We start from the raw sequence: 144179 nt of genomic DNA on the forward strand, positions 1-144179 counted from the left end.
TGGCACGGTGGCAGCGCTTCCTGCTTCACAATTTAGTTAATGCGTTTTCTCTTGCTCTTTGAAACAGTCGCGCATTCAAATGTGCCAGCGTAATCTCTATGACAGAAGTCATTAATTATGGTCGTCAGACGATCCTTGTTTCTTCACAACATCTCTGATTAAAATTTCACACTTTGCAATGATGTGTGATGGAGCCACTAGCTGTGAAATTTCCCAACGCCGTCAATGAGCTTCACTCCGTATCCTTCAGAGACTCATCAAGCAGAAAAAAAGAAATAAAAAAGATGACTTACGGCCTGCCACAGTCAAATCAAAGCCTTAAGTGCTCCAGGAAAAGCTTTATTTACATGCAAATGGTTATATATCTTGAATTTGTGTTCATTAAAATATTGTGTAAATGAGGGAACAACAAAGCAATAACTTCTCTTCTTATTCATGGGTTCAAATTTCATATTTGGAAAGTTTAATTAAGCAATAGATTACGTTCTGAAGGCAACGCTGGACCTAATGAATCCCACGAGACGGCCGATAAACACGGCAATAGTATCAAAGCATCCTTCTCTTTAATGGATGGGTAAATTAGGGATGTAAATGCTCTTGGGTGCTTCTTTGCATTGCTCGTGGGAATGTTTACCAGATAAAGATGACATTTACATAACCTGCATTATGCCAAGCTTCTTTATTTATTTAACTGTTTGTTTTGAGCTTGTGAATGCTATTTTTGGTTTGTTAATGAAGGACAAGGACAAATGACACAGAGTTTTGCCATCTTCCTATATGTCTTTTAATAAGAATGAATGTGGGGACGTGGCAAAATATGATAAAGAAACTTTCAAAAGGTGTGTTGTATCTGTCATCACTCGATAGTGGCTGTGCTTAGCACAATTTTTTTGTAGATGCAACTGACTTTGTTTTTATTTGCCATAAAGCAAATGCATAAAAGAAGCACACTTTAGCATGCTTTTAAAAAAAGAGTCCTTATTGTGGAAATAATATATTTTAAAATAATATACTTAAACGACAGTTACCCCCAAATTAAAAATTGCTGAAAATGTTCTCACACATTAATATTAAATACAATTAGTTGAACAAGATTTAAGTACATCATATACATTTTTAATTTCCTATATTTTCTTTAAAATATATTAGACTGAATACACTGACAAGTTCAAAGCATCAAAATAAGTGTCAAAATACTTCTTTAAAGCACGTCAAACAATTATTATTACAATGATTTAAAAAGGAATGAAGAATGTTTAATTTGACATTATTACTAAGTGCAATTAATTAGTTTCTTTCTTTTTAAAGTACACTTAAGTAGCCTTTTATTTAATTAATATTATATTATCAGCATGCATTTTTTTTTAAAATATGGAAGTACACTACAAGTGCACATTTAATACATTTATCCACACTTCTTTTAAACAAGGGTATGCACAGAACATACGTATGCATATTAACTTATTACAGGCTGGTAGTTTATACCATGTTTTAGAAGAGTATTATTTCCATCCATCACATTCTGATTGAATTGGACTGTTCCAGTTTGCTTGCTAGTAAAAGTTACCATCCAAATTCATAAATAAAGGCATATGAAGTTGATTCTCACTGTAAATAATGCAGCTTCTCTTCTTTTTAGACCCCAGGCCTGAGGGTTGCAGGAATCTGTCTTTCTAGCTCCACTTTTACCAGTTGGCAGAATGAAGTCTACACCTCTGTTTGAATCCATCCTGCAATTTCTGAAACAGTGGAGTCAGTGAACCCTGCTGGACCGTGTGATGGAACTGTGCGATACGTGCCTTTGGTGTGGAGCTCTCATACGTGAGCATTGTTTATCTCTGTAAGGCCCAGTTGATTGCATGGCTCCCCGAGACTCGGCGGCCCCCGCTGCGTTCAGCAGTGTGAAGACATCGGGGCCAGTTGAGTGGTGGTCAGTAGCTGTCAATCACAATGCTACAGATCAGGTAGTTGCCATCATTCTGAAGCCCTGTGTCAGATTCGAGGCTCTCCTCTCTCATCTGTGTTTGAGACGGTATGGTTGAACTGGTCCTGATGGGTTTGATTTTTCACTACACTTAGTCAGATGTTTCCACATGCAGTCAAATTTAAATATTTGGAATTCTAGGCTCTGTTCTAACATAGAAAGTATTTTTAGTATTTTTGCATACATGAAAATTGTATGATTTTGCATACATGTGTGTGTGTGTAGATAGATAAATAGATACTGTAGATAGAAGCTTTCATACTATGAATACTATTAATATATAATATATAAAACGTATTTATAATAATATATGTTTACATCGATAAATATTAAGTTTTATAGGTTACTGCAAATTCCTTGCATATATTATAAATATAAAGTAAAATGGTTTATATACGATTTTAAAAGAAAATGTAAAATAAATGTTTTTATACTACAAAAACTATTACTATATAACATTTTATAAATATTAAATGTTTTGTACTTAATTGTAAATACTCTACAAATAAAATATAAATTATGTACAATTATATATATTTGTAATTTTATGTAACTTATATTTGTAGTATTTTATATATTGTAAAATTAAATAATAATATATTTACATTTAAAAATAAATATGAAAACTCATACTTTACTGTAAATATATGTTATATATATATTTAATAAATTACATTATATATTGCATTAAAATTGTTTGTGTGTGTGTGTGTTTATGTGTATATATATGCATAATTACTTTAATAATAATAATAATAATAATAATAATAACAATAATAATAATGATACAAACATTTAAGTTTATTCATGAAAAAACAACAACAATACATTCTAGTTAAAAATGCATATGTTGTACTTGTAACAGTATTTCTGTGTTCTTTGTATTTTGGTAGTTATTAGAGCATCATGACATTAGCTTAGCAGGATACTAATGGCTAGTATTATTGTCGAGTCAACACCTGTGATGTCATCAAGATGGCTCATGTTCAGCAATGCTGTGCAACTTTTGAGAGTCAAGTCAATAAAAGGAGGCATATGTTTGTCCGGTTGATGATGACAGGTTGTTTTTTTTTCTTTGTGGGCAATCTATACTTTACCTGCTGTGGCCTCGCAACCGGACACAATGAGCCGGTGCAAACTCCCAAACAGGCACACATCATGGCAAACCACGCTCCCAGCCCTAGTACGAACACATTGATTATTTAATCTATATGGTGCTAGAAGCCTAAGATGCTGTTTTCTTGATATAAAGTAAACAGAGCGTCTGACGGTAGCGTCGTCCTCTGTGTTTCATTTGTGCCGTGGCCTTTCTGATGCCATTCCTGACCTCGTCCCTCATCTAATTTCCCCCATCACATTCAGATCAGACGGCCAGCGGTCAGCCTCATTAGGGCCAATGTTTTAAATCACCTCTCGCATGGCTCTTCGCCGGCCTGCGCCCCATCTCTCCTGAATCATCAGCATTTAAATTTGGCTCCTGTGATTGCGGTTGCAGGTGGTAATACATTAAGGGACTGAGGTGGTTGGCTACGCCGGGCTGAAAGGATTTTTTCCTATTTGCGCTAAGTTCGCCTGTGCATTCTCAGGCATGTAGCCTAATTAGGCCGCTAGTTTCAGTTGTTGTCATATTCAGCCGGGGCAGTTTGTGCTGTGTTCCTCAACTCGCTGATTCTATATCACAACAACCTATCTATAGGTATAAGATGGTGAACTGCTAAATTATGTCACGGGTTGTGGGAATTTCAAGGAGACCCGCTGCCTTAATACCAGCAGGAATAAGGGCACAGTTCATTTTAAGCTTTACGGGCTCTGGAACCAATAAGGACTACGTCGAACCTACTCTTCAGACAAGAAAACCAGACGTTCAATTTAAAGCAATAGTCTCAAAACGGGCAATGAGTTATTAGAGAACTGATAAAGGCAAAACATCAAAAAAGAAAAAAAAAAAACGACTTTTAAGAAATCATTGAGAATTTCCATACTGATCCACATTTAATGCAGTGGTTTTCAAATATGATAAACATTTTAATGTATAGTTGTTTAAATCATGTAAATGTAAATCTATATTACTAATAGTACTGTCACACAATTAATTGCATCCAAAAAAAAAAAATGTTTACATAATAAATGTGTATACTGTGTATATATATTATGTACATATAAATACATACACATGCATGCCTCATATACTGTAGTTACAATGTATGTTAACATATTTTTTACAAATATACTGTATGTGTGTGTATTTATATATACAAAGTACACATATGTAAACAAGGATTTTGTTTTGGATGTGATTAATCGCGATTAATCGTTTGGCAGCACTAATTAATAATAATAAAATATATAAATTAATATATTATTTACAATTTATTATTGAATTAATCTATCTATCTGAAGGCAGGTACACACTAAGCTGATGGTCGGCATTCTGCAAGCATCTGTTGGGCTCTTTTTCTTTGGTGTGGTCAACACTTCGACTATCGTTGGGCTAATTTTTCTCTCTCTACATGTAATTCCATAAATATGTTTTTTATCATGATATACATGTTTGTTCATGTAAATACAAAAACAAAAGATCTATCTACCAAAACATTGCAATTGCACATTTTCAGTGTGTGAAATTTTATTTCTAGTTATTTACATTGTATGACACGCAAACCATTTTTGCGTTGCAACCTACAAGCTGAGAATCACTGCTCTAATATTAACATCCTTATGTCCCTGAATGGACGTGCTCTGCAGTAACTTTAGAAAACAGTCACATTTTTTCCCAAATCGACTCCCAAGTGCAGATAAAAGCCGTCTGACTGCCAGCCAAGGGAAAATCTGCTTGAAATGACACCAATCAGTGTGTGCGAGTGTCAGAATCCACAGTCTTAGAGGAAAGAGAGAGTCTTTGTCCAATAGAGCTCAATCTCTCCCGTCCTCCCGAGGCTCTCAGAGGCGGGGGGTGTGGATTACGGGTTTCCCCCAGCACTCAGCCTAAGGCCCATCCAGGCGCCAATCCCTCGGCTCACAGCCCGCGGAGCAATCCACCAGGCAGCCAGAGAGCAAAGAGACACTGGGGACTCATCTAATTGTCCATGCTCTCAGCAGCGCTTGAGCAGCTCAGCACCAAACGCAGAAACCCCCCTCGTCTTCTTCCTTTCACCGTTCCCAAGGCAGCACAAGTCCTTCTTTCTTTTCCCCCACTCCTCCTTCTCTCATTGGATGGAGAGATTTAAAACGGAGAGCTTTGGTTTGAGGTTCTTAGGGACTGAGGCCCACAAGTCTACCTGGAGATCCATGAGAGACGTCCAGAAATACTTCAATCAATATGGCTACCTGCCAGTGCCATAGCAGAATAAGAAGGTCAGACCTCTTCGCACTAGAGCTGCTGTGGCTCTGTGCACTGCCCAAAGGACAAGCGCTCTCAAGCACAGTTTGTATTCATATCTGAGTCTCAGCATTAATAGAAAAGACACCTCCCCTGATAAATACACAGGCTGAGATACAAACTAAGCTAACAGATAAACAAAATAAGTGGTAGCTCCCCTAAAATATTTCTCAAACTATTTTTTTTTCCTTCATGAATTTTTCCATACTTCACAATGACCGAAAAGGAGAAATATACGATGCACTAGGGATGCAATGATACCAGAAGAACCCTATATCGATACTTTTATTTTTGGTATTAGCAGATACCAATACCTGTATTTTCACAACAATTGTAATTAAAATAAATAAAAAATATTGGGTACAGAAACCAAAATACTTAATAATTTTTAGGAAATTTTATTATCACCTCCCTCATTATCCCCATTAAAGTTTATTGTACATGCTTTCGTTACTTTCACTGTTAATTTTATTGCTCTATCGTATTTCATCTTTAATTGAATAGCAAAATAGAGTTGCTCTAATGCAGAAGTAATGTAATCACAAGACGTTTTCCTGTAATAATGCAGGGAAGTCCTCATTATGCCAATGTCTTGTAGCTGAGGTATTTTCTGAAATATAAGTCGCATTTTTATCATCTGAAAAGTGCTGCGACACTGCATGTTATAATTACTGTTTCGAGATGACAACATGTGATGTTCTGCTTGGACTCGGGACTATCGTACTATCATTGTCATAGCATCTATTGAATCAGAGATGGTCAGTAGAAGAAAGAAGTTGTAATTATGAGTTCTACGAGGATGTGAATACTTTTTACTTTTTAAGTCGGTATCTCGTAATTACGATACGGTGTGAATGCACCTTTATGTCTGTGAAAGGGATATTCGCTTTTTCACATCTGTGTTGCCGCGCTCTCAATCCACTCAGCATGTTTTGCTTATCAGTTCATGTACATCAGCTTAACCTCAACGTACATGTACTTTATAGACATCCTTAATCTCTAGTAAAACCATTCTCCTCTCTGTTTGTTCTGTTGTCAGTGCATCTGTGTCTGGACACAGCTCTGTTCTGGCTTTTGGTATTGGAGGAGCAATTTAATGAGTACGAGTACACAAAAACAGTAGTCCATCACTGGTTCTCTACTGCCATTGATGGTTCCAAGAAGAACCTTTAAGATAAAAACTTCATAATAATCCACAACTAATCCACACCACTCCAGTAAAATCCATCAATAAGACATTTGAACTTGAAACCATTGCTTCTGACCAAAATATGAGTCCTAAATCCATAATGTTGCTTCTTTCAGTAATAAAGTACATCCCCTGTTGTCGTCTCACATCAAAATCCACCTGTATATTTGTTCAGAACTGTTGATGCTTGATCTGTGCATTTATCTCTCTTGATTCAGGAGTGATGACTTTTTAATTGGAGAAAGCATTATTATGGATAGAGGTCTTGTTTGAAGTATAATATAATAAGTCTTGAAGGATTTATTATAAACACACAACATTTTTCACTTCACAAGACACTAGTTGATGGACTGGAGTGGTGTGGATTATCGTGTTTTTTTTATAAGCAGTTTGGACTCATTCTGACGGCACCCATTCACTGCAGAGGATCCATTGGTGAGCAAGTGATGCAATGCTACATTTCTCCAAATCTGATGAAGAAACAAACTCATCTACATCTTGGATGGCCTGAGAGTGAGGACATTTTCAGTAAACTTCCATTTTGGGCGAATTACGTTTCTCACAGAAACCTGACTTCAGAAGCGTTATTAAAAGTCCTACACTTTCGTTTATGATCGTCTCTGAAGAGGCTTGAAGTATCCTGAGACCAAGGTGCAGACGCCCTTGGAATAACGTCCAGGTGGTTTGTGGATACAGTAAATGTCTCAACAGCGATGTTTTCCCACTTTAAATCGTCCTGATTAGGGATTTTGATTGATTTTGATTGAAGTGTAAACTGAGAGGTTACCTCCCCTCAGTGAGGGCTAAAATGAAGAGACATTTGTCCTGGACATATTACAAATATCACCATGTTTCCTGCTCACTTTCACACACACACACACACACACACACTACCTGGACCTCATGCTGACACGGCTGCACACAGCGGCTCGGCTCAGTAGAGATTGTGTGCAATGATCTGAGACTGGAGTGTGTTGAACAGTCAGTACCTAGAGAAACAGCACATATCGTTTCCCGGCGATGCTGCTGGTCTCCTTCCTATTTTATTTATCATATCAGAAATAATGCCTGCCAATGAAGAGCTGGGAGGGTTAGGCCAGCGTGGCCGTTTCTCTGTGTGTTTGTTCACTGACGCAGGTGGAGAACTGGAGAAACGCTTCTGTGCTTTTTGTATGAATATGAATAACTGTGAGGCGCAATCGGCCAGAAGTATATTAAACCCAGTGAGTGGAAAGAAAGCCACGAGCGGCGTAGTTTTGCACTTAACCCTCCAACATCTTTAAAATCGAGCAGTGTTTCAGGTGTGATGTATGCGATATCATACAGGTTTCTACATAACTTTATATCAGAAAAAAAAAATCTGGGATTACTTTCTCAACTTCATTTCTCAACTTTAACAGCAATTTCATTTTTCATACTTTTGTAATTTTATATCTCACAAAGGGATTTTGTTTTACACTTGTGAATATATCTCCCAACTGCAATTCCATATTTCATAATTATGAAGTTAATATTAATTAGACATATTAAGACATATAAATTTTTCATAATGTGACTATATTATAGACTTGATCTAACAGTGTGCATTTTTCTTGCAATGTTTTATCTCATAGATTATCTTAAAATGTAACTTTTTTTGTGACAGTCTCAAAATTAATTCTGAAAATAATTTATCTTAACTTAATTTCTCGTAACGAAAACTTGTTTTTCATATTGTGACTTTGCATCTGACTAAGCGATTTAATTGTATACAGTTTTCTAATTGTATACTAATTTCTCATAATTGCAACTTTTTTTTATAATTGACTTTACATTTCATAAAGTAGTGATTTTTATTATTATTATTATTTGTAAATCACAACTTCTGTGACTTTATTTCTTAGTTTAATCTATATTTCACAATTAGAGGTTTTATTTCCAAAGGTTTGCTTATGCAATAAGAATTTGGTAAATAAAGCATACATTTTCTAATGCTTAATAACTTCTCAACTTTTTGGTAAAAGACTAAAATGATATAAATGACAAAATTCACAAATATATATTTTTCTTGTATTTCCCAATGATACAAGCGCAGCTACTTTTGTAATGCCTGCGAGGGGCCGAGGGTCAACCGAGGGTCGTCTTAAATCTGAACGCTCGCGCCGTCCCTGTTGATCCCAAGAGATTACACTGCACCAGAGCCTCTGAATGGCTGACACAACCCAAATTAGACAACCCACATCCTCTGGTACAGCTCATATTGTCAGACTATTGTAAAAAAGAATGAGAGCTAAAGCATGCGAGGCTCGTGTGGCCGTCACGCCGGAGGCAGTGCAGCGAGAGGACAGCTTCACAATACACACTAACTGAGCTATGACAGGCTAATTATTGGCCCACTGTTGTAAAATTCTCTCTACGTAGGTCACTTGGACAGTGTAATTAAAAATGCATTACAGATTCTTTTTATTGAAGCAATTAAATCAAAAAAGCAAAAAGTAATTAAGCGGCGAGGTAATGATAGTGTTAGTCAACAACGTTTATTTGAGAGATGAGCTGTGTTTGCTCGGCCTCTTAACGCATCGCGCTGTTGTATTTATAGCCGGCGATTTGATGAATGTGTCACGCAAGCCTTCAGTAAGAGCCAATTATGTTGATAATGTCAAATTTTGAGCAAAATTACTTTTATGGCTGTATTGTCATCTAGGAGGTAATTGGAGGAGCGGGTTCTGAGCACGATTCAAATCGTGAAGTGTACTTTAGCATATTACGCCATTCGAAAATACTGCCGTTCCATTTGTGCCACCAGGTTTATAATTACATTAAATTGCTTGTCTTATCAGCACTTAAAGAGCCGGGATTATCAGAGTCGGGGCTGTTCCGGCCTTTACAAATACCTCGCAGGCGTTTGCCCACAGAGAAGAGAAGAAGAAGAAAGAAGATAATATTCTGAGGTTAAAAAGCACAATTTCCTTTTTAAAGAGGGGCTCTGTGTGGAGGAGACATCATATTAAAGCCCACAAAGCTTTGTGAGGTAAATCAGTCTGACTTTGAGTGTGGGAGGCATTAACATCCACTTGACTTTGAATGTGGCTGGATCTTGCTGCAGACGTATACATGGAGCTGACACATCAGAGCCCCACATCTCTGTTATTATGTCAGGTAACTGAATTCTGATGATATGGAAACGCAGAGAGGCGGGCGGATCAGAGACACTGGCCTAGTTAGCATATGGAACTGGTCCATGTCGTCCTGGGCCGCGATTACAATGCATTGTGTGTGCTGTGCTGCCCCGCAACGGAAATACTAATGTAATTGTCAAGTGTGGAAAAAAGCTGTATGCCAGCTATTAAGGTCAAATTTACATTCCTGACGAGGACAAAAAAAAAAAAAATCACATTTCTCATGGTTCAAAGATGTATTCCAAAACCTATTTTTATTTTATCTTTATGTTTTCAATTTTTACTTTAATTTAAGTTCATGTTTTAGTAATAATAATAATTATTATTTAAATATGTCTAAATAGTATTGATTAATTTTAGTTTATTTAGCTTGTGTTATATTACTACTTAAATTACATGAAAATGAGAAATCAAGCATCGCGTTAGTTCAGTCAGGCCACGTTAGTCACGCTTGCATCAGCTGACAGTCACCTGTTCCTGACTTGTACCAATCCAGTCTTGACACCTATCACCTGCGCTCTATTTAAATTCCCATTCTTCAGTGTCTCTCCATCGCATTGTTGCTTGCAATTAACTCCCTCCTCCAACCCCAACTCCACCAACTGAACCAGTAATCTGATCTAACTTGTTCTTTCTTTACAGTGTCTTCATTGGAAGCAGTCTCTATCAATTTTTGTTTACAACTCACATAATTATATATATATATATATATATATATATATATATATATATATATATATATATATATATATATATATATATGTTTTAATTTTGGTAAATGATACCACCCCAGCTACGTAGGAAGATTTTCCTTGAGAAAGGATGAGCATGTAGCCAGTTAAAGAGACACTCGGAGGCCTGAAGTCGGATGTATCCCATCAGCTAACAGGGAATATTCTTAGAACTTTGGCTAACGTTTCGGGTAACTTCAGTTATGAACAAACATTCTTAATAGAATATTTGTTCAGAGTTATCTAGTCTAACATGTTCACAAAATGTTAGCACAAAAATTAGATTTTTATGTCTGTTCATTGAATTTGTTTTCTGAAATGTTTTAGTTGGATGTTCATCTAACATTTTTTAAATCTTACTTGCTTCATAATTTTCACAGAACATTCAAAAATAACTTATCCATAATTTGTGCAAAATGATAAAATGGAATGTTCCATTAACGTTTGTACAGGCTAACCAAGAAAAGAAAAATAGTTTTAACACATTTAACACAAGAAGAGTCTTCGGAGAAGACTCAGAAATAACATTTTCATAATATAAATGCAGCATAACAAATCACTCTGGAATCAATATATATATGAATCCTTGCAATCAATTCTGCAAAAAAAAAAAAAAAAAAACTGGGATAATTGTCATGCCTTTTACAACATTGAAGATTTCTCAAGGTAGAATAAAGATTTTGCATGGAGTAAAATCTTGACCATTAAAAGTCTTAATGGGGTAAGTTGTCACAATACAAACCTGCGATTATGCTTTAAAGCATAAGGTTAGAATTTGCATTTATGCATTTAGTATATGCCCTTGTCTAATGTGACTTACACTGCATTCAGTAATAGCTATGAAAAAAATATTTTTGCTATTCTTTAAGAAAAATGCAAAAGGTAACACTAGACTTTAAAACAATTTTTTTTTAGTGACAGATATTAATACATTGTAAAATCACATCATTTAAAACTCATTTTACAATTTGCTCTGACCTGACATTTATTAACTAGAACCCAACATGCAAAATCATTTGCAAAATTTAATTGGGCTTTTAACTGAAATATAGATCTTGTGACAACTAGCTCCGGGCTCCCTTCTACAGGTATTTTTACTCAAAAAGATGAATGCTGCACACAGTTGAATGGAGGAGTGAGCAGACACAGATGTGCTCCTTTGTGTCTCTGGCGTGAGTGTTTGGCTCCACGCAGCTTAATGAGAGACAACTAACTTTTCTACTGAGATCTATTGGCATCAAACTTTGTCTTGCCATTGAGACAATCAACAGTAGAGGGCAGCTTGAATACACAAATAAATACATACTTACGTAGGTTAACACACACACACACACACACACACACACACACACACACACACATATATTCAAAGCCTCACTCTTGTACGGCTCTCCAGAAACAGCAGTGTTTACATGAAGGCACAGTGATTGACATAAACAGTCATTCTTGCTATGTGTGATTGAGACGTGACAATAACATACTGGACAATTTTTTGTAGATGGAAATCAGGTCAATGAAGTGCATTTTAAACTTCACTACTTATGTTCACTACTTATGTTAAATTTCTATCATGTCTCCGGGTGCATGACAATGAAAAAATAACAATTTGTTAAGAAATATATATAAAAAAATTGGCTAAAAGGAACACAAGTTCACAATTTTACTGTGTGCTGTTTACATAAATGTGTAAAAGAGATACCACGCTTCATCTTTCGTAAAATCTCTTTAACAAAAAAGCCAGCTCCCACTGACTTCATAGCACAGGAAATGACATCATTTTGGAGGGAAAACAACAGCACAGACATTAGTGAGTATTAGCACTGGATTTAATGAATTCTGTGATGTTTGTTGGTTTGTGTCACTCTAACAATCATTCTCAAAAAAAATGTTTGGTTTGGTTCCTGCTCAGTTTACTCAATTAAAATGAGTTAATTTGGAGTAAATTGAGCAGGCAAAAAAAAATAAAAAATAAATTGTAAGTCTGAATGAATCGTTTACTTAATCCACGTGTGCTGGGGCTACATATAATTTTCATTGCATTTAATTACACTGGCCAAGGGATGTTTAAATTCCCAGTATGCTTTGCATGAGATGAGATTGGGAGAGTAAAGCTGGTTTTACTCAAAAATAAATAAATAAATAAAATAATATATATATATTTAAAAAACATCTTACCAACCCAAAATGTTTGAACAATAGAATACGTATTTGATTTAAAACACAGTCATTTATAAGTTACTGTAAGTCCTGAACACTGAGTTTGTGCGCGGTCACAAACTGTTCTCCTCTCATGCACGGTCCCGCTGCAACTCACAAGATGAATGTGCGCGTGTGTGTTTGCGCGCTCCATCACTGTCAGGCGCCTGGCGGTGGTCCTCCTTTGCCTCCGAACCGGGTACCGACTGCTGACCAGAATTATCCTTCACCAACAATCCCACGGCTTTAAATAAACAGAGCGCTCAGCAGCACTGAAGTGCCTCCCATCCATCTTTAAGAATGAGAGTCACTTTTTCACTCTCCATGAAGGCCGCCATTTTTAACAGTCTGCCCTAATATAATATTTTGCGCTCAGAGTAAATGTTTTGGAAGAAACTGTAATTTCATTGTTAAGGGGCGGTAGAGTAACAATATAACTCACTGAACATAATTCAGGTCAGTCCACCCAGGGGTTTTTGCACAATTTAACTTTGACAACTTTATCTGCATGACGGTAAAATGGCATGTATTGGATAACTTTGTCCGTCTCTTCATTGCACGAATCTGAATTTCCTGTACATTAAAAGTACAAATAAATATACATAAGCCACTCTTAAAATTATACTTTACACAATTTAAGACATTGTGTTGGTTACATTAGATCATGTGAATTTAGATGAGCCATTTTTAAAATGATCTGTTCAATTCATTTGCTTCACCTCTGTGATTTTTAATCATGCCTTCATGCATGAATGCCAACCCCTTAGAGGACATCAGATGACCACAACCCTGAACCAACTTACAAAACTACCAAATTTGCTATATGTTTGATCACAACATATAATCATTGCTGTTAATCGTGTTCACCATTTGTTTGAATACATGTCATCAACTAACTGCATGATTTTATTGTACATTTCTGCCATATGAAGATCACCTTGACATAGTGTGGGGAAATGGTAAAGGATTGTTTCTGTGTAATTTGACTGATCTAATAATAATACTTTCTGGTATTGTAATAGAGAGAATTGAATGGATAGCTCCAGCAGCCATTAGTGAGGGGGGTAGTGGGGAACGCTGAGGTAAAAGGATGGAGCTCCCCTCATGCAGAGGCCCTCGCTGTGGGGTGGGATGATCCCTGTGAGGGGGAAGCAGGGCCAGCGATGCTACATCTGATGGCAGTTTGAAAAACTACAGGAGGGATCTGTGTTAATTAGGCATTTTTCAGCACACTTGGCTCAGCCTGCCTGTGATATTATTATCCAGGGCATTTAATATGAATGATTCTTAAACCGTTCAACATGAAATTAAAACTGATCCTATGTATTTTTTAGTTAATGCATGTTGCTGATTTTATTCTGCATGATTCATCAGTAGGCCTATGTTATTTTGTTCTTTAACCGAAATGAAATGTAACACCCTTTTTATTACAATCAAATTAACTCAGGTCTCATCCCACAATGTTTCTCAATGTAAATCCTGTTTTTGCTCTCAGATCATAAAAAAGTAACAAAAGTCAGTTTGTTTTCATTTATTTCCCATTATTGAAATGCATTTAAGTCAATAAAGCTATTCATATACAGTAAAAAACATCATGCAATATAATTCACTATGGCAGCAGTCAGAAGAGATTTTATGTTCTAGACATTAATTTCCAAAATTAGAATCAAAAATCTTGTAAAGACTTTTAGATTAGATTTAAAATGTGTCCAGTGATTTAATTACCTGTTAGTTGGATATTATACAAAGCAGCGTGCGGCAACACTGAACTAATTTATTTTTGAATGTACGTTGCTGATTTTTGTTCATGCCTAATTCATCAGTACATGTTATGTTTTCGGAGTAAAAAAAATTCTTTAACCAACATGTATTGACTTTCTCCATTTCTGTAAAGCTTGCTTTCCAACTGAAGTCATGAATAACTTCTGTTTTTCGGGCCCCAATCTGGTAAGAAATTGACATTTTTTACAGTCCATTCAAGTCTCTTTCTACAATATTTATCATTCAATATCTTGTTTTACTCTAAAATATATATATATATATATACTCATACTGACTGACCACCTTATTAAGTACACCTTGCTAGTACCGGCTTGGACCCCCTTTTGCCTTCAGAATTGCCTTAATTCTTTGTGGCATAGATTCAACAATGTGTTGGAAACATTCCTCAGAGGTTTTGGTCCATATTAGCATGATTGCATCATGCAGTTGCAGCAGATTTGTCGGCTGCACATCCACAATCCGAATCTCCTGTTCCACCACATCGCAGAGCTGCTCTATTGGGTTGAGATCTGGTGACTGTGGAGGCCATCTGAGTACAGTGAACTCATTGTCATGTTCAAGAAACCAATTTGAAATGATTCGAGCTTTGTGACATGGCGCATTATCCTGCAGGAAGTAGCCATTAGAAGATGGGTACACTGAAGTCATAAAGAGATGGACATGGTCAACCATAATACTCAGGCAGGCCGTGATGTTTAAACGATGCCCAATTGGTACTAAGGGGCACAAAGTGTGCCAAGAAAATATCCCCCACACCATTACACCACCACCAGCCTGAACCGTTGAGACAAGGCAGAATGGATCCATGCTTTTATGTTCTTTACACCAAATTCTGACCCTACCATCTGAATGTCACAGCAGAAATCAAGACTCATCAGACCAGGAAACGTTTTTCCGATCTTCTATTGTCCAATGTTGGTGAGCTTGTGTAAATTGCAGCCTCTGTTTCTTGTTCTTAGCAGACACCCAGTGTGGTCTTCTGCTGCTGTAGCCCGTCTGCTTCTGGGTTCAACATGTTGTGCGTTCAGAGATGCTATTCTGCATACCTTGGTTGTAACAAGTGGTTATTTGAGTTACTGTTGCCTTTCTATCACCTCTAACCAGTCTGCCCATTCTCCTGTGACATCAACAAGGGATGGTTGTGGTGAAAATCCCACTAGATCAGCAGTTTTTGAGATACTCAGACCAGCCCGTCTGGCACAAACAACCATTCCATGTTCAAAGTCAATTAAACCCCCTTTCTTCCCCATTCTGATGCTTGGTTTGAACTTCAGCAAGTCGTCTTCACCACATCTATGGTGCTTTTCCACTGCGTGGTATGACTCAGCACGGTTTGTGTTTCCACTGCAGTTTAGTAACCCTTTAGAGTGGGTGTGATTATTCACATGCCATTATTGTTGCACCGCCTCTACTTAGATGATTGATTCTCTCTGGGCAATCCGTGAGTTTACACGTCAGGTTTTGGTAATGATATGGTTCACTTGGAACCTCCACCGAAGTGGTACTTAAAAAAACTGACTGGACATCCACAAAAAGTCAACTTGTTTTATTTGGGTAATCTGAACGCTTTTTAATGCTAATTCCGGATTTTATTGTGTATGATTAATCAGTACATGCTATTCTGTAAATGTCCAAAAATGTTTCCCATTTCTGAAGTGTAACAAAATCAGTAAAGCAATTCCTGTGTATAACTTAAATTTAATATAAATGTAATGTACTATGGCAGCAGTCAAAAAACATTGTGCTTCATTAATTTTTCAGATTTAGGAGCAAAAATCTCAGATTTGAGTCTGTTTGGAGTGGTGCAGATGACTTTCATTGTATTTCGTGATGTGGGACGTCACAGTCACCAGTGGATGAGGAGGGACAGTGTTTTAATTGCCTGTTAGTGGGATATTATGCAAAGCAGCGAGCGTCTCCTCCATGCCAAATGCCTCACGCTCGTTGGCCTTCTCTGGCTACAGAAATGAGGTTTCTTTTTCCTCCCTGACTCTGTCAATTTACCAGACTGACTTGCATGCACGTTTTGTTTAATGATTAGAGATAATGCAGCACAGGCTCTGTGATATTAAGCTAAATGAAAAGAGCATGGATTCATACCACACAGAAATTAAACCGCAATATGACAGCCATAAATCACCTTAAAAAGGAACCCACCTGGAATACCTCTTGATTAGGAGTTAAATAAAATGACCCAGAATTCTAGACCTTTAGTCAATCTCATATGAAAGTAGGCGCTCAAATCTTTTCCATCCCCCCTCCCCCCTTTCCGGCTCGAAACACTCCTCGATCCAAATACGCACTTATTAAGTTCCTTAAGTTCAATTTGAAATGAGTTTCTAATTAACAAGTAAAGCCAAAGCTTTAAAATGTCAAATTTATTGTATTGCTATATCTCTGAAATTCAGAACTGAGACCGAGTTCTATGGTGCCGTTGATAAGAGGCTTACACGGGCCGAATCTCAATGCTGATCACTCCGCTAACGACTTTGGTGGCCACTAGTTAAATTGGTTACACCCTCATATTTGGGCCCTTTCCGGAGAGATATGGTTTTTGAATGGTGGTAAGCAGTTTAGCTCATCTTACAGGCGGAGGCCGATGCAAATTAACTCAGTTTTGTTTAATGTCGAACATTACGTGTTTTATGAAAATCTACATTCATTCCACCCAACACATTATATAAGCTTAGCTTAGAAACACCTATCTCCTCATACGTTTGGTCTCTAAACCCTCCTTGCATATCAAGGACAGCAGAATGCAGTATCTGATAATGCCATGCATTCATTACATTAATGAATCTAATATGAATAAGTGTGCCTACATCAAGCCGCACTCATTAGCATAGACATTAATATTAATATCAATACAGGTTTGGTTTTACAATGAAGGCTGCATTTGCAAAATACAAAGAACATCCTCCTATATGCTAAACGTGGCAGAGGCAAAGTGTGATTTGTGAAATGTGCATCAACAGTGGAGGTCAACTGCGTTGGCTGCGTCTCAAACATGAATATTACTCATATGCAGATTAGGCTAGGGCGTGCTACGCCTCGACTGCTCGTTTGAGACTGGACAGAAGGAGGGTTGGGAAGCCTTTGACTCCATCCACAGGAGATTGAGCAACCGAGACCATTCGCTGTCTCTGCCAGACACAGTTTATTATTATACATACATTAATGAAAGATGTGGGGAGTGCACTTTGAGCTTTGAGTATGTTTGGGTTTATTTGAATATGTTTTAGTTTTATTGATTGTGAGCTTAATTGAGTTCTTAATTATGTTTCATTCAAGCATATATTTGGTCTCAAATGTGTGCATTCTCGTAGTCTAAACAGAAGCACTTGGCCTTGACAATGCCAGTGTCGTAGTTTTGATTCTCAAGAAATGCATAAACTCCTATATATGCAATGCAATACAAGTTACTTTTGATACATTTTCAAATGCATAAATGTAAGTGTTTCTCTGTAACAGTAGAAATGAGACCGCTGTTGTCAAACATTCGCATATAATATACAAAATCAAATGCATTGTTATTCTTTGGATGAAATTGTCAAATGCATAAAAATACTTCTGTTTCACATTATTATATATATATATATATATATATATATATATATATATATATATATATATATATATATATATATATATATATATATATATATATATATATATATATATATATATACATACAGTACAGACCAAAAGTTTGGACACACCTTCTCATTCAAAGAGTTTTCTTTATTTTCATGACTATGAAAATTGTAGATTCACACTGAAGGCATCAAAACTATGAATTAACACATGTGGAATTATATATGGAATTATATACATAACAAAAAAGTGTGAAACAACTGAAAATATGTCATATTGTAGGTTCTTCAAAGTAGCCAGCTTTTGCTTTGATTACTGCTTTGCACACTCTTGGCATTCTCTTGATGAGCTTCAAGAGGTAGTCACCTGAAATGGTCTTCAACAGTCTTGAAGGAGTTCCCCGAGAGATGCTTAGCACTTGTTGGCCCTTTTGCCTTCTGTCTGCAGTCCAGCTCACCCCTAAACCATCTGGATTGGGTTCAGGTCCGGTGACTGTGGAGGACATGTCATCTGGAGCAGCACCCCATCACTCTTCTTCTTGGTCAAATAGCCCTTGATGCCTTCAGTGTGACTCTACAATTTTCATAGTCATGAAAATAAAGAAAACTCTTTGAATGAGAAGGTGTGTCCAAACTTTTGGTCTGTATATGAAGAGTTTATTTGCAAAAACAGATAATTCCGTTTTTTTAATTTTCAAAAATCATGTTTTTTATTATGGAATCATGTTTTTATTGTGTTAGCTGCATATTTTTTGTTATTTTTTAACATAATCAAAATAACCCAACTAAAGTTTGATTGAGATTAATTGGAGTGCACAGTGAAAAAAAACACATTATTTCTGAGATTAAAAAAAAAAAATCAAATGAATACTTCATATATTCTCAATTTAAAGACCGATAAATCCTTGAGTTTATAAAAGAAAGATCACAGGTTAAAACATCTGAAACTACTGGAGACTCTATTATTCTCTCCCATTACTGTATAGGGAAAAACAACTGAGAAGTTATTGAGATCTTTGTGATTTCTGTTTCGTGTGGGAGTGTGAGAGCTCATGAGTGTTTGTTTGTGTGGGTGTGTGTGTCTGTGTGCATGTGTGTGTGTGTGTGTGCATGTGCATGTGTGCTGCATGTTCACGTTCTGCTCTGCTTCTGCAGCTGTCAGGTGACATTTAAAAGGCCTTTCATAAGCCTCCATTATAAAGCTGAGCTTCCCCATCATAACATCTTAAAAGTAATTTCACAGACATAATGTTTAGTTAAAGCAATAAACTCACACACTGTCAGAGCAGCTGCACTGAATTCATTTGAGCAATCAATATGAGTTAACCCTCATGTTCTGTAGGGGTTGCGAGGCCCTTTTAATATCTCAGAAACACATTTAACATTAAAGGATCTAGTTGATACTTCATGACTTGTCTTAATCTTATGAGAACTGATTATAAACAAACTTTCAGTTCAATGGCATGCTGCGTGAATTATGTCTGTTTCTTCTTCTGCCAGAATTGCATTTATTGTATTTTTCTGCACGGTTTTTCTTGAGCTTGACCCCAAACAGAACAATGTTAGTGCAGTATATCAGATACAAGTTTATATGAAAAGTGCACAGTTGTTTACAACAGAGGGTTAAAGCTTCAATAATATCTATTAAATGGATTTTGAATAGGTCAGAGGAACATATTAAAGAATTTGAAAAGGTTAATTTGAAAACTACTTTTATATTTTCAGACATTAAGAGGTAGAGAAACAACATTACATCTTGCTCTTTCTCAGCTAACAAAAATATGTTCCAAGAACATTTAGTTAACATTCCAATTAAGCTATGAAAACGTTATTTGAGTGTTCTCTAGACGTTCAAAATGACTGAATGTTATTAAAGTCTATCAATATTCTACTGACTTTATTTTAACCAAAAATATAACATTATTTGAATGTTTATTTTTAGTAATGTTACAATGTCCAGTTTTCTCATTGTGATTAGAATGTTAAATGTTGAATGTTGTTTAAAGGTGACTGAAACGTTGCTTAAATGTTCTACTAATTTTATTTTTATTTGAAAGATTATTTCTAAGAGTCTAAGAATTTTGAAATGTCAAGCTTTGTTGTGATTAGAATGTTATTTAAAAGTCACAAAAAGGTAACTTTTTTTAGAATGTTCAGTGAGTATCTTCATAAGGACGCTTTCTCTCAATGTTATGAGAACGTATACCAAATATTATTAAAGTTATATTTTATGAGAACGTTCTCTGGGGTTGAATCATATTTTGTTTTTCAAACAACATTTTAGATTTTTCTTGTGTAATCATTTGTTATGCAAGACCTGTGGAGTCTTAATCATACAAAATGACAATTTCTACAATTGCATCAGATAACTTTACAAGCTTACAACCACTGTACCAGCCAGTAAAACAAACAAAAATGACTATGTCTTCATTTTTCAACAGCTGTAATCTTTGAAGGTATGAAGGGACTTGTCTGTTTGTGTAGGGTTCAGAAGATCATTCTGACGCCGGACATCTTTGAAGTAGATGGACGTCATCTGATCCCTGTAGCCAATCACAGGAGGGCCGTTGGTACCATCTTGCTCCACGGACCAAGGGTTCCTCTCAGCATGCTTTGGGTTTGGCAGCTGAAGAGATGTGCTTTCACATGCCAGCGGAGGTCACCCAGATTTTCCAAATTGGGCATCCTCCCTCCTTTTTCCCCCAGCTGTTTCCAATCAGCTGGCCTCTTCTTAGCTCATATTTTCTCACTCTCTTTCTCATTTTTTTCCCTCTCTCAGAATGCAGGGGTTTCTAGAGCACTATACTGATCTGTTAGTTTTTTTATTATTCTAACCAGCCCAACACCGCAACAGTCACTCAACCAATGGCATTTATTTGGGGGCGGGGCTACCATTTTTATTCTGAGCTGTAGCAGAAAGAGTAAGTTCTAGAAATCTATCTTATTTTTACAGTTATCTTTAGTGTTTTACTTTTCAATGTCCATTTATAGACCAGTCCAAATATGAAATCATATAATTTTATCATAATAGTCTGATGTGCCCCCCCACTGAAGCACCCCCACGTGTATTCATAAAGACGTTTATTAAATGTGACGGTTGGCAATATATGCTAAAGAACAGTTGTACCTCAAGGATCAGAGATGATTCATCACAATGGAGAAAAAGCGAGAGATGAGGCGTGCTAAAACCGTCCAATGGAAATTAGTCCGATTTACAATCGTGTATTCTTCTGCAGACCATTGCTAAATGGTCAGGCTAGCTAGTCACAGATATTAAAATAAATTATGTCTAATTTGAATTTTAGTCACGGTACATTAACTAATAGAAAGTTATTAACATTTCAAGAGAGGAGGGGAAAAAAAGCTTTTGCCTGCAGAATTAACAGTGGCTGGGCCTGACCTGTGCCGCGCGCGGTTTGATCACTGTAATGACAGCCTAATGGCATATTTACATTTAAATCTCTGACGCTAATATGGGATTCAGAATGGGACGCTAAGTCAAGGATTATTTGGTGTGGCCTGCTGGCCTCTCCGAGAGAATTTCTTCACTTCAATCCTTGGCAAACTTCTTATTTCATGACTATTTATACCAGAAGCCTCTGCAGTCTTGCCAACCCCTCCCATGTCCTAATGTGCTCTTTGGTGCGTATCTTTTATCTGCACTCCTCTCTTCTCTCTTCCTCAGTCTTTAAAGGCAATTATCATTGCCCGCTCCTCTCCCGCGTGCTTCCAGAGCCTCGTTAGATGAATGAAGTTGCACACGGAGAGTGACGGCAGTTCATTCGTAGCCCTCTGCCGCCCCCGTCCTCCAAATCCTCCAGCCCTGAGAGTTTTCTTGCATTTTAAATTCCCCTGCTTCCAGTTTCTATCTCTGCCCCCTCCGTTTTTTCTGAGCAAGCGATGTCGCTGTGTGGATTCACGGATGTATTGATTTCTCAGCTGAGGATTTAAGGTGCTGCAATCCGAAAAAAAGAAAAACCTATTGATCTATGTGATCAGCAAAATATTTAAACAACTAAGGGGCCATTCACATATCGCGCCTAAAAACGCGTGGGAAACGCTAGGCGCTCCGCTTTGTCCTTCTTTCCAAAGCGCTCGGACAGAAGCGCTCCTGAGGCATCTGCCTTTGCTAAGCAACCATGACGTGCTCTCTCCATGAAGACGTGGAGATTTCAGCAAAGGATAAATGGATTTGCAGCGCAAAAAATCGCCCTAAGTAGCTCTGCTACTAAATTTATTTCAAAATGGCAATCCATATACATCTATGAACAGCTGTTCCTTCTTCTTGAGTTTTAAATGTTGTTACGGGAAAGGATGAAGCTGATTGGTTGGTTCTTGTCACATGACCCGCAGTGCGCTTGCGGCATTCTGAAAAGTTGAGATGTTTTTAACTCGATGCGGTGCGGACGCGCCTGGAAAAAACGGGCGCGTCGAACCGCGCGCGTGTCGCCTCCATTATGAGCGCGCATGCCGCGCGCCTACATTGGAAATAATGAACTTGCGCGCGCAAAATAAGCGATATGTGAACGGCCCCTAAGGCTTGTCAAAACAGCCTGATGCGTTGGCAGCTTTCACAAGCGTGTGCTGTGAACACGACCTGTACTCCCGGATAGATGTGAGACATTCAAAGAATTGTTTTAATCCATACTTTGCGAGTTGATAAAATGAGAGAGGTCAAGAAGAAGATTTGTGTGCAGACTGGAGAGAAACATGACGTGGAAACCTGACTGGCATACATATATATATATATATATATATATATATATATATATATATATATATATATATATATATATATATATATATATAGCCTATAGGCCTATTTTTTATTTAACTTTTTCTGTCAAAACGTTAAAGCTGCGGTAGGGAACTTTTGACGCTCTAGCGGTTAATAAACAGAACTGCTTGCGTCTTGCGGAAGAACATTGTAGCCGGAGCTACTTCTCTCTGTTTATGTCTATGAAGAATCACAAAGGTACTGGGTTACTCCGCCGCGGTATCCCCGAAGCAATCTAAAATAGTCCGAATATAAACACTTATTATAGGTGCACCCTAGTGATTCAGGACAAGCTAAAAACACAGTTTGGAAAATGGATTCATGGTGTACTCGCTTATTATATAAATTTTGTAAATTTTGAACACATAAGAAAGTTACCGACCGCAGCTCTGATTGATTGTTTCTTTCGGGAGCGATGTATTCCTACAAATGGCAATAGGAGCACTGGGAGGAGCCAGAGGAGCTTGATTTATTCACAGATCATCTGTCTCTTATTCTACTGTCAGGACATAATGACAGGTTTAACAAATATGTAAAAAAATATTTTTACAAAAGTTACCTACTGCAGCTTTAAGTGTTTTAAATCTGCCTTACCATGGTTAAAGATTAGATCTATCAAAATCCTCTCCTGCCACAAAAACTGATCAAAAACCTTTTCTCAAGCTTAACGGTTTGACCTAGAAATAAAAATTCACATTTGAATGATTGAATCAAGACAGGATGATGTGTAGTGAAGCTGAACTAACTTAAACACTTAAAAGACCTGGTTTATCTGCAGACTATCTGGCCAATTCATCTTGTTTTCCCCACGCGCTCTTTGGGAGGCATTTTAAGATAAATCTATTACAGGGAGCTGTGCCTCCAGCTCATGCTATCAGACTCTGACATTCTGCAGGTGGGGCATGTGACGTGTATTTAAAAATGCAAAATGACATCTAGTGTTTGCTTGCTATGTTCCTCAGACCCCGAGTGTAGCCGGCCATCTGTTGATCTGGCCACATGAGCGGAGAGCTGGCACGACTGGAAACACAGCGTCTGTATACACATGAAGAGAGCAGAAGTTAGGAGCAGGGAAACGAGGAGAAAACAGGAGAAAGGAACAACAAAGAGGAGAAAGGAAGTGGAGAAATGAGGAGAAAAAAAGAGAAATGAGCAGAGAACAAGATATATGAGAAAAGATCAGGAGAAACAAGGACAAAAATATATTAAAGATGTGAAAGGGAGTGGAGAAATTAGAAAAAAGAGGAGAAATAGCGAGAGGTTAAGAAATGAGAAAAGAGCTGAGAAGAGGAAAAAATAGAGAATAGGAGAAATAAGGAGAAAAGAGTAACAAAGATGTGATAGTGAGTGGAGAAATTAAGAGAAAATAAGAAATCAAGAAAGAAGAAAAAAAAACAATAGAAGAAACAAAGATAAATGATCAGAGAGAAATACGAGAATATGAGAAACAAGGAGAAAAGAGCATCAACATGTGAACAGGAATGGAGAAAAAAATTAGAAATTAAGAGAAATGAGAAAAGGCAAGAGGAGAAGGGAAGAAAAAAGGACCAACAAAAAAGAACCAATAATGAAAAGGGGAAGAGAAATAAGGAGAAAACGGGAGAAAAATAAGGAGAAAAGATGAGGGGAGAAAATAATGGAGTGGAATGAGAGCAAAGAAAGGAAGAGAAGAGAAGAGAAGAGAAGAGAAGAGAAGAGAAGAGAAGAGAAGAGAAGAGAAGAGAAGAGAAGAGAAGAGAAGAGAAGAGAAGAGGTGATATAGTGACTCCACGTGGAAAAGTAATATGGCTGTGGAGTCTCCAAAGCGGTGAGACAATGTCACATTACTGATTAAAGCTCTTCAGATAACACTAAAAATTAATATCATAAGCACACACAGAGTGGCCATTAGGGTCCGGTAATGTGACTCAGGAGGGACATGATGGATGTCCAGCAGCTCGAGGGCCTTATTTGCACACAGGCTGTTATTAGGCCAGCGCTGGAGGCAGAAGCAGGGAAAGATGGGTTTTTATTAGTGAAACGTCCACAGAGGTGGACACAACCCATCACTAACGACACCACGCTTCCCAGCGCCGCTTCTCCATCCAGTAATGGCTGTATGTCTGTCACAGAGAGAGACATATAAAAACAATGCTAATATAAATAATATAATGCAAATGACCAAATAATCATAGTTGTTCCAAAAGGGGTTTCCGCAGCAATGATATCAAGCTAACAAACATGTTCTCAGAGCCCATGCACACAGAACACATTTCTCCATTCCAGTACACTACTTTTCTATTGTTTTTCTGTGTGAAAGCACTAGATGGACGTGTATGAACTTGACACTCACTTCTCGCATCTTTTGCAGCATCTCGCACATGACAACAGTGCAAATGCAAATGTTAGAGAAAACATTAAGGAAATGTTTAATTGTATAATTTTGCAAACATCATGGGACTGTTAATTTTAAAATGTTCTCTCAAAATTCTAGAAATAATATTTAAAAATGTTGAACACACTTCCTAATAATGTTACTGGAAGATCGTTTGTTCAGAAGCAATGTTCTCTCTCTCTCTCTCTCTCTGTCATATTACACATTCATCTGATCTGATATCTGATCTTATGGCTGTTTGAGAAAAAAAAGTTATTATTAATTTTATTATTAATACTTATAAGTGGACTTTGACCGCTTTCAGTAAAGTAGTATCAGAAAAATGGCAAGATATTAGACATATAATATAACTATGAAAAGTATTATTCATTGTAAAAGTTGATGCAACTTGTGTATTGTGTTATAAACCATCATACTCTTAAAAGCTATAACCACAAATAAGTAAATGTTATAATATATATTAAAACTGTTCTTATGAATATTCACGAGATGAGGCAACATATTATATGTTTTTTTTTATAATGCATTAGGCATTCATTATAATGCCTTAAGAATACCCTCATAATGTATTATAATATGTGCTTCATAGAAAGTGTTACAGAATATTTTTCCACTATAAAGAACCCTTTATGCATTAAAAAGATTTAATGGATGTTAAAGGTTCTTTATGCAACCCACAATGGCCAATATAACCTTTATTTTTAAGAGTGCAGATTATAATTTTGCATGTTATTCAGCTTATGAAATGTAAGGTATTATTAACATGATAAAAAAAAAAAATATATATATATATATATATATATATATATATATATATATATATATATATATATATATATATATATATATATATATTGTTTTGTATGAAAAATGCATTTTTGCTCTGTTGTGACACCAGTTGAGACGCACTGTTTTAAAGTGCAGCTTTTTTCCAAAAGCCTGTCTTATCGGCACGTTACGGTTCTCCTTCTTAATCAAAGCATGAGTCATATCAGACAGTCTCCTGAACTAAAGCCATTTCCCTGTAAAACGCTTTTTATGTATGGTTTTCACATCCTCAAACATAGATTTACTCCCTGACTGTGCTCTCTCCCACTTTAACAGCACTATCGCATTCTCCTCCTTTTTATCTGCTCACATTTTAGGAGAATGAATTGCCCATCGCTGTCACTGGGCTCTGGCCGAGAATTCATTTTTGTGGGTCAAGTGTTTCAGAATGTCATCTCTGACAGGAACCATCCAACACGATGAATACAGGGACAGACCTTGGCTCGCCTCATCCTCCCATCACAGAATACACAAATACAGGCCTCTGCCACCAAGATGTCCACGAGATGGTGGGCAGCATGCAGAAAATATCCATAATATAATACCACAAAGCAGGGAGAATTCATATGTAGCACGTGACTGTCACATTTCAACCTCGCCTTTGTTATACTGACCAGTTTTGAGAACAACAGTTTTTAATGAAAAAATAATTTTAATTTATATAATTTTCATGTGTGCTTTTTTGTTATTATTAGTATTATTTTTATATAGTAGCTTCAAACCAGCACTATTGATTAGGAATGTGTCATGATACAGCAACTGACAAGTCAGTGAGGATAACTAGTATAAATATATATATTGCATTATTAATTCTACAGCAGAAATCTCTCTGTCTCTGTTGACTGTATATATACTTATAAAGACACTTAACAATTAATAACATAATTAATTTGGAAGTGCTTAACAAATTTAGTTATACACACATACGCGCACACACACACACACACACACACACACACACACACACACACATACATATATATATATATATATATTTATAAGGCAGCTCTATAAAATGAATTTATTGCAAGTTGGGTTGAAATCATTCTAATTTATTTAATAAAAATGTTTGCCTTGTACAATATTTATTATTTATTTATTTATTTTTTACAATCACTCCAACATTTTCATTTGACTTCCACTGACAAATGTTCAGGTTTCAAAATGAAACCAAAAGCGATGACATAATAATATATTTGACTATTGAACTGTCTTCTTTTTTGCACATATTTAACCATTTGCAGCCACCTTTACATTGCATAGTGATTATATTTTGATTATTGTGTTCATCTGACAGCAAACAAGATGATGCAAAGTGATGTTAATTAAAAAAAAAAAAAAGAAAAAAAAAGAACACAAACTTACTTAAAACTTAAATCTTCCTCTAGGAAGTGCAAATGTAGTGGTGTTTTTGATGTCTCTGCTCCTCTGCTTTATCTCCTCGGCACTGGTAATGAAGCTGAGGCTATGTGACAGAATACAGCAATTACATCGGGCATAGTTTGGTTTTAGACATAGCACAGCGTCGCTGATAGAGAACGCTCTGCTGGAACACGGTTCGCTCTGTAAGAAAGCAGACGCACAGCCAACAGGAGGCTGGGGGACTTCTGAGGGGCTGCGTGGTCTCTAATGCGATCGGACTGTAACGGACAATCTATTTACAGGAGGCTCTTGGGAACTAATAAACAAATGTTGAGTAATTTCAGCCAGCAGTAATTACCCTTGCAGCTGACAAGGAGACTGTGATAGTTTCTCCTTCACCCTGCACCCTGAGCAGGAGGCTGAGGTCCCAGGCAGTGAAACATATGCATGGATCTGAGCCAGAAGCCAGTCCTGCAAGATCACTTGACTTACCACAGCTGGGAACAGGGAACAACCAGAACCCCAATATATGGCCACTTGCTTTGTGCTGAGAATGGGAATTGTGTGTGAACAGCACAGCAATATTAGCTTGCTATCTTGGAGATATTAATTAATTAACTGGGCTGTTTCAGGCTTTCCCTAAAAGACTATTAATTCAGCTTAATTAAAACATTCCCACAGTAAATAACTATAAAGAAGAGCATGTAAAAAAAAAAACTTTTAGTTCTCTCTCTCTCTCTCTCTCTCTCTCTCTCTATATATATATATATATATATATATATATATGCAAAATGACTATTGTCAAACAGGTTTCCCAAACACTTCCCCATCTGTAGTTGGTTGGCTGCATGAAACCGATAGTCCCTCCCCCAAACCCATGCCATTGGTTGAGGCGATGCTGCTGTGTTGTAGCGAATAGAAACATTAAAACCGACAGTCTGAGCTGACTCACAGAAAAAAGCATCTATAACTGTTTTTGCTATTTATGGTAAAACACTCATATTTGGATCGAAATAAGTTTAATAATGCAGGCTTTAGGAAATTTAAAGGTTGAATAAAAAACACGGTAAAATATAAACATGAACACATTCAATATGGTCCAGCCCTAATGAGCATTAAAGGTGCAGTAGGGAACTTTTGTAAAAAAAATATTTTTTACATATTTATTAAACCTGTCATTATGTCCTGACAGTAGAATATGAGATAGATAATCTGTGAAAAAATCAAGCTCCTCTGGCTCCTCCCAGTGTCCTATTGCCATTTGCAGAAAATCCATCGCTCCCGGTAAAAAACAACCAATCAGAGCTGTGGTCCGTAACTTTGTTTGTGTTCAAAATTTTAAAAAAATGTATATAATAAGCGAGTACACCATGAATCCATTTTTCAAACCGTGTTTTAGCTTGTCCTGAATCATTAGGGTGCACCTATAATAAGTGTTTATATTCAGACTATTTTAGATTGCTTCTGGGATACCGCGGCGGAGTAACCCAGTACCTTTGTGATTCTACATAGACATAAACAGAGAGAAGTAGTTCCGGCTACGATGTTCTTCCGCAAGACGCAAGCAGTTCTGTTTATTAACCGCTACAGCGTCAAAAGTTCCCTACCGCAGCTTTAACAGAAATGATGTATAGCGCATGATTAATTCCAGCCTGACTCTTTGTGAAGACATTGCCATTCACCTCTGTCTGCTGTGGAGGTGTTCGGCGGGCCAATGGCGTCTTCATCCCCACAGCTCACATCTTGATCCTGTGCTGCCAAATAGATTTTTATGCAAATTCCTCTCTATCGATTGCAGCGCCTCTCATTGACTGACTGGGGGTTTGTGGAACGCATCAGTAATTAGATTATGTGATAATGATTACAGCGTAAACATTGGTGGATAAAACCGGTTACATGTATCTGTGGGGCAATCTGGCACAAACAATAAAGCATCTGAAATCCATGGAAATGTTTTCCACACTCTTTTGTTTTTTTTCTCCTTTGCTCTCCCTGTACTGAATAATAAGTGCTGGATGGCATGACAGGCCAATATGATCCACTGACAGACGGGCAGAGGGGTCCGTGAACGCCTCCCTCTCTCAGACAGGCAGATGTCGTGCGTCCCCGTGCGGGGCGAGCCACGGGAGAGCGGGCGGCTGCTCGAATGAGGAGGTGGGAACTTGAGCGCTCCTCGGGGGGTTGAGTGGTCATTTGATGTCCGGCACAAGGGCAGCGTGTGATGGAGAAAGAGCCAGGCATGGATCTGCTGTAAAAATGGGCTGGCAGGAGGGCGAGATGGACGGGGGGCAGAGAGCAAAACATAGACAGACTTCATTGCATGTTTTTTTTTATTTTATTTACTTTTAGTCTTTTTTATTTTGACAGATATGCACACGCATGACTTCACTCTTGCAGACTGTTTAATGCTATTCCACCCCATGGGAGGAACCCCCCTCCATAAAATATGAAGCTAATTAATGCATATCACATTTATACTGTTTGGGGAAAAATGTTCAATGTCATATTATAAAGGAGATGCATAATTGGCTCTTAAAGTATTGTGCTAAAGCTACAACAAATATTTAAAATATTATCTGTAATATTTTGCAGAGTTTGTAAATTAACAGAATGTTTCTTTACTTAATATTAAGTAAATTACTTTATATCAATATTTTTATATTACTATTTATATACTATACTATTTATATAAAGGTTTGAAATGCAGATGCAAAGAAGGAGAGGTTAAGTCTTAGAAACAGATTTTTCCCACACAATAATACATATATTGCACAAATGACAATGACACAAAGAATATCGATGGAATCATTTTCAGAATGTTTTTTTTTTTTAGCTGATGAACAGAAAAAAACATTGAGAACCAAACAGTATCCACCTGACTTTACAGACCTTGAGCATTTAAAGGCAGAGTAGGTGATTTGGTTTTAAAACACTTTTTGTTGTGCTGGTTGAAAGTCTCTTCACATCCTGATTGCAGTCAAGTGCTATAAATGTGTTTGTATGTATTTACACTACACCTGTTCAATAGCTTGGTAACACAAATGGCTAATCAGCCAATCACATGGCAGCAACTCAATGCATTTAGGCATCTAGATGTGGTGAAGACGACTTGCTGAAGTTCATTCGAGTATCAGAATAGGGAAGAAAGGAGATTTAATTGACTTTGAACATGGAATGGTTGTTTGTGCCAGACGGGCTGGTCTGAGTATCTCAAAAACTGCTGATCTACTGGGATTTTCACCACAACCGTCCCCAGTGTTTACAGAGAATGGACAGAAAAAGAAAACATATCCAGTGAGCAGCCGTTGTGTGGACGAACATGCATTTTTGTTGTCAGAGGAGAATGGGCAGACTGGTTAGAGGTGATAGAAAGGCAACAGTAACTCAAATAACCACTCGTTACAACGAAGGTATGCAGAATAGCATCTCTGAACACACAACATGTTGAACCCAGAAGTAGACGGGCTACAGCAGCAGAAGACCACACTGGGTGTCTGCTAAGAACAGGAAAATGAGGCTACAGTTTGCACAGGCTCACCAAAATTGGACAATAGAAGATTGGAAAATGTTTTGCCTGGTCTGATGAGTCTCGATTTCTGCTGTGACATTCAGATGGTAGGGTCAGAATTTGGTGTAAAGAACATAAAAGCATGGGTCCATCTGCCTTGTCGCAATGGTTCAGGCTGGTGGTGGTGTAATGGTGTGGGGGATATTTTCTTGGCAAACTTTGTGCCCCTTAGTACCAACTGAGCATTGTTTAAACACCACAGCCTGCCTGAGTATTGTTGCAGACCATGTCCATCCATTTATGACTACAATGTACCCATCTCCTAATGGCTACTTCCAGCAGGATAATGCGCCATGTCACAAAGCTCGAATCATTTCAAATTGGTTTCTTGAACATGACAATGAGTTCACTGTACTCAGATGGACTCCACAGTCACCTGATCTCAACCCAATAGAGCAGCTTTGGGATGTGCTAGAACGGGAGATTCGGATCATAGATGTGCAGTCGACAAATCTGCAGCTGCGTGATGCTATCATGTCAATATGGACCAAAATCTCTGAGGAATGTTTCCAACAGCTTGTTAAATCTGTTCCATGAAGAACTGAGGCAGTTCTGAAGGCAAAAGGGGGTCCAACTCGGTACTAGCAAGGTGTACTTAATAAAGTGTCCAGTTCATCTGTGGAAGTTGTTGGACCATAAAATGTTCGTCCAATCATATCCCTCAGTTCCAGAACTAAGATAGTTTGTCAGATCCTGCCTGTTTGTCAACATATGTATTTAACCATTACACTACTGCAGATCGAGCGATAATGTTATTATTGTAAAACTATGCACTTTGTAATGTAATGTTTTCTCACCAGTGAATGAGACATGAGCTAATTTGACAGCGTGGCATTCAATCCTCCACCAACGCCGTCTCTATTATCGATTGTCATGTGTTCTGGAGAAGGTGTGGCTTTGGAGTGGGATTATGCAGGAAGGGTGAGATCTTATGCTTTCAAAGCTAGCTTAATATCCTTGTTTTTGATCATTTTATAAAATGTTAATAATCGATCTAATTCAATGAGAATAGGAAAAGTCCACACCACAACTATAACAATAAAGACACACAGGAAAAATATTGTCTGAATCACTTTTAGAATTTTTTTTTTCTTTTGTTCAGCTGATGAACAAAAAAATATTGACAGCCAATCAAAAATCTGACTTTAAGAAGTATGCTCATTTAAAGGGTCAGACAACAAAACTGTATGCAATAATAAAGCATAAAGCAATAAAGCATTACATTATCATCCATTGGTAGGACACTAACATACCCAGCTAACATGTAACATTTTCTCAGAAATCTGGATAATATCGAGATTCAACAGCCATTCTTCACATAAAATTAATAGACTGTTTGTTCAAAAGTCTGGTCTTTAATGATGTTCTCAAAATATTAAACATTTTTAAAACATTGTTCATGGATCTTTTTTTATGAAACATTTTAGTATACATATTACTACTTGTTTCAGAATGTTCAGAGTGGATTCAAAAGTAACGTTACCTAAATGTTTGCCAAATGGAATGTTCCCTTAAAGTTGTAAAACATTTAACAACTGGACATGAATGGGAACATTAGTGAAACGTTCTTAGAAAAAATACAGTAAGCTGGATAGGTATTGTTATAGTTGTCTTTATAGTTTTTGTTCTTGGTGTTTTTCTGTAAGAATCAATATGTATTATGCTTAACCTATAATTGTTCCTTTAATATAAAGTGTAAAATAATGCATGTCATACCATCAGCTTCGGTGTATCATATGGTATCTCCAGTAACTCTTTTATGTTTGTTTCAAGGAGGAAACTGAACCTTAGTGTGAATATCCACTCAAATGTTGCTGCTAAATGCCACCACTGAGTTTTCCTCCATGACTGCCAGGTAGCGGGCCGAACAGGCCGCCGTTGAGATCTCTAGGTGACATTGTGGTCTTTGATTTCGTCACTGCATGGCTCTCAGTCTGTAATTAATCGGCAGCGATCAGAGGTGCGGTGCTCTGGTATGAAAAGCTGCTCGTCTCCCAAGAGGCCCAGCCCACGGTCAGCAGACGTTAGGCTACATTAACTGCCTGTGCCGCTGCTATTTCAGAGAAAGAGTAGGAGACTCATGAAGGTGCTTGATCCCTCGGAGCTTAGGTGAATGAGACGGTAGATGTGTACCTTTCATCTTAGCAGAGATTTGGAGAGGGTTCACACCACAGAGGCTCCTTAATTCTCACTAATTCATTTGCGGTCCAGATTCTCTTGGCGGCGGATAACCTGAGAATGATAATGAAGACGAGGGAGTTTGGGAAGAGTCCCCCTGCCTTTGAATGTGCCTGGAATGGATCGGGGGAGTCTTTCTCTTTGAATCTTCACAAGGAGAAACAAATCTCATTAGTATCTGTTATAAGATATCCTGAAGACAGAGTATACGAGAGGTTTTAAAGGCGTAGTTCACCTAAAAATTAAAAATATGACATTATATTTATCGTTCATATCATCAACATATACTGTCATATTGCCCATCCTCAAAACTGCTCAATGTTAGTTCACCCAAAAATGAAATTTCTGGCATCATTAAATCACCATAAAGTTTCTTTCTTCTGTTAAACATAAAATAAGATATTTTGTTACCAAGGATATTTGGTAACCAAACCATTAACAGTAGCCATTGACATTGATATTTTCATACTATGGATGTCAATGGCTACCATCAACTGTTTGGTTACCAGTATCCATCAGAATATCTTATTTTGTGTTCAACAGAAGAAAGAAACCCATACGGGTATGGAACAACTTGAAGTTAAGGAAATGATGACAGACATGTCATTTTTGGGTGAACTATCCATTTACGGCTAAACACTACAGGCAAAACCGTTGTTTGTGTGTGTTTTATACTAGTCAATTTTGCTTCCATAACTTGTCTTCTTTCAGACTAGTAAAAAGAAAGCATCCGAAATACACATTCAAGTGCTAATTTTATTATTCTCTACTTGCAACTGTAGATTTCAGTTACAGTACATATTTTTAAAGGTCATTTTCAGATTTATGTTCTGAAAATGTCTGCAAATTAGTGCATATTTACTTATACGATGCACAGCTTGCATTAACATAAAATTTTAGAAAACTACCATAACATTTTTTGACTTGACTATTCCAAGTCCTTTGAACTAATTTGGAGTGAAGAACAGACTGAAATTTTAATCTATAATCTCAAAAACTGATAATCTTCCCCTTTGCTGAAACTCATTTGCATTGGTTCACTTTTCAAAATGGTGCATTATTATATTTAATAGGTTCCTGTATGAAAAAAAATTATTGTGTACTTCAGAACACTTATTGTGTTGCACAAACTACTTTTATAATATTTTTCTGTCATTTTAGGAGCTTGGTCAATGTAAACTTTTGCCGTGTAGAGTATAAACGTGAATATTCTTCAAAAATTATCCTTTTGTATTCTACAGAAGAAAAAGAAAATCAGCATACGGGTGAGTAAATACTGACAGAATTTCCATTTTTGGTTGAACTACAGTACTCCTTTAAGCGTTCAAGCTTTCGAATGTTCAGGTTTTTTTCAGGCTTCCCGTGTGAATTTAAAGCGGTGGGTGAGCTCGCGCGGTAGCAGCTGTGGTCAAGCAATCACATCCGCTGATGTTGAGGCATGGAAAGCGATCAGTTCAGATGCTGATCACCATTTCACAATCAGACTCTGCAATGAATATTTATCACTCTGGAGCTGTAGGAATTCTCAATCAATAGATTTTACCCACTAGCAGAAAGATCTTCTCTCTTTCTGCTAACACCAACCTACACAAAAGTGGTACATTATCATCAGAGATGAGCAGCACCGTATTTACATTTATGGATTGAAATGGCACATTTTTTCCAGGCACACAGGAGTGAGTTGGTTTATTCCTTCAGTTGTGAACAGGATATAGAGTGGAAACAAATGTGTTTATCATCAACGATGTTCTTTAAGTTCACAACAGGCCATGAAAGTGCTCTCAGAACCCCTGAGCTCATGAGCCTGTATATCACTGAAATCTGACCTAAGCTTTAAGAAACTTTGTAAAAATGTCAAGGAAGCAACTGCCATAAATCAGCAACAGCAGCACATTTAACATGCAATTGAGAACATTTTTGTCAGTGACCTTTGTTCTTTGCAGATGTTTCTAGCAGTTGCTATGTCTTCTCTTTTTTAAGCTAGACTTTTTACATTTGTGTCAATGCTTTTAATGCAGAAGTGTGCATTTTCTGTGCCTGCAGCTTTACCCAAAGCAAAGCATCTCTAAATTGCAAAAATAATGACCTGCAATTGGTTCGATCAGCTTCCTAGAAAGAGGAATTCCTGGCATTATAAAACATGACTGAGGACGGGTTAGATATAGCAGACTACTCGTACTATTTATACAGTATTTATGCGGTTTGAGGAGAATTTGATGAGATGCAAAACATCTATAGTCAAAATGTTTTTATAAAGTAGGCATTTTATTGTAGCCTGTTTCTGCTAGGGAATAAAAAACTAAAAGGTAATTGTGGCTTTTTCTGAAAAAGTGTGAACGTATAAATATTTTGAGATATAACTTGCAATTGCAAGAAAAAAAAAGTCTGAATTCTGAGATAAAATCTCAAAATGCGGTGAAAAGCACGAGGAGGCAGACGTTGGTTTCTTTAGCTATCCCAGCGCTCACACTGACATCCTGGTTATGATTTGTTGTTGAGTTATACACTTTAAACTGATTCCCTCAAGCTCTCACTGTGTTCACCAGTTTGGCAGTGCAGGGCCGCAGAACCAAGAGAAATCAATATGGTGTAATGACTCTCCAATCTCCGTCAATACTCAATTAATGAAAATATGGAGAAAATATCAACATGCTGCCAGCCAGCCCTGCTCCAAAACTGTGAGTAATGATTACTCAGGAAGCACTTTACAGTCGGAGAGAATCCCAGCAGAGCTCTTGGGAGGTTTGACCATAAACAGGGAGATTCAGTGCAGATTTACGGTTTGGGGAGGCATTGAAAAGCTACACTCTCTCAAATAGAAGTGAAGTCTAATTTGTTGCTCTGCTGGGAGACTTTTAAAAGAGAACTGTTCTCCCTTTACAGAAATAAATGGAACCGTGCTACATTAGGGTCAAATCATGATGAGTCTTTTTGGGCATATGGAGAAAAACATGACAATTAGGTAATGTTAAAGGTAATTTAACATTATAATTTCTTTGTTACAAATCTAAGAACTGTAAATCTTTAACAATAAGAGTCAATAATGGTACTGACACAAAACCTACACCACTGAAAATAATAAATTGGCATGCAGTAAGTGAGTCAAACATTGATTCAGTAGCCGCTCTGATGGATTCAACAGTGATTGATTCAAACGGGGAACTAATTTTTTTTCAGCATCATGACAGTAGCATATAAATTGTTCTTATGAACATTTTGGAAATTTGTATTTATTATAAGATGACTCAATGTACAGACCAACGCTACTTTGGCGTCATCGAAGGGTAACGCCCCTTTTTGGGGGAAAACAAACGGATTCCTGTTACAGAACTTGCTCCAGGGACCTTTTGTTTTTCATTGTTTCTGATGTGTACAGGCCTGTCAGACACAATTATAAACAGATGTTGTATAATATTTATATTGTTTAGTCCTAGCCTGCGAATATTTCAAACTTAAAATCAGTAAACAGCCAAAGTAAGCATTCCTAATGAGAGCTAACGTTAATCACGTAGCTACTAGCAGCTTCGTATTTCTAACTACAACAAAACTGTCAATAGCTTAAATCAAGTGAAATATGATCCAAGTAAACCACCGACTCCTCTTGACATGGCCTCATCGTCTAGTTTATCATACTGTGAGTATGTTAATGACAATAATAGGCTAAATGGTGATTCCACGAGATAATGGTAACGTTAGATGTCCATATTTGGCCACTGCGTGGGGTTATTAATCCAGTTTTCGACCATTTCGAAGGGAAACCGCTGGAAACACCGTATCCAGTAGCTTAATTTAATACCTCTCACGGTCCTCGGCCCTCAAAGAGAGTGTGTATGTTTCTGCCATTTTAGCTATCAAGAAATTAGAGCGAGTTCTGTATCAGGGGAATCCGTTTGTTTTCCCCCAAAAAGGGGCGTTAACCTTCGATGACGCAAAAGTAGCGTTGGTCTATGTCTGTATTGTCATACAGTATCAGATTTTTTTTGGTTGCTACAAAAGAGGCCATGTTGAATGGTGGCCAGAAAATTTGTGACCCGAAGTGACTCGTCCAGCGAAATGGTGGTATGAATAAACGAAAGCATAGCAGGCCTTCTTTATGACTGTATAAACATAACAGGTTGTGAATGAATCAGAGGTCATCGCCTGTCTGCTGGTTAATACATAATTTATGTCTCCGCATTGCTTCATTACAGAGCTTCAAAGAAATCAATGGCCCAGCGGGGTTGCTATCACAGAGTATACAAGAGCGTACAAGCGAGCTCATATAGAAATCTCACCCATATCCCTGTCGCACCTTGAGCCGTAAAACTCTCCTGACAGTGAGGAAAATAAATCCCCTCCTTTATTCGGCACACAAGTGGCTGTAATCAATAAACACCCAGCCGAGTGGAGTGATTTACGTGGCCCCGTGTTTCACACACAGAGTCCCCCCCAAAGGCAGGCACCATAATGGAGGCCTTTCAATCTTAATGGACGGCTACGATTGTCATGGTTGTTGTAGCAGTATTCAAAAGCACCATCCGATCAGCCTGCAGGAAAGCATGGAGCAGACAGATGATTAGGTACTGCAAACGAGCCTTATCGCCAGGGGAAATTGATGACTCAATCCAGGGGAAGATGGACGACTTCATTTGTGTCATATAAAGAGCTGTGTCGCTCATAATGCAGTTATGATTGAGCTTTAAGGGAAGTGTTCATAATGACATTACATCCAGATATGCCTCTCCTCTTCATCTGGCATCCATCCACGCGTGTGTGTGTGTGTGTGTGTGTGTGTGTGTGTGAGGGCTGGTAGGAGGCAGAGACAAGAGAAAAAAAGAGAAGTGAGCGGGTGATGCTCAAAACTTGGGGGACTTAATGAAGTATCAACTTTGTCTCAGGTGTTTTTCCTAAAATAGAATCAAGCTTTGACATACAGTATCAAGGTAATGAAATATTTAATTTCTGAATAAAAATGAGACTGTGAGGAATATATGTACAAAGCCCTTAACTGTGCAGTTCAGAAAAAATAAAATAATAATAATAATAATAATATTTTAAGAGGACAAAACCTCCAGTTTTGAAAGTGGTAAGTTGTTTAATTCGTGAGATCTATGTTAGTTGGTCCCTCACAGTGTTTTCATCCACGTTAAATTCAATATGGCTACTAACCGGACTAAGGCCTAGCCACCTGTTTTGTAAATTTACTGTTCCTGGTTTCCGGTGTCATCTGCTCGCAGCTATTTTTAGCTACACAAAACTCCTTTTGCTGCTTGATATTGCAAACTGGTGTTTCTTACCATGCTATTGTAAAGTATTATCTTAATTACATTGGTGGTTTGTAGTGCAAACAGTTTTACCATTTACTGCACTTTGTTATTATTCTGAACCAGATGTCTCGGATATACACAGAAAACAGCTTACTTCTGCATTGAGAAAAAAAAAGTGTATAGAGCTACAACATTAATGTGGATAGCTCCTCAGATCATGCGGTTTGCGGTTGAATTTGATGAGAAATGTTTGAGCTCATATTGAGTAATCTGACTTTATTGCAGACTTTCTTGGTAAATCTGACCACACTTAGAAAAGCCCTGCGGAAACTGGAAGGAATTTAAGATTTCTTTATGGAACCATTTTCTTATGAGAAGCAGAAGTCATTTATTTGCATTTGGCTTTCTTTTGGTTTTTGCATTTAGTGCTGCAGTCCTCGACCCTCTGATCACCTGCGACCCCTGGTTAAAGAGAAACGACTGAGATATTGAAGAGATCTCAATTGTGATTTGTTTTTTTATTTCTTACAGTAGGAAGAGAGCAAGCACAAGTGAGCCAGAGATGGAGGAAAGTGAATCGACGAGAGAACAAAGAGAAAACACTTGAGGCGATCATCCCTGGCAGAGAGCTGGCAGCTCCTGTGCTTTCTTTCCCGTTTTTTTTTTTTTTTTTCTTGTAATTTTAAAATGTTTCCCTCCACCTCCAGCAAAGTGCAATAACAGTGTACAGATTGCTTATGTCATCACATTTTGACAAACCTCCCAATCCAATTTGACCTTCATTTTCACCCATCTGCTTCCCCTTCATTTCACCGTTCCAGCAGTCTTTTTCTTGCTATTTCTCTAGATTTCCCTTCCTGTCATTCAATCGTTCCATTTTAATTCCTCCTTTTCTTGTCAGTAAACCTAATTTTGTTTCCATAGCCTCTCATGTCTCATACACACATTTTCATGAAGGTAATGTTCAGTTTTCAGAGTCTTGAGATCTGTAGACATGATGGTTCAATGATTTATTCATTATTTGAAGTGTAGCTACTCTATTGGCAAATGGGTTGAATTGTTGGCATTACTTTTTAGTACAGGTGTGATTTCCGATGGCAAACATTTTAAATTACATTAGTGCATTTGGCAGACGCTTTTATCCAATGCAACTTACAGAGCATTCAGGCTAACATTTTTTACCTAACGTGTTCCCTGGGAATTGAACCCACAACCTTTTGCACTGCTAACACAATGCTCTACCACTGAGCCACAACTGTGAATTTAGAGTCTGAAGAGCTCTAGCAGACACACAAGATCTATTTTAAGGCGTTCTCAAGGTAACTACAAAAGGTTAGCAGCTTATCAAATAGACTTTGCCTTGACATTGCATGCATCTTTGAGGATAGAGTGATCCTTTAATGCAATTAGACATTTTACCCAGAATTGGTGCTTTATTTTTTTGAGTTTACAAAGTGTTGAAGTAATGCATTTGAAAGTTAGAATCACCCTTGTTTACTTGAGCCTTCAGAAAAAAACATGAAAACATCATTTTTTCCTTTGGCTTTTGGGTTATTGCAGAAAATAAGTTCTGTGACCAGCACATGTTTATGTTTCTTGCATGTTTTGTTTATCCAGATAATTTTCACAAATGGACACAAGAATTGTGAATTTTGAAGTAGGGTTATTAAGGTAAAAATAAATAAATAAACATTATAAAACATGTTTATTACTTGAATTAAATTACACGTTAACTGAAATAAAATATATAAAATCTCTTAACCTTATTTTATTTCGTCTAGTTGCTTAGACATTTCTCATTTTTGTATATTTTAAGTTGAAGAATGAAAATAACTTAAACTGAAATTGAAAACGTAATAAAACAATGTATAGAAGATACAACTTCGACAAAAACAAACACAAAATAAAATTACTGAAAAAATATTTAAAAAATATATATATTTAAAAATATTAATACAAATAGAAAAGTATATCAATGATACTAGAATAATTCTAGGCGGAAGTAAAACGCTAAAGTTGGACAGTCAAATCATGCAATCATTTAAATCATACAAATTAAAATCTATCTGGGAAAGTTTAAGTTAAAATAGTTTGCAAGAGTGCGATTATATACACAAGACTGTGAAAGTGACTGGTGTGTATAGATGAGTTTAATTTAATATCCCAGACAACCTCTGGATTCTCATTTTTGCACTTGTTAGCAACAACCTAATTTCAAGACACATAAAAGCTTAAAAAATCACGAGTTGGGTATTCTTGATGTATTTTATTTCATACAGTAAAATGTAATGTTATTTCAATAATTTAACAGAAAAAAACATTGATTTCAGGACGATAGACCCAGAAGTGCTAATATGCAATTAGTTTCTGGGTTGTTAAATCTACTAAAGTAAATTAAAAAACTGGTTTAAGCTGCCTTTGTAGGCCATCGACAGCAAGGCAGCCCAGGTTTTAGATCTCAATATTGGCAGAACAAATGTGATATTTTTCTTCATGAATTGTCATTTCAAGTGTGTGTGGGACTGTATTAGCTCGGGCTTGGTATGAGTCAATCACTCATCTGAGGCAGCGATATCTGATTTTCATGTGTGATAAACAGAGCAGCGTGTGAAAACGAGAGACGCTTCCCATATCAAACAGATGCCCGCCTGTTTGCGTCGCGATCGTTGTGCGAAACACTCAGCGGGGGGTTGGGGGTTTGTCAGAGACTGACATTTACCTGTGATTCTCCCAGTCGGGCCTGAAATGACAGAGTGCCTAATATGTTCAGGCTCTCAAAAAATGCCACTTCAGATCTGGAATCAATTTGCATGTCCCCCGAGCCCAGATAACACAGGCCTGTCAGAGGAGGATTTCGATCCGCCATCAATAATGATGTTACGGAAGAGGTTTGCAGAGGGGAGAGGGATCAAATTGAAAGACTGATGCTATATGTTTCAAATGATTTCCCCGTGAGCCGAGTGTTTGTGTGTGTGCGGTTATTGGGAACGCTAGCATAGCGCACCCTATTAGCTCCTCTTGTTCTTTGCTCCTGGTTAAGAATAGCAGGAAAAGATGCATTAGAGCTAAGAGATGCATATGGCAGCTGTAGCTCTTTAAAGCGCAACAGTGGATGGCTTTTGTTCTGGAAGGGCTTTCCCCATGCATTTTTTTTTTTTTTGTCTGATGGCATATTAAATAATCTTAATCTTAAAATCATATAATAATAATCATAAACACATTGGTTTATAGCATAAAATAGATGCATTGTATTGTTATAGTTATTTACCTATATAGCAGCTAGATGGATACAATAATAATTTAAAACACACACAAATATTTAAGAGTAATCTGAGAGTGTAGGGAGACTCAATTACTATATTCACACGTTTGCAGGATTTCTCTTAAATTTTGCAATTAAACAAATTTAAAGCAATAACGTGTGACTTCTAAGCAAATCTTCACTTAACATTCATATGCTTACAGCAGCAAGGTCATGCAAAATGTAAGTTACATTGAATAAAAGCGTCTGCCGGATCAAATGCATAAATGTAACTTAAAATCATGCTCACAGTTGGTCTGGCTTGAAAGGATTATATTTTATCTCTAAAATCAATTCGACTGTGAGGGAAATGACTGGAATTGTGTCTTCTGGAACATCTCTGTCTTGCTTTATAGAAAAAGAAGGGAATAATTATTAATAATTAAACAGTGGGAAATCAATAACTAGAGATTTGTTTGCTCTCTTACACAAATTTCTATATTTGAAATGACCTAGAATTAATAGAAGTGCTAAGTAGTCAATTAGGGATTTCCAAATTGTAATTAAGATATTAATAAAAACCGTTGCTATCAGAGTTTGAGTCGGATAACAACTTCACATACATATAAATGGATAATTGCCACTGAATTAGAAAAGAAAATTGTGTCACTCTACAGATCAAGAAAAAACGTCTTTATTAAGCCATAACTTTTAAATAATGGGCCACTCTTTGGTTTCTTGACATTAATGAGGATATTTATTGCGCTGTGGCAGAGGAACAGGTATCAGCTGTTATCAGCACATCATTAAGTTCCTCCAGAGCTGCCGTTCTCAACACGCTAAAGGAGAACTACATGACACTTTGGCCACTTTGTGAAAATGTGAAGCCAATGAGGGATGATGGTATGATTATCTGGCATGTTCCATTTTATGCGGTGGGGGTTGTCTTTGTATAAATATATATGTGAAATGACAGGGAGAGGAAGCTGACCTCAAGCCATTGGCGTTTGGATGGATATCATTGCTGGGCTCTTATTGGTGTGAGATGGGGATGATCCGTTTTGGGGATAAAATGAGTGAGAATCAGTTGAAAATCTATTCCAAAATCTATCTCCAAGATATGGACGAGTTTGTTTCTTCATGGTAACAGATTTGGAGAATCGCATGCTCACCAATGGATGCCATGCAGTGAATGGGTGCCGTCAGAATGAGAGTCCAAACAGCTGATAAAAACACTTCAGTCCATCATTTAACATTTTGTGAAGAGAAAAGCTGTGTGTTTGTAAGAAACCAATCCATCATTAAGCCATTTAAGTTCATCTATATGTTAGTTTTCACAAGATTTTTTAATACATTAAAAATTCATACAGTTCTTTCCAGAAAACAAACCAAAAATTTTTATGATTCCTCCTGCACTGCTCATGTATTTGTCCAATCAAATGCTGTGTTGAACGAGAATGTCCCTCGCCCAGTATATGGTTATTACCATGAAAGCCAGTTTCCACCAGAATAAAATAATACAAATAGTAATTGTGACTTTTTATCTCACAATTTCGATTTTTTTTCTCACAAAATTGCTTCACAATAGCAAGTAAATATGTTCTTTTTATCTCAATTTTGTATTTTATTTTCTTGCTCTTATGAGTTTACTTATATCACAATTTAGATTTTTTATCACAGCATTTCTTTGCAATTAAAAGAAAAAAGTTTTAATTGTGAGAAAAAAGGCAATTACCTTTAAAAAAAAATTTTTAAGTATTGCAATATCGAGAAGAAAAAAAACGTAAAAAATAATTCTATACCTCACAAATTCTATCAATTCTGATAACAAAGTCTGAATTGTGAGATAAGTTTATTATATGGCTTCCATATATAGTTATTAACTTAAACTAAAACCATAAAACAAAAACATTTTCATTGTGAAATAAATTAAATAAAATGTGTAAAAAAACACATTTTACTTCAGCTAGAGAACATTCTTTATTGTCATTTATTTTTATTTCATGTTCTAAAATAACAAACTAAATTAATAAAACTGTATTTTAAAAAATGACACAAAAAACATACGAAATGAAATGAAATGGATATAAAACATAAATATATACATGAAATCTACAATAGTACCTCAGTGATAAAAATAACACTGGCACCAAGTCAACTCGTGTACAACATGCTGTTCATGTTCATATCAAGTGCTGTTCCTGTAGACTCAGGAAGCAGAAATTATCTCTATTTTAAACTCCTCCCCTGAATACAACCGGCAGGTATTCTGGCCGATCGGCAAGGCTAAGCGAGGTTGACATCAAACACATTTATACACATCGCAACCGCTGCCATCTCAGCTCTCACAATATTCAGCAGGTTGACCTTTCGACCCTTAACCAGACACCTCTTCTCTTCCGTGATGGAGGAGTGAAGGTTTTGCGTTTTTGACTCTATGCAGCGAAGTCAAGTGCTAATTGGAGGTGGGCAGTTTGGTGGTTTGACTGGAGGCCACAGCCACCTGCTCTCGCTCTCTCTTTCTGCAAACACACACACACACACACACACACACACACACACAAACATGTATCTCTCATGTTCTGCATGCACTTACGCCTTTACTCACACAGTCAGTCCTGCCTGCAGCTACACAGCAGCCTCTGTGGTCTCACATCCCTGTTTGGACCGAGCAACTATTCCATATCGATTTTTTGGAAGCTCTTTAAATGCGTTTATAAATGCACAAGTGTGAGAGTGTAGTCTGCTTCTCTTGGCAGTCCACAGACACTTTCTTTGTTTCTCTCTTTCTTTATGTGTGACTAACCATACACACACACACACATTTATATATATATATATATATATATATATATATATATATATATATATATATATATATATATATATATATATATATATATATAAAACAGCAGATTTAAATATCTCCTCACTTGAAATAAATGCATTTAGGTGATTATTAGGAAATCTCTGGAGAACATTTACAGGTCAAAACAATCAATCAAGAATGCAAGCTATCATTTCTCAGATTTCCAACCTTCCCAAAACTTGGAGGAAATAATTATATATATTAAAAAAATTGTTTTATTTAAATCGTCCTGTATTTAAGTATCTTTTTTTAAATAAATACATAATGTGTTGAGATATTTTGAATAACAGAATTATCTTTCTAATAAGAATGGCATTATTTGCATTATTTTTGTCATTTTCATTATTAGTCTTGATTTTCAGTAGTGTAATACAGTATTGTACTGTAATTACAGTAAGAAACTGTGAAACATTTTGTAAAATCAGCATAAAGGCAGTATACTACTACAACAAATACTACTATCAGATATTTGCAATAATATATATATTTATATATATATATATATATATATATATATATATATATATATATATATATATAACGTCACATTGTATTGTATTGTCTTAATGCAAAGCTATATATATATATATATATATATATATATATATATATCATAAATGTATTCACACACACAAACACACACACACTTTTCCCCAGTCCTTGATGTGAAATGTTCAGGACATTTTCTTGACAGGTTGGCTTTCACCCAATATTTATCCTTCTTCCAGTTTTACAATTCTGTACAATTGTGTGTGTAGTTTTATCCACACACTGTGCTAATAATATGAAGCATAAACCTTATGACATTTTTCTGAATTAGCAAAATAAAACTGGCAAGTGATAGAAAAACACATGCGCGTGTTTGCAAACGTGTTGGAGAGCAAGAGAGCGATTAGGGGCACATTGTCAGATTTTATCAAGTAATTGCAGTAGTACTCAGATGCGGTAAGGCAAAGTACACGTGAAAAGCATGCTCTTCTTTTTTATATCATGCACTTACACACTTCACACACACAAACCATTAACAAATCCTACACTTTTTCCCCCGGCACAGACACACAAAAAGAGAGAGAGAGAGAGGCGTCAGGGAATGTGTGTATGGCTTGTTAGAAATGAGGAGATAAAACTTAGCATAGTGCTCCCAATTAGTGCAGCAGTGACCACGCGCTGTCTCGGACTAACACGCGCTTTCCTGACGGCACGCAGGAGACGGAGCGCGCAGACGTGCGCGGAGGGTGAGAGAGAGAGAGAGAGAGAGATAGTGGAAGAAAAGAGGGTCGTGGGGGGAAAGAGGGAGAGAGAAAGAGAGAGAGAGAGATGAAAACGGCTTAAGCATTCATTCTGAGTAGAGAGACAGGTCCTATTAACATTTAACAGCATTTGTGCAACTTGGTGCCGAGGTTATGATGCAAATGAAGGAGAATTAAAAGTGGCCAGGGGTTTGGCATTGATGGATTGCAGTCTGGCAGCTCTCACACTTCCCAGTGTCCATCAGAGGCGATTACTATGTAATTAAAGCTTATTTCTGGACTCTTCGGCGCATAATTACTTTGTGAATGTAACCATCATCTAAAAGCCAGAGAAAACGCTTAGCGTTTAGTTGGCCGGTCATTTCCGCCGGCTTGTGTCAGAAGTAGCCATCAGACGGTGCAAAAGAACTGTCACTTTTAATAAGAGGCAAAAAATTAAATGAAACAGTATGCTTATTACAGAAAAATTAGGCTTTCAAGAGTCCTTTCTGCGATTTGCATAATTTATTCTTTTTCTCCCCCCTCCTCGCGCAGAGCTTTAGGCAATTTCCCTCACATTTAAATCGATTGCACATTTAAGGCTACTTAAAGAAAATTATCACTTTGCATATTTTAATTGTTATGAAGGAAGTGATTTGAGAGAGGTCCGCGCCTCATCCTCTTGAGCGGCGCGTGTGCGCGGGAGACAGAGCGAGACGCGCGGCGCGAGCGCTGTGGCGTCAGATAACCCCCGAGTTCACAGACTTTCCACTCCACTTTCATCAGAATGCTAATGAGGAAGCTAACGCTAGGACAAGTGGATCTTTGATATTTACAAAATAGGCCCTAATAACTGGAGTGTAATGCCTTTCACACAACTTTAGTTTTTGCCCTTCTTTCTTATCACCGTTTGTATTTTATTTCTTCTTCCTTATTTTTTTTTTATTTTTTTTGGCTCAATAGGTTTTAGCCAAAAATAAAACAGAATATAGTTCACAGACTTTCCACTTCACTTTCATCAGAATGCTAATGAGGACGCTAGTGCTAGTGGTGCTCTGATAGGCTATTTACTACAATTAAGTCCTAGCAACTTTATTTTCCTGTTTATTTGTATTCTTGTTATTTTTTTTAATGTGTGTTTTGGTTTTGTAAAGAAATATCTTTCTTAGTTTCTACTTACATCACAATGGTATAATGAATACACTAATGCTAATGAATATTTACCAAATTTAGGTCCTAATAACTGAAGTCTTTATTTTCCCTTTTTTTCTCCACTTATTTTTTTAATTTGTGTGTGTGTGTATATATATAGCCTATATATATATAGCCTATATATATATATATATATATATATATATATATATATATATATATATATATATATATATATATATATATATATATAATATAGAATAGTATAGTATAGTATAGTGTGGTATATAGTCACAAACTGGTTGTGTCCAAAAATAAAATCTACAAACTTTCTGCTTCATTTGAATGCTAATGAAGATATTAATATTAGTAGTGGATGTTTGATATTTACACAAAAAGGTCTTAATAACTGGAGTGTAATCTGTTTTACACAACTTTCTTTTTTCCCCTTTTTTAATCACCTTTTTAATTTATTTTTATCAACTTTTTTATTTCATTTTTCAAATGTGTGTGTGTTTGGTCACTTGGTACTGTCCAAAATATATACAGACTTTTTCTGTTTCAGTTTAATCAAAATGAAGATGTTATTATAAGTGGATTTCCAATAATTTACAGAATAGCCTCTAGTAACTGGAGTCTAATTTATTTACACAACTTTGTTTTTCCTATTTTCTTATCACCACTTATTTCCTATTATGTTTTTATGTGTGTTTTGTCATTTGTTTTGTCCAGGAATTAAGTCTACAGACTTTCACACTTATTTTCATCAGAATGCTAATGGAGAATGTTTTCTTACCACTGTTTGTGTGTATGTGTGTGTAAAAGTTCACAGACTTTATACATTAATCATTCTAATCAGGAAGCTGATATTAATATTCACAAAACAGGCCCTAATAATTGTGTAATTTTACATAACTTCAGATTCTAGCATATGTATATAAAATAAGGCAGAATATTAAGTGCACACATACATATATGCACATGATATTCTACAGGCCCACTTGCAGAAAAACACACACCAGACGATCAATATGAGGAAGGAAGAGTTTCATATCCGGCTCTGTTTGTTTGAAACTGAGAAACAAAGGAAAGTGAATATCTCATTCATCATACTAAAACTGATGACAGCAAACTGAGGCCTTCATGGATTTAAAGCATGCTGTATTGTATAAAAATCGCTGTGTTCTAACCCTGTGTGTAACCCTGTATAATTTAAAATTATTATAAAATGAGTAATAAAGTTAAGAGTGTTAAAATAATAAACTCACCAGAAAGAATACTAATAATAAAAGTGCAAGAAATTATAAAATCAAAGTGAAACGTAAGTTAGTGTGATGATTGACATTTTAATAACTGTCCAATTAAGTGAGGTTTATGTTTAAGTCCCGCCCCACCACGTTAGTTGCAGTATGCAAGAAGCCATTTTCTTTTCAAAGAGATTTATGATATTAGCAGCAGAATAACTTTGAGCAAGAGCTAAAAAGAGGAGTTAAAGAAGATAAAAGTATATGCTTTTATTTCTTTGAATTTTGGTGAGTACACATTTTGTACTGTGTAAACAGTCATATGCAATCAGATATGTGCAAAGATGTATTTGAGTGAGAGATAATGTGATACTGATTTGTTCTGGTTTATTACAAGTTAGAAGAGGTTTGTTGGCTAATCAGTAACGTGTATGAGTTGCAAGTGTTCATACTATATGATGATGATATTTATTGTTTAATTAGATGGAGTAATGTCGACTGAGTTGTTGAATTACGGTGAAAAGTGTTACTGTTAAATGTTTAGCAGGCCAACAAATGCTATCTGCACTTAATGTTACCTGTGTATATATACAGGTCAGGTTTTTTTTTATGTGCTGGAACTCCGATCATTTCAATTTTGAGGACGATGCGAGATGGCGAGTCAACCCACACGAGACGAACTCTGAACAGTTGAATCTAACCCAGGAAACGGGTAGGAAAATTCCAATTACTTGCTAATTTACACAAACGGAGACACATTTTTTGTTTTTCCTTCGAGAGACCGCTCAAAGGAGTGTTTTTGTGAAGACGGAAATTATGTTTTTTTCGTACCACACTGAGTTTTTGCAGAACCGGAGAATCGAATCCTTTTTCTTTTGAATCTATCGAACTGAACCATTTTGAACCGAGTCACTGGAACTGAATCTTTTTGAACTGAGATTACTGAATCGAACCAGTTTGATTCTTTGCACTGAAATCTTTTGAATTGAATTTATTGAATCAAACCTTTTTGGATTTTATTTACCAAATTGAATGTACTTTACAGAGTTATTTAACAGAATCCATTGTATCAAAATATCCTGAATTGCTCTTGTAACATTTTGATTTTCAAAACGTTTTCTTTTCCTGTTTTGAGTTAACTGATCTTGTCAATCAATCAACTTTATTTATATAGTGCTTTAAACAAAATACATTGCATCAGAGCACTGAACGACATTCATTTGGAAAACAGTGTGTCAATAGTGCAAAATGATAGTTAAGGCAGTTCATCATTGAATTCAGGTATGTCATCTCTGTTGAGTTTAAATAGTGTCTGTGCATTTATTTGCAATCAAGTCAATGATATCGCTGTAGATGAAGTGACCCCAACTAAGCAAGCCAGAGGCGACAGTAGCAAGGAACCGAAACTCCATCGGTGACAGAATGGAGATAAAAACCTTGGGAGAAACCAGGCTCAGTTGGGGGGTCAGTTCTCCTCTGACCAGACAAAACCAGTAGTTCAATTCCAGGCTGCAGCAAAGTCAGATTGTGCAGAAGAATCATCTGTTTCCTGTGGTCTTGTCCTGGTGGTCCTCTGGGACAAGGTATTTACAGGGGATCTGTATCTGGGGCTCTAGTTGTCCTGGTCTCCGCAGTCTTTTAGGGCAGTAGAGGTTCTTTCTAGGTGCCTGTCCACCATCATGTCTGGATACGTACTGGATCCGGGCGACTGCAGTGACCCTCTGATCTGGATACAGACTGGATCTGGTGGCCACGGTGACCTCGGATCAAGAGAGAAACAGACAAATATTAGCGTAGATGCCATTCTTCTAATGATGTAGCAAGTACATAGGGTGTTATGTGAAGTGTTTCCGGTTCCGGTTTACCTAATTAATGCAGCCTAAAAATTATTTAAAGAGCCAGTAAGATGAAAATTCTAAGCTTCCTATCACTGTTTATAAGTCCTGTACATTAGGTTTAAATCCATCCAAGGTTAAAAAACATTGTCATTTTGTCAAAATATCATTTTAAAATTACCTCAATTCTCAGAGATCCCCAAACGGTTTGCGCGAAGCTGTTCGAAAGATTCCGTTTCCTTAAACCCCACCTTTCGGTAGCATACTGTGTTCTGATTGGTCAACTAACATAGTCAGGTTTGATTGGTTGTTCCGCACACACCTCCACAGTAAACTATGCCTTAGCATCTGTTTGGGGTGAATTATGTCTTATTCCTCTCACCGCGAAGCAAACAGTAAAATAAAAAAAAACTTGAACAGTCTCGCTGCTTTTTCTTCTGTGTGGGCATATTCAAGCCGCGCGCTTCAGTTTGAATCTGAATAGCGCGTTCAGTGCGGGGGCGTGGTCACATTACATATAACGAAGGGAGACATGAAAAACAGACATCGCGTTGTTTTCATATGGATTACTTTATCACAGAATATCTGTTTTCGGCAGCACTTGTTTAGTTTTAAAGTAGACATGTCAAGCTTTCTATAGATATCTCTCTCATGTCTCTTCGTTGAGTATTCACGGAGTTACACTTCATTTTAATGACGTGTTTGTACATGACAATCAGCGCAGACAGCACACATACTGATAAGACGCTCGGGAGAAAACAAACACATAACTTCATAATCATACTTCGCGTTGTGATTCGGAGATGTTCGTTGTTCTAAATAAAGTTGGTAATGAACCCTCTTTTATGGCCAAACGCTTTGAAAATCACGCTGTACTCACCGAGATTAGAAAAGCAGTCATCAGTGAAATGTTGTGAACACAACAAAAGGGATTTGTTGTACTGCTCTGGTATTGTGGTGAAAATGAATTTTAGCCATTGGTTCTTCTGATCTTCATTCTTTGGCAGTGAAAATAAAACAAACGGTCTCCTCGACATGATGCTATCACACCAAACAGAGCGTCTGTGTGAGGGGGTGGGGCAGGTCAGAGTTTCGTTTCTCTCCAGACGGTAGGCGGAGATTATTATGCAAAGTGCTCCTAGTGACGTACATAGAGATGGGCAAAAGATTTGAAATCTATAATGACGCGTTTCAGCGATTCAGAGTCGACTCCTTACTTTAGAAGCCAATAACTTTATAAATCATGTACTTTTTGGTTTAATTACTTTGCACATTGTTTACACTGATGGACAGCTACATCATACACTGTAATACAGGTAATTTTTGATTTACAATCTGTGTGGCTCTTTAACGGATTTGGATATCAAAAGCATATTAGTATGTTATGTGTATGCCAGGTTAAAGAGATGGGTCTTTAATCTAGATTTAAACTGCAAGAGTGTGTCTGCCTCCCGAACAATGTTAGGTAGGTTATTCCAGAGTTTAAGTGCCAAATAGGAAAAGGATCTGCTGCCCGCAGTTGATTTTGATATTCTAGGTATTATCAAATTGCCTGAGTTTTGAAGACATAGAGGAGTATAATGAAAAAGGAGCTCATTCAAATACTGTGGTGTTAAACCATTCAGGGCTTTATAAGTAATAAGCAATATTTTAAAATCTATACGATGTTTCATAGGGAGCCAGTGCAGCGATGATAGGACCGGGCTAATATGGTCATACTTCCTGGTTCTAGTAAAAACTCTTGTTTTACTAAGTGTGCAGAACAACCACCCAATAAAGCATTACAATAATCTAACCTTGAAGTCATAAATGCATGGATTAACATTTCTGCATTTGACATTGAGAGCATAGGCCATAATTTAGATATATTTTTGAGATGGAAAAATGCAGTTTTACAAATGCTAGAAACGTGGCTTTCTAAGGAAAGATTGCGATTAAATAGCACACCTAGGTTCCTAACTGATGACGAAGAATTGACAGAGCAATCATCAAGTCTTAGACAGTGTTCTAGGTTATTACAAGCAGAGTTTTTAGGTCCTATAATTAATACCTCTGTTTTTTCTGAATTTAGCAGTAAGAAATTACTCGTCATCCAATTTTTTATATCGACTATGCATTCCATTAGTTTTTCAAATCGGTGTGTTTCATCGGGCCGCGAGGAAATATAGAGCTGAGTATCATCAGCATAACAGTGAAAGCTAACACCATGTTTCCTGATGATATCTCCCAAGGGTAACATATAAAACGTGAAGAGTAGCGGCCCTAGTACTGAGCCTTGAGGTACTCCATTCTGCACTTGTGATTGATATAATGCATCTTCATTCACTGCTACGAACTGATGGCGGTCATATAAGTATGATTTAAACCATGCTAATGCACTTCCACTGATGCCAACAAAGTGTTCAAGTCACTGCAAAAGAATGCTGTGGTCAATTGTGTCAAACGCAGCACTAAGATCCAATAAAACTAATAGAGAGATACACCCACGATCAGATGATAAGAGCAGATCATTTGTATTCTAAGGAGAGCAGTCTCAGTACTATTATACGGTCTAAATCCTGACTGGAAATCCTCACATATACCATTTTTCTCTAAGAAGGAATATAATTGTGAGGATACCATCTTTTCTAGTATTTTGAACAGAAAAGGGAGATTCGAGATTGGTCTATAATTAACAAGTTCTTTGGGGTCAAGTTGTGTTTTTTTATGAGAGGCTTAATAACAGCCAGTTTGAAGGTTTTGGGGTAGGGCTGCACGATTTGGGAAAATTGTCATATTGCGATTATTGAGGTCAATATTGCGATATGCGATTGCGATTATAATAAATGGTATCGTGAGTCAACTTGATGGGTTAAGGAAAATGCACACACAGATTAGTAATAATGCTGAAATGTGTATTTGTAAAACTAGAAATGGTTTCAAAATAAATAATTTTTAGAAAATGAAATAACATTCTTATTAATGTAAACTTATTTTCTCAAATATATAGCTAAATTAAATAAAACAATAAATAAAAACATACACATTTTCACAAAAATAAGATATTTTAAACATTTTGTCCATACAAACAGGGACATTTACGCAGGAGGTAACATACTGAAAATAAAAAAAACAACAACTGCATATACAATTGTTGTTCAAAGTCAAACCACTAAATCTTTTTTTTTTTTTTTTTAAATGACCAACTGGTACTTTTAAATCCTCTTTCTAAACAGTTAAACTGATCACATTAGAGGTTCTTTGCCAAAAAGACAAGCATGTCTACTTTCTCTGGTTTCAGACAGGAGCGATGATTCGACACAACATTACCACTAGTGCTAAAAGCTCTCTCTGATGCAGAGCTTGTTGCTTGTATGCCCAGATATTTCTGTGCTAGTTTGCATAGCCTAGGGAAGTTTACTTTGTGAAACTTCCACCATTTCAGTGGATCTTCTCCATGGTCTACACATGGCATGTAAATGTAAGCATTGAGTTCAGCGGTCACTGCTTCTCTAAACTGTGCCATGGAATCAAATGTGGATGACAATGATGTTCTTGGTGCTGTGCATGTGGTTTCCTTGAAGAAACTGGCCAGAGTTTTCTTCTTGGCTTTAGCAGCAGGTGGACTTTCCACATCCAGGCTATCATTCTCCATCACTGCAGTGCTTTGGGCAACAGACTGCTGCTGGTGAATTTCCTGAAACAAATATTTAAAAAAAATGCATGTTTTAGAAATTTGTTAGATTGAATTCTTACCAGTTAGGTAAACTCTGGTTTTACTCACTATCAATTCAGAGATGGCTCGTTCCTTCAAGGTCTGGGTCTCCTCTTCACAGATGTATTGAGTTCTGAACCTTGGGTCTAGGAAAGTGGTGAAGTTTAGCAAGTCCTGTGTGCCTTCATATTTGTTGTTGAGGTAGCTAAGGATTTTTGTTTTCAGTGATTTGGTCAGTTCAGTGTCTGCTTCGTCTTCAGCCAGCACTGAGGTGTTCAGAAGATGCAGAGCAGGTTTCACACAAGATATGCTCACATAACTCTCACCAGATAAGGCATCTGTAAAGTCCTGGAGTGGGCTTAGTGCCTTGTTTACAGATTCCAAGACCTCCAGGTCCTGCCATGAAGGGAGTAGGTGTCGCACTTTGCGGTCTGTAGAGAGAACCTTGGACAACGCACTTTGCTGCTCCAGGACTCTTGCTATCATTTTCTGAGTGGAACCCCATCGTGTTGAGCAGTCTGTCACCATGGCATGCTCTGGGAGGTTCAGCTCTTGTTGTGCTTCCTTCAAGGCCACTCTTTTCTTCCAACTATGGGAGAAGTGGCCCACAATCTTCCTGCATATCCCAGTAGCTCTGTTAATGCATTGTGCATTATCTTTCAGAGCATTTTCTGTGAATGATAAGATGAAAAAAAAATGTAATACAAAATACAAAAATGACAACACACACACACACACACACACACACACACAGTGTTTTCATCAAATCATGTCACCACTCTAGGCCTAATAGTAGTAGGCAAATAGCTATGGCAGATTTGTTCTTTACACTCTTACAGAGTTATGTTTAATGCTAATTATTAGCACTTAATGAAATAGGCTACTCCTAGTATCTTTTGTGATACACATAATTTTACACTGTATTTAAAATGATTTCATTAATAAATCGAGGGTACAACTGCCCCTAACCCCATAGTTGGCCGGTCCTGTAATGAGTAGTAAATCTCCATCACGTGTGTGCTTTCAGCAGCGCTTACTACACAGAGCTGCTCTATCTGAAACACATATGTGATGGAGATTTACTACTGATTACAGGACCGGCTTTACTGAAAAGACGTGCATTTGCATGCGATTTGTCGTACTGCCCGTCTAATAACAAAATATGAAATCAATTTAACTTACCAATGGCCAAATGAAGTCTATGCCCAAAACACTGGATTCTAGTCCATTGATTAAGCTCCACTGCTTTGACAATGTTGGTGCCGTTGTCTGTAGTGATGGCGACCTGACGCTCCTCACAGAGGTCCCACGCAGCCAGTGCCTCTCTCAAGCCCAAGGCTATGTTCTCTTCTGTGTGGTCGGCGGGGAAATACGATGTTTGAAGGCAGCGGCTTTTCAATTCAAACTCCTCGTTGACACAGTGCACAGTCAAGCTAATATACGGTTCACTTGTCCTGCTTGACCACAGGTCCGTAGTGGTTGAAAAGAATGTCACCGAAGCCATTTCCTTTTGAACTTCGTCACGGCGCGAGTTATAAAGTTTAGGTATCGCTACTTGAGAGAAATAGTTTCGAGAGGGCAGCTGGTACCTCTTGTCCAGTGTGCGGATCATTTTCTGAAATCCCACTTTACTTACGGTGTGTATGGGCGTCATGTCTTTTGCCAAGTAGTGGGTTATGGAGTCGGTGATTTCTTTATGTCTATGCGAAGACTTATCATATGGCGTGAGACTTGCAAACACATCTGTAATTGCGCATTGTTTTGTTCGGGGAACAGCTTGTGCCTTGTTTCCTTCACCTGTCTCTTTACTAATCTGGGTTTTCATCGTCATGCATTCATCATATTTTTCTCTGTGCTGTTTCAGGTGCTGATATAAATTTGTCGTATTGCCACGTGATGTAGCGACTTTAATTTTGCAAATCTTGCACAGTACATCTCTCTGCTCAGTGTCAGTAATCTCAAATCCGAAATATCGCCATATAACACAGGTAGAGTTTTTATTGGCTACCAGATCAGTCTCCTCGGCATCCATCTTCGTTCTGGTCTCTCAGCGCTGCTCACAAAAGTGAACACGCACGCCACACGTGCACTTGCTTATACTGATAGACTGTCAGATCTTTTTTTTTTTTTCATCTTTTTTTGTTTGTTTTGTTAGCGGCACGAAAAATCGGCAAACTGTTCTCAGAAAATGTGTGTTTAAGTCCACACACTTATTTATTTAATATAATCGCAACATTTCCCGTCATATAATCGCACAGGCTGACATCGCGATTGCGATTACGATACGATTAATCGTGCAGCACTATTTTGGGGACATATCCTAATGACAATGAGGAATTAATAATAGTCAGAAGAGGACCTATGACTTCTGGAATTAGATGGTATAGGGTCTAACATACATGTTGTTGGTTTAGATGATTTAACAAGTTTATACAATTCTTCCTCTCCTATAGTAGAGAATGAGTGGAACTGTTCCTCAGGGGGTCTATAGTGCACTGTCTGATGTGATACTGTAGCTGACGGCTGAATGGTTGCAATTTTATCTCTAATAGTATCGATTTTAGAAGTAAAGTCGTTCATAGTCATTACTGTTGTGGTGTTGGGAAATGTCAACACTTGTTGATGCTTTATTTTTCGTTAATTTAGCCACTGTATTGAATAAATACCTGGGGTTATGTTTTTCTTCTAAAAGAGAAAAAAAGTATTCAGATCTTGCAGTTTTTAGTGCTTTTCTGTAGGATATGTTACTTTCCCGCCAAGCAATACGAAATACCTCTAGTTTTGTTTTCGTCTAGCTGCGCTCCATTTTTCGGGCTGCTCTCTTTAGGGTGCGAGTATGCTCATTATACCATGGTGTCCAGAGGTGTAGTAGTGGTAAAAAAAGAGGTGGGAAAACTATAAATTCACGTTAAGGTGGGCCACTGCCTACTGGTGTATGTGTATCATGATGACATCGCTGTAGGCTATCATTTGATATTACTACCAAGGGTATCACTGGTTGTACCCTCATATAGGTCACACAATCACTATTCAATTCATACATTTATCTTAGTTCTTGTTAACGAGACTCAAGAAGGCATAATAAGGTTGAACTCTATAAAGTTTACTAAATGACAACAGAGAGAACAATTTTTTTAAAAAGAGGAAATAGAGAGTGATTAGGGATTATTTTCATAGTCGATTAATCTGTTGAATATTTTCTCAACTAATCGATTAGTTGTTTGGTCTCAGAAAAATGTGGATCAGTGTTTCCCCAAAAGCCCAGGAATGGTCCTCAAATGTCTTGTTTTGTCCACAACTCACAGTTGAGAGGAGAGAAGACACTAGAACATATTCACATTTAACAAGCTGGAATCAAATATTTTTTTACTTTTGTCTTTCATATATTTTATCAATGACACAGACTGCAATGACACAGACAGCTTCATTGCAGAAGGACATCCTTTTGGTCACATGGTTCACGTGAGATGATTGACAGCTTGACAAACTAATGATATTGCACTGATGTCATAGCTGACGCAAATCAAAAAGAGGAGAGTAATCATAATGTTAGCTGTTTTAGCTCTTCAGATCGCATAAATCAGTGTAAAATAAATAGAAATGTTATTCTGTATGACAAAATATTATACAAACATGTCATCAAATTATCTCTTCAAATGTGCACACCATTGGACTATTGGCGGATCGTGGATATTATATGTGTACGAACACAAATAAACCGGAGATGAGATGAATGGCTGCTGTATGAGTGATGATTTCTATTCAAAATAACGAACGTTATTATTATTATTAATTGGATATCCATTTTTGAATCTTGATGCAGTCTGTTGCGTGTCGTTCATTTTGAACGAATCTTTAATATGACTTAGGACTACCGAGTTGTCTCAGAGAGTGATTCGTTCATTTTCTGTTGACTGCACATGCGGATTACACAACATATGGGTTCTGAATCGACAGGTGAGGTCCGAGTCTTTTATTCTTCATGTCAGTCCCATAAAGACGGGAAGAGAAAAGATTAGTTCTTTTTGCTGAACGAGACTCAAATATCCGAGTCAGTAAAATGATCCGAACTTCCCTCTACTACTGACAAGTTGCAGCGCAATATGAAAGACTTCGTCTTTAGTAACAAACAAACGATGAAACTAAAACGACATAAGCTTAATTTAAAATTTCATAGGAACTGTAGGCTATTTAGAGGAGGTACACTTAATTTACAGGTGGATAAACGCCCTTTGGAGGTGGGTAAACACTATTTCCGAATTTTGGGAGGTGCGTAAACGGCGTTTACGTGCGTTTAGCCTCCACTACATCCCTGATGGTGTCAAACTGTTTTCCTTAACCTTCCTTAAGCGTAAAGGAGCAACTGTATTTAAAGTGCTAGAAAAGAGAGAGTCCATAGTTTCTGTTACATCAAGTTGTTCTGAGGTTTTGGATATGCTAAGGAATTTGAATACATCAGGAAGATAACTTAAAGGGGGGATGTTGTCATCAAACTGCACTTTCCACATATACAGCTTAAAAAAAAAAAAAAAAGACGACATAAAGTGGAACTTAGTCATTTTCCAAAACCGCTAAGCAAATATATACAGTTTCAGTACATACCACATAGAGACGTTGTTGCTGATGCTGCTCTTGTTAAATTTCAGCCTCTGGATCTGATTCTGGATCATAAATATACGCTGAATCTGACTGTTAGCCATGGTTTGTTTAGGATGTTTTTTTCCTCACGGTAATGTCACAGCTTCCAAACGCTCTCAACGCAAAAGCCTACTCGCGCTCGTGATTCTTTAGCTCCGCCCACACGTCACGCCTCCAGGCGGTCGTGTTTTTCCGGGAAAAATCGGTGCAGACTTTTTCTCTTATGAATATAATAAAACTAAAGACTTTTTGGAGTTATGAAGGATGCAGTACTACTTTATAGGTACTCAAGGTTAACAGGATATTGAGTGAAAACGAGCATTTCACCCCCCCTTTAAAAAGCAGTCTTTTGTGGTAGAAGTTATGGTTCCTCGATACTTGTAACAAGAAGTACAATTTACAATTTTGGCTATATGAAGTTTGCACAGAACTAAATAATGATCTGAGATATCATCACTTGGCTGAATAATTTCAACACTATCAACATCAATTCCATGTGACAGTATTAAATCTAGAGTATGATTTCGACAATGAGTAGGTCCTGAAACATGTTGTCAAAAGTTATAATTGTGAACTTTTTATATGGGTGCAGTCTAACTAAACTATATAGTTATTGGGTGCACCCAGATTAGTCCATGCATAATTCATATATTGTAATTTGATTGAGGTTTTTTTTTTGTCATTACGAAGTGTCATTCAATTGAAACTGTGAATACTGTAAAATATTTTTTTTTTCTTTCACTTTATTCTCTACAAACAACCAATTTATTTTCAATACAGATTTATTTCCCCACAAAGTTGAGCTGTTTAATTTATGCCTTCCGAGCTGAACCTATAGCATCACAGTCCCGCCCACAGCTGGTGCCGGAAGTAAAAATTCAATGCAATTTCTGCATTGACATTTGGGGTATAAGCCATAAAAACGTAACCATATGTGGTAGACTTAAAACCAGCTACGGCTGTATTAAGCGATAGTATATGCTCATATAAACGCAAAAGGATCATGGGGCACTAACCTTGTCTTGATATAAATGCCTTTTATTCGCGATGTCTTGGCTAAGTACTTCATTACCCACAATCCTGAACAATCCCACAGTGATGCATCTGATTTGTGGAGCTCGTGTAACCGCCTGGTTAAACCCCGCGAAGGTCCGTGAAGACTGAAGATCATTAATAAAATAAAATAAAAATCTGTGTTGCGTTTTTGCACGGTAGACTTATCAGTGCAATCATGATCTCCATGGCTGCCATAAGAAAATTCACTGGAGGAAAAAGTTTGCGTGAGCGGCCGTCATCAGATTTGGAAGTCACTCAAAAGGCTCGTTCGCGGTTGTGGCTTCAGTCAAATTCAGTGAGGCGCGGTGGTTTATGGGATGAGTATTTCCTGCGCTCAAAATGAAAATATGTACACAGTCTTGTACCTTTGACTTTTTTTGGATTTTGTCTTTACTTGAAATGATATGTTATATGCTTATGAGTTCAGCCGTAGCTGGTTATCCTCACACATGCTCTAAATCTCTTTAGATACGGATTTTTCTGAAAGTCAATGGGAGAAATTAATGGAAAATTTACTTCCGGCACCAGAGCTCTCTCGGGCTGTGGGCGGGACTGTGATGCTCTATTGGCCTATTGAAATTAATATATTGTCAGTGCCTGTCAATCGACACAGGTGTTACATGTGTATCTATCTATCAACAATATATAAGGTGCAGTATTCAGCCTATTAATAGTTTTTTATAAACAGGCAAAAAATATGAAATATGCAACAATAAATGTTTAAAACGCATGACCTTTTGAGTGCATTTGAGTGATGCTGTAAATTGTAGTTTTGATGTCTCTTTATTGTACTTAAATTACCTTGAAGTCTGTTTAATAATTTAAGGCATAACACAGTAAGTTATACCATTGTTTTTTCTTGCTCTGTTAAATTTTGAGACTTTGAATAATTTGGATTTTCATAACGTTTCAGACCAGTGGACAGAAAACATCCAAAATACAAAGTGTGTATTGCATTCGATCTATTTGCCTGTAGATTGAATTTATAACATTTCTTGAAAAGTTTTTTCCTCATTAGCACATACTGTACACTCATCAAACTTTAGTTTTATTCCAGTCTATATTCTGGCTATTTCTACAGAAGAGTTTATGCATAATTTGCCTGATTTTATTCCCAAATTATTTATTATCAGTATTTTTTGATTTATGGAGGAAAAATTAGAAATTAATTTAATTAATTTTGTATGATTACAAAAAGAAGCAACAATTTTTAAATTGGCTGTAAATTTATTCTCTGAAAAAAAAAAAAAAAAAAAGTTTTACCCGGTTCACCTGTGGCGTCTTACCTTTTATGTATGGACTCATTTCTATTGGACATGTTCATTAGCCTAATCATATGAATAAATAAAATATAAAGCACTAAAAGTAATGCACACAGTGGCGAGCAATATAAATGTGTGATACCTGAGGTGTGACGTTAAGGACGAGCTTAAGGATGCTAAAGCCTCCTGATTAGAAGCCAACATCAGTCGATGCATGACTCAGCAACACTAGCCGGTATTGGCTGCCACACTGTGACCTATATTGAAGTAAAGGAGACTTGCAGACACCATGCTCTCAACAGCAGAGTTGCAGAATTAATTGCATTTTAATGAACACTGAGGCAACCTTCCAGGTATTTGAAATAAAATGGAAATGTACAGTCAAAAGAGAAAGAAATCACAATGATTCTCTCATTAGTGTCCGATTAATTTATCTTCCCACTAAGAGTCCATAAACACAAACTTAATGTGACATTCACCTTCTCTCTGTATTTAAGACGTAAATTACAAATATGATCACCTCAATAAAAAATACTTCTCGTCCCCTCATTGCGAGCACATTCCCTGCGTTTGTGTGGAGGGCCCTGTTGAATTGCATCCATTAAGAGAGAGTATTTTAACATGTACAGCCATGGAAATGACACACAGCTCTTTACAAATGAAACAGCCATGGGCACCAAATGCACCAACTTCCCAATGTTAATTGTACTGCAGCTTCCCACGCATAGACCATCCAACTACATAATTATGCCATCAAAAAAAAAAAAAAAAGGAGGTGGTGGGGGGGGGGTATCCAGGGCATTAATGGAATGTCTTATTCGAAATGATGAATAATGAAATATCACAAACAATGGAAACTGTATTTAAGAAATGCAGCAAATGGTTTTGGAACTAGATGCTAATGGTCATCTTTCAGAAGCGTAATTACTGAGTAGCATCGGGACGACTCGTTTTAAGGCGTGCATGCTTAAACTCCAGGTATTGTCCTTAAAAAGCTTCAGTTTTGTTAAACGCAAAAGTGCACAGCCTTGACTGAGTAGTAAAAATTACCTATGGTTATGATATAACATTTAGCAACGTTAAACGTTGGGATGATTTTCAAGTTTCAATTTGTCGCAAAAAATCATTTCCACTAATCAGTCTTTTACTATAAATTCATTCATTTTTTTTTTTTTTTCAAAGGCTCCATCCCAAATAGTGCATGAACAGACTTCTGAAGGAACTTAAGATTGTTTTTTTTTTTTTTTTTTTTTTTTTTTTTTTTTTTTACATGTATACCAATTCAGAGCACATATATAAATATAAAAATTTGTATTGAATGTTGAAAACAGGATGGAAAACTTATTAAAACGGATTAAGAACTTTTAGTTTTCTAGCATCGGAGCGAGTTAATAGTTTTGTACACATATTAGATTTGATTTTATTGGCTGGCTCCTGAAAAGAAATCCATTAGCTTTTTAAATTTGCACATTCATGCATGAGAATGACATTGTGCATTTCCAAACAAACTGATAGACAAATATAAATGTAAAAATGGTCACTACTGGATGTCTATGCTGGTGCCCAGTTATAATTTGATTTTTTTTCTTTCATTCTTACAAAGTCAAAAAAAAAAAAGTTTGCTATATTGTGCAGTGTATAGGTCTCTCTCAAATATGTCTTTTCATTTACCATGTAATTTAATTTCAATACAGAAAAGCTAAAACAGAGATTTTAACTTAAATTGTAATTTATCTGGAATGCAACAAAGAAAAATGAAAAACAACATTTTAAAAGCATTTGAATGATCTTTTATTGTCCTTTGTCCCTATGCATACATGAAAATACATTTACGTTGAAATTATGGCAATATTGTACACACACACACACACACACACGTATGTGGTGCGTTTTAAAATGTTATACTAATAACAAATGTACATGAAGTGTATCTAATGTACAAATATGGGATATGAAATGTAACCACTTTTCATATATAAAAATGCACACTTACACACTTCATAAGTGCACACATATCCACATGCACACTACAGTGCACAAAGGGGGGAAAGTGATTTATTTCAATTGAAAAATGAAAGGAAAAAAACTGCATGTAGAGAAGACCTATACAGTCCACAATATTCCAGATTGCGGCGGCATAACGAATCGTCGAGTTCATGTGGTCAGTGTGCATCGTCTCTGCCTAATGTGTGTTTTCAGTTTGTGCAGCTACTCCACTGCTCAGTGTACGGACACAGTCTTTCTGAGGTAGACTGCTCAAATCAAAGAACAAGCCTTTTTATTATTATTTTTATTGTTTTTATAAGTTTTTATTTTTATTTTTTTTAATACAAATGTGTGACATTCAAAAAAGACAGAACATAGGTACTACATGTCAATATGTAGCAATGAGGTAGAAATGGTCATAAAGAAAAATGGTTGAAAAACAAACACTGGTGCCACTTGAAGGAAACAACCATCAACAATAGCGCTAAAGGAAATTAATACAGCAAATTAACAAAATCAAGTGATCTTTTTGTATTTATATCCATATAGGAGATGTGCTTTAAAACATGGTACTTTTTGGATGTTCCCACATTTCCTTTGCCATCAGCTAAAGGAATGATCCGGTTCAATACAAGTTAAGCTCTATTGACAGCATAATATTGATTACCACTGAAAATAATTTGGACTAATCCATCAGTTAAAAAAACAAACAAATCAAAATTCATAGTTAAAGTAACACTTACAATGGAAGTAAAGAGTGCTGGAGGGTTCAGAAGCATTTTTGTTAAAGCACTTACATGAATTATGCAGCGCAAAGCTGTAAATGTGTTTGAAATGACTTTTCTGAAGTGGGAATACTTTTCTAGTGGATGAATGCCTGAATATCACAATGATTCCTGTTATTTATTGGCTTTACTGTGCATTATGACATTGAGGTTAAAAGATTGCATACAGCTTTAGCAAAGTAAATTAGTTTAAATCAAACTAGTCTTATGTTAACAAGTAAATGCAATAATATTGGCTATAATTTTGAAACAAAAATAACTGGCCTTGTACTTGTTCTTGTAAATGACTGTAAATATTAAACAGATTTTTTTGGTACTGGTTTGTCTCAAAAGAAGTGACATGACCAAAAATGTTTTCTGTCCTAATTTATGTTATGTTGTCAAGAACATTCCTTTAACCAATTACAAAGAGCTTTCAAAAATAAAATTAGGAATCTGTTTTGTTCAAGGGCATTTAGGCCACAAACATTAAAAAAACAACACCTGCAGAAACACTAAAAGATCATTTTTCTTTTCAGGGTCAGTGCGGGATTTGTTCATCAGTGCTATTTGGCCACATGGTAAAATCAATGTGAAGTCCCATATACATTTCCCTAAAAGTGTGGATGAATTCAAATCGTCAGAGATACAGATCAGCTTTTGATCTTAAAAAGCTTTGTTCGCTTTGGTTTTGACAATTACGTGGGATAGGCTTTAACACACAAAACATAAAAAGTGCATTTGACAAATTGCACAATAGTAACTTTTCTTCAAAACATCAAAACAAAAACAAGAAAGCAGAATGAAAATACCATTTAAGAAAAATAATGTTTCCACTTTAGACGACAAAACAAGGTTAGAAATCATAGTCCTTTGGGTGTACATATCACTTTACGAACATTGTGAAGAAAGTGGTGTCTCAGCTACAGAAAAGACTATCTGGATGTCTGCCAGAAAAGTAGATATTTCTTTAAGGATGTCATATATATACACATGTATTGGATGAACGATGCCTCCGACTGCTAAATAAGCACCTTAAAATGGAGTCAAATTACACTACAGTGGACGTAAAAAAAACAACAAAAAAACTTGAAACTGAGTGTGCATCCTCTCCAACATTTGAGACACATTATATAAAGGCCAGAGAAAAACTGATTCGTGAGAAAAAGGGACACATCGCTTCACCAGCTCTAGTGCTAGACAAAAAAAGCTGACTCAAAGGATCAGAGAAAGTAAACATAGCAAGAAACAAACAAAAAATACATTCAAACATAATGTTTCCTCTTATGCTTACCAACATCCTGTGCTACCTTGAACTAGAAACATACTGTATGCAAGTACACAAATGCAAAAGTTTAAAGTACTGCAAGAGCATGTTGTGCATACTTGCAATATTGTGGAAGTAACATACCTCCATACTCAAAAGGGCGATAGAGTTTCCTTTAAATGTCTACACCAGGAAACTGGGTGTACAAACATAAAAATATAAAGAGTTTGACTAACTTGCTCAGCAATAATATCACAATAAACTGTTACAGTAGTTGTCTTGATGCTGCATCTTAATTTGCCGCCTTATACCAAGCCTTTAAAGTATGTACTCTTTGGGACATACAACATCATAATTGCATCTTTAACATGATGCATTTAAAAGTTAATGACCAAACGCTTTACAAAAGTTCACAATGTTATGTAATAATGTGAATAACATATGTATATGTGACCTTGGACCACAAATCGCTGGGGTATATTTTTAGCAATGGTCTAGTTTGCAGTCTGATGCATTTTGGAAAGCAACAACACTAGCATTCTTCTAACCTGCATTGCTATAAGCACTTGCATACTTGCGTAGAGTACATTTCTGGCTTTAGGGAATATGGCCCCAGTAAGTGGCCCCAAAGAGACCCCATCAATAATGTGTGTGTTAACACAAAGGGGTGTTTACAGTCGTCTGGGTACTCAGAGCAGAGGAATTGCACAGGTAGTTTGAGACAAACGTTTCTCGTTTCTTTCTTGGAAAAAAGGCAGCTTGTTCTTTATGGAGGCTTCAGAGCAGAGCAAACCTAAAGAGGTTGAAGAAACCAAGCTCTCATCTTTCTGTTCTAGTTGCAGAGAAAATAGTGTGAAACTGAGGTAGAACAGAATGCAGGGTACACGTGATCCTTTAGATATCTTTACACCAACCAACACAGCAGCAGGACAGAGTTCGAAACAAAAACGAACCATACGTAAATGTGTTATGAAGAATGTGAAAATATTTCCACTTTAAGAATCTTGTAGCCTCTTTGTAAAGTTGTGATTTACCCCAACTCTATTCTGCAGAGAAGACAAACACGCAAATGTTGAAGTCCACTGCATTCTCTGGCACTGACCTGGTTTTGGACAAATCTAATCAACACAACAGATAGTGCCCATCTCTGACTCGAGTGTTCGTTGTAGAGTCTGAACTGTGCTATGCAGGGAGGAACAGGTGCTGTTGTCAATACTGGAACACAATTCTGCTTTCGAAACTTAAAGCAATGTCCGCAAAGGAATTTAAACATAATTTAGAAGGAACAATAAGAATTAAAAAGAAACTCCCCAAATTTTTCTTCCAAACAACCCAGAAATGTTCTAGTTACATTCATAGTCATATCCTTTTGATTTTTTTAATGGTTGAGGTAAACCTAGAGTTTTTGAAGAAGCAAATTAGAAACCAAACCAAATGTAGTCAGCAGTATGTAGTGCTATCGCATAATCCTTTTTGAGGTACTGTACAAATCACAATCACTTTCCTGAGGTTTTGAAGAAAATCAAACAAGTGAATTTCATAAATTAGGATCCGGATTCAAAGCACAGGAATACTGTTGTTATTTTGAGAGAAGTGTCAAAAACAAGGAAAAGAATGAAAAGCAGAACATGTCTGATTTAGTTTCATGTTAAAGCTCTCTATATTAGCACATGCCACCAATGTAGATGGTGAGGCAAACAAATACAAATACAAATCAATAAAGCACCACTTCAGGCACTTCATAGCAACAAAATCTCAAAAACAGCAGAATGATATTTACACACAAAGAAGTTGGTCCTGACTTACAGAGTTCCTCGGTAAGTGGAGCTCTGCGTCTGCAGTACTGAGCCCAGAAAACAGTATCTCTCTGTCTGGATTATGTGCAAAGGGCCAGACCTTGACTTAAGTACAGCCATGCATCATTCAACTGTATCTGACAGTCCTTCAGGTTCTTCTTTAGGGGTCTACATTTGTAATAACCACACTATTTAATTGCATGTGTCACGCAAAAAAAATGCTGAATTGTAATCCCCTCTTAGAGCAAAGGAGGTCACCCCTCAGATTTCATTACACCCTCACTCTTTACTGACTACAACCAAACATCTTATTCCATTCAGTGTATGTATCAAGTTCTTTTTGTGATATGCTGGGCTGGATTTTGCAAAACACATTCTCAAAGTCTTGGTATGACACCGGTCTCATCTGACCTGGCATCATTCTGGAAAGGTCTGTGCTGGACATGCCGTGGAGAGGACCAACTATGGCCTCCTGGCAAAGTCGGACCACATCCAACCCGGAGAAGCCTTCTGTCCGCTGAACAAGCAGTGCAACCTCTTTGTCACTGAGGCAGTAGTTGTGCTGTGAGAGCAGCTGGCTGAATATCTGGTGTCGTGCGGCAGCATCCGGTAAGGGGACAAGCAACCGTTTTACAAAGTACCTTCGTAGAGTCTCATCAATCTCTTCAGGTTTGCTGGTGGAACATACTACTAGAACATGTTCCTCTGGTGAGCTCAGAACTCCATCGAGCTGGAGGAGGAGTTCACTCTTGATTCGGTTCACTGGACTTTCTTCATTCAACTGGGCAGACAACAGCAGATCTATATCACTGATAAAAACCACAGAAGGCTGCCGACAACGAGCAACAAGGAATGAGGCCTGGACGATCTTCTCGCCCTCTCCAAGCCATTTTGTAACCAGAGCAGAGCCACTAAGGATGAGGAAAGCTGCGCCAAGCTGACTGGCCATACACCGGCCGAGCAGTGTTCTGCCTGTGCCCTGAGGTCCAAAGAGAAGGATACTGCGAGGTAATGTGGCCATACCGCTGAACATGTCTGGCCTCAGAATAGGCCACAGGACTTCATCCTTGATGGTAGCTTTTGCCATCTCCAGTCCAGCAATGTCACTCCAGTCAACAGGGGGTACCTGCTGCAGAATCTCAGTAGTGACTATCTCTACCAAACTAGCATCGCTATTTTTTAACTGCTCCTCAGCGGGGTGGCTGGATGAAGTGGCCGTACCAATGGAATGAGGGTGATGCTGTCTGCTGTCGTCACCATGGTCACTCAAGACATGGGATCCAAACTTTCCAAATGACTGGCCTGAGCGCAGGGATCCCAAGGAACCTTTGGAGGATCCGTAAGAAGGAGGGGTTAGTGCCCTGCTGGACTGGCTGCCGAATTTCCGCTGCTGATCCTGTGGCACTGACTGCTTCGTGGGCTTAAACGCCAAAGATGATGTGTCAGCATTCCTGTCAAATCCATTCCCTCTGGTTGAGTCAACAAGACTGTTGTCTGGCATTCTGTACATGGGGCTTTGAGCAGAATGCTGCTGGCTGTAGTTGAAATTTCCATAACTGGAGTCCATATCTCCCTGGCCCGTCATGTAAAATGCTTTTCTTTTCAGTGTGTTGGCCGAGCTGCCATTCAAAGGTGTTGGTGCAATTGGTGCATGGTTGTGGGATTGGTAGGAGTAACCGGGAAGGGTGGAAGGGGGTAGGGGAGTGGGGGCAGCAATGCCTGAGGGCAAGTAAGCTGAGGGAGGGGGTGCTCCTCCTGGGCTGTAGCCTGGGGCAACAGCAGTCTGTGGGGGATAACCCGCTGGAGGGTAATTGTAACTGGAGAGATTGGGGGAACTTGCATTATAGCTGGGCACTAGGGTAGGAGGTGGCGGGGGTGGAGGCTGAAGGAGCCCAGCACTGTGCAAAGGTGAGGGATGTGGGGACGGGAGAGCGGGTGTGCTTTGCCCACCGCTGTAAGTGGAATGCAAGTACGAGCCATTGTAACTGCTCGCGAATTCCTGAGAGGAGATCCCCGAATGCAGTGTAGTAGACGCATGATTCCCGCAGTTACTACTGGAGTAGCTGGGCTCACTCAAGGTACTTGCCACCCCAGAGGAGGTGCCAACACTTGCCGTCACATCTGGAGGAGGCAGGGCGGGAGTCATGCCATTCTTACTTACAGAAACCACATCTGCAGCACAGCTCATTGGGTAGATCCCCTCCTGCCATGCTTCACTCTCTGACTTGCGTCCATTTAAGAGTCCTGGGGCACTCTCGGAGTACGAGCACAGGAGCGCCCGCTCACTGGGACCCTCCAGGATACCAGAATACTTCTCTGCATATTTCTTCAGAAGGTTGGAGGCCGTCAGTGCTGATATATCGTCATTGGCCCAGGCATACTGGTAGGTCCTCTGCAGGTGTCCACGGTAAGCCTCTGCTTTATGTGCAGGGGAACGTGTTGTGGATGAGATGTCAAAATGTTGCTCGGCCCACTGCACATGCTCTGGGGTCCACTGCATCTTTAAGCCTAAACAAATAACAAACAAAAACAAGCAGGTGTGAGAAACTTGGACTCATGAATAGAGACTGATAGATCTGCCATGCTGATTCATCTGAAATGGCTGAAATTTATCTGATAACTGTGAGTAGAAAATGTATTATTTGTTGAACAGTTATGGCTTGCAAATGTTAATTACATAATGTTTAAAGACTTTATCATGCATATAATTTTATAAAAAATATTTTCAAATAATTTTATAGAACTGTGAATATAAATATTGTAAAATTTCAGTGTTAGTCATTAAAAACACATTGGTCGACCACTGGGGTTTTCAGGGTTTTCCTTTTGTGACGCTTAGGAATTAATGATCCAATAAGCAACTGCTTTTAAAAAACAACAACAAGAGTAACATATTATTTCCATTTTCCCCCCCATCTAACTCTCGGAGAGCCTTGGCTTCATATCGCAGGCACTGCTTACAGTTGGTATCGCTGGAAAAGTGCAGATTTGGGCCTCCAACACCTGGTTAGAACAGTATAATGCACCCTGCACACAGCCGAGTGACACAGACATCGCAGGTCACTCTATAATCCAACTCTCATCTAAAGCAGTCCCAGACAGTTTCGAATCTGCTTGGAGGAGTGCAGCAAAGCAATCTCCCAGGCAGCGCTCTACTGCTTTCATCACACAAACTCACAGCACGGCATGAATTACAACAGCTTTCTGTCTGCCGTCCGCCTCCTGGAGCACAGGGAACTGGAAAGGGGAAAGAAAAAAAACATGCCTGCCTCCCTCTAGTTCACTGTAATGCTCCCCTTTCTCTCTCTCCCTTTCACGCTGACGCATTGGGCTCTGTCTCTTTCTCTCGGTCTTTTCTCTCCGCAGGCTCTGTCTTTTATTGGCTCCGGGGCTCAGAAGCCACCATCAAGTTTAATCCCAAACTCCATCTGCAAACACAAGCAGTTACATACGCTGTCATCTTAGACACAGCATGGGATTATCAAAGAGACATTTACTCAAGAGCCGACGAGATGACGGGGGTGGTCGCACACGCACTCTCGCCGTCTGTAGATAGACTTCTGATGACAACAGTGTTTGGCTGCAGTGTCCAGCAGGCGTGTTATTGTGCTCACGCCTCCTGCTTATCTGAGCTTACTGGGCCTAAGCGCTCACAAACACTATTCACGGCACAAAGAAGAAAGATGTCGTCACAGAAAAAGACACCATTTATAAGCGTTTAGTCATGTGTCCATTTCTAAAGCCTGTCAAATTACCTAAAGACTGTCCCTGTATTCAATGGCAAACTCAACATACCTCTCAAAACATGATATAAACAGATGATCACTTCTTGTAGCATGTGATCATAAATGATACAGATGATCGATATACAGTACATTCAGCTAATTAATAACATTTGTAAATGCAAAATATGCCTATATTTTTAATAGAACATTTTAATATATGAAAACGCAGTGCAGGACACAAAGAAATCCCTGCATTACAAAATTACTTAATTACGCATCGGCAGCAAAATGATAACATTATATCACCTAGCCCTACTCGTATTTCCAGAGTCGGTGATGTCTACTTACTACGTCTCTATAAATAAATCCCCTTTGTTACCCCTTCAGTGTATTGTGTGTGTATCAGAGCACTTTCTCTACAATAGAAGATGGGCATGTGGTTTTCCTTTGCCTGAATCCCCCAGCAGCCTGGACAGACACCACACACACACACACACACACACACAGCTAATTAGCAGGATGATGCTGAGCTAATTGTGTTAATTTACAAGGTTTTAGTCAAAGGGATCACTGCTTTGGCTGGCAAGGCTGTCAGGCCCACAAGTTAATGACTAAGAAAGGCTGAAGACAAAAGAAAGCTGGCAAGAACATGGCAGACATGCCAGCAAGCCCATTAATAAAGTCCAAATCTAGACAGATGTCAGTTCTAGTATGATTATCAACTGATAAGCAATGCAATGCCTATGTAAGACTTGCTAGCGATAAATACATTTCATTATCAGAGCCAGACTTTCCCTTAATCAATTTACAAAAGCAGGTCCCAGAGTGAGCATTTGAAAATCTAAAATTGCTGCATGCAATTGTGGAAAATAAAATTATTTGATGCAATTATGCCAATGCAAGTGACATCTGAAACACATTTTTTCAACAGATCCCCATGCATTTAACTGTGCCAACAAATTAAATTTTACACACTGCGGTTAGCTTTTTTTTGTTGTTGTTGCCTTGCATTAAAGAAGAAAAAGTGCAGAGTAAAACCTGATTTTTCGAATAGGTAAATGAATAAAAGATTGATTACTTTTTACAAGAAAATTCTACTTCAGTCTTTCTACTTCATTCAACATGTTGCAGTTTAATAGCAGTATCCTTGAGACACTATAATAGTGTTTTTAGTAATATTTTGAATTTAGTTTTTATTTTTATATTTTACATGTTCAATTTTAGTTAATTTGGGGTGTTTTAGTAGTTGTTTTTTTTATATACGACTATGATTTTTTAAATTAATTTATTTTTGGTTTTAGTTGTATTAGTACATAAATTTAAACTGAATTAAAAGGAGAAGTGTTGCATTGGCAACTTGCTGATATTGATTTATTTATCTCTTTTTTTCTACATTTTTCTTCAGTTCATGATTTTCTTTTCAGGTTACAAAATTGATTTATTTTTTATGCATTTATTTTTTTCAAGTGTATTTACTCCTGTATAGCACAAATGTCAGGTTAACTAAAAATATGAAACATTCACTGACATGAATTTTGACTATAAAATATACCTGCAATAATATTTCTCATATCAGATTATAGTATTTTTAATAAAAATATCTGCTTGCTAATATTGATTGTTCTCCTTTAATAACCTATTAAACACTGGAAGCATAATTGCCATCATCCAAGGACAAGCTTTTCATTTTTTATCGTGCAAAAAGCGTGCGGCTGCTGTTCCGGCGAATATTACCTTGGGAATTCAGCGGTTCGACTATCTCCCTGCCTCTGTACATCCACTTGTTAATGCATTTATTACTCTTCTTTCATGTTCCACTTTGGTATATATATATATATATATGGCTTCTCTCACAGGCAGGTCTTTGTGAGGAATGTGGGTGTTAACTTGCTCTACAACAAAGACAGACATTTCAAGAGGTTGAAATCCTGCGCTGCACACACAGACAGATTTCAAACAATGCTCTCTTCTCGCAGTTAGATGGGTTTTATGAAACGTACTACGCTCAAACAAAAGAACAAATTCACTTCCCGTCACTATTACCGAGCCATTACAAAAATAAAACCTTTCTCAACAAGATTAAAGCAGTTGGAAATGAGGCATCAAGGATTTATTTTACAGGAGAACAGGGAGTTGATCTGGACACTTTGAATTCGAGTGCTCACCTCATGCATGTTCCAGTATTTGTAAATGGCTTTTTTCTATTTTTATTCAATATGCTTACGTTGACCCTTCAGACAGTGTCGTCCCTATAGCTTGTTCAAACCTAAATTGAGAGCTTTGTGCAATGCCACCGTTTGAGAAATATTTGAGGATTATAACTGAATGATGGAGGAGGAAAACGAGAGGCAGAAAGAGAGATAGAGAGAGAGAAGCAGAAAATGTATCATGTGTAGTCTGAATTTATACTTCACTAAATCATCTCGGTGCTCAAGTTTCAGTTAGCGCTGTGACAAACATAAATAACACAAAAAACACATACTTATTGCTACTAGAGGTATAAAAGTATCAGTCAAGCCTTTCTAATCTGCCATCGGTGAGCTTGCTAACTTCTTAGGGAACATGCCGACTAGCAATCTGATTAACAATGTGCTTAGTTTACCATATTATGCTCTAGTTCATAAGGCCTTGATGATAAAGTAATTAATTGGCCAGACATAAATCAAATAAAGTTAACACTTTACAACAAGGTGCTATTAGTTAAAATTATTTCATGCAACAAAAAGCAATACATTTGCTACAGTATTTATTCATCTTTGTTAATGTTTGTTAATAAAAATACAACTAATCATTGTTAGTTCAAGTCAGCTCAGGTCAACTGAATAATATTAATAGATCCGATCTTAATAATCTATTAGAAAAAGTTCAAGTGAACATTAAGATTAATAAATAATCTTATTTGTTAACATTAACATGAACTAAAAAAATGTATGCTACTTTACTGCATTTATTAAACAATGTTGATTTCAACATTTACAAAATCTTTTTTTTTTTTTTTTGTTATCTTTGTTATTTTAGTATTATTTAGATACAGTAATAGTTTTTATTAAATCTATGAATTAGCCTTTTTTATATTTACTATTTAGGTTTAATTTTTTTATTATTTATTTCCTGTTAGTAATTCTTAAAAGTATTTAAGGTAGTTGCTAAGGCAGCATTTCTTTTAATTTAACTATCATTAAAATAGTTAACTATTTTGCTATATTTAAGCTTAATTTCAATGAAAAAAGATAATTTTCATTGTTTTAGTAAATATTTATAACATTTGAAAGCACTGATTAAACCGCTTATAAATAATGCATTAACTAATGTTAACAAATGAATATCTATACACACAAATAATGATTTTTATTTTTGTATAAAAAATAAATAAAATTATAACACTTTATGATAAGTTCTCATAAAAAAATAAAAATAAAAATTCTTAAAAATTGTATTATGCTTAGAGTTGCCTATGTAGGGTACACCAAATAGCTGACTTGTGAGGTTCCAGTTAGTTGCTATCTTAGAAGACAGCATGGCAGCTCAGCAGATTTAGGCACAGAGCAAACGTCAGCCCTAAGAAGCATTAATTCTCCTCTATGTAATCTGAAGAGTCATACAATTACTTGTGTTTGTACTAAAGGGATGTCTGGAGCCAGCCTGAGGCCTCAAAGCTCAATTCCCACTGATTGACTTCACACAAAACCCCCTTTTGTTTAATTCACCAGTCTGCTGGTCTACTTTACGCTTTAGATTACGCTGACCATTGTCACTCATTTGGATGAGATGGCAAACAAAAACCGACTGATTGATCGCTAGCTGGACTTCATTAGACGAGATATTCTTAAGGTGCATTGAAGGTTTAGCTCGTGGTCTAGTGCTGGTGGGTCGCAGGTCTTTTCTGAATGTCACAATAGCAAGAATTTTTTTTTTAAATGCATAGAATAAAATACTAAATTCACAGTTATGAGAAGTAAATGAAATACAATTTTGTAGTGTGGAGATAACACTTCAAATATCATCTGTTGATGACCACATCGAACTTTTGAGGACTTTGTTTAGAACCTGATTATTACAGTAAACTATTATACATCAAGTGCTTCATTGTAGTACAACGGTGATGATCCCTTTACCGCGCAGCACAAACAGGACAAACTACAATGCAGAATATTAATATCTATGACTGGACTGTCACACCCATACCATTATAATGAGAACACCATTATAATAAAACGCTGTGAATTTTTTGAGTTTAGCTGCCGTGTTTCTGCACATTGTTTTGTGAAGAAGGCATCCACAAAAGGAGTTTGCATTCAGGGCCGCACAGATATGTTCATTTGCATCCGGGCTCTTTTTGATAACCTATAAGTCCTAATATTAACGTTATGTTGTATAAATAGCGAAGCATATTCTACATGAAATTATGAGTTTAATCCCACTGACTAAAAACTCAAAATCAAATGCCTCACTCTAATTGGTCATCTTCAGCGTGCGCAGCTCAAAACAAAAATGCTGAATATTAATATAACTACGGTCATATAGGCTAACTTTATAATGAGAGCACTACTGTAAAAATTGTGAATTGTTAGGGTTTCGCTGACGTTTAGTGTTAACTATCTTTTAATCAAAACATGAAAACATTATTTACCGTGTTTGTATCTGCGAGGCATTTGTTACACATTTTCCCTGTGTGTTAACATCAGTAATTATGGCTGGTGAATGTCTGACTTGACTCAATGTATTTTGCCCCTCCCCCAAATATATGATTCGACTTTCAGTCGAATATCAGAAAGATTCGGTCTTGAAAATATTTTTTGACATAAAATGTTATAACAGTATCTTGCTGTTAATAAAAAAGCTTGTCAAACACAGGCATCCTCAAAATGATTACACCAAGTCAAAGAAAATATGACCCAGGGTTTAATTAAAGTAAAACTAAATAAAGTTTGTGGAGTGCAATGAATTAATGGCCATTCAGACATATTACAGCCGTTCAATACAAAACTTACTTTTATTCTACTTCGTCTGTGTCAAGTTTTATGTCTATGATTTGAAATAAATGTTTAAAATAGTGACTTTTTGGATAATTTTGTACAAATTCCACTATAACACAAACACAGTGCCAAAAAACGAGTTTCAACAAGATAATAGTCAACTTTCTCTTCTGAACTTCCAACCATTAGTTGATCTGACTGATTAAAGATCTGCATACTTCCTCACCTATTACAAGCTGAAACCTGACAGTAATTACTGATCATCGGTGCTCGTCTAATGCCTCTGTTAGTCCGGCGACTGATCAGCACACTGAGTTTGGATGGCGAGGGGGGAGCGAACGCACAGCGATACACTGCAGTGTGTCATTTCAGACACTGTGATCATGGCCAATGAGACAGAGAAGCTGACCTTTTTCGGATCTATTAATCTGGCTAGCCTCGGACGATTTTAAGCAAACAGCGGCGAGCTTGTGCTCTGTCGGTCCAATTTCCCAGCACGTAAATTGGACAGCCGCTCACACCATTCTCAATTCATTACTGTGCTGCTGAAAGGAAGCTACGAGGTGATGGAGGTGTGTGTGTGTGTGTGTGTGTGTGTGTGTGTGTGCATTGACTAGAGTTGTGCAGTTTGGTCATCCTGACTGCTCGAACACTCTTAGATAAATCAGACGAGCACCTCAGTTCCATCTGAACTATATTTAAATAGTTAATTCCTGCACATACCAGTTATTTTTGTCTTGTTTTCATGTAAAAAAAAAAAAATCTAAATATTCATAAAAAAACTAAATCAATTGAACACAACATTATTTAAATACACATACGTTGTGATTTATTTTTCTGGCATTCGATTGGCATATAGATTTATAGTAGGCTTAATACACACATTCATACACACATACATACATAGACACACACACACACACAGACACAAATAAAACTGGAAAATGGGCTAGTAAAAATAAACATTGTTTGATACAATTCTGTAAGACATGACATTCTAGAAGCAAATAAATCTTGTTTTAGGGGTGTTTAGATATTTGTTCTGCATGGAAAACAAGACAAAACTACAGAGAATTCAAATTTCTAAAATTAATTAGACATGATGCAACAGCCAGAGAAAACAGCCATTTTTTTGCAATGTGATATTTATTGATATGCATCAGATTGGATGATGTCTTGCTCTAAAATAATAATAAAATGGGAATTTTTCAGGGATGTAATGATGCACCTTGAGCCGGCTGAAAATCGATACAAATATGTGATGATTCAGATCAGCTGAGACGTTGCAGTTGGAGGGCACTGACTGTCTTTAGAAAACTTTTAAACCTCATCTTGCCTCTGTAAATGCATATTAATGTAGAGTTCTGGTTTGTTTACAGCGGTAACCAAGGAAACGCAGTATTTCTGCTGTTCCATAAGCGCCACCTGCTGTCAGAGAGGGAATATGCGTCTCATTCAATCTATCTGCTGTTTGTTTAGTCCAGATGGTTTATGTAGTATAGTTTCAAAAAACTAGTCAGATTATTCTGTTTTGCTTCAAATTTCAAAATCACACTGTAATTAGTTTAATTTAGATTGCACTTTATATAAAAAAATATTAATGTTAATATTGTTATATAAAATGTTATACAGCCAAGATTGCATGATGCCTTGCTGTTTTTTTTTTCAGCATCTTAAAAAAAAAAAAAGGTTAATTCATCCTTAATCAAATTAAATTAAATGTATGCATTTAGCAGACGATTTATCCAAAGCGACTTACAGTGCATTCAGGCTATCAATTTTTACCTATCATGTGTTCCCGGGGAATCGAACCCCCAACCTTGCGCTTGATAAGGAAGTGCTCTACCAATTGAGCTACAGGAATTAGATACGGTTTATTGATTTCTGTCCCAATTTTAAAAACAATCAGACTGCAAGGCACTGCCCAAAATGTCACTATAACAAACCACAATTTTCATTAAACTTTTGAAAATAAACCAATAATGGATAAATAAACCAGTACAAAGTCACTAAATGCATATATTCAAGCACTTTCTTAGCATCGACATGCAACCGTTTCCTGCAGAATTCTGTGACATTAAAGGCCTGTTTTGGCTGATTCTCACTCTAGTGTTTGGTGCTGGGTGGATGGATGTGGTTGCCCTAGGAGGAAGCTGTCATAATTGAAACGTGGCCTAATCAGACTCATTACCATTTTGGGCAATTTGCACCACCAAAGATGCTTATTAGGTAACTGTGTTTAATAAAGCGCTCTTTAGAAAGCTAACAGTAATGAGCTCTTTAAAGTCAGCTCGGAGTGTGATTATGCCAGTGGAAGTGTTTAGCCTGCCGCGCACAGACTGCTACATTTAGTCTTGTGCAATGTCATAATTAAGCCATGCAGCCTGCTTTCACTGCCTCACAATGGATGCGGCTGCGGCCTGTAAAACCCGGGAAAATATTTATAATTACTGATCATTACAGCCCAGGGATTTTTATCTGCAGATGTAAACACAATTATGAGAGCCTCTTGCTTTCATGTGCCTCAAACAGAGGACTCGATATGACAAGCGTGCAAATAGTGTGGACACACATTAATTACATTTATAAATAAAAACAAGCTCGTGTTTTTGTTTCAGCGCTCTACTGATCTCTCCCGCGTGCACGCCTTTTCCCTTTCTCTTCTTTCGGAGCGAGTCTGGGATGTGCTTCTAATTCAATCGCTACTAGAAATCATTATGGCAATTCATCTTACATATCAACTTAAAAGGTAATTTAAAAATCCATGTCGTCCCCGTTCAAACGCTGCCGGAGAACAGAGGTCAACGTTTAGCCCCTAATTTACTCAAGAAATTTAGTCAAGGCCCTTTAACTGCCGTGGAGCACATGATTTTTCTGACCACGATGGAGAAGGACACTGACGGAAGAAAAAGATTATTATTTTTTTTTATAGTTGCATTTCCAGTTGGGCTGGATGACATAATGAGCATTTACTTATGATATTCTAAACTTAATTAAGCAACATTGTGAGTAGTAATTAAAGTTACTTTGATTAATCAAACGGTCCAAATATAGATAGATGTTCAATATATAATGATAGAATAATTTAAATTAAGGATATAGATAAAATGACAGACAGACAGATAAAGACTTTCCACACACAGTCTTTGCTAATGAGTTAATGAGGAACATCATCTAATGAAGTAACACCTGCAGACTCACACTGCCTTCTGGGTGCTCTAATTTAATCAAGCCGTCTAAACACAATTAATCAATTAATTATTCTTAAATGCATGTCAGACACCGCAGTCCATCATTTAGTGATTTGGTTAATTGTAGGAGTGAGAGCAGAGACATGACAGGAAAATAACTGGGTCAATGACAAACAGCCATGTCTGATACAATGACAACCAGAAGAGCTGAATACAAAAACTAAAAATCTGAATAATTAAAAACATTCTACAAGCATTTGTGTCGAGTTCTTGAAAATGCAATTTTTGCATTCGTGTCAATTAAAAGCATTTATACCAAATACTTGACATAACAATTCTAAAAATGTCAGGTGGCATATCCATCAAGTAATACAAATATTTTAAAAAGACCTTCAATACACATCACAATTATAAAAAAAAAAAAAAAAATGTATATATTCCTAATATATTTTATCCTAATATATATATTCAACAATAAAATTTAGTTTTTTAGTGTATGTTTTTTTTTTTTTACAAATATCCCCAAGCTTTCTTGAGTTATATCCCTAGAAAATATAAAATGTAGCTTGCCTTTAAATAAATTTAATACTTGTCATGTGACAACAAAAAAGCTTCCCACATTGTGGCTATATCATATAAAATCAAAATTAATTTCTTTCTTTCTTTCTTTCTTTCTTTCTTTCTTTCTTTTTCTTTCTTTCTTTTTCTTTCTTTCTTTCTATACCCAGAATAACAAACATGTGGGTTCACTGGAGTTATTTGTTTTGAAAACATGACATTTACCTTGCTTTGACACGAAAGTAGGTAAATAAATAAATAAATAAATAAATATTTAATAAAAAATAAATAAATATTTAATAAAAAACAAATGCCACATGACACCAAAAATACTTACTGCATTTTGGTTATATTACATAAACTACATAAAATATAATTAGAATATAAAAATATAATATATTACAAGTAGAAAAATAATATAATTGTAATTAAAAAAAAAAATCTGCATTGTTGTATTTTTGAATTAATTAACAGATTTGAGAGGGTAATATCACATCACACTGACTGCTGTATTGTAGTGTTCACTGTGCAGGCGTCTCTTCTATGAAAGCCAGACTGCTGACAACTAAGTGTGTGTTAATGCTGAAAGCATTTCACCTCAATCAAGCTGCTTCAGAGAGGACATTGTCACGCTGAGCCGTGTGCTGGGACTGAATAGCTAAAGCACTAAACTCTTTTTTCACTTTCGGCAGTGCAGCTGAACTCTCATTCCCACTGACACTCAGGCCTTCGGGCTTTTTCCAGTATGTCTGTTTAAATTTTCAGACTGACCTCTCTTCTGCAGATCTCCGCAGATTTGTGTATCTGACTCCAAACTCCTAGAGCTGAAAACAGCAATAGACCTTTTACTCAACGACACCAGAAAAATGAGCACAATGTCAGGATGATCACCTGTAAACATTCAACATCAACAGCATCTGAAATCAGAAAAGCAGATCTATTCGGTGAGTATTCATGTTATGCGCTCATTTCTAAAGATGCATGTTTTCAGACTGAAATATCCACTAAACATTCAATTCTCTAAATGTCAATTTCTGTAGATGTCAATACTATCACCATCGTCACTAATTGGTAATGCAAAAACACAATTGGTTATTAATTTATTTAGAATTATTATTTATTTTATTATTATTATTTATTTAGCATAATACACGCAAAATAAACATTAAAGAACGGCAATAAAAAAATAAAAAAAATAAAAAATAGAAATATGAGATACTATTATTGTTATTTAAATAAAATATTCTCCAACAAAAAAATACATTACTATAATTATTCATTATTGCTATTATTATTATTATTTAGATAAAGTATATACTCATTTATTCAAGTAATAATAATAAGAACAATAATAAATAACTAATGTTGTGTGTTTTTTTTTAAATATTTTATTTAAATAATAATAGTAGATTTACCTTATTATTATATTATTTTTTTATATATATAAATAAAATATATGCTTGCACATAAAATACATTTTAAATACTGGCAAAGGAGATTTACAAATTAATAATTTTAATAAGCTTAAAGAAATTATGTTTTCAGTAACACATAGCAAAGTGGACATGAATACTTTTTAATATATTAATATGTGAAATATAATACATTTTTTATATTAATAAAACAATCTCTTTATATATAAATAATGTACTATATATAAATAATGTACTAATATATATATATATATATATATCACACACGCACATTGACTCAGATACACAAAATACAGCAAATTATATTAGAAAATTGAAAACGCTTGACTACAGAATCTGTTTAGGTAACGAATCTGCCAAATGAACAGTTATTGAACGATGCGATAACCTAAAACTGCCTGAAAATCAGCTGATATATCGGCCTATAACACTGCCAACACAACTCTGCCTTTCCATAACCTTCTCCGAATGAGTCTTTCACACAGGAACAGTTGGTGCGCTTGACCACAATAACACGCCAACAACCTGAAGTGGTCAATCCGTCAATATGTTTGCGAGTCTTGCATATGTGCGGCGGGAGGCGAAGCCACACTGAAGTAACTGGAGGCGGATAATGTGATAATTTCTCTCTAATGTACCATCTGCTATTGTATCAATGTCAGCGTTAGCATGAAGCAGCTTTGCTTTCCGTCTGTAGCCTGATGCTCTCAGAGGCTTTCAGCGATGTCTGCCAAACATCGAACACCACCGCCTTACAGACAAACCACAGGCCCAAATCCAAGTCTACCTGCCAGAGCTGTGAGAAATGTACACGGTGTACTTATCTTTAATGTAGTTGGCCTGTCAGTCAAGCAGTCAATTTCCACAGACAAGGCCACTCTTTGTAAATCAGTGTAATATTCACGCTTCTATTCTGAGAAGACGAAGCGCCGACGGCGTGGACTCACTGTGACAGAGCTGTAATCATTTCAATCTGGTAAACAGCGATTATGCCTCTCAAAGCGTCTGGCTGTTCAACTGATACGCTAGACTCGTCTCTCCTCTCGCACGCTCTGGGAAACCAGACACACGGCATGGGTTTCAATCAATCTGGCAACTACCCCGACGTTCATCAGGTGGGAAATTCATCCTGCAAGGTTTCTGATGCAATATACAGGTGAGAATTAGTGAATGAATTCACAGATATGAAGTCAAAGCAATCATTTTATCATTCAAAGGCTCCAGGCTGCGACTGGAACTACATGCAAATCTTTAAATAATGCAATGCATTATCAAAATGAATTTATAATATTGTGCTACTGTGAGAGCAATACTGTAAATAAATTCAAATAAAATAATAAAATAGTAAATGAATCCATCAGTATGAAGTCAAATTAAGAATTGTATCTTTCGAGGGCTCCAAGGCTGTGACTAAAACTACAGTTTCATGCTTCGTTTATGCTAATCTCCAAATAATGTAATGTATATGATCAAAATTGATCCATAAAACTGTGCTTCAGTTAGAGTGACGCTGTAAATTAAATATTGAATTTACGGCAAGGAGCTTCAGGCCAAAACCTGAGAAGAAGAAGAAATAAATACTCAATAAACCTGCTTTTAGAGTTATGCTGTAAATAAAAATAAATCAATAAAAACAAAAGTTAATCCACAAAGATAGTCAGATAATCAATATTTTTAAACGACTCCAGAATGCAATTAAAATGCCAGTTTGATGCTTAATTTTCAGGCAAATCATCAAATAACGCAATGCAATCTCAATTAATAATGCACCCATAAAACTGCTTCTGTTAGTGATAATGTAAATAAAACAAAAGTTCCACTACATTCCGTTTCTTTTCAGTATGGACTTACACATCCTTCTCTAAAACCCTTAATGCCAAAGTCATGCCAACCAATCTTCAGTAAATGATGCTTGACACTGAAAATGATTGACAGTCAGAGAGTGCTTCTGATCAGATTCTCTCCAGCTGTAGTGTATGAAAGAAACATTTCCAGCTGGGTTTGCCTGTTCTTACACTGACATCATCTCATCTCATCTGCTTGGGTCTCGTCCAGTGAGCTAATTATTTAGCCCATAACCCAGACGCGATGCACATTACATCGGCTGAAAGATAAATCATTACACAGTCTTTCTGATATTAAGTGGCTTGTAAGTACAGTGGATGCATCATATTTCAAGAGCAGACAATATACACAGACGTGACGGCAGCCAGAGTAATGACCAGCCATTATCTTATATTGCTTGCCATAATAATTTTGAAAGAGACTCGTTTGGTGAAAGGTGGTCCATCAGATGTTTGGGACAAAGACTTTGCTACGTAATCCAAAAATGGCTTTTTAAAGGTCATTAAATGAAGACATGGATAAAACCCTGGGGAGGTTATTTTTACATCTAAAACACTATTGATGACAGCACATCATGTGCAGTTATAAATATAGACACACATATATACACACACACACACACATACACACATATATATATATATATATATATATATATATATATATATATATATATATATATATATATATATATATATATATATATATATATTATTATTTTTTTTTTTTTTTCTGGCAATACATTAAGGGGAAAAAAACTGGAAAACATGCACTGATCATTTTAAAGTAAATTAAATTCATATTTACTAAAGCAAAAAAGAAATAATATTTAATACATTGCTTTAGTATAATCTTTTATACACTTCTGACAATATAATTCATAAACTAATAACTGCAGTATATGTTTCAGAAATAGATGAAAAGGAAAAATCATATACTCAAAGTTAATATGAAAACATGCAATGACTTAAAAATAAGATATTTGCTAAATAAATAAATGCATATATAAAAAATATATATATTTTTTAATAAGATTATTAAAACAAATGATAAAAGCTATATCTGTTGCAGGAATTGACTACACATATTTTCAGGTAAAACATTTAGTGTAAAAAAGGCCCCTGGAAATTGATTATTTATAAAATACACATACTAAAAACTATTTAATAAATATGTATATTAAATATGATCAAACGGCTGAATTTGTTTATTATTATTATTATTATTATTATTGTAGCTATATAGCTCTAATTAAATATATGCATAATTCTGACATTGTCCCAAGATCATAAACACATAAGCACTGATAATAGCATTCATTTGTTCATCACTACATTAACTGAACTATAACAGACACTTGTAGAGACAGCAAGCTTAAAAACCTTTAAAAAAAAAAGAGCTTTGCTGAATGGTTCAGGTCGGATGGAGAGTCTTGTGAGGGGTGTCGTGCCCTTGCAAAAGCTTCATCACAAAGTGTCTTTTTGTTACTTCAGAAAAAAAATAAATTAAATGGATATAGACATTTGAAAATTCTGGATGAGTTTAGCACTTTATAACATAACTCCCTCAAACTTTAATCATTTAATTTCCCATAGAGATGTCAAATGGAAGAATGCGGCCCAAGGACGGCGAATAGGGAACACTGTTCAGAAGAAGGGGATGTTGTTAATACTTGCACTTTTTGGAGTGGTGGTATAATTTTGATAGAATCAAATTCAATTAAAAATATTTCAATAAAAATGGCATATGAATAACAACCTTCTACCATAACATAATGACTGATTAATCAAAAATACTTTCATTTAGTTCAGCAATGCAAATGTAATTAGTGTGAAGATGTTTTAGATGTTGATTTATCCTTCATAAATCTCTAAACCATTTAAACAATCCACTTCAGCTTTGCCTGCTTAACAGGAAAAATAAATGTCGAGAACAAAATCAATAACGAACTCATTTACTGCTCATGATTGCCTTAAAGCAACAACTAAAAACACACTTGTGATATTATGTATTACTTGTGTCAGTATTACGGATTCCATATATATATATATATATATATATATATATATATGCACTGTATATAAGCAACATGTGCACTATATTTTATGTCATCAAGTTATTAAAATAGGGTCACATAAAACTGATGCACTATGCCTTTAAATATTGTTTAATTCACTTTCTTATTTACTATAAAGTATAAACTAATAAAAAGCTTAAAAGAGAGCAACTGCTGTAGGAAGTCGCATTTGAAAATAAAATAAAAAAATAAAACAAAATAAAATAAAACAAGACCATTCAAACATTAATATAGATTCAGGCCAAACACATAAATAAATATTATTATATATATATTATTATAAATATATAAAAAATAAAATAAAATTGATCAGAATAAAATAAAATAAGACAAATCAAAGAGATGTTTAACTATACTAGGGCTGCAACTAACGATTATTTTGATAATCGATTAATCTGTCGATTATTTTTACGATTAATCGATTAATCGGTTTATGTACTTATATTTTAGTTTTTTCCATTTTTTCCCCAAGTAAATTATTAATAAAGGGTCTTTATCATTCAGCATAGATTTTTAAGAGATTTTAACCATTTTGCATTGTCATATCCTCATCAAAAATATACCTGGAGTTGTTTTATTATGTTAGTAATCCTTTGTCGAACTCTTCTGCAATCAAAACACTGACCCATACTCTAGCAAAATTCACAAGGAGATTTCAAATAATGTTTTCACCATGGCAGTCCTTAGAGCTCCTAAAGTAGTTTAACATCCCAAACAAAGCTTAAGGAATCTTTGAGAACATATTTTCACGAAGTATAAGGATAAAACAGAATAAAATTGCACTGCATTGTATTTTATTATTTACTGGGAAAAAGCTTTATAGCTTATGCTGTGAAATTGTAAACAATCCTTCGAAAAAAAGTGCCAATGGCATGAAACCTGAATGGAACTCAGAATTTAAAGTAAAATCCATCAGAAGGTTGTCCAGAAAAAAAAAAATTGGGACACACACAAAAAAACCTGCTGTGTGAAAAAGAGCAGTGAATACTTAGAAAAGAAGTGCATTTTAAATATACTCAAACATTTACCTCTCTCATTCAGTCATAATTAGGCTGCAAGTCTGAATTATAAACTGGTAAACGACAAACTGATCACATAACATGTTTGTAAAGCTTTAAATGTTAACTGTTAAAAAGCAATGTTATCAGCTTTTACGACTAAACATTTGCAAACAACCTTGTACTGGAGAATCTGCACAAATAAAATTCTTAGGGGCCGTTCACATATCGCACCAAAAAAAGGGGAAAACGCTAGTCGCGCCGCTTTCTCCTTCTTTCCAAAGCGCCCCTGAGGCGTCTGCCTTTGCTAAGCAACCATGACGTGCTCTCTCCATGACGTGCCCTCTCCATGACGTGCTCTCTCCATGACGTGCCCTCTCCATGAAGACCCGGAAATTTCAGCAAAGGATAAATGGATGCGGTGTGGACGCGCCTGGAAAAACGGGCGCATTGCACCGCGTGCGTGTCGCGACCGCGTCGCTTCCATTATGAGAGTGCATACTGCGCGCCTACATAGGAAATAACGAACTTGAGCACGCAAAAGACACGATATGTGAACGGCCCCTTAAACAGTTAAGTAGTGCAGAGTTTACAGGTTACTCTTCATTTTGAAGGCTCAAATTAAAGTACTCCCACTTCCCGCTGAATGCTGCAGAGACGCTGTTCGGGAAGCACGTGACATAAAACGAGGCCAGCTATTGGCTATTCGCTTCTTCACCTGCTGTACTGGCTGAGTAAAACCTCCGGTGGCTCATTACTGCCACACTTTGGTCACCGCAGATTTGAAATATGCACGAAATGAGCCGCTTATGGCAAATAAAATTTATTTAGCGACGAATCGATTACTACATTAGTTGACAACTATTTTAATAATCGATTTTAATCGATTAAATCGATTCGTTGTTTCAGCTCTAAACTATACTACTCTGTAGTCAAACTCTATTCTCTATTTCCAAGTATAGGTATAGGTCCAGAGAGTAGGTGTCTGCATTAGTCTTTAGTTCATGAAAAACCTCTGTAGAAACACCTCTGCATTACAGAAATCATCCACATTATACAGATAACCATGGCATTACACCACTCATCCTCCAGCTCCACACTACAGAAGAGCTGCTCTCCTGCTGTCGAAAACTTCCTTCCATTAACTCTAAAACAGTATTAGTTCAGACAAATATTAAAAGTCATCTATAAAGAGTTTGTTTCTTCATGGTAACAGATTTGGAGAAATGTAGCATTGCTTCACCATTGCTCACCAATGGATCCTCTGCAGTGAATGGGTGCCGTCAGAATGAGAGTCCAAACACATGATAAAAACATCACAGTAATCCACACCAGTCCATCAGTTAATGTCTAAAGAAGCCAAAAGCTGCATTTTTGTAAGAAACAAATCCATCATTAAGACATTTTTTACTTCAAACCGTCGCTTCTGACTAAAATATGAGTCCTCAATCCATAATAAAGCTTTATGGATTCAACTGGTTCACTGAATTTAACACAAAAGTCTGGGTCATGTCTAATAAATCCACCCCATGTTATCTGTAGTTCATTTTCCAATGGAAATTCAATTCGTTACTTGCACTTCCTTAGTAATTACTTTTGAAATCAGCAAGTGATTTCTGAGTAAAAATCATTTCAAAGTAAACCCTTCACTGTTATTCAGTGCGTATTGGCTGGGTGTGTTTGTAAGCCTGTGGTGGCTAGCAAGGCGTTTCGGTAGCCACCTGGACGTCTGTCCTCAGATCAGAGCAGGCCGATCATGTTCGGCTGCTGAATGTGGAGGTAAGCTGGCCCTGACTCAAACTCGGAGCAGTGCACGTGTTGAATAATGCATCCCGCGTGTCAGAAGAGACCCTCTGCAGCTATTTCTAAGCTAGATTTAAATGTTCACACTCAATTGAGTCCAGCTATGATACATAGACTCGCTTCAACACACACACACACACACTCATCATCTACGTCCCACCTGAACATGGTTTTATGATACTCTCACTGGGATTTAATATAGATCAGAAACAAACACAGATGTAAGACAAGTTAAACAAAGAAGACTTACAACACCCGAGGGCTGTTTTTCACAGGATGTTTCGCATTTGGGATGTGATTACTGTCTACAGCCAAAAAAACATTTATGATCATAGTCTTTGCAGATGCTTTCTTGCCAAATATTACAATGCTTACAAGTCTTAAGACAATAAAACTAAAAACGCACTCCACACAATTGAACACCTCCTTGACTGGTGAAAAACAAACGTTGGCACATTAACAATGCTTTCCTGACTGAAGAAGAAAAATGTCTCATGTGCAGAGTGATAAAATGGTTTGCCTTCTTTTTAATTGCATGTATGATTGCTTTGCTCAAACACTAGGGCTTCACGAATAATCAGAAAATCGCGATATGGCTGGATTTTAATATGGCTCGATATTGTGCGTTTAACAAATTTAAATATGTGCTGCGTGCATCTGTATCAGAGCAGCGTTTTCCACCAAAATACAAGATTGATGGTTTAACATTTGAAAATTAAGAAATTAAGACAGTTTATATATAATTGAGTAATCTTATAGTTGTACAGTAAATATATATTTTTTTCTTAATTTCAGTTTTTTTTTTTCTTTACAGTCAGGTATTATAATATAAATATTTCTTAATTTTAATAAGTAATTTTTATATTTAATAATAATATTTTATAAACACACACACACATATATATATATACACATATATATATATATATATATATATATATATATATATATATATATATATATATATATATATATATATATATATATATATATATATATAAATCCCAAAAAGCTGAATTATAAAAAAATATTCTCAAATATAGTGATAAATATATATAAATATATTCTTAAATATATATTTGTTTTTTTTACATTGAAATATTATATATTTTCATAGTGATTATTATTATTATTTTCTTAAATACTTTTATTTTATTTTACAGTGATATATATATATATAGAGTTTTATATATATATATATATATATATATATATATATATATATATATATATATATATAAAATAAATTATACTTTTTTTTATTTTACAAAATTTTATTGTTTTTAAAATAGCATTTCAAATCACAATTAGATTTTTCCCCAAATTTTGCAGCCCTGTTCAAGTCGAAATCCAAATTATTCCTCTCCTCTTGCTTGCTACTTAATCTAGATGTCCAAAAAAAAAACTGGAAATTATATACTACTGTATGAATATTGATGAGCGCTCTTTGACAAGTTATTTTTGATTCTCTTTTGTAAGTCATTTCAGACAAAATCCAATTAAATGCATGAATGTAAATGTAAAATGCTTTAATATTTCAATAACCAGGCAGCGTGTAGGCCTTGCAGTCATACAGAAGTGCTATTTATCTTGAATTAAACCAACACACATGTACCATTTCATCTAAAATCTGAGCTAAACAATTAGCTCACACTGGGAAAAACATTCAAATGGTTCACTAAACACGAACCGCAAACAGATCCGCGAGAGAAAACCCCTCAGGCGAGGTGTAAAGTGAGAAAGCGAAACAATCCATAACACATCTCTGGCGAAATTCATCATGGCATGCTTAAAACGTACTCGCACGTCATCATTCAAATGCTAATTTAAATGCTCCAACCTTTCCACATAATCACAGATGATTTTATAGCTGACGAGTTGCGCGCTGTTGACGGCGCATATGCACGGCCTAATAGCTCATGATGGGGTTCTGCCTGACTAGCGATTTGCCATGAAAAGAGACAACGGTTTCACATTTGGCATTTTCTTATGCAAAGCAATAATTGACAGGGTCCTGCACATACGTGGGGCGTCGCTATTCTGTCCAAGTAACGCTCATTAAGACACGCCACCGGAGGTCAAAAGAGCTGAGCCCATCACTTTACTCCAAAGAACACGTGAGCACTGAGCCAGAGATGTTTCAACGCAATGGAGAGATTTCAGCCAAATACTGTCATCTGTAAACACCTCTGAGCATCACATCAGTGCAGCCTACAGGAAAAGTTGCAGAACTCACCGAGAGAAATTATCAACTATCACTGCGTGCTATGATCATTTGTGCTGTGCAAATATAAAGAGTCAGTACAGATTTTCCTCCGCAGGTTATGCCAAAAAAGAAAAAAAGGGCCATTATGGGACCCAAACTATGCAAGATGAGGAAGAACTGAAATTAATGAATTAATTCAAATGAACATTTTTGTCATTTACTCACCCTGAAGTTGTTCCAAACCTGTAGAAATGTATTGCTTCTGTTCAACACAATCATGCATTACTTTACGTTCCACAAAATAAAAAAAATAAAAAACTCACACAATTTTAGGATTGAGTAAATGAGGACAGAATTTTAATTTTGGGGTGAACTACCCCTTTAAGATGTTTCAGGGTTTAGTTGTGTACAATTGCATAATGTTGCAAAGTTGTTGAATTAAAAAAAACAAAAAAACAAAACAAAAAAACTTTTAATATGCTTTCCAACATATTACATTCATGCATGGATTCATTCTTGATAATTTATTATTACTATAGTTATTAAAATTTAATTTCGTTAAATACGAAAATAAACGCATAACAATTTCCACTTTTTTTTAAATAAATAATAAAATACAAATTCACATTTATAATTTAAATATGACTTTTATTGAAAAGGCATTTTAATAAAAACTAATTAAAAACTATATATATTAAAAATAATACATTATTGTTATATAAAATTATGCACGTGTGTGTCTGTGTGTGAAAAAAAAACATTTTACTTTTTCTTTGTTTTTTTTATTACCAATTTCTATATTATACATTTTATGGGAAGTTTTGTTTTGGGGAATACAAAATATTTTTTACTTTATTGTTAGGTAAAAAAAAAAAAAAACTAGTTCTTAACTTTCTGTAAACTCAAATCCAGGACCAATGAAACAATTTGAATTTGACTGTACAACACAACTGATATTGATATAGCTATTAACAGCAATGCAACAAAGCTAAAATCTATATTTCATCCTGAAGGCACTGCAGGAGAGCTCTGGCGTGCTCGCTGTGAAGATATAAAGCAGACAGACTGTCTTAGAGCTCCGGCTCAGTTGTCTCTCTCCAGAGATTACTTGCACACTTCAAAAACGAGCTTCCCAAGCCTGTGACCTTGCTACACCAAGCCCCCTTGACCAAAATCTACTTCCTCCAAACATGCACATCCTCAGAGCTCGCCGTAATCTCCACGAGGATGTTCACATGCAGCTGCCAGCACAAAAAGCAGGAAAGCCAGGCAGGAAGGAAGAGCAGATCTCGTGTTCTAGCTGCTGTTTAGATGCTTAGCGCTTCTCTTCTGCAAATTTAATAGCGGCAGTGGGCCGTTATTGGAATTAGAAACCAATAGGCCCGGCCCGCTGCAAATGAACAGATTACCTTGTTCAGTGGTCCGACGCAAGATTGTGATTACCTCACACTCTCCCCTCATTACACACACAGGAATGCCACAGCGAACAGAAAAAGGCTGATTGGAATAATCAGATTGCTGTTAACACGCCGCTGATGAAATTAATAAACATCTGTGTCTGCCGATGTTCACTCGGCTTCTGTTAACAGCAGCTCAGTGCATTTACAACTAAACATTAGACACCGCAGGAAAAATATCTGAAATGATAAATGCTGCTGTTTCCCCTAAATACACCAGTTACTTCCGGTTTGTGTTAAAGCTTTGGGTACAGTTATATGATTTTCAAGTAATACTGGACTGAAAAATATAAATCCGTCTTTTTAAGGTGTATGATGACAGTTGTGGCTAATACCAAATATTTACGTTCTATTGTAATAGTAACTGTTGAAACTATGATTTTGGTGTAAACTATTAACTGGAAAACGGTGAAATAAAACAATCAAGAATTTATTAAATATAAAATAATTATTTATTATTTTTTTATTTATATATAAAAAAAAATATTGAATACAAGTGTGATTGGTCTACTGTATTTTATCTATCGTATTATAAAACACACTTTAATATTTTATTATTATTGGTACAGTATTGTTGTTATTATTATTATTGAATAATGATAGCAATTATAATATTAATCAATAACTGCCTTACTTTCATAAAATGTTATATTTGTTTTTACAATAACTTTTTTTTTTACATTAAATAAATCTATACATACATTTTATTATTATTATTATTATTATTCTAACACCACACCATTAGAAATATGATATATATATAAGTTATGTTAAATGTTAAAATATTATTATTATTATTATTATTAATAGTGACAAAATAATAGCATCTTAAAATAACATTTAAAAATTCTTTAAGTGTTTTTTTTTATTAATAATAACAACATTTTACAATGTTTTTTATGCAATTGAGAATGTACAGTCATTCATTTTTAAATATATACTTAAATTCCTATAAGGTTAAAAATAAATAAAGTACAGTACACCAAATACACAAATCTTCGAGAGGAGATGATTCTGCTTTGCTACAATGACTGGTTGGTTGAAATGATGGTTCCTTTTGTCAAAACATTGAGCCATTTCTGAGCAAATACATACATCAAGATACTGAATATTGTCAAAAGGCTGCAAAAAGCATCTGCAATACAGCAGAAGTAGTAGTGTGTGTGTTTCAGTGTTGAGATGCAGGTCGCAGGAGTGAAACTCAATCACCTCTCTCTCTCTCTCTCTCTCTTCAACACCCTCCACTGAAACACTACACTTCTCTGTCTCACGCTCTGTGTCCTGGGCCACTGAAGGAGATCTTAATGCCAGTCTAAATTTAGCCGAGAGAAACCCTCTGTTCTGAGCAGGGCAGGTAAACGGGACAGTCAGACCACATGAAGACTGGATTACCTGCTCATGCAACAGAGAATCAAGCAGCACAAACATTATTAGCATTAATAAAAACAATTATGAATGCAAAAATAGGTAGCAAAACTGAGATTTGTTTCCAATTTTTTTCATATATATTTATTTATTTTTAATTGCGATTAATCACATGATTAATCGCAATTAATTGCATTGTTACGCACAAAACTAATAATGCATTCAAAAGTGGTGTATTGGTCCCTTTTTAATTTAAAAGTACTGCTATATGAACTAGAGTGCAAGAACATTTGGTGTGCAAACACTTTAAACAAATAAAGAGCTTTTTACAGCAGTGTTCCTTTTACATCGTAGCAGTTAAAGTAATTGTAGCCTAAATCTCAATTTATAACATTAATATAAATTAAATTAAATATAAAACAAGCCATTGGTCACTGCCAGGTTTTTAAATAAATAAATAAATCTATAAAATAATGAAGAAATAACAATATAATATCAATATTTTCTATAAAAACATTAATTTAATATGCATTTACTTTAATATTAATATTGACTATAATTAATTATTTTTTTCAAAGGTGCAAACAAAGAAAAAAAAAAAAACACACACACACATATGTATATTGCATATTTAATTAAAACGAATGATATTTTTATAACCATAATAACTATGATCGGCTCTATAAATCCCTGTCTGTCTGTGACGTGCCTCATCATTCATAAATATGTATTTCTATAAAGCCTCTCCACAGTCCTTCTGTTTGATTGCTTAACATTTGGTTTCTTGCTCTTAGAGACTAATAAAAACTGAAGCATGTTGTGGCTAAAGCGTCTCTGGCTTATGAAATATGTACAGCCAAGTGGCTATTGGATATCTGAATGGAATAGAAATAGCCTCAGCACCACAGCGGAGCTCCGAAACATCACTCGGCCCTTAGGCAGAGGAGATCGATAGCCCTTAAAACCGCCTGACAGAAGGACGAAACATAGACTATCAGTCTGGATGAAATTCAGTTTTAAAATCCTTCCTGCATTTCAGACATCACACCTCACGCTGCCAAATCAAACTTGCACTCTATTGCCATATACTGTAGGTATCCATCTCTTGCTTTATAATTTGAGTTTTTAATGAAAGAGATCTTAAATGACTGATATAATACTAATGTTTAGGCTACACTAGTCACAAATCACACACACACATCTGCTCATTACTTGTTACTTTTCATATTTTAGATTAATAATAGCATCAAATCAAAAGATTAACTGGCAATTTAAACTAAGATTATATTTGTTAACATTGGTTAACAAGAGCTAAAGAAAAGTACTAAAGCATTTATTAATGTCAATTGATTTTAACATTTACTAACATATCATTAAAATCAAAAGTTGTAGATATTATTTAATTCATACAAACTAACAATAAACAGTTAACAGATTATTAAATACTCTAGCAAATGTATTGCTAGTTGTCAGTGCAATAACATTTAATAACAGGACCTTTTGTAAAGTACTTATATATATATATATATTAGGTGTGACGATTTCGATTTTAAATCGAAATTGATCGAAATTAAGTCACAGTCTCAAACTTCGAATTAAAAAATGGAATCGTCGATGCTGCCACGCCCCCATGTTGTATGACGGCAAATCAATGACAAAAATAAGTGAGCATTCAACTGATGCTGGCGCGCGCGCTAAATCATTCCCCACATCCTCGCGCTCGATCATCTCACCTCTGCTCGCGCGAACAATTTTATTTTTAAATAGATATATAGATAAATCGTAATATTTGAAGGTTAGTTTAGTCATTTTTTATTGTTTTTGTTTGTTTTGTTATGAACTTGAATGTCATCTTTTGTGAAGAAGACTGCACTTACAAAAGAGAAACTGGATGGCAGTTTATTTTAAGTTTTCAATTGACTAAAGATATACGTTTTTGTTACATTATGTTGTTAATAAAAGTTTTAAATTTGACAGTGTAATGTGGTACATTGCAAACAAAGGTCAGATATTATATTACATAAAAGTCTAGTTTGAAAAATGACAATCTGTGCTTTAAAAAGAATAAATTTAAAAATCGAGAATCGAATCGAACCGTGACCTTAGAATCGAAAATGCAATCGAATCGAGGATTTGGAGAATCGTGACACCCCTAATATATATATATAAATCTTAAGAAATTCATGTGAAGGACACATTGTATATTTGTCTACAAAACCAGTATCAATAAGGTTTTAGATTTAACCAGATCACAAGCGTATCTAAAACACAAAAATCACAGAAATGAAAATGTCATGAAACCTTAAAACAATTTTTTTTTTATGTTAACATATATTTATAAAGTGATTCCAAAAACATTATTTCCATGATTCATGAGCGGGATCACCCTCCAAATCATTTTCATCAAATTGCTTTGCAGTTTGAAACAGGAGCACATAAATAACTCAGAAAGATAAAAGTATATAATATTTACTCATATTGTGTAAAATTTACTCATATTACTAAAAATACATAATTTTTAATACATGCATCATTTCAAAAAATGACTAAATATTTATATATGTTTTTGAGTAAATATTAATATTTTTATTAATTAAAAATATTAATTAAAACATTTTACATTTTTTAACAAGAAAACACAATTTAGGTTTTTTTTTCTGCTTCAAATTTTTGTTTCAATCGTGAATTTTACTAGCAATTAAAACAAAATGTTTCTACTCCTTGTTAATTATTTTTCAGGGCAGTTAAAGCTGAGCAATCAGTCTATTGCTAACAGTAACTATTAATGGCTTAATATAAGAAAATAACAACTCTTCTAGCATTTTACAGTATCCCTGCGTACAGTAGAAAAACAATCAGAGCGTGTCTGCTACAAAACGTCCATTGAGTGACCCGCGGGTCTCCGGCATCGAGGCGAACGTGATGTTGAAGTAGCAGACATCTTTAAAAAAGAATTAATGTAGGTCAGACAGAGTGAAGCGAGACTCAAGAAAGAAAAGAAACAGAGCGTGGCTTAAAAGAAAAGAAACACAAAAATCAAAGGCGTCTCTATCATTGCAGACCGAATAAACAGCAATTAAGAATCTCAATAATGCTTTAATTAAAAAAAGAGCCATGGAGGAAGAGAAACAAAGCCCAGACGCTTGCGGTCCCTGCTGTAAATTGCAGCGTTGTGTCTGGAGCCCGCAGAACTCGCAGTCACTATTGACTGCAGCCGCTAGGAAAGGTCAGACGCAGAATACAGGCTGCACAAAAGGTTGAATGAGGCAACTGAAGCAATCTTTGGTCAGTATGAAATAGAAATCTCAGGGCTATACTGTGTTACAAAGTTACTGAAGTGAGGTAGCCTTGCTGTACAGCAAACTTTTACAAATGAAAGGAGCCTGCTGGTGCAATTGTGCCTCGCTCATCCAGATATCTATAAAACACAACACCATCAGCACTCATTACAGTTCATGCATCAGCCTTCCAGATTTAATATCGGAGAATTTGCAAGGCAGCATTCTGCTTAGGATTTATAACGCTAATATTAAAAGCAATCATTTTCCATAATTGGACATTCAATTCGTTTTGTTAACTTGTTGCATTCATTCAATTCTCTCTTCACCCGGAATAACAATGCATACAACAAAACAAATAAATAGTTTATTTTAGAATATACAATATTTATTTAATATTGCATATTAATTTACAGTACAAAATACAAATTATCATACTAGTTATAGTAACCTAAGATACTATAGTGCTGGGCGGTTTGAGCAAAATTCATAGGATTCAGGCAGTTGCGCAGTTTATGCCGGTTTTTCCCTGACTGTGTCTTTACATGAATCATATTGCATGAAGCAGTTGCAGAAACACTGCATTTTAATCAAAATCACATGCTACATTTGAGCAGTGTTGGATGTAAATTAGAATGGATTTATTATAAAACAAAGCAAGGCACAAAAGAATGGTCTGACTATAGCTTTGTAAAATAATGCTACTTAAAACGTGTACGAAACAGAAACAGCAGACGGGCTGAATGAGACGCAAGTTCACTTTCAGACAGCAGGTGGTGCTTCTAGAACAGCAGCAATATGGCTTTTCATTGGTTACCGCTGTAAACTAAGCTGCAATATGCTTATAAATACTACATTAATATGCAGTATATTGAGGTAAGATAAAAAAAAATAAAAAAACATCTAACATTTTCTGAAGACAGTCAGTTAGGATTTTCTTCCAATATTTTGTGCATCGTGAACCCTGAGTTTGCTCTGCCTGCTACAGTATTTTCTACTCTTTGCTTTCATCTCTTCTTCTGTTAATGGTCATTAACAGCTGGTTTATTTACCCAGTTAAATAATAATTTATGTGTTATTAATATTTCTCTAACCATTAGTCAGAAGTGCATGCAGTTAACAGAGATTTCCTCTCAATTCATGACGCAGTCTACTATGTTGCTTTTCCACTTGTACAGGTATGCCATTTATAAAAAAAAACTTTGACTTTATTATCATTCATATGTTTTAAATGTTAAGGTTTTTGAGCTCTCTCTTTCTCTCTCTCTCTCTCTCTCTCTATATATAATACATTACAATGCTACAATATTATTTAAACAATAGGCAATATTAATAAAATTGAACTGAATTTACACAATATATAACCATATAAATTTTGGCCATATGGTTAAACGTTCCTTGGATTATATATAAATATAAAGTAGACCTCTGTGTCAAAATATGCTATGATTAAACCAAAGCACTACACTACTAGTGTATTTTACACATTTAGGAATAATATTAAATTATAAAAACTGAATGATGCAGTGACCTAAACTCAGACAAGTCTCTGTCATTTATCTTGATGAGATGCATTCTGGGAACATGCACTTGATGATCATGTTTATGGAAACTTCGATATCAAACAGTTTTAGCATTACAAGAAACATCAGTTCAATTCAGAGCATCCTAACTTTCGACTGCTAGCTTGTTTATTTATAGTAATATCAGAGGAACAGATTTTGACAAGGAAGTCTGCTACGCTTGTGAGCGGTCTGGTTTTTCTGCCCACATATCATGTTGATTCTGAGTGTTGATTTGTCCTGCGAGGTCTGGGACTAGACTGCAGTTCTGACAGAACAAAGTGAGAGGAGATGCACTCGGTACACTTTTTGGCAGGTTAAACAAAACCAAATCACCCCGTCTCCATCAGTGTAGAGTTTCCCAGCTCGCGCTGTGTTCCCAGCAGCCTCGGCGCTCTGCCGGGGCCCTGACACAGACAGATCTGTCTCTCTCTGTGAGAGCGATACCTCACGGCTGGGCTTCTCTTGTCATCCACGTATTGATTTGACAAGAGAGGCAAAAGGTATAACTCAGAGCTAATGCAATTGTGAAGACAAATGCTCTGCTGAGCAAAAAAAGAGAGAGAGAGAAAGAAGAAAGAAAGAGGGAGAGGAGATGGGATGAGGAGGGCTGCCAACCGACAAACTCTGATAAACAACGGGAGGGAGCCCCGACGGCTCTGGTTCGGGTCAGAAAAGATCACATGAATTTTTCCACTGTATCACAGTCAGGGTGTCTAAAAACGCATGTATGCTGTGTATAACACCTTCAGGTTTTCATGTGTTTTCATGACGCAAACATCCAGCCACAGTAGTCAGATGATAATTCAAACTAATTTAAGTAAACAAATTAAAAAAAAAAAAAAAATTCTATAAAGGAGTCCACTGTGAAAGCATTTCAACTTTGCATGGAAAAGTTGTAAATAAAGAAAATAAAATTATAAAACAATACAAGCTGATCACAAGCCAACTACACTATTGAAACAGTTAATTTAAATGCATAATTTTGAAAACTTTTTAAAAACATATTTCATATGTACTACAAATTTAATAAACTAATCAAGAAATATTCAATTCACTGTAAAAGTATTGAATAAAAGAGTCACATACGCATAAAAGACTGCATTTAATCTGTTTTTAGGCTCACTGGAAACTATGCAACATGCTCAAAAGTCTGTTTACTTTCGTGCACTGCAAAAAAAACACTAAGATGCAAATCAGTCATCAGATCAGCTCTATACACAAAGAAAATGATTTAAAAAACATTGTATTTTTAAGTTTAATTTAATTTAATTCTATGTAATTAGTCCACTGTGAAGTCAAAACAAAAGTGGCATATATGCATTAAAAGCTGGGCTTTTTAGTAACAAGCAATGTATCACATACCAAAAAATTTGTTTCATGCATCGCAAATAAAACAGTTGCAAATAAGAGAATAAGCTGATTGTAAAAAAAATAAATAAAAAAAGTTTAACTAAATAACGTCAACTAGAGAAAATAAAATAAATAAATTACATCTAAAAGGAGTCATTCCACTGTAAAGGCAATACAAAAGTGGAACATATGAAAACACATTTACACAGGATTTTTTTATTTTCTTACTGATGTTTTTTTTTTTAATGTGTATTACATATGCAAAAAAAATAAGTATTTGCACTTTGAAGGCACAACAAAAGTGGCATATACGCATGAAAAGGTGCAATGTATTTGCAGACAGCAAATAAAACACTTAGTTGAAAGAAATGTTAAATGCTCTATTCACACAGACAGCGGCTGTTTCACTTCAACCGGTAGTTGCTATTAAAATATAACCAGTTCTGAATAAAAAAATGCTCAAGATGTGCTGAATGTGCATCAAACATGGAAATTGGATTTTGTGCAACATCCATGGAAGTTCCCTGACTTTCAGTTCAACGGGCCGATGTGTCAGGACAAGAATCAATGCCTGTAACCCTCTAATGTCATGGATGTGAAGACCATCAACACACGATTAATCAAACCGCCGAATGCAACACATTGAGAGGCTGCTTTTAACCTTATGCATCAGTGTTAATAAATATTAATAGCTTTCATTTGCACACCACTTTTACCTTTATTTAAAAGCTATAAAGGCAGCGTCGGTGCACACTGCATTCAGATCATGGCTGTCAGATGTAAAAGCCGTTTGACAGGAATACTGAGGATCTAAGTGGAGGAATATTGAATTGACATTTACAGAAAGCCTCTGATCAACCACAGTTTTCCTTTACAAGTCTGCGAAGGATTGCAAATACAAAGCCTCATTATAGTTGTTCTTTCCATCTAAATAACCACAGCCATGCCGAATAACGAGAGATTGCCTGTCATCTTAATGGTAGAAAATTTAAAAGCAGATCTGCAGGACATGATGAAGATATGCTGATGAATATGCACTCAGAGAACAAGATTTCCAGTGCTACATTTTAAATCACTTCACAGGCTATTAATATTCTCAAATGTTGTTCCAAATACACTGAAAAAATTATTTTAACTACGAAAATGCTGGTAAATTTCATAAACAATTACACATGAAAATGGCAAGTAACACATTTAACTAAATCTGTTTTTCACTCAGAAATTGCTAGTGAAAGTAATTTAAAAAGGCAAGCCTCACATTGAATGAAACATGAAATTCTGAAGAACTGAAAACTTACACACACACACACACACACACATACATACATATATATATATATATATATATATATATATATATATATATATATATATATAGGGCTGTACACGTAATCAAATAAGGACTGGTGTGTAATTATCAAAGTACAAAAAGACTTCTATTGAAATACGAAGTCTGCATGCTATTTGTCTCTCTGTGTGAATGCAGTTTCAAAGTTTTGTTACCGAAGCTTGTGTGATGCTTGTAGTGATTTCAGTGTCTCTCGTCTCACTATATGAGAACATGAACACATGAACTTCATCTCCAGAGCTACTCTGAGAGTCACTTCACCAGCATTTCACTATTTCATTTGAGAAAAACTACCATAAAATACATGCAAAAACTCAATTAACTTCTATACAACCTGTCAAAATAAAAGTCTGGTTTAACTGGTTTAACTATACCATTGTATATTAGTATATACTAAATAATAAGAAATAATAACAATAATAATCAAGCTTATTAAATACAGTTCAAGGAATGTTACACAATTTTTCTTTAATTTAAACTGAAATGCTCTGTTGTGCAGCACTTCGCTCGCCAAAAAATGAAATTTGAATTGTTATAATTGTATTATTAGATTACATTTTAAAAGACAAAATAGTTAAAGTTTTAGACATTAATTTGATTACCACTGTTTTTGATAAAACATTTAAATCATAAAACACAGAACAAAGAAGAACTAAAAAGTACCAAAAAAATTTAAATAAAAAATCTGAACAAAAGTTTTTTATACAGTTAAAGTTTTATGAACTTGGGAAAAATAAAACCGATTTCAAAGGCCTCTGTGTTTGGCATCTTCTATTTCACACAAAAAGCTCCCTGATATTTCTGTCAATCAGCATAACCCACAAGAGTAAAAAATATACTAGTAATTCAATCATACATTGGCCAATATTTGCTTTAAACTTAATTTCTGGCTGCAAAATAGAGCATTACTTTTGCCAACCCTTGCATTTCCCCCTCCGCTTCCCTTGTGCTGTGCCATTCTCACTGAAATCAATAGCTACAAGTGTGAACTCTAGCGTGCACATTCACTTAATTCTCAGACAATAGCAAGTCCTCGACATGAGCGAGAGTGTCTTTGGCATAAAGTGAAAGAGTTGCTCTGATCACCAGTCACCAGTTAAATGACAACAATCCTTTTGTTTCCACCTTCCATTAAATGTAAATTAATGTACAATTATTCATGCAGTTAAGTAATGGTTGCATCTGAATGTGTTATTTTATTTGCATGTTCTGTATTCTTCCAATTTAAAGCTAATTAGACAATACTGTTAAAGAACAAATCCCATTCTTCAATATACACAACCTGAGGTCAGCCAGTGCTGAAATGTGAAAAGCTTGTCTTTTATTGCATGGTGTGAATCTAAATATAGTACGTGTTTTTGACATTGGAACATATAACAAGCTCAGAGCAGGAACTTGGAGACGTCATGAATAAGATGCGCTCTGGAGTAAGGACAGAGCAATCTGTTCACGTAACATAACATATCTTCATCAGTAGTATTCTGTAGATTATGCTGACTGACAGAAGTAGGGAGCTTTTTTGAGTGAAATAGAGGAGGCCAAGCATATGGCCCTATGAAATCATTTTTATTTTTTCCCCAGTTCCAAAATCATTTTTTTTCTTTTTTTTTTTTCAGGGTTCTATTTTAATTGTTTAATGTCTAATCAACTAAATTTATTAAACTTAAACAGTTGAATAGGTTATTATTATTATTTTCCAAGAATAAAATATCAGAAAATACCAGTCAAACTGTTTAAGCAAATGTAATACGCACACACACACACACACGTACATGTATTAACTGCTAAATTAAAAGGTTAATAGTTTAGAATGTCAATAAAAATGTCAAAGTTCAAAAGGAAATAATATATAAACAAATGGAAAATACTTTATGTTTAGAATTTTTATGTTTAGAATAAATTATAAACATTGGAAAAGACCAATAACAAACATAAATTAAGTATAAAATTATTATAATATTATCAAAACCGCTGTGTTCAATTATACAGCAATAATAATAACATACTGTATGTGTATGTAACATTGCCTTTTCAGCTAGGATTATATGACTTTTTCCCTCATTGTGTTCATTGCTGTATTTTTCAGTATTGCTAGAGGAGTTCAATACATGTCCTTGAACAGCGTTTGGCATTTTTTCCCCCACAACTCTCTGCAGTAAAACAACACGTTTGTTATTAATCTGTTGTTACTGTGCCAGCTTCAGACACCGCAGCCTGAGAAAGTGCCATTCGGGGAGAAAATGTGAAAATGCTTTATAAACAACTCGAAAGACGGACAATTTATCTCAAAACTACTTCCAGCATGTGGGCGCTGATCTAAAATATGGCTTCACTGTTCTGGCTGCGAATTGTTAGGCGTAACAAAATGCTTCGGGTCAGTGTGCTACTACAAAACGAGAAGGAAAACTCCCGCTTTCTTTCCAAATGCTATCTTTAATCAATCGAAAAGTGGTAGCTGCAGTCTAGAGCTGGTTGACAGCACAGCCTCTTCTCTCGGTTTTGAGCAGATGTGACTCGGGCTTCCTTTATGAATGTTAAAGAGGAAATTGAAGCATTCCAAAACGATACAATCGTGTGATATCACAAAACAGCTGGCTCTTTCAGACACCTCTTTGCACAAGTACAATACTATCGCCTCAAGAGTCTCTTTCCCCATCTGTGAAAGGCATGAAATTACGACAGCTGAGTGCATTCCCGGCTTTCCTAAACGCTCAGGTTAAAGACTTGAGCTGAAGATTAGGGCTGGAATCCATCGGCGCATGACGCTGCAGGTTCGATTTCCAGACGGGGTTGCAGTGAGGCTGTGGTGTGTAACACTGACCTGAGTGACCTCTGACCTAGTAGAGCGGCCCAAGGCTCCTGGCCGGCAAATCCTCATTCGTCTGCAATTACCGCCTGTGCCCTTTCCTGACGAGTGCACTACCTAAACCTTCAACAGCGGGGACAGGATGGAAAGCGTTTGGAATTTAACGATTCAAGTTGCTTTTAATGAATCCATTAATGAGAGCACCACCCCCAAAAAAGCCCAACTGCAAACACTTCCTTTTCTTTCTTTTTTTTTTTTTTTTAATATTGTGTGTGTGTGTGTGCTCTTGTGTTTGTGTCATATAAGGGACACAACTCTGTATAATGACATGGGTATGACACAGGTATTACAAGGAGAGTGTGACTTATGAGGACATAACCCATGTCCCCATTTTTCAAAACGCTTATAAATCATACAGAATGATTTTTATTTTTTATTTTTTTATTTTTTTTGAGAAAGTAAAAATGCACAGAGTTTCCTGTGAGGGTTAGGGTTAGTGAAGGGCCATAGAATATACAGTTTGTACAGTATAAAAACCATTAGACCTATGGGATGAACCCACTTTCCACAAAAACAAATGTGTGTGTGTGTGTGTGTTTAGTGTACTGTAAACTTGACACTGTGGTACTGCATTTATCGTTGCCTTTTTTTGGGATTCTTTAGACAAAATCATAAAAAAATAAATAAAAAATAATGAAGAAAGTGTGTATGTACTATTTGTTTTGGCTCACATCAGGCTTTTATGGCTTATATATTATGATGATTTGGAGAGGAAATAAATGAACAAAATGAAAAGCTTAATCTTCTTCAAATGCCCAAACTGATCAAACATGCAATTTGGTGCAGATGCTGATATTTATACGGCCAAAAAGTGATTTGAAATTCTGATTCTGACAGCTTTATAACAGTTTAGCAGATGCATACATAACATGCATATAAATATCAGTCTCCACTCCATACCTCCCAAAAATATGCCTTAGTGAGATTTTTAACTGCTTAGTTTTATGATCAAATCATAATGCAATGCAATACAGTGATGATTGAGAGTAAAGCAGAGCAATAAAAACAAAGATAATTATTGCAATATAATTTGACGTGATAAAACAATAGCAAAAGTTTGATATGTTCAATATAATGTTTATTTGAACTGCACCACAAAGAGCATTTATTATATTCTTATTTATTATTTAGCCCTAATTGAGAGAAGAACAAATAAATGCTCCTCAAAAGTTTGATCATATTACTCACATTTGAACATGATTTTTCTTTAAAAAATTGTATATGGATAAGTACATAAACCTAAGTAGTTTGTGTCCAGTAAGTGTTGCCTTCACTTTAAACAGATCAGTAATGATTTCACAAGAAAAAAAGACAAGTGAACCACAACCTGAGGGGGGATGTTTTTGCAATTATACTAAAAGGCCTTTTGCTTGTTAAAATGTTCATTTTGTTCATATAGAGGCCCTATAAATGAGATAAAGTAGACTTTGTAGGTTTAAATCATGTTTAAAAGAAATGGTACCAAATAAATACTGTTAACAAAATCTAACGCCATGAAATCCTATTTAAAAGAAAAAATGGATTGCTTCCCGTTCTAGTGTTAGAAACATTTAGCTCTAAAGAAACCCACAAAATAAACAAAACGTCTCTTATTAGGGTGTCACGCTGTAGACAAACATAAGGGTGTCTCACAAACGCAAAGGCTCTGTTGTTCTGTTTTATTCGTCTGTGTCTGAGCTGTGAAGGAGAGATGAAAGGAAAATCAGTTTCTCTGGACTGGTCTCTCCAGTCTGCTTGTCTCCAGTCATCTGTCACTGGTTTACATGCATACAGTGACACCTCCAGTCTCCGTGGGAAGGCAGTGTCATCGCGCACCCCAGCTAAAGGCTGTCTGGGTGGGTACGGCTCTCCTCCAGGTACCCCTCGGGAGAGACATTAGGCCTTGGTGACAGCATGACAGGCCCACACACACAAATTTTTCTCTGTTTCTTTCCTTTCACAACACACACACACACACACACACACACACACACACAAAGCCTGGGTAGCTCAGGCCTCCTACACAACCCCAGTTGCATAAAGCATAGTTTTTGGATAAAGCATAGTTTTTGCATAAAGCGCTGACTTAGCGCCACATAAATTTTGTCAGACCCAAAATTATTTTTCAGCCCCCCTCCTGGCCTCCAAATGCAGAACTTGTTGGATTGAATAATGGAAACAAAGAGGCGAAAGGCTTTGGGCGAAAATTTTGTCAGGGTATGGAATAAAAACAACAAATATATATAAAAACAATGCCTGTATGAGTCAAACAGACTGAAAAAAAAAGAGACTTTAACAAATGTTAAATAGAACTTGAGGCATTTCTCTAGATATTGGGGTGAAATATAATTTGTACAAAGATATAAATATTGCATCATTAAAAAAAGCTAAAGATGTAATGCATTCTCTCAAAAGAGCTACACAGAGCTTGTACTTGAGTGGACGTGACCACTAAGGACAACTCAAATATTTGACAAATCAGCAACAGATTGCACAGCTTTATATGCAAGAGATTTACATAATAGATATACATTCAAACTAACAATCTATTAATAATTAACATAAGTACATACAGACAGACCCTTTAAATTCGTAATTCCTTTTTCACTGCAGTATAAATATACATTTTACATAATTTTACAAATATACACAATATACTTCTGACTTTGCACTTTAAATTTAAAATTAGTATTCAGTTTTTTTTGTTCAAAGAGATTAACATGTTAACATGCTGCAGGGTCTGTCTGGTTTGCTGTCTGTTGAACGCTACTAATTAGGGATGTAACAATTCACTCAACTCACGATTCGAATCCACTGATGATTTTGATTATACAATTCGATTTTATAATTTTTTATTTTATTTTTTAAACACAGACACTTCAGACATTATACTGTACAGTCAACTAAAGGTTTTATTTTCCCATTGTTGCACGTTTCTTAATAAAATGGAAATATAACAAAACTCAATTTAAATTTTAAAAGAAATCCCAAATTAGCAAGTTACATGAATAAATATCTTGATATGAAAAAACCAAGGCTTTGTCTGTGCTCTTTCCATTCACAATTTGAGAATTTCAATCATGATCCAAACAAAGATGCAGCATACATCCACGTAAACTTTTCTAAAGATAGTCAGTTCTCTTCAGGGATACAGTCATATAAACTCCTACCTCAATCGTATCATGATATGTTTGGCATCTCTAGCGATTTTAATCTACCGACTTGCAGTTAATCATTATGTCCATAGACATCATGTAAACTATATCATCATTACCCAGTTCTAATCAGGAGGGATGCACGATCATGATTTTTCATGGCCGCTTCCGATAACGTTTTTTTTTTTTTTTTTTTTTTTACAAGCAAACTGGCCGATTCCGATTTCCGATTTTTTTTTTTTTTATCTTTAAGCAACAAACAAGAAAGAAGGAAAGAATGGATAAACAAGATGTTTATTTGGTATTTAATAGGCCAAACTGGCTTTTGGCTATTGAAAACAAAACCATAACCATCTGAAATTAGCGGCAGTATCTGCACAGTAAGTAGCCTACATTCAATACAAACATAGATGGTACAGAAATCAGCATTTAGCTTTTGTTTTTGAATTGGGTTGAAACTACATAGAACTGGCCTTAAATGAAAATATTAACTGTAACCATGTGAATTTAAAGGCAACAACTAGAAAAAAACACACAAATCAACACATATTCAATAAGAGGTTTCTTAATCAGCATTCAGTATTTGTTTTAGTTTTAAAAAAATGTGTTTACCAGTGAGACTAAAAAGTATGCTATATAAATAAATGTTTCCAAAATGTTAAAATCAAATAATTTTGGTGTGAATAAAACAAAGATGCAAAGTGTTTAATTCATCCAATTAAATACCTGGTGTTTCGGGGCCCTACGCAGCTTGCGGATTTTGCGTTTAGGGAGGATCAGCTCTGTTATAAACATTAACAATGATTTTCTGTAAAGCTGATTTGAAATGAACAAAGAAACCAAACCCTTTTTGTCTGAATTATTAAAAAAATAGGCTCGTAAGAGTCATTGGTTCATGAATCAGACTACTCCGCTCATGCTTTATGTTTAGGTTCTGTACAATGGAGAAAGACGTGGATTATTATATGTCCACTTAACATTGATTTTGTATTGTTTTTATTATTTTTCCTATTTTTACCCAAAATAGGATGTATTGGCCATTATGAAGTGCCACAAATATGTAAAGTCCATTCCATTTCATACTCCTAGCCAGAGGGGAACATTCATACAGAAAATCCACAGATGCATCACAGAAGTAATAGAACTGATGATGTTCCAGGAAATCCCTAATATGGACAAAGGCTATTGCTGTGACTGAATAAAAAGATTCTCATCTAAGACAATAGTTTTCTGTGTTTTTCCAAGCCATCTCGGCTATTTTCATAATGATTAAGTAGGCTATATTTGTAATCCATTGCTAATTGCCTTTTTTACAGTACAGAATATATTTTCTGCCACATTCTGTGAAAAAAACCCCACAACAGATGGCAAAAGAAATTGTTTTCAAACACTCAACTGATGTCATTACAGTGGAAGATTTTTGGCCTGTTTCGCTTTTTCAAATGCACGTCATGGGTGGGCATTTCCTCAATTCATCACATGGACTCACAGGCACACATAAACAGAGGCAATTCTGAGAGAAATAAAACATACAGGAAATATTTCAACGCAAAACTGAGAAACTGCAATTCACAAGCGCTTATTGAACTGTGAATGCTGCACCGACAAGTTTGATATTATATTAAGAATTGTGACATCCCTAAATCATAACCATGAAATGAATCAAACAATGCAATCAATGATTTCATAATCGATCACCGCTGCTTTTTCCAAGTACTTGAGTAATTGTGCGAAGCCGAGTGACCAGCGATCAAACCACTGATAATTCCTCAATTAAAAGAAGTGTCTATGGTCTCACACGAGAGTGTTACACAGCACATTAGCAGCTATTCTGGATGGTGAAAAGTAAAAGTCAACATTCCTCCCTGAGGTGATTTCACGATAATGAACACAAAAGAGGTGCCAGCCCTCATAAAGCTCACGGATGATGCTGAACTCTATATGAGCTCTTTCTCTTTTAAATTAACACAATTCCATGCGGACATTTAAAGGGATCGTCAAATGGGCCAGATCCTAAACATGCTTTACATAGCAACTGCTCTCTTAAAGGGGACAGCTCACCTAGATTTGGCATCTTTGTTCATATAAAAATAAAATCTCTGAATAATTAATACATAATTTTCGAATGCAGTGGTGATGACTTAAATGGCTTTGCAGAGATGAATAACGAAAGTTAAAAAATTTACAATATCAGTTAGTTTTTTCAAAAATTGTACACATAAATATTATAAAAATACACAAACACATGCATATATATTAGTGCTGTTAAATGATTAATCATGATTCATCGCATAAAAAAATTATAGTTTTCATTTACATAATGTGTGTGTGTGTGTGTGTACCGTTCATATTTATTAAGCTATATATAAATACAAAAACATGCATGCATATATTTAAGAAAAATATGTTGTTTATATATTAAACATTTATATATCATATAACATTACAATATAAATGCATATACATGTAAATATTTTCCAAATATATTATATTTTATATAATGTGATGAGTAATGATCAGTATTATATTTTCTACTGCACATAAAAACAACTCCCATGTCTAATGGCTTTACGTCCTAAAGCACAATTAAGATGGGAAATTTCATATGAGTAATTTTAAAACAATGGGGAAAAAACAATATAGACTTACAAGACTGAACATCATATTGATCATCGGTCAAAATAATTAATGCGTGTAGATCAATCAATCCCTAGTATAAATCAAACAAAATTATGACAAGTAGATAAAAAGCACATAAGATGACAAATCTGTAAAATAGACAACCGAACTTAAGATTAATGTCTCCAAAAAAAAATTAAAAAATAAAAACTGAAGAAGGGAGCTGTGAACGTCAGCTTTTCACAAACAAATGCCATAGAGATGATCTGGAAAACTCTGTGGAAATGTGGCGGTTCATATGGGAATCTCATTAAGAGAAACCTTCAGGCTCATTCCGAACCAAATTGGTTCTACTTAGGAGTGAGGAAACAGGGTCACCCTTAACGCCTGCTGAACGGGGTGAAAAAGGAAGGATGGGGGGAGGGGGGGGGTTTGTTCAGACATCCTAAAAAATAAAACCGAGCCTAAGCCCAAGGGAATGATCATTATAATCCACTCCTGCAAGGCCTCTAAACACTAAACGCTCCACATATTAATCAACTAAAGCAAAAGAAAAAAAAGGGAAGTCTTTTGTTTAGTAGCAATTACACCACTGAAAATACAATTAAAAACATCTACAGTTTGATCTTGTTCTGCTTATAATAGGCTTGATTTGATCTTCACGCTCATGTTGAGAGTGCTCACTTAAAAACTTCCATTCTTTAACGTGCGTGTCTTAGCTCAGTATTAACATACACATTAGCTTACAATACAATTTCTACAATTAAATTCATGAAACTTAAATCTATTACACAATTATTTATGTTGAAGGGCATGAATGAAGGGCACTTCACACAATCCATACCACCAGCAGATTTAGCGATGTCCTTTTATGCTAATTTGCAGATTAATAATTTATGGGTGTTTAAGCAGATGACCGGTAATTTTGTGGTTAGTGTGTATGTAATATTACAAAATGACTGAAATTATCAATAAACGTCAATACTTTGAGAAAGTTGTGATTGATAGCATAACAATCAAATATATATGAGTGATTACATTTGCATTTATGCCTTTTGCAGAGGCTTTTATCAATTACATTCAAGGTACACATTTACATTTTCACCTCCATATTCCCAAAGTATCTATGTTTTGATGATATAAAAAAAACAATATTTCAAGCGCTGTGCTCAATCCATTTTGCTTTTGTAACATCAAACATTTCAGGGTGAAAACTGGATATTCAATTAGAATAAAGCACCAATATATGACACTGATAAAATATAACAAAGAATAGTATTTGGAGCATGTGAGCCGATGAATCATGCAGGCATGTCCAATTAGAAAGTAAATAGTTCAATTTAGATTTCTCGTTGACTTTAACAAGAAAATGCACACAGGTTTTGGAGCCAAAAATCAACAAATGGCGAGGCTGTCAGCCCTTCAGGGCACTAAATGCAGGGTAATGGCTATGAGAGAGAGGTAGGCCGTGAAAGGCTGGGGTGAGTCGGGGTCAGTGGTGAGCGCGACAGCTGAAAAGCGCAGCTCTGCAGACTGCTGGGATGAGCTAATTACATTAGCACCCATCATTAGCACAGCCAGCCTGCCACCTCAGCAGCCAGCACTCGTACAGCCGCGCATTCTGGTGGCTTTACTACCTGAAACCCACTCCTAATGGAGATCCCGGACATGATGGACCTCTCCAGGCAGCTGTCCAGTTTGTTTAACCCATCCCTGACTATGCCATAGAAATAAACCGCTCATTAAGTCGGTTTGTAGGCAATGGTTTTGTGAATTGCTGCTATCTTTCCTAACCTACATACACAACTTGGACACACTTTAGTTAAGGACAAATTCTCATTATTAACTAACTATTAACTACAACTTTTGCCTCAAACTCATAATTTGCTGCTTATTAATAGTTAGTGAGGTAACTGTTAAGTTTAGGTATTGAGATGAGTAGGGTAAAAGGATCCAGAATAAGGCATTAATATGTGCTTCACAAGCACTAATAAACCAATATATTAGTAATTTGCATGTAAATAAGCAACTACTTAATAGATAGAATTGGTTCCTAAATAGAATCTTATTCTTGTTATGTACGATTTTAAGATTCTGTTACTGATTACAATCTGTAGTATTCCAGTTTCACTTGTATATCATTTTTAATGTACAGTGCAATACATTTTGTGCAGTAATATATATATATATATATATATATATATATATATATATATATATAATTTAAGGTTCAATGACAAAACCTGCAGAATGTATATATAATTAAATTCACATACAACGTAACTTTGGCATCAACACAATGAACCAAAACGGAATTTAGAGTGAGAACTACATATTTCATACTGTTGCTTTTATATATTTGTGTATTTTTTCACACATTTTGTCAAATGTTAAGCTTTCACACACACACAAAAGAAAGAGAAAAAAAGATTACACTAATCTGAAAGAAGTCAAGTTATGGACGCAATATAACTTAAAATCATACAATTGACCAATGCATAAAATAAATGGTTTTGCTTGTAATGTCTTACCATATGTACACACTTGACAATTAAAAAACACATATATACATACAAATATACAACATTCAGTATCAAATAATAAACAATATAATAAAATAAATGTTCTTTTTATTTGTAAAGCACTGGATTATCCTCAAACAGGCATTCATTTATAAATAATTTGTGTTGCATTCCTGCAAAAACTGTACCTATGACATATAAATGACGGCTAGCATCATATCAGATTTTGTTCATATCGCCCACCCTAAATCTTAGCCACCAAGAATCGGTACAGCTGAAATGCAAAATCTAGTGTCATTGCCTCAAACCTCCACAGCACTTTCCCCATCTGCGTCCGCTCCTGCCGGCAGGCCTCACACGGCTCCTCTCCGCCACACTCAAGGTTCCTCCCATCAATCCTTGGCACACCGCCAAGCTGTCAGCCAGCCGCGCTCCGCAGAGGACAAATAGAGCGGCGGGAAGATTCAGCACCAACGCTCACGTCTCCCCATGATCATCAGCCTAATTAAGATCTGACTGCTTTTATGTGATCTTAAGTAGTACATCAAAATATCAATTTGAGACAATTAGCTGCTGAACGTGATAACTCAATTCATCATTCCTGAAGGATTTTTTTCATTCAACCTTTCACAGGCACAGAAAAAAAAAAAAAAACGGCCAAAATATTGGCTCTCACATTCAAATCACTGATTGTTTTCTGCCATGCATATCAATGGACATGTTCTTTTTTTCTTTTTCTTTTCTCTCAGAGACTAATTTCAAGACATTAATTACAATTTTATGTTCTCATTAGATGATATAATTCCCTTTCCAAGTCGAGCTTCAACTGACTGTGATCTCCACTCGCCGTGTTTTCCCCAGCTTAGGGTAATTCACATGAATTTAAATGTCAGGAAGCATCAAATACATGATTAAAGAGAGAATTCAGCACCCTACAATAAAAGAAAGTGATGCTTATGAGAATGAACCCGGGTGGCTTTTCCATCAAGGCTGTAATAGTAGGAACGAACCACTTTGTGCTTTACATCAGTTAAAAACCTCTGAAATTTTAGAGCAAGCGAACTCAAGGATATTATACATAACTTTTATAAAAAGACACTAAAAAAGGTGATCCAATGTGGGTTGGCTAAAGCCTTGGATTCTCAACATGCAGTCAACAGTGAACTTGTTGAATACGCAGCATTAAACAGAAAAAATAAAACCTTTGTCCTATACTTTACAAGAGCTTCTTTTTGTTTCAGTTCAATGACAATTTCTTAGTCACATTCAATTCTCTAATGTGTCCAATCTTTATGCATTTACAGACACTTCACCTCTCCGAACACACAACAGGCAACTGTTCAGTGGGACTGAAATTGCTCTTCTCATTTCTCAAGGTTGTTCAATGATAAAGGATGTATTTCTCGGTCGGAAGGAAGGTGTGGACAATTGTTGTGTGCCCCTGCTATACTAAAATCAGTTTTTCCATTGATTAACAGTTATTTAAATTCACAATTTAGACCGATTGCAGCAACAGAAATGCATCTAAGAACTTCGAATGCCAAGCATCTGAGAAAATAAAGGACCCATTGTTTAAAACGGCCAAGCTTTTATTGCCAAAGCATCTCTTGGCACTGAATCCCCCAACCATCCGCCAATTCAGACCAAAACAAGATGTCGCAGGTACATGCAACTCACAACACTTATGATGCATCAAAAGTAGGCTGCGCTTTAAAACCAGACAGTCTCGCATCAAAGGTCAAAGCAGAAATAATTATTGTGGCACGTTAAATATTCTGAAAAGTACAGATTGTCTTTCATGGCGAGGTGCAAGGTTCGCTCTCAGCATGTCTCCTTCAACTAAAGAGGAGAATGTTTCTTGTTCTGCGAAGCCCATTAAAAATCAAAAAGTTTAGTATGTCTAATTAAAATGTAAACAGAGTAATGAAGACATCAGTGATTTAAGGCAATGTCTCTCTCCTTGCCACTGGGGGTATGATAATTACTCCAGCAAATGTGGGAACGCAGGAGAATCAGCGCGCTGCCTAGATTAACAGTTCTGCTGCTAAAACTGGTTTTTCCCACCGGGGGATTGAGTGTTCGCAACCAATCCCCAGCAGGCAGTGCGCTGCCACTTCACTTTGTGTGTCCAAACACCTTTAGTGACCAGGGACAGTGAAAACAAAAGCTCCGACTCATTGTTTGAAGTGGCAGAAAAAAAAGAAAGGATGAGAGAGTCGCTTATTTTCCGTTCTAATAATTCACATCGTTTGTTTGAAACGTGGGTGCTGCATTAAAGGAGCTTTTGCTTTTTCCTAAGTGCTGTGGTGAACTAAAAAAAAAAAAAACACTGGAAAACAAGGAAAACACTGGTTATTTTTAACTAGATCTTTACTGTATTTTACCTCTGGCATAAATCATTTTTAATAATTTCAGTGAATCCGTTCAAACTGTCACTTTCAATGAACTGATTCAAAGTCGGACTCAACAATTTACTTGCAATGTCACATTGTTTACAGAAGTGTTTTTTAATGCATCAAAATATTTAGTAAAAAAAAAAAAAGTTTAAATAAATGATAAATATAAGTAAACTACAGTTTCTGATTATGGAATGATATTAGTGCATTTAAATGAAAATAACTATCATCCTTTGTAGTGTTCATTCAGTAAACATCTGGGAAACTGAGGGTGCAAAAAAATAAAAAAACAAATCTAAATATTGAGAAAATCACCTTTAAAGTTGTCCAAATGAAGTTATTAGAAATGCATATTACTAGTCAAAAATAAAGTTTTATACAAAATATATTCATGTAACATGATCTTTACTTAATATCCCAATCACTTTTGGCATTTAAAAGAAAAATCAATAAGTTTGACCAATACCATGTATTTTTTGTTATTGCTAAGGTTCAAAAAAGGGTAATATTTTCAGATATTTTTGTCTAACTCTACAAACAGAGAAATCATTCATGCAATCATGCATTTCTCCCCCAATCAATTTCAATGACGTTCTATCATGTTCTAACAAAACACTGTTCTGAGTTATCATCCGTCCTTATAGAATGAAACCTTTCAACACCGAACTAACGGGTGGGATTTTGTTTGGTTTTGGTTGTTATTATGCCGAGCGAAAGAGAAAGAGTGTGTGTGTGTGTGTGTGTGTGTGTGTGTGTGTGTGTGTGTGTGTGATGTATCATAATAAACAGGAGTCCGCTGGCGTCCTCAGTGCTGACTGTCAATCACAGTTACACAGCGGCGCTCCATTGATCAGATCACATCGCCAGCTAAGTACAGATCAAACCTGACAAATGTTAAAAACACCGAATTTACACGGAGCCAGTCAGCGTGACCCTGACGAAAGAGGAAAGACAAACACCTTTCAGTGTCTTTTCTTACACGATTATTGACTAAAAAGAACCCACTGCGTGCTAAATGAATCAAATCAAGCAATCTGCAAATCAATACATGTGGCGCGTTCAAGTCCTCATTTGTAGATTCACCTCATGGAGAGGCCGATAAACTCGCGAGAGATGAGGGCACTTCACCTCCATTCAGGTTCATGATGAACCGTCACATCTTTTACATCATCTGACAGTCTTTTTGTCCAGTATCTCAACATTTACGGGCTTGAAATTTTTGATTTACGCTACAGTACTGGAGGATAATCTCAGGGCGAATTCGCTGTGCATTTAAAAATAAAATAAAAACATACATCCCGTATGCTGTCAGCCATTGCCAGGGAAGTAGAGAGAGGCCGACAGACAGAAAGTGTCTAAATGAGCTGATGGAGAAGAGCGGGAGGGGGATGTCAAGGATTCACGGTCCTTCATCTTTGCAGTGGTGCAAACACATCTCTCAGTATAGCAACAGACAGCTGCAAATGCACTCTAACTCAGATCAGGGAAAGAATTGTCAGCGCACAGTGAATCATACGAAGATAACACAGCCAGCTGCCACGAGAGAGAGCGATCCCTGCGTGGAAATGAAATTTGTTGCGTTTTACACACGTCCATCTCCCTTGGGGTCCTCCTCTGCGTTCGGATGAAAAGCTTGCAAGACGACGCTTAACATATTTGCTTAAAGATGACAAGCCGCTACTGATTTCATTTGAGCTGGGCTTTTGTCTGTAATGGAGACAGGGGTAGTGAATAAGATTTGTTACACAGACTGACAAATGTATCCGTCTGTACGGATGAGTGTTTCATCAATTTGAAACAGCCCCCGAGATCCCCCAAGGTGCTCATCCACCAGCAAGCCGAGTTAGTCTGAAGGTTCCCTTTAATTGTCACCATTAGATTGAGATAAAACCTGTCATTCTCATTTATACAAACAATCCCAGGAGGCCCGGGCCACTTACATGAGTAACGCACCAACGGCATCACTTTCTGCAAACACTGGGCTTAGAAATCTCATGATAGAGACTTTGTTATATCATAGAGTATATATGGACTACTGTACACTATTTACATGAAGAAAAATTGCAATGTGAAAATATACATTGAGCGCTTTCCCATTTACTGATGCATGCCACACGTTTGTTTACGTTATAAGAAAAAGTGAGTTTTCAAAGCCAAAACAAAGCTTCTTGAAGTACATTTTACAAAAAAATACAAGTTCGGTCTTTTCACTTCATCATTTTACAATTCAATGGCTTTTCTATGTAATTAAGTTTGAAAGTTATTAGCAATTCCTATAAATCCTACTCTATCTTTTATGCATATTATTTACTTTTTAATGTGGCTCATCCAATTAGAACTTAGAGTCTCAAAAGTGTGACATGCGTTCTTGCACCACAGCCAAATGTGTAGACATTACATTTTGTGTCCATGAACTTTCAAATAAAAAGTTATGTTTGTAAGTTTTGTTTCATTTAATAGATTATCCAAGCATTTGCATTAACACAAGGCTATTTCATATATATTTATTAGCATTTCAAGCTAAAATATCTATAGTGTGATATATACAGTTACTGTGCTCTAAAATTGCTCATATAATAATTTAAGCTTTTGTCCATATACCACCCAACATTAAACTGTACATAACTTGCTAAAGATTCAAATACAGGTTAAAATGTCTTTCTTGCACTTTTCACATGTTATAACTATGGGTCTTTAGGAACATTTTATGATGAGCACAAGATTCTCTATATCATGCCATGATGAGTAATAGCTCACAATCCTAGTCTGATGCATTTGTTTCAAAAACCTCAGCATGTCAAATATGGATCAATAGAACAACTCAATGTGAATCCATGCAACTCACTCATTTGCTTTATTTAAAAATTCATTTTGTTAGACTAACCAGCTCGATTTAAGCTTATTAAATAATATAGGAGTAATTGACCTGAATAAATCCAGATCAAATGTTTTAGCTTATTTGTCAAATCCTTTTCACAATGTACATGACTGATGGTCTGTTTAAAAACTACAGTGCATTTCACACAAACCCTCCAAACGTTAATGACCACACATGAATATGTAAAAGAGCATCTGTAACCCCATCTGAACAGAAGGAAATTGAAATCTGCATATTGAAAAATATTATATTTACAACAGATACTACTGGTCATGTCAGATTTGAGAATTCAGCCACTGTTTACTGTTTCCAATATTAATACATCAGACCAACAAGCAAGTCTTAAAAAAATGCCTTTTGACTTGTTCCAACTGAATGCAAGTTTGATTCATTTGTATTAAAGCTACTGTATATTATATTTTATATGCAGTTAATGCTGCAAAATATTTGATTTCACTAGAACAAATTAATTTGAGTGCAAAAAAATGAGATGATTAAATGCATATAAAATAAATCACAGAATTATTGGGAAAAAAAATACAAATCACTGAACAATTTTAGATGCATTTTCATTGCATTCCACTTAATGCACAATAAACGATTTTTTCTAATAAAAAGCTGTGTAATTTGATCTCTGTCTGTGTAGTGTGTACATTTACATCTTAGATGATGCAGTGTGCAATGCTACAAAATACTTGCTTTCACTAATGCAAATATTTTTTTTTTTTTCAAAACGCAAAAACTCAAATAATGAGATTATTTAACCATGCATGTAAAATAAATCACAGAAAATTTGGACAAAAAAGCTTGATTGACATCATTTTGGATGCATTTTTACTGTATGACACTGTCTAATTCAAAATATGTTTATACTGCATGCAGCACGTTTGTGCAAAAATTGCCAAAACATTATGTGTTAAAGCCAATTAACTGCATGATCCATGCAGCTAAATACAAATAACATTTCATTCAAATGTTAAAAAATACAAACTAATCAACATTAAAGCTGACACTACAATTGTACGTTTGCATCTTGTCAAAATATTGCCCAAACGTAAGCCTCAATCTAATTGCACGCACACATCTGCTAATTGCCGCATCAGCCGTGCGATTCTAAGCATCTTCAATAGGTCTGTGTATACAGCGATCCGCCTGTAGCCCTGTGCTAGAATGTCAACACCAGATACATCAAGCAAAGAGGGTGCTGAAAAGGGGAGGGGTCAGCATCTGTCATCACGCACACCACAAAACTCAACATGAGGTTTCATGTCAACCCTGCGGACTCACACGCGCAGTTACACACACACACGCAGGCTCACGCCAACTGACATACCATGCAATCAGGAGTGTGTGAAGCTGTCGTGTCGTTTAACATGCACATAAAGCCTAGCCTGGGGTTAAATCAGGTCCAAGTTAACGAGAACAGCACTTTCACACATAAACCGCTTGCTGCACCCACAAGGAATCACTCCGACCACATCACTTTGTCAAAACAGTATCATATTAAAAGCTTAAAGTAATACTTATTCATAACATTAACAACTCAAACTCATATCTGCAAAGCTAACTCAGGTCACCGATGCCTGTTTTGTTGATATACTTCTGCTTACACATCTAATGGTTTATTAAACTTCAAAAAACACATGCTCAATGTCCACTTTGATTAAAACACACACACACACAAACACTCTACAGCAATGAAATCACTCAACATGTAGTGAATCTTTCTATTGATAGAATTGAAGAGGCTTGGAAAACACACTTCAGTCTTCACCAGGCAATTTTGATTGTGTTTTGAAATAACAAAATGCAAATGCAAGGGGTTTTCTGAAAAGAACATTATAATGTTATAAATGAAAAATGGATGAGAGATGGGGGTGTTTGTGTTTAGTTTTTTAGTTAGTTGGTCGAGAATGAGAACCAAATGTTTGAATATGAAGATGCAATACATTTCAAACAAATCAACATGCAACTGCCTTAAGAGATTATTAAAAAAAAACAAGCACTACAAATTGGAAATGACGGTGGCATAACATTCAACAAAATTCCTGACCACAGAATTATAAGAGTCAGTACTAAAAGAAAAAATCCACAAGTATAAAGAAGAAAAAAACGTGTATAGAAAAATGTGCATAATGCTAGGCGCATATCAAAAATTCATGCAAATATGTGCTCAAGAACTACATAAAATGTAGTAATATACAACCCTAACTGATGGATGAAGTTCAATATTAAGGCTGAAAAATGTATGCGGCCACAAAATCATTCCTTCTGGTAACGTCTTTATGCCCGCTTAGTATTTGATACTAAAAAGTGAATATGTACATGGAGCTAATCTTGCCCTTAAAATGACTTTAAACTGAGTGTATTCAGATTGATTTAGTCCACTAAATAACATAATTGACTCATAAAAAAGCAGGTTTTGTATAAGTTACTACATAAAGTAAATCACACAAAAAGATTTTGGGTGTATTGAAAACAGAGATTTTGAATAATGTGAATGTAAATTACTGCAGACTGAAGTTATGTAAATACAGTTATGCTAATACAACTCCATAATCTGCTAATAAACTCAAATCTAAAGGAATTTTTATCTGAATATAATTACGTTTAGATACAAATGCAAGCCAAATCAATTATAGCCTAGGAAAATAAATAAATAAAGCGCTATCTACAAATATAAAACTTTAATTTTGGTCAGAAAAGGGGCTCGTATATGACATAATAAGACGATATAGTCAAATACTAAACATTAAATTAGACTTTATCTTTAAAAGCATTAATTATAATAAATATTTAAAGTCCTCGCGTTTTATTAAAAAGTAAGTTCACTTTGAGTCGCTAATCATCATTTTGACATTGTGTCATCTTAGTTCTGACAGACATCGGCGACTGAGGCAAACACATCGGACACTTATTTACCTTTTCAATATGCCAATTTACTAAACATTTCTTTAAAAACGCATCGGTTAAATCAAGATATATGCATTAGGAGTGCTTTATGAGAGTGAAACTGCATAATAATAAATGATTATTAACACACAATCTAACAACAGGTTACATGAATAGGCTATATTGCCCCTGTTCAAAGTCTAGCGTGCATCGCAGGACTAAAACAAAGCACATCATGCACGGACAAGCACACTTTGTAAACGTGTATGGCACAATATAAACAATAAATCAACGTACCATGTACACTGGAGCTAGTGATCATCTTCTCAAAGGCGAAATCAGGAGAATGGAAAACGTGAATTCCAAAGGTTGCTTACAGCCACTTTTTCCTCTCAGCTATCGAATTACGCTGTGAAAACCAGGGGCCTTTTCGTCAGGTACTCGTTTAACCTACATGCATACAATTAGGAAGGCAAAACCAACAAAAGCTCTTGGACAACATGAGAGAGGAAGAGAGAGAGGAGGAGGAGAGAAAGGGAGCGATGGGAAGGAGGGAAAAACACATGACCACGACAACGAGCTCATGTCACTTTTCCTCCAAGGCTGAGATAAACCTTCCTGGGTTTCAAAGAAACGAGATTCTCCACATGGAGACATGCATTGCATGCCTATTTACTTCAAAACACATGTCCAATGCTGAAGAGTCAAGGATTGAAAAAAATGCATGACACGCGAAAAAGAAAAGCCGCAAAAAAAACTTTTCCAGACTATAATCGTGTATAACGCGGTTTCTGTGCTGCAGAAAGTTACTTTGCAAGAATTTCAACCCCACCCACTCTCACTTTCGAATGCAAAATCAAACACTGACACAATTGATCATATTCAACTGTTACTGACCAACTTCAACATCCGCCTGAGCTTTTAACATCCCGCTGCACGCGCGATCACATCCCGCATTAAACCCAGTCTGTGTATTTAGATACAGACAGCGCGAGCGCTTCGTTTCAACCCGGTGATGCGTGGACTGGACATTCGTTGCGATAAAGGCAGGCGCTCCTCTCCTGTAGTCCAGTTAAATTCCTAACCTCGGTGGAAATAGCCGGGTTGACTCTTACCTGTTAGTATGACAGGATTAACCTCTCGGGTTATAACGGCATCGATCCGACGGGCTCGTGATGAATGCGTGTGCGGGTTAAGCGACTTGAAACCATTCCAAGTTAGTGTGGGGAAGACTGACCACTGCCTCTGCCATGTTGGAATTTCAAACCCCAAACAGCTGCTCTAAAGAAGCACAGCGTGCCGCAGATTGCGCATGCGCGCTGTTGGAGAGCCAAATTCAAAGCAGCGCAGCGCACTGGATTTGCTTAAACACAGGGTGTCTTGTCACTTACACTACTGACAGGAATTATTAATTTATGAGATGTTTGTTTCTCTATACAATATTTCCAAATAACACACGAGGTAAAATAGCATGCAATATTATTGATATACTACTGAAATACACGATATTATAAGCGAGAAAAACTTTTCGCACCGCAGCCGTACAGCGGTAATTATTTTTAACTGAATTTCAGTAAAGTAGGGCTACAGTGTATTCAGAACTACATTCATATAAATAGACTAAAACAAAAATAATTACACAAATAAATTTAAATATTTGCATATCGCGATTGTAGCGATGGCCATTTCTGTTGATTTTGTCACATGCACGAAAATCATTTCTAATAAACTGCAATATTAAATATACATTTTCATGTTATGATGACCTTGACATCTTTCTGTAGTTTCCTTTTAGATAAACATAATTGTTCTTCAACATAAGTAACACATATTGTAAATCTCAGTGCGTGCTTTAAAGATGCATGAGCTTACAAGGACGCTCACGCATTTCATGTTTGTTTCTTGCTAAAAAAAATGTTTGAATCACTATATATATAGCCTATGTAGACTCACACTATATTGAGTCTATGAATTACTCCGGGATATTGGTTTGTTTTAACTCAGAGGGAGTGTCAGCCACATTAAAAAAAGTTAGTTAACAGAATAATCTGTGGAGTTTAATTATGAATGAACCATTAATACAATTAAATTAAATTATAGTTTATCTTATTTATCTTTATCTTATTAGCTGGAATAATTGATATTGATATTATATACCTTTATTGTGTATGGGTCTTTTTGAAACCTGTCTGGGTTTTTATAAAAATGAAGGGCAAATCTTGATGTGCCTTCTTAGAGGAATCACATCTGACTTTGATATCCTGTCGTATATATCACACCATGACAAAACCACTCCACACCTCTTGCCTGTCGTGTCCCAGCGCTCTTTTGACAGTCCGGAGGGACCTGGCTGAGGACCTGGAGTTTAGACACATGATGTGTACTGTGGAGCCCAGAGTCCCAGCATGGCCTCTCGGATTGGTGCGCTGGGGCCTTGGGTTGATGCATCGATCTGGCCCTGAGCGTTCCCTGATGAGTTTGCAGGCCATTTCCAGTACAGCCCCAAAGCCTTTGGAGGATTGGAGTCTTCTCCACTCCATTCAGTCTTTCTAACAAATGACTGCTCGCCGCACTCCAAGGTAATAATTACTGTACTACTTCAGACTCTGATCGGTGGAGACCAATTGAGTCTCTCTTTCTTTTGTTGCGTCTCAGATTTTGATTTGATTGAGTCCCACCACACCTTGCAGTCCTCATTATGTCTGAACAATATGTATGTGATGAGGGTAGAGGAAGCGTGCAGTTTTGGAGGTGTGGGGGGTGCATCTGATTAAATAATGCAGACGTAAATGGTAAACTGGACCAGACAAGAAAGAACAAAGAAAGAGAGAGAAATAAAATGGCTCTGTTTCAAAACCTTTTGAAACCTTACATACATGACAGCATTCTAACTGTAATAGAACCTCATAAGTGATTGATTTAGAACAAGTTTCTCTGTAAGCATGTAAACTCACATTCATAATACTTTTTGCAACTTGTAAGCTCATGCATCTTTAAAGCACACATTGAGATTTACATTATGTGTCACTTATGTTGAAGAACAATTAAGTTTATCTAAAAAGGAAACTACAGACAGAGATGATAAGGTCATGAAAATTAATATTTAATATCGCAGTGTAAATTAGAAATGATTTTCGTGCATGTGACAAAATCCATTCCCGCCGTACATGTTTTTTTTTTCGATTCAAGAAGCCATTTCACTTGGGTATACATCACAACAAGGAACAAAATAGCAATTTTTTTCACAGTTTCAAACAAGAAGACTGCTCATGAAACTTTAAAATGTTGCTAAGCTAAAACAAATATTGGATAAAACAGAACATTCTTATGTATGATATTTTTTTATATACTTTTTATTTAATTATTTTTATACTTCAATATTAAATTATATGCATGTATACTCATCCTCAGCTCTCTCTCTCTCTCTCTTTTAGGAGGGGGGGGTGCATTTTTGGTGCTTTGCAAGTGCATTGCATTTAGGGCATCTTTATTTACTCTAATGCTTCCTCCTTTTAGAAAGTCTTCACATCGGAAGTGCACTTGCGCTGCTCTGAATTGCTGCCTACTATCTAGACAGCTCACTAGGGTTTGTAACACAGTGTTTGAGTGAGAGAGTGAGAGACAGTAACCTCTGTCAGTACTGTAGAGGCAATCAGGACGGTTATTAATCTCCAGGTTGACAGTGTAAGAAACAGCAGAAGAAAAGCCGCCCATTAGTATTGGTGTTTCTCTACCTGCGCGGCGCACGGGCACGATGCAGGAGTAATGCAGGAAACCTGGCTGTCTGCTGCCTTCCACCATCACTCTAAGGACGAGAGGTCAGAGAGAAAACAACCGCTGTGTAGACTCCAGCCGGAGCGGCCGCCATTGTCTCCCAGCTGCGTATGAGAAAGTTCTCTCTGCGCCTTTTGTCCTTGTGTCAGCAGGCAGGACATTCTAAATTATTTTGCTCAGCTGCCTCCCTGAACTCTTGCTACGGCACGTCAACACACACATCATCCAGACACACACATACACACACACACACACATCGGAGACGTGAGTGTGTGCCTGCACTGCCCTAACATCCAGCACAAACCCTCAAAAACACTAATCCACACACACATAACACACTAGCACAACATTGTCTAACGCTGGAGCATGGCTCCGGTTACTTGTTAGTGTATTGATTAGTCATTTAATTGGTAATTACTGTTCAAGTGCACACCATTCCCTTGTTGTAGGGACATTTTGATAACATATTTAGTCATTTGAGCTTGTTAAATCAAAATATTCTGATGAGATACAACAATGCATATTGACATAATTGGCTGTACATTGTTAAACCAACAAGCCACTCACAGTGATTTTACAAAGGGATGTTTTTAAAACCCTTAAAGTGATAAAATACTCAGAGGTTGCTACTTGAATGCATTATCCATTTTTATCAGGTGGTGGATTTTTATCTGTGCTCTGATTGGTTGTTTTCACATTGCATCACTACTTATTTGCATATCGTATAGTTGAACTTGCCAACTTTTGATGAAAATGAATGACATCCGGTATGTTTCTACAAACCGCTGTAAGTGTGAACAACCCTGTTGTAAACCCAATTGCTGTATTGCTTTTACTAAAAAAAAAGCGGCGACATCAATATGCTAAACAACAGAATAAAAGAGCTGCACAATTTATTGTTAAAAGACTATGAACTCAAATCAAACACCCATGCGATTTAATACCTAAATAACAACTCTGCTATGTCTAATCAAATTTATGAAAAAGAAATATTGTATAATAATATAAAATAAATGTTTATGCAAATTTACTTTCATATTTTCTATTTACATAAATATTGACTTTTCTACTTTTTGTTTATTGTATATATATATATATATATATATAGAGAGAGAGAGAGAGAGAGAGAGAGAGAGAGAGATTAAATCCCTGAAATAAACATTTTCCATCAAAATAGTGAGAGTATCATGATCACTATTCTAAGCAAGCAAGCAATCATCATTTTGTCAGCCTATCAATATTGTGCCCGTAATTGCATTGAATTGCATTTTATTCTGCTTGTCTTAAACATGCACGTTCAATCATAAACATGCAAATCAGCATGAGCTATAGAAGTACTCATTAAAGATGGTGATGAAATAGTCCTTAAACGCATGACATTACACCTTAAATGTGTTTTCCTCACTTCAGCCACTCATCCCTGCTGTGGTTAACAACAGCCATTTATCTAAATGGATTTCAACTGATTAACCATTTAAGTAATAATGATCAGGTTAGTGTAGACTCTGCATTAGCCGCTAATTTGATAGCAATGTGTTTCTAGGGTTGTTTACGTAGACACGCATGAAGAGTAAGTTTGTCTGGTTCCTCAGGACTGGGGTTAGGGCTTTGTCCAGTCACGTGACGTGCTGTTTTTTAACCTTCTGCCTGCAGACTTCGCTGTCAGCTTCCATCATTTCAACTGAGCTTGGCAGAGATTTCATGAGATCTCTTTTTTTCTTACATTCATTTTTCCTCTATGGAAACACGTGTTTTGGAGAAAACTCTGAAAGCACAGTTCATGAAGTAATGTGTTTAATATAATACACTTAATGTGGTCTGTAATGCTTTAAATCACAGCAACATCACTGAAAATATTTGCTAGCTGTACTTTCTCCCTGAACCTAATACTAACTGGCTACTCATGAGTACATCTCATTTTCATCTATTGTTTTTGTTATTATATTCTCTTGATTTAATTGTTGATGTGCATGTGAAGATGAGGGCTTCCACATTACTAATCTCAGACATCAAATATAATCTATTTATATCATGAGAACTTAATTTTATGTCTTTGTAGCAATAATTGTATTTTTACAACATTACAACTTTTACAACTTTAGCCTAAAAATCTATTTTTTACATTTTACTAAATAGCCTAAATTTCAGTTAGCTTCAAGAAGGATTATTATAGATAATTTTACAATAGATTATTATAGATATACTAAAACTAAAGCCACTTTTGCCAAGGCAACATTTATCATTTTAATTTATTGTAACTTTAAAAAACATATTAATATTATTATTAATAATAATAATAATAATAATCATTGGTTAATTAAAAATGACAAAAACACACAACAAAATTACAAAATTGTTTAAGTAACATTGAAAATAGAAAATATAACAATAAAATCTAATTCAAAATATTAATAATAAAAAAAGGTTTTATTTTGCTTTTTTTAAAATCTTTTTAGGAGCAGTCACTGTCTCTACAAACATTATACGGAAGAAAGCTGCATGTCACTTCTTTACGAAGGAATAAAATGAAGGTGAGTAAATAATAACAAAACATTTTGTTTTCAAATGAACTCTTCCTTTAAATGACAACAAGACTCCAAGAGTCTCTAATCAGTCAGAGGTTGTGATTTCTGCAGAAGACAAGAGCGGCCGAACGAAAGCGAGAGAAGTGAAAGGTTTGGTTTCACATTATATGATGATGTGTAGCCAAGTCCCTTTATGGTCTCGGGCTAACGTCCTAATGGGGACAAGCTCGCAGTGGATGAAGCCCACAGAGGATGAGATACTAAATCTCGCAATAAAAGCAATGTGATTTACAGTAAATTCCAGCAGGCTGACAGCGCCACAGCTGAGGGCATAAACACGCTCCTTTCAACAGAGCTCCTTCTCTCACTGAGAAGTACAATTGTGCAGCCAGGCGTTCTGGCTCACCACCAATGACTTTGATAAATAACCAGGAAGTCCCACTGTTGGCTTAAAACTAGAAGTTGTTCAGTTGCAATTCTGCATTTGTCCTCCTTTAATGGGTATGGAAGTGGCTTTAGCCGTAATCTGGCATTGATTGATTAGGTCTCAGTACGGCTCCCACCCCGCCTCCTCTCTGGAAATAGACGGCCGGCCGCAGCTGTGCGGGCTCTTACCGAGCGATGGCTGTATTAGGGCCCTACACGCCTTATTTACCTGCAACACAAACACAGTTAATTCCACTTGGGTGGACGGACGGAGGGTGGACTCCAGGAAAACAACAAACGAGATGTGACATGTTTTCGTTGGCGCTCGAGATATCTAGTGAAGAGGAAAACAACCATGGATTCATAAAGCTGTAGCTGGCAGCCACTAAAGAGACAGAATAGATGCGGTTTACTGCAAATGCAATGAAGTTTCTCAAGTCTATTAAAGCAGTAGCCACTGGTGAGGGCTGTTTCTTGGCACTACCACAGCATAAAAGATACAAATGTTCAATAAAAAACAAATAATAATAATAATTGTATATATTTATTTGCACTATATTATCACACAGCTCAAAATATGAATTTGAATATATATAAAATTTTTGTATGCATTCATAAATTACACTCACGTAAAGCGATTCATACTGTAGGATACAGAAAATCTTTAATGCTTTATTTTTTATTTTATCGCAAATTGCAACTATATTATCACACAGTGAAGTTGGATGCACAGTATATTATTGGATATAATATATAATTTTATATATATATATATATATATATATATATATATATATATATATATATATATATATATATATATATATATATATATATATATATATATATATTTACAATTGCAACTTGGAAAATTAATATAAAATCTACAAAACATTTATTTATTTAAATATTTTACAACAATTATGGATTTAAATAAAATGTATGTTTCTTTCCAATCACAATCATCTGTTATATAATCTGCAAAACATGTTTTACCATGATTTTACCACAGGTAGGGCTGTTCATAATTGTAAGGATGAAGCAAAGCTAAATATACACAATATAGATGCAATATTTAGTTTAGTTTTTTACAGTTTTTTAGCTAACTTTAGGCTTCTTTACAGTGCATTTGAATATTTTATAACGGTTACATATTCCAATCAAAATCAACTGTTATAAAAGAACACAATATATTTTACCATGATTTTACCACAGGTAGGGCTGTTCGTAATTGTAATCATGAACTAGAAACAATATAGATGCAGGATTTAATAAATAGGTTGTTAGCTAAGCTTTAGGCTGTTTTAAAGTTGCATCTTTGCACATTAATTTAATATATTCATCACATGTGTTTTTATTTTTATTTTTTAGCATTTTACAGCAACTTTGAGTGTGGCAGAATTCAGATTCTAATCCGAAACAATCAATTTTATAATAGTCATCAGTGTTTCAGCTGTAGTTTTTATACTGAGCAGCAGTTTAGTTAATGCAGAAAAACATGCAACAGGCATTCAAGTTCAAAATTAATCTCTCTATCTATTCAATAATGGTCTTAAGTGTTTATTGAGGGAATCCGATATATACATGACTAAAAATCAACTCATGCATGTATTGAGCTAAAACAGCACCAAGATTGACCATGAACAAACAGGGTTTGTGGACGATGCTCGGCATAATGAAAAGCAATGTTTGTTTTGAATGAGGCATGGGACATTTCAAATGTAATTTCGACAGAGAGCCGGATATTGATTGTGTTTTACCAGCAGCCGATCCATTTGAATTAAATATTAAATACGAATGCAGGACACAAGGACTACAAGTTGTTTTCAGCTGATCATTGAGCATCTTCTAAGAAATCACAATCTGTGCAGACGGCCCTATTCTTTAATCAAGTATTTAAATCAGGGCTGGGCTGAAACGCAATTCATTTCACATTCAAAGAATCCTTTAGTTATTTTTAACAGGAGGTCTTCGTGTATGAATTTTAATGGAGACACTTAAATGGTAATTATTCTACTCAGAGTTTAACGCAGGTAACAAATGGAATTCAATCAGTGGCTATGCATAATGACCATCATTAGGAGACAGAAAATAATAATGACATCCTCTCCACATTAGAGACACACGCTCGCCGAACTAAACCCATAGCCATTATTGATTGCCATGGAGATAAGCAATTGTCACTTTCCCGCAGCATTGTGTGTGAATGTTAAATACAGTGGAACGATCTACACCCCCCACACACCTTTTGTCTGTTGCTTTTTTTACTTCCATTTTACCGAGTGACAGAATGCGCTTTGTGTAAAATATTAATGTGTGTCCGGCGTAAACTGCACTTTTGGTTATTGTGCAAAGGTCACGTGACCCTCTTCATGCCGCTTTTGTGCTAATGTGAAAGGTGCGCTGACATCACTTTAAACGGGATACAGAAAATGCAAATGACACAATGGAAGTGCACTACTGTAAGTAGTTCTGCACCATCAGTAACACAGGTGCACAACAGCGTACATTTTATGAGTGCTGTACTCATTCAGTGGATGATTAAGTCAGTGCTTGCAAAGAGTGATGTTTGCTGACATAGTTAAGTTGAGCAATATGCATGACTATTTTCAGAAAAGTGCATAATATGAGATAATTTGGTAACCTAGAGACAGCACCAATATGTATTGTGTTACGTGTTAGAACGTAATTGTGTATCAGATTTTAACTGTTTTCACACCTACATGTTTAAAACAATGAGGAGCCAAAGATGAAATATACATGAAATTCCATAAATAGATATTTATAGATAGACAGACAGACAAATAAATGTTTCTTTCTTTCCATATTGTGAATATATAAATAAAAAATCTAAAAAGTTTGCCTGAGCCTTCAAAATGGTCTCTCAGTTTGGTTCACTATAGGCTACACAATCATGGGGAAGACTGCTGATCTCACAGTCATCCACAAGACAGTCATTGACACCCTTCACAAGGAGGGTAAGTCACAAACATTAATTGCCAAAGAAGCTGTTCACAGAGTGCTGTATCCAAGCATGTTAACAGGAAGTTGAGTGAAAGGAAAAAGTGTGGAAGAAAAAGATGCACAATCAACTGAGAGAACCGCAGCCTTATGAGGAATGTCAAGCAAAATCGATTCAAGAATTTGAGTAAACTACACAAGGAATGGACTGAGGCTGGGGTTAAGGAATCAAGAGCCACCAAAGTCTGGAGGAAGGGTGGAGAAGCTCATAGCCCAAGTTGCTTGAAGTCCAGTGTTAAGTTTCCTCAGTCTGTGATGATTTGGGGTGCAATGTCATCTGCTGGTGTTGGTCAATTGTGTTTTTTGAAGACCAAAGTCACTGCACCTGTTTACCAAGAAATCTTGGAGCACTTCATGCTTCCTTCTGCTGACCAGCTTTTTGAAGATGCTGATTTAATTTTCCAGCAATATTTAGCACCTGCCCACACTGCCAAAAGCACCAAAAGTTGGTTAAATGACCATGGTGTTGGTGTGCTTGACTGTCCAGCAAACTCACCAGACCTGAACCCCAGAGAGAATCTATGGGCTATTGTCAAGAGGAAGATGAGAAACAAGAGAGCAAACAATACAGATGAGCTGAAGGCCACTGTCAAAGAAACCTGGGCTTCAAGACCACATCAGCAGAGCCACACACTGATCACCTCCATACCACACTGAACCGAGACAAAGGCAAAAGGAGCCTCTACCAAGTGTTGATTACCTGTACAGTAAATGAACATAATTTTCAGAAGTCCAACAGTTCACAATTTTTTTTTTTTTTATTGGTCTTATCAAGTATTCTAATTTGTTGAGAGTAAATAATACATCATTATGTTATTTCAGCCAAAATCATCACAATAAAAAGAACCAAAGACTTATACTTCTTCAGTCTGTGTGCATTGAATTTATTTAAAAAATGTTAGCTTGAATGCACTTTAAGTCGCTTTGGATAAAAATGTCTGCTAAATGCATAAATTAAATTATGTGATAGGCCAGGTAAGTGAAATTATATTATCTTGCTAAATGTCTGCATTTTCTTTACATTTTCTGACTAAAAGCCACCAAAGAGTCATTTTAAAGTGGTTAAGCAAATAATAATAATCATAATCGGGACCCACTTTATATTAAGTGGCCTTAACTACTATGTACTTAAATTTTAATTAATAATTTAGTACAATGTACTTATTCTGTACATACATGTTTTTACATTGTACTTATATTTAATAAAAACCTACATGTAATTACATCTGTATTTAATTTCTGTAATTACATTTATAATTAATTACACTGTTGACCCATACTTTACACCTTAACCCAACCTTAAACTTACCCATACCTCCAACCCTCTCCCTAACCTTACCCCTATCCCACCTCAATAGCAGCAAAAGTGTTTTACAATACAATATGAACACAATAAGTACATTGTACTTATTTTTTTATGTAAGTACATAGTAGTTAAGGCCACCTAATATAAAGTGGGACCCATAATCGCCCGATTACTAATATCATTTATTTGATTAAACATTTTGAATTTTGATTCAAACCCTTCTTAAAAAATATTTGAAAGCTGCAAATTGTCAGTACTGACATTCAGGCCAAATATCTGTTGATTAATATGCCTGGCCAATATATCAGTCTATTAGTAGAAGAGAACTTTATGAAATATATGATCAAATGTAAGAATTCAGTGTCGACACTGAATGCAAGAAGAAAGCGAAGAGTGTGAAGTTAGTTATGGGTAAATACAGAAGCGTAAGAGACTGGCTACGAGTGAAGATTGAAGAGTGTAAAGTTATTGTAATTGCGTGTCAGGCGGATGCTGTGGAAGGTGAAGGACAATGGTGTTCATTCTGGCTCTGAGCCAGTGGGCAGCATGCGCTCTCTCTCTCTCTCTCTCTCTCTCTCCATCCGTCCGTCCGTCCTGCAGCTTTTCTCTCTCTCGCCATCTCTGTCTTTCTGTTACACATGCACATATTCACAGGTCATTTTCCCTTACACACCTAAACGCTGTCTCTCTCTTTCTCTCTCGATCCGTTGGCGGCACGCGGTGCACTTCGTTGCGGTGCCGGGGTCTGAGCCCACCCCAGGTGAGACAAGCTCAGCTGCTTTGATGGATCTGCCATTTCAGCCCTGCTCTGTCCGACAGCAGGAGCCCAGGCCTTCACCCTCTCCCTCTTTCCCCCGCCCGCTCATCTCTTAATCTGAGAGAGAAAATATATATCCTATATCTCACAGATACATCCCCCTGAGCCGGCTGGAACAGCACTCATCTGGAATACAGACCAACATGCTATTATTTATTTAATGCACTGACAGAGAGAAGCAGGAAGAAACAAATGGCAGAATGCAGACTTGAGATGTAGGCAGTGAGTGAAATGCATGAGAGTTTGAGGCAATTAGTCAAAACAGTCAAGAAATTGCAGACGTTTAACTTGGATTCATTCATTGAAAAGACTGGTGCAAAAACAGTTTTCATTCAGAAATTGCTAGCAAAATCCATACATAATGACAAATAACTAAACTTAACATTACATTTTGAGGTAGAAAGACTGAAATAACATTTTCTTGTAAAACATACTCCAATAATCTTTTTTTTACAATGTAAATTTGCACATATCTAATTCAAACTGGAAGTCTTTTTTTTTTACAGTGTAATGTTGCCAATTTTTTGAGTTAACACAATATTCAAAGTAATATCTACTTACCTAAGTTAGGTAAATTTAACAAAAGAAAATAAGTAAATTTAACATACCCAGTTAGGGTTTGATGAGTAATTTAATTTCTACCTAATTATTTTGTAAAACATGCAATAGTCAACTACAATTCTGTTTATATAATTTACTCAATGTAGAACAAGAAAACAACCATGCTATTGAAGCATGTGGTTCACTTGCAAACATGTAGACTCCCTGTTATCCTTTGAAGATATTGTGTCCACTTAATATAATTGTTACCCAAATGAACACAGAGACCTCAATACATGTTAGACCATACACAATGATGGTGACAATCCGTGGATAGTGTTTGAGTATGAATGGGTAGAAAATTAACATTAGATATCACAAAACAGTAAGTTAATAAACCTAACGACAAAATCGACCATAACACACTATAAATACTAGAAAACAGTGAAAATTGTAAACTTTTTAATCATGCATGCCCCAGTGCATGATGGGAAAAACGGGATCATAACTTTGATATTTACTTAAAAATACCCGACAATTCCAAGTAAAATATGCTTATAATTTCACAATTTAATTTCTACAAACTTAAATTGAGTAGTAATATAGAATTTATATTATATTCATTGAATTTTTTTTTTTATTCTTGCCTAAACTAAATTATTTAATGTAGAAATTAAATTTCTTTTTATGTAGTATTTTTATCAGTGTGCAGAATTGGATTACTTTAACACTGTTGCTGCGAGTTATTTTTCATGTCCGCGGTTTAAAGCGACCACAATAACGTGATATTTAACCCCTGGAATGTGAATTTTACCATGGGAACCCTACCAAAAAGGTGTATTGTGCATTTATTTTACCCCAACTACCAACTGGGGTAGTTTTAAGCAGCAATTGGGTGGGTTTGGTTTTGAACGCCTGGCAACCCTATACTTTATTTTATCATTTGAAATTAAATGGATTGTGGAAAATGGATGTTATGTAACAGAATTGATTGTGATGGTTGATTGCAAAGAATAAAAAAAAAAGTGGGTGTTCACAAATACATGATTTTCTTACAGGTTGCCAAATTGTTTTTGTTGTCGTTGGCATTTCTACTGCTGGATGCTATGCTAATGTTAATGTTTTGCACTATTAGACGCAGCTGATGTGTCAGCCTGATCAGAAATGACGAACATGAAGAGCAGTCGTAAAAAAATTAAATAAAAAGAAAATTCTAGGATCTCTGGAATAGAAGAAGCCTGATGTTTGTCACTGATATTGGTACATTTACATTACTTGAATCTTTTGGTTGCTTTGTCACTGCATAACAGATCAAATACTAATGCCAATGTTTTGCACAATTAGACAGCTGAACTGCAAATGTTTTCACCAATGAAAAAGAAAAAAAAATGCATTTACACAGTAAGGTAAATTTGCTTGTTTAATCCAGCAAAAATATTAGCTATGCAAACACTCAAGAGGTCGATGGTGTACAATTTTGTAAATGTCTTGCTAATTTACTGCACAAACACGTCACAAACAGACTAAACAAATGCTCTTTTGAGGCTTGTGAAGAGGAAAATGTTTAGGATAATGGATATCAACCGGCAGATGTGTTTTTGTCTCCCTGAAGGACTGTCGTTGTGTAAATTAAACTTATTGTGTCATCTCTCACTCCGTATGTGCCTTATAACCATGTTTCTTTGCTACATTCACAAATGATGATCACTGGGACCTATTATATTTAAAAGCCTCATTGAGGTTTCCTGAAGAAGGTCACAACTGTTAACCATAAAAAGTCATTTTCAGCAACAATGGTCAGTGTTCAGGGAGACATGGTCAAAGCACATGGTTTTAAAATACCAACTAAAACACAATTTTTCCTTCCTGTCGCTGCATTTGATATTGAAGTGGAACTCCTGAAAAACCCACCCATGCCAAGGTCGTTCAATTAACGCCTCTCCCTTTCATGACCGCCAGGAGTGTGATGGAGAGGGAGAGAGAGAGAGAGAGAGAGAGAGAGAGAGAGAGTCAGTTTCTCTGTCTATCGCGCTAAAGTGCTGCGTCTGTAGCCGCGGCGACCCAACATCCTTTTCACAGCTGGAATATTACGGGAAATGTCTGATATGCTGTGAAAGGGTCTAATAATCGGTATGAGTGAATAACAGGGCTTGAAATATATCAAAATTAAAAGGCACGAAGAGATTCTAGTTCAAATATTTAGAGATTTCTTACTTTATCTGTAGCAAGGTCATTCACATTCTTAAATTCACTCCCAAAAAACTTTAATAATTATGACAATCAAACTGTTGTCATGCTCCTGGACTCATTATGTTATTTTTTTTTCTTCACGTGTGTTCTGTGTCCGTGTTAATTAGTTATTCCATGAACCTGTGTTTCCCCAGTTATACTGTCTTTATGAGCCCTAGTCCTTTCTGTTTGTGTTTGTTGGTTCTTGAACTTCTTTCATGTGCTCTATGTCCCCCATTTGGATTATTAAAGACTCTTGCTTCATGAATTGCTTGTCTCCTCATTACTGGCTTCGTTTGTGTAGAGGACAGTCCCTGAGCGAATTTCGCCGCCTTTGTGGAGTGGACACTGGTGAGTTTTCAGGAGTGGTGCCACTCCCGAACCAGAGCCCAGCCCACCGTCTCCCTGCTGCGTGGAGCTTAAATTTGAGCCCACCAATGACGGAGAGCCAATTCCTGCCACAATCTGCGAGCCAATGCAATACCGAGTGACTGTGTGGAGGATCGCCCCGGACGGAGTGCCCATGCGGTCACACCAGGTATGAGAGCAGGCGAAAGAGCCCATCATGAGGGAGCCACTGACGATGTGAGTGCAGAGAGGTGCTCTCCAGCCTCCTCCACCTCTGTTCTCTGGCAGCCCCTTGCCCCTCTGCTCACCCTCAGCCCACCATCAGAGACCCAGCGGCTCCACCTCAGCTCCTAGCTCCTAATAAAAAAGAGGGATCACATTACTCCAATTTTTAGCGTCTTTACACTGACTCACTGTAAAGTTTAGAATTGATCTTAAAATAGCTTTGTGTACAAGGCTTTATCTGGTCTTGCACCAAAATATATCAGTGACCTCTCCTCTAGTAATCAGCTTCTGTTACCTGTCCCACATTGTTGCTGTAAAACAAAGGGTGGTCAGGGTTTTTCAGCTGCAGCTCCTAAACTTTGGAATAGTTTGCCTGTAAATGTGAGACTTGCTCCTTGCAATACAAATTGCCCAATGTTAAATGAGAGCATCAGCTAATTTTTTACTGCATTAATTACAACTAATACACACTGATGTATATATAAAACAAAGAAATGAACAGAAGACATTTGCCTCACAAGGACTTCTCTGCTGTGACTCAAATGAATCAGTGAGTTGTTTTATGCCAGTTCATGAACCGTCTGAATGAATTGATTCAATAAAATAATTCATTATTACATATGATGACTAATAAAAACTAAAAACACACTAGTTTACATAAAACAAATCATTAAACACCAGCATTTAATAAAATATTGCTATGACTTGTTATTAGAAGCAGGTCATTTACATGAACCGTCTGAATGAACTGATTCACTAAAAGGAATCATTGTTACATATGAAAGAGTAAACACATTTTACTTATAATTTTATTTTGACAATTTGGCACTGCTTTAATTTAATTTTAAGCATAAATCACATTAAATAAAAAATAAGAGGATTTTTTTTTTTTTTTTTTTTTTTTTTTTTTTTATCAGTGAAGCATTTTATCACACTACATCACTAACTGGAAAACATAACTTGATTCTAGACAAGCTACACTGTATTGAAACCAGCTAAGCACTGTTATGCTACTGATAAATGTAGTTAAGTTAGTCAATACTTTTAGTTAGTTAGTGCCCAAGACTGAATGTCTGTTAGTGTCACCATGTAAATATGTGTCAATTTGTCATTTGGTTTCTGTATCTAATTAAATAACTTAATTCCCAGCATAAAGATAAGTCTCTGGTCCGTCAATTAAAACCATTAGCATATGCCTATAGAAACGTTTGATACTGGCTGAATGATGTCAGAGCTTCACTTCACCTCTGATTTTATCTAAAAGAACTCCAACCTAATGAAGAGACAGGAGGAGAAACAAAGTGAGATATTTATAAAGAGACTTCTCATTATATAGTAGCAAAAATAGCTATTAATATGTAAACAAACAATGCTACATTTGATAAATGAATCACTGTAATCACAAAATGAGATTCAATCTAAATAGGAATATATATTTTTAATTATTAGAATGGTCTTTATATTTATATTTACATAACCGATACCAGAGTTAACCATTGCATTTTACATCTCAACCCATTTCCCATTGTAAAAATAGGATAATGCCACTCATGGCTTATTGCTTTAACAAAACAGCAGCAACAGCGCTATGATAACAGACACCAGACACTTTTTAGTTTTTTTTTTTTTTTTTTTTTTTTACAAAATCATCAGTAAATGTGAAGTTGGAACCAGCAGAATATTAAATGTGTTCTTCGTTTCTTAGTATTTACCATGCCACTGATTAGTGTAAATATTAATTTAAATAAACAGCTATAGATAGAGGCTACATCTCACCTACAGCAGCCTCTACTAATACCTCTATTACACATATATACGCTTGCTCAATATATGGGCTACAGCTGTGAGGGCGAGCTGATAGAAAATGCATGTTTTCAATGTCAAAACAACAAGCGGGCCAGACTTCTGATGCAGATATTTTGCATTATAGATCTGAACAGCCGAGAGGAAGATTTGGAAGCATGTGCAAGGCTTACAAATCACCTGCTTATTATGAAAAATAAAGGAAAGTAGCAAGGCAGAACAAGAATAGTGTTAAAGTTTCATGCAACTTTGCATTAGTTTAATATTTCACTTGCAAGTGGAATGCAGTTTTTTTAAGGTCTATCTGCAATGTTTTTCAGTTTCTTTATGAATGTGTTCTATATGGATTTCTTCCATCGTTTCATTTGATTCTTGTTTGTTTTGGGGTTGAAAAACCTTTAATACGTTGCTAAAGACATCTTTATTCTGCTCGGATGTTGCTTTCACTTACCATTTGGTCTGGAGAGTCTCAAATCAGTATTGAAGTGCGTAAGTGGTTACATTAAATAAATAATTCACCCCAAAATTGAAATTTGATTGATAATTTTGACTCAGAGAGGATTTTCTTTTTCCTGAAATTGATAGTTAATTGTGTATACATTTGGGCGGCATTATGCAGATGTTTCCACTTACAGTAATGGCATAGATGTACATGTAAGGGAGAATCTGATCAAGGCATTTCGGTAGGTCTCAGTCAGCTTTCTCTTTAAAAAAAAAATATTTTGTGGGAGACTTTGAGCTTTTTAACTTTGCAGATCTACACAAACAGCTACAAAACAGACTAAAGAAAAAGGAAAACATGAAAATGCATCATACGTATGACCCTTTTAACAAAATCTATGGTAGTATATCAATAATGCTAAAGTAACACTGGTTTTGACTCTATGTATGGCTGGGTTGCATTATTATAAAAGCTCAAGAATGAGATATTATTGTCTATAAAGAGTGATTCACTCATTTATTGGTTTGTGTGTATTTTCACAATTCACAATTAACCAGAATTTCTGAGAAATATCAATACTGCTGCTTTGCAAGCACTGTTAAATATTCTTTCAGCCAAGCATTTTAGACAGATGGGAGATAGTTAGAGGCTAAAAGATCTATATGTGCTGAAAAAAAAACTCTTCTGTTTTATGCCACGTTGAGTTTCCACACACAGCTGAAGTACGTCCTGATGTTTGTAGTCTTTGCCCCCCCCCACCACACACACACACACACTCATAAGTCACGGTGAGCGATGGACTCCTCAGTGTTTACTCACTCCAAACCAAATGATCTCTCTGCAGCTCTGCCGCTTCAGATGTGAAATGGAATTTGCTGGCCTGTTCTATTCCGAGTGCATTTCTCTCACCGTGCGCTTTACCAATTCCCAAATAGAGTTCACTCGCTCACAGATAATGTTTGTGAGGATTGAGCTCGACTCCTCAGCCGTTCAGCAGGCCCTGGGGAGGGACCTCCGGAGAGTCTTGCAATGGATTGGAAAGTGCACAATGCTCAATTTCATTTTGTACTATTTGCCAAATTGTGTTTGTTCTTCTGAAGACGGTTGGATATCTACATTTTTGTGATTGACTAGCAATGCTTGATTTTTTTTTTTTTGGGGGGGGGGGGGGGGGTTGTTAGGGGAGGCTGATCATCTCAGCACATGAAACCATGGTGGAAATGTCACCTGAGATTAACTCCACTAGCGATACAAGTGTGACAATCAATCCCAAATCTGACTTTTCTTACGCAGTGCGGCGGTGGCGGTCAATGACATTTGTTGTGTACCATTGAAATATTTGTTGTCTGTTTACTTTTTTCTGACTGTATTATATGCATGCGGTGCTGGAATTTCATTCATTCATTCGTAGGTAAACGTACACATACTGTACATTTTTGCATGTTTAGCATGCTGAATCGTGCAATAGCAATGTCTTGACAGCATCAAACATATAAATTAAATTCATACCGATACAGAATCGCATAGCACAACATTTATCAGTACATGATGGAGAAACTGTCAGAGAAGGCTATATTAAATGCAAATGTATTTATTATAATAAAAGTAATTTGGACCAGCATTACTATCTTTAGTTACACTAAAAAATATAATAGGGTTTAATTTTTAATTATTTATAAAATGTAGTAACAGTTTCTGAGTGAAAATGATGGCATTCTGCTTTTAATGTTGTAAAACTTTTTTTTAGCAAGAACAAAAAGTTTTTAGCAAGACCCGCACCACTTCTCTGCCACCCCACAGACTGTATGACTGTGCAATTGATCAGTTACTGGGTACCTGCCCTTCTCAAAAGAGACTTCCCTCTCTGCCCCAGAAAGAGTTGCCATCTAGGAATATATCAATGACACTCTTAACAGTGTCTGTCCATCTACGTCACTGGCAGGGGCTGGCTTCTTCTTTGTGGGGAAGGATGGCGGTCTTCTGCAATGCATCGACTACTGGGGCCTTAATCGCATCATGGTAAAGAACTGCAACTCACCCTCATGACCTAATGCACTCACTACCCATCGCTAAACGCCCCTGGTCCTACATTTCATTGGATTTTGTAACGGGTCTACCAAGATCTCAAGGTAACACTGTATTTCTTGTGGTGGTTGACCAATTTTCTAAAGCTTGTCATCTTATACCATTACCATGATTCCCACAGCAGGTCAGACAGCGGACTTGTTGATGTAACATGTCTTCGGAATCCACGGCTTTCCCCAAGATATAGTGTATGACCGGGGATCACTATTCACCTCCCGGTTCTGGAAGTCTTTCAGACGCCTAATTGGGGCATCCATTAGCCTGTACTCTTGATTTTCCCCCAATCAAGTGGACAGACAGAGATAGTCAACCAGGAGATTGAAAAGACTCTCAGATGCCTGGTTTATAACAATCAGACTGCTTGGAGCTCTCAGTTGACCTGGGAAGAATTTGCACCAACATTCTACACCACTCTTCTTTAGGCATGTCCCTCTTTGAATGCCAGTTTGGTTTTCCTCCCCCTCTGTTCCCTTAACAGGACCCCAAGGTCCTGTACCAACTGCTGCTCAACTTGTCCAGAGGTGTCAACAGGTGTGGCATTGAGCCCGAGTAGCGCTACTAAGAGTCACTCAACAGGAGAGGCATGCAAACCAGCACTGTAGAATTGGACCATCATTTAGACCAGGACAGAGGGTGTGGCTGTCTACTAGGTATCTCCCTCGGCATGTTGAGACACGGAAACTAGCACCTCACTTTATTGGGCCCTTCAAAGTCCTCAAAAGGATCAACCCAGTGTCCTACCAACTTCTACCCAGGTCCATGCATATTCATCCCACCTTTCACATCTTCTGTTTGAAACCTGTTCAATATTCTCCTTCGTCCCCAGCTAGGAAACCCCCTCCAGTTCCTTGCATCATTGGTAGTCAGCCAGCCTTCACTGTGCGCCAACTGCTTGACTCTCGCCAGGTCTGTGGGAGAACCCAGTATATTGTGAACTTGGAGGGTTATGGCCCAGAGGAGTGATCTTGGGTGCCAGCTCGAGATATTCTAGACCCAGATCTCATCAGGGCGTTCTACCACTGTGGACAACACGGCTAGGGGAACGTCAGAAGCCATTCCTGGAGAAGGGCTCCAGCTAGTAATGACTCTCCCAGCTTCTGATGGTGCTGAATTGTAATGATTCTCCCAACCATTAACTGCCACTGATACTTATGCCGTGTAATGACTCTCCAAGCCACTAGGTGGCCCCAGCTTCTGTATAATTATTTGTATTGCTACTCAATAGGACTTGATTTCTCCCACCTGTGGGTCATTATCTTGTTTGTGTTTGCCTGTTTAAGCATGCCAATTTGTTTCAGATGTGTTTAGTCTGGGCTTTTGGATTTGTCTTTTGCTCATCTTTTGTTTCTTTTTTTTTTTTTTTTTTTTGTACTTTTGAACTTTGACTCCTCAGTAAAGCACTTTTTGTTCAGTCATCTAATTCTACATGTTATTCTTTTGCCCTTGGGGTCCATCTGTCATTTGTCACCCACCATAGCTCAATGGTAAAGGGTTAGTTAAATTGACTAAAAGACCCGATTTCAAGTCCAGCCTCAGACACCCATCACATAATAATGCTATTCATGGTTACACATTTAGAAAATACAATGCATTAAAATACTGGACAATCTCCGTACAGTGCATTAAAATACATGACAATCTCTCCTTCAAATATTATAATAACTTTGCTTACAATTATTTATGAAAATATATTATGTATTACAACCTAGATCATGAATACCTTTTATATTTCATGATGCATAAATACTTAAGTGAAGTGTTACTAGTAAACAAGAAAAAGGAAACTGAGTCTCTTTCTAAGAATGTGACTAGCCAAATAAATGTTGAACTAAACATATTTCATGATTTCGCTTCTCAGGTGAATGCATCATATTCAGAAGATGTTTTATTGTTGTTGTTGTTTTGCTTTTTTTCTGAAAGACAATAATATTGATTTAGAGCATGGTTTTGTGCAGCACATGTTTCAGCTTTACTAACTACACCTGAATGCTTCAATCTAATTAAGAACAGGCAGTCCAAACATGAATCTCCCTGATCGGTGCTGGCAGAACCATGATCATCTATTAGATTTCCATTGTGCTGCAGCTCCAGCGGTCCTTCAGTGAGGACTAAACCTGGGTTTTTGCCAGTTAATTGGAGAGCAGGGCGGATGGAGCACAACTGATAGGTTCTTTCTCTCAATCAGTGCATGCTGTGGAGAAAGAGAGGTCAGAGGCTTGATCGGCCCGTCTCCCCGTAGACATCCTGCTGCGGCCTGACCAACACAGCAAACAATTAAACACACACCTCTTCTGGCCCAAGTGGCTGGAGCGGTCGAGCCAGGAGAAGCTGCAGCCCAGCAGGTTGTTGTTAGTCACTCCTTAGAACAATAAACTAGTGGCCTGAGCAATCAATATGACCACAGCCACCGCTGCTTCCATTATCGGCCGGCGAGCCGAGCCAAGCTGCATGCATCCCTTAGCACCTGTGTCTCCGTCTATCACTTTCAACATTTCTCCATCTCAGTCTCTATCTAGGGTAATCTCACAGACTTCAGCTGTCTCACACAGGGACTTAACGCTCACCGTCGGCTTTGAGAAACATTTACAGCATTGCAACAGGTAATTCAGATGCATACGGATGGTTGTGTCAGCCTAAATAGACAAACTTTATGATGCATACAGAAAAAAACAACAACAACAAAAAACTGCACTTGTGAAAAGTGGTAACTAGAATATAATATAATAATAAATAAACAGATAAAGAAATAAAAAAGACACACAAACCTTAACAAACCGGTTTATGCCCAAAGTAGGGTTAGTAAAGCAAACTTAATACACAAATAAGCTTCTCAGGTAAATGCATCTTATTTTAATGACATTTAGATATTTTTAGCAAAATAATATTGATTAAAAACATGATTCTGTGAAAAATACTTATGATATTATTATTCATTATTTATTATTGTTAGAAAATTATAATCAGTTTTTATGTCTTTTGTTATTGTTATATTGTTAAGACCTTGAGATACAGATGCATCTGTTAACTGTTAATCAGAGGAAATGATAGATGAATGACACTGATGTACAAGCACCAAACAGTAATTTTAAGGGTAAACTTCACAAAATCTATAAACTGGTTCTTCAAATCTGATTGGTTAATCACAATGTTGTTCCAGTGACAACAAAGATGTTGTCCCAGGAACATGTCTCACTTGGTAAAATCAGGTTCTGCTAGGAGGTTAGATGCCATTTCATTTATGTTTCTTTTTTTCACTTTGTTTATGGTTGAGGGAAGTAGGTAAGTTGGTCTGTATTCTGTTTTCTTTATTTCCATTTGAGGTAATTTAGTTTTCAAAGAAAAGTTTTTGTTTATTGTTTTGGCCTCATCTGCCCCTGAAGAAATTCCTGTTGAAAGAAAATAAAATTGTTTATTTGGCATCTCTCTGGTGTGAACTCTGTTCTCTTTTTCTGTTACAGCTAACCCCTAGAGGTTATAATAGAAATTGGGGGCTCATCTCAAAAAAGTTAGTTGTATCGTTGCGTCGAAACTCATGCAATTGGCTTTGTGTTTGTTCGTTTGCCTGGTTGTTTTCATTTTACGGTCGAGGGAATTATGGATGGCTTCAAAATTTTAATTGGATAAGTTTGCGATCCAACTTTCAGTACATCAGTTGGATATTTGCCGCAACGATTATTTCATATACATATATATATTAGTGGTGGGCCGTAATATAATATAATTATAATATATTATTCCATAACGGAAAAATACCTTTAACATAAAAATAAGCAGGGTTTTTTGTGATCATATCATTTCAAACCGCTAAACTCCTGGAAAGAACAAGGATCCAGTAAGTGAATTCAAACAGTAGGTTTAAAACAGCGCTAATTTAGAGAAAACAGGGCCGATTTCATCAGAGACTGATGAGAAAATAGTGACTTAAGACCAGATTACCAAATTTTTCTTTTCAGCGTATATTTGGCTTAAAAGCAGTAGTTTTTTTATACTGAAAGCTGGCTGAAGGAGTTTTAGTTTATACGCTGGTCAGAGGTTTAATGTTTCTGAATGGATCCATATAGTTTCGTGCAAGTTCATCTGACGTCAGCGAGTTCATGGATGTAGCGTTATTTTATTACTCACATTTCACTGCTGGTTATATATGCTATATATAATTTTGTATGTGACAAATAAAAATCTTGAATCTTGAATCTAGTTACAGTCAGGGCACAGCATTAGCTTTAGTGGTCTTTGGCGTTTCCCTGTGGTTCTGTTTGGTATCGCAGCTTGACTTGTATTAAAAACTTTTATTTAATTATTGACTATTGATTGATTGTGACACTATTCAAATTCAAATAGTTTTGTCATATTTTAAGCTCCGTATAAAACTAAATAAAAACACATTTGAAAAGACAAATAAATGACAAACTTAAGACACAGAATCCAGCACATGCACTCCTCCTTTTTTCTATGGAAATAAACGGAAAGATGTACAAAACATGCAAAATTCAGGGGATTCAGATCCAAGTGTATTCACAAACAGAGAGAAAGTGTTGCTTTTCTTCTCTGGAAATGGGCAACTGGCAACATTGTAAAAGAAGCGCTGTCAGAGCCATTGTGAAGCTCAATGATCATGTTTTGGGCTGGGTAGAGCCAGGGGGTATATAGCACACAAAGAACATGACCATGACTGTGAGTGTGTGTGTGTGTGCGCATGTGTGTGTAAACGGATCTGGCCTGTACCTGCTCAGAAACACTGGCGTCTTGCCTGAGGCGGAAGCGATCAGACCCGCTATCAAAGACCGCACTCATACACACCACACACACACACACATGCAGGTAAAGCACACTCCACTGTGGTAAAGGACACAAATAAATAAAGAAAGAAAAAAGGAACATATCTGTATTCACAGACACAAAGCAGAGAAAAGAATCAAATGGAGAGTGAAGGGAGGAATTAAGTCAAACCACATTCCGTTCTTATTGACTTTGTAGTTCCACTTTGCGCTGCCATTGTTTGACTGGTTGATAAAAGAGAGCATTTGTTAAGGAAGACCAGACTATTGTGATCATTACACGGCCCTCCAACACACATCATACACATTACAAGGCAGAAATCAGTGTTTTGTGGACATACTGGACTTGACAAGTGAATAAAGTCTCTCCTATTACCTCACTACAGCATTCACACTGAAGTCAACATGATACAAACAGCCATTTAATTCTGTATTCTCACATATTACACAGTGAAACAGATTATATCTCCAATACTATGTCTTAGTAAGATGATATTTAAATGTTCAGTTTTATGATCAAAATATAATAAGGCATTGCAATAAAATGATTATTTAGAAATGAACAAATAAACGTTCCTCAAAATCCTGATGATCATATTTGACACATTTGAAAAGGATGTTTAAAAAAAATAAACCTAAGCTGCTTCAGTCCAGTAATTGTTCATCTTGAAATATTACTAGCAATATCAGAGCTATACTTTAAAAATCAGTAAAGATTTCACAGTAAAAAGACACGTAAAGCACAAGCTGATGGTGGACATTTGTACGATAAAACTAAAAGGTCTTTTACTTGCTAAAACAGTCTAAACTATCAATCAGATGACAGTAGGCATGTAGTAGGTTGTGTGCAACAGGTTTTTCAGCAAAGTGTAAACACTTTACAAAATGGTTTTATTTGTTAACATTAACTATATCCAAAGCACATCAACTGGTCACTGGGGTTCCTCAGGGATCAGTTCTTGGACCTCTCCTCTTCTCCATATACACTACATCATTGGGTGCC

At 36.2% G+C, this 144179-nt stretch overlaps 2 protein-coding genes across 3 annotated transcripts; both read right to left on the reverse strand.

The window, feature by feature from the left end:
- Positions 1 to 52776: 52776 nt before the first annotated feature.
- On the reverse strand, positions 52777 to 55820 carry LOC128020285 (E3 SUMO-protein ligase ZBED1-like). Its single transcript, XM_052607125.1, has 3 exons — positions 54792 to 55820; positions 53679 to 54280; positions 52777 to 53591 (listed from the first exon to the last, which is right to left on the reverse strand). The coding sequence occupies exons 1-3, from the start codon at positions 55639 to 55641 to the stop codon at positions 53145 to 53147; spliced, it is 1899 nt and encodes a 632-aa protein (XP_052463085.1). The 5' UTR covers positions 55642 to 55820; the 3' UTR covers positions 52777 to 53144.
- Positions 55821 to 62553: 6733 nt separating this feature from the next.
- Positions 62554 to 120154, reverse strand: LOC128020283 (fidgetin-like). 2 transcript variants are annotated; one of them, XM_052607124.1, is made up of 2 exons: positions 119976 to 120154; positions 62554 to 68886 (listed from the first exon to the last, which is right to left on the reverse strand). In XM_052607124.1, exon 2 carries the CDS (start codon positions 68876 to 68878, stop codon positions 66665 to 66667), a length of 2214 nt encoding a protein of 737 aa, XP_052463084.1. In that variant the 5' UTR covers positions 68879 to 68886; positions 119976 to 120154; the 3' UTR covers positions 62554 to 66664. The 2 variants fall into 2 exon arrangements, with proteins under 2 accessions (XP_052463084.1, XP_052463083.1); XM_052607123.1 differs by lacking the exon at positions 119976 to 120154 and adding an exon at positions 119158 to 119954.
- Between the last annotated feature and the right edge of the window lie 24025 nt (positions 120155 to 144179).

Source organism: Carassius gibelio, chromosome A9 (assembly GCF_023724105.1).
Source record: "Carassius gibelio isolate Cgi1373 ecotype wild population from Czech Republic chromosome A9, carGib1.2-hapl.c, whole genome shotgun sequence".
Lineage (NCBI taxonomy): Eukaryota > Metazoa > Chordata > Actinopteri > Cypriniformes > Cyprinidae > Carassius > Carassius gibelio.

What these genes read in the sequence shown, in the direction of transcription:
- LOC128020285 (XM_052607125.1), bottom strand. Translation starts at nt 55,641, where the DNA reads ATGGATGCCGAGGAGACTGATCTGGTAGCCAATAAAAACTCTACCTGT. An exon ending in TAGACTTCATTTGGCCATTG is followed by an intron (nt 54,281 to 54,791) that starts GTAAGTTAAATT and finishes TATCATTCACAG; the next exon opens with AAAATGCTCTGAAAGATAAT. An exon ending in GAGCCATCTCTGAATTGATA is followed by an intron (nt 53,592 to 53,678) that starts GTGAGTAAAACC and finishes TATTTGTTTCAG; the next exon opens with GAAATTCACCAGCAGCAGTC.
- LOC128020283 (XM_052607123.1), bottom strand. Translation starts at nt 119,182, where the DNA reads ATGATCACTAGCTCCAGTGTACATG. An exon ending in CACTAGCTCCAGTGTACATG is followed by an intron (nt 68,887 to 119,157) that starts GTACGTTGATTT and finishes TTATTTGTTTAG; the next exon opens with GCTTAAAGATGCAGTGGACC.